This window comes from Phaethon aethereus (genome assembly GCF_964289735.1).
Source record: "Phaethon aethereus genome assembly, chromosome: 12".
Lineage (NCBI taxonomy): Eukaryota > Metazoa > Chordata > Aves > Phaethontiformes > Phaethontidae > Phaethon > Phaethon aethereus.
Window position 1 is genome coordinate 19,578,481 of NC_138588.1, and position 143,182 is coordinate 19,721,662.

Below are 143,182 nucleotides of genomic sequence, written 5' to 3' on the forward strand. Positions count from 1 at the left end.
TGGGTTTTGTGTTTTTTTTACAGAGCTATAAAGGGCCTTGGAACACTCTCCCACTTGGTTTCTTGGCCTCTTTGGGTACAAATGCTCAAAGTCCTATTACTTTGCTCTTCCCCTCCTTGAATGTGGATGGTTGTTTATGACATGGTAAAATTTGAACACAGTTGTGTTGGTAACTTTTTTCAGGATCGGTAATACGTTTTCTTACTTAGCAATCCAATTTGAAAGTTGAGTATATAATGATTACATTTTACTTAAGGTATTATGTAAGGATGGAAGCATGTTAACAGTTTTCTTTAGTTCCAAGTCATTTGAGCTCCATCAAAGTTCCCTCAACGTTCCTGAAACATTTTTTACTCTTCACAGACTCTACCAGGTATGGAGGAGGGAGGAAGGCTTGTTATCTATCATTTTACAAAAGTACTAAAAGAAAGATGACAGAAACCAAGATGCCTACTTGGAAGCTGCATCAGGTTATCAGATGCAAGTGGCAAAGACGACTTCGTACCAGAAGTTTGTGCCTTTTCCCACACAATAGGGGAAAAGTAACATCCCTAAGACCCTTCAGATTGCCACTGTGGTAACAATACCTCAGCGTGGCAATAAGGTGAAAGGAAATTAAACGAAGGCCTGCAGCACAGTAACATTGCTTGCCTTACCGGCAGCGCTATTTTTTGGCTGTTAAGCTTCATCACTCAGTCAAAAGGGCTAAGTGACAGATCTAAATCAAACTTCCAGACCTGACCTGATCTCTTGTTCACCTCTTCTCTAGAGAATACTACTGTTCAAGACCACATTCTGCTCTTGCCAGTCCCCTCTAAGCCTGACAGACATGCATTCCACCTACCGCTACATTCCAGCTCCTGTCAGATGAACCAGCATTACTACTGCTAGCTCCAGAAAGTGTGAGGCTTCACTCGGTTAAATAACTTGCCCACCTCTACTCTCGGGGACTGGCTGTTCGTCTTCTCTCTGTTGTAGTGTGCCTACCTGTTTCAAAGGGCTATCCAGCTGTCTGACAGCCCAAAAGGCTAAGGATGCACTTCCTGGGGGAGAGGGGGAAGTAGGAAAAAGTGACTGAAAATACCAGAGGTTGTAGAGAAGACATTATCTAATCCCAGGGTAAAAACAGGGTAAGAGATGGAAATTATGGGCTTCAAGAAGCAACAGCCTTATAAACCAGAGAGAGCGAGAGCTTCTTGAAAGTCACCTGAAGTGTGAGGAAAAGACGAGGTATGACTCACGTACAGCAAAAAATAAGCAGCAGCAAATAGTAGTCACGTTCAAGAAGAAACACAGGCTTTTGGCATCTACGTGCTTTCCTACGGAAGGCCTACCCAAGCACGCTACTTTTGCGGCTAAGGCGTTTCAAGCCCTTTCTCTCTAGTTACCTTGGGAATGTAACACTTCTAAGCTTACTGTGCCTCCACATCTCATATTCATCTGAAATGGGTCTAGATAAACACATTGCACAGACCTGTTCTTACCTCTGATATGCACTTTTTAGCACCGATACTCCCTGCTTCAGTCACACACATATCTCCCATCCAATGCTGAAAGGTGGAAAGGAAATGAGGTTTGACATTCGGAAATAGCTTACGGTCCACCTTGCTACAGCCAAATCTGCCTAGAGCAACAACGCTGCAGCTGGAATTGTGTTGTGTACTTTTTTCTTTAAAAAACTGCACATATGACCTACTTACACTACAGAATGCAGACATACACTGGTGATATTTATTCCCTTTTCTATACAGGGAGACATTTGCATACCTAAAATACCCTTAAACTGACATAAAGTTAGAGCTTGCTCAGGTGGTCTCCAATAGCAGGACATAATCAGTGCTGTACATTCTTCATCTCTGCATGCAATTATGCATCAGAAGCGTTACGCAAGAAACTCGAACGTGATTCTAGTCTCACTCAGGTGCCTCACTTCTCACTTGTCTGCCAACAGATAAATGTCCAGCAGCAGCTTAACAGGAATGTATGCACAACACAATTATGGTGAAAAAAAGGGTAAGATAAGATAAAAATAATTAAGCGCCCGATAGTTTCAACGATGCTAAGACAGACTATTCAAAGGACAGGCACAAGCAATAAAAATGTATCAATTAAAGCAATCAAGCACAATCCTTTAATCAACACCAGTATTTACCAGTGTCGACATCCTCTTTCACTTACTGTGAAAAAGTAACTTTACCAAACTGCCTCCAAAAATACTCTCATTATCCAAGAAGCCAACTGCACAGTCCATACAAAACTGTAATTTTTAGCCTCAGTTCTATTACTTTTTTGTGCCTGACTGAAAAGGACTGGCAAATTAGTAGCACTAATTCAGACACATAAATGAATTCTAGTAGGCAATAATACGGGACTTTATATAGCAGTGTCCCCTTTTATTTGCAACCTTCTATTTTTTACATATTAGACCTATAAATTCAGACCAAGATGTGAATATACCCCCCCACAACACAGTGATCTCAATCCAGTTTGGAACCGTAACACATAATGAGGCAGGAAATTAAGTCTGCATGATTTCAGAGCCCCGAGTCCCTCCTGCTCCCAAAACTGCTGAAAGCCTCACTCTAGAAGTTTCACGCTGCAGTCTGAAACCTCAAGAAAGCTCAAGAACCTTTTGCCTTTTTCATGAGCCAACAACTAGTCCTAACCAAAAGAACTTCACCAGATAAAACCCGGAACTGCAAATTTTTACAGCCTATCCAGTCAGCCCTTTGACCATTACTAGCTGGCAGCAATACACCAGGTCAGTCTCGGACAACCGGGAAGTTGCCCTAAGTTCAGACCCTGCTAACGTACAAGATCCACAAAAAAAACAACCACAAAGAAAAACAACAGGAATTTCTATCCTCTTCTCCAGACTCAGATGGACCAGTTTGTCCCGGGTGAGATGAAGTTAATAAATGCTCTCGCTAGCCCTGAGGCCCCACAGCATCCTTACCGAGGAGTTCAGTGAGAAAGAGGCGGGGGGAAATTGGGGCAGAGCAGCAGTGACTCACCTGGGGACAGACTCTCCCCTGGTAAATCCTCCTCCCGAACACGAAACAGTATTCGTAGTTTGACACAAATCACATTTTTGATAGACACTGGGGGATTATCTACTCTTCAGCACTTCCCTAAGACGCAGAACAAAAATTTCATTGTACAGTACGCTACAGTCCTAAGCAGACAGGAACGCTACGGTGTAAGCCACACCCCGCTGACCGCAACACAATTACAGCTGCAACGGAATGAGACCGAACACGTGCAACCTACTAAAATCAAAGGCGTAAACTGAGACCGTATATAAAATCCACAGCCTCTACCATGGCCCCATCGTTTTCATTTTAATTTCTTTGTACTCTGGTCAGGAACCTACTACATCAATCCGTATATTAAAAAGACCTGCTTGGTTGCTATTTTTGACAAAAGGTTTAAAGGTTTCTGAGTCAAGGTGGCAGTATGTTGTTATTGTCAACAACTACTACTCTGGAGCAGGAAAATGTTTAAATGAAAATCAAGAAGGAACCAAGTACAACGTTAACTTGTATTGAAGTACGAGGGAAAACAGCGGTATACCCGAAAAAGCCAGTACCTCAAAGACATTAAGAATGCAGAGCACAGTACTACACACCAGGTTCGTTGAAGATAAACATTTTAAGACGCTTCAAATGTCACGTCCTGTCTAAACACTGTAATACTGAGACAAAATATAAAAGTATGAAGATTGAGTAAACCAACCACAGTTCACAAATGCATACAAGCAACCGATTCTTGAATTTGCTTTATTTTTCTCTGCATAAGGAACCCTGCACAGGCAATTCAAATTAAAAGAAAATAAATATGTGAATATTCATGTAAAACTGTCCTTGCTAATGAACAATTATACACAATGTACAAGTCTTCATGTTCACTGGGAGGGCTTACAAATGTACTATTTCCCAACAAAAATGCACCAAAATGTCTCCATGCAAACTTATCAAAAGTGACCAAAAAGAGAAAAAAACTTACCGATCATACTTTTTTGTTTTCTTTTTCCTTTTTTTCTTTTTTACAATCACAAAAAAATAAAAACATCTAATTTTTTGTTACATTTAGAGTAACTAAAATGTGGCCACTGTCTATTAACATCTCGTTTTATGCTCCTAAAACATCTATGGTTACTGTAAAATTATGTCAACAATGAATTGGACTTAGGGCACTATTTGTAGTAAAAGGAAGATGATTTTTGTTCACAGAATGTTAATAATCTGTGTCTGAGCCCTCTGCATTGTCCACATTCCGTGAGAGCATATAATTGTCCATATCTATAGACCTGCAATTATTGATTGCATAGCGCAAACGCTCTGCCATGATTAGTTGACTGGAGTAAGGTGGGAGCCTCAGTTGAAAGAAACAAGTCTGTGAGGTAGGCAAGCTGTCGTAAGGCTGTGGAAATGGATAAAAGGTGGGACACTGTTAAGTTGTGAATGAAGCAGAAAATTAACATACCCATAGTTCATCGCTCCCTCCCTTCCTTGCCTCTGTCATCCAGCAGTTTCACATTCTGTCTCAAAATTCCTTTTAAGAAGCAGACTAGCCTCCCTTGTTTCCATCACTTGTTTCATCCTTCAGTATGTGCAAAACTACTGCTGTATCACCTGCTCTGTATGAAATTCAACTATTTGAAAAGCTGATCACACTACTATTTAGCAGCTCACTGGAAGATACCAAGCAACATTCAAACTACATACCACAGTGTGCCTTAACATGAGGCAATTTGAGAGACACCTAACCAAAGATGAGAGTCAAATCACTGTTAGCTTAGATTTTGCCAAGTTTTTGATTCATGTTGTTCACAGACAATGTGCTTTCACTGCACAAAAAACAAAAGTAATGGCAAAAGAATGCATCCTGTATGTAATGTGATAGACTGTGCACTCATTACAGTGATTTAAGGTGTTAAGAGTTCACTAGTGGTCATATGTTGCCTTTTACACAAATTTAAACTTAAAAAAACCAAAACAAAAGTGAAAATTAGCAAATGAAAAAAAGGATTGAAGCAGAAAATGACTGCGGACACATACCAATAGAAGGAGGTTTGTTTCTTGTGCAAGAACTTGTCTTGACCTCCAATCATATACTATAGTAAATGCACTGAATGAATTAAGATGCAATTCATGCCGTGTATGTACTTCTACACAACTAAAACATTTGGTTTTAATAGCTCAGAGCACATCCCATCCCATACTTTCTCTTTAAATTTATAATTATGGAAACCTGTCTCCTATTGCCAAAGAACAGACTATACTAGACAGGAATATTAAACAAACAAACAATCGAAAACAGGATCTTACCCTATCAACCTTCATTATTTGGAATCGCTGAGAGATATCAGCTGTGTTGGCTGGCAATCGAGATCTTCCTGACACAAACCTCATGAAAAGGACTCTCTCCTCATTTGAAAATTCTTCAAGGGTATGCCAGAACCACTGCACTAGCTGATGCTGCTCATCGACTTCTCTGTATCGCACAACTTTCTTCAGAACTTCAACTGATATTTCTGGCATTCCACAGACCATTTGCTCCAACTGCTTGGCAGTCAGAAGGGACAACAAAGGAACTGGAACAATCCAAGACATTCCTTCTCTTACAGCAGCCACCTATTGCCGAAGAAAGAAACGACATTTGAAGCACAGCTGTCTTACCTCTGCCACTTACTGTGCCATCCAAATGCAAAAGTAACCTATCAGCTGAGAAATGGGATAAAGAGAGTGAGTTGTAGAACATCTGCCAAATACAACCTCCTACACATGCGGCCCCGTAAGGGCTGTATCTTCTCTCAAATTCCTGGAGAATACTACAACTACTTTTAATTGTAATTGCACATTAAAGAACTTGTTTTGATATAAAACAGATTAACAAGTACAAGTTAGCAGCACAAATAATGACAGTTAAACCAAAAAACGGTGTAAATACCATACAACTGAGCTGGAACAAAATCCTATTTGTAAGAAGTCCATACTCATTCTAGAAGACTTAGGATTTGGCACCTGTGATGAGAAAGCAACTCTTCCAATGCAAATAAAATCATGCATGCATCTCTCTCTCTCGAAAAAGGAAAAGACCTTCCTAGCATGTAATCAGTATATTGCTTTCACAAGCGTCACTATACATACAACAAAATACACAAAAGCCTGCAAATACGTAATTAACGCTTCTCAAAACATTTCATAAAGTATTTGTAGCTTCTGTGCTAATGCAGAAGAGAAATAGTTTTAAGGTAAACAAATGTTTGTCAATAATGTTTACTTCAGCTAGTCTCTATGTTGCAATAGTGTCTAATTACAGTGCACAGCATGCATGATTGCGGGTTATTTTCTCGAGTGGGGCTGACAGTTGCAGTGGAGCACCTCTAACGAAAGACAAGTTCTGATTTCTAATGCTCTTTTGTCAACTGAGCAATTACTAAGAAAAACTGGACAAATTTAAAACAAGACCCCAAAACAGTCTAGGGGGGAAGCCATGGGGCCCCAAGCGAGATGCAGAAAGGCAAGCTTTTCTCATTCCCTAATAAATGGAAACTTGCATATATCAAAACCGCTGTTCACATTAGCAATGGGGACAGCGTCATAACGAGATTCTTACCTGACGGTCCATTTCATGGAGTCTGTACTCAATTGCCCTCTCCACATATTCTTTCCTGTTTGAAAAGGTAAGTGGGATACTGTTCCCTCCAGGGATTATGGGAACCATTTTACCATCAGCACTTTGGCCAACAAAAGAATCTAAAGGAATCATCTGTTATGCAAGACAGGAAAAGTATGTTCAGCGTAAGTCACTCTGGTGATTTAATTTAGTATTTTACTATCAGTCACCTACAACTATAATAATAATATCACAAACTATTCCAAATGCATAGGAAGTGCTTGTTATCCCAATAACAGTGACATTGAATTATGTAAATGCTGAAGTTAAGGTCAATCTGATGAAGTAATTGCTTTCAGAATAAATCCAAAAGCTCGAACTTTTGTACCTTACCTCATGGAAATTTTCTTCAGTAATCCCACTGTCTTCAATGTGAAGAATGCTGTTGAGGGTCTGCACATAGAGCAGATCTACCTCCTCCAAATCCTCCAAGATGAGTGGGATACAACAAAGTTGCTTCCAGACCATTGGAGCCAAATGAAGATCTAAAGGTTTTTTTGTACGAATAGCTACACCCATGAGAATGCCCAGGAACTTAAACTGCATCAGATGTTCATCTAAACATGCTGAAGGGTTAAAGAGAAACCTGAAAGAACAACGAATCAGTGAAAATACTCTACTATTATTTCTATGCTACTTCATTAGAAGTAAAAGACAAAACATTTCTAAGCACAGCATACTAACTGTCAACACAACTATCAGCAAGGGGCGTCCAAAGAAGAAGATTGTTGTTTCCTTTAGCTCTTAAAATAATGGTGGCCGAGATAGGCAGAACTAATCCCGACCACAAAGGCTGGCAGTCTTGATGTTACTCTGAATTCTGCCATCAGCAATCCAGCAAGTTCATGTTAAAACCATGCCCTCTCCTCCACAATAAAGTAACATCACAACCCGAATGAAAATATGTACTAGAGACAACCATGCAGTCTCATAATTTGGTATAAAACAGTTCATAGAAGATTTTCATTTTCACCCACTAATGTCTGCAATAAAAGCAAATCCTGGACAACTTACCTATCCCTATTGTAGCCTACTTCAGCTGTAGCATTTGGGGAAGGAATAAGCAGGTCTACTATTCCAGTTTCCAGTTCCTTAAAAATCAATGACAAAAAAAGCCTTCTTAGACACAGGGTTAACAAACCTATTACAGAAATACGACATTATAGCACTACGAGACAGATTATTCCATTATGGTGATGATTACTTCTTGCAAATTAATGTGAAACATTTAAGAGAAAGTAACCATGATAGGGATGATTTTTAGTAATAGAAACATGTTTATTTCAAGACCTGCCCTTACGTCAGACTGTAACGGTTATTTTGCTGTGACTGCTCTGTAATACATTCCCGGTACCTGTTTCAGAAATAATCAGAAGCCATAAGCTATACACCCTACCGGTGCACCTTTTTCAAGAACCAAAATGAATCAGTTTCTTCAGGAAGTTCTGTTCTGAACCCTCATCAGACCTCATATTTAACGTAAACTGTCTAGGAAAGAACCCAACAATTACGCCTCAAGTCCTTACCTGAATTAACTCTACTCTAGTCTTACAGCCTTCAGAAATTCCATTAATAAATGGAGTTCTTCAGTTTCTTCCATCCTGTATCTGAACTCTAACTCCAGTGCCAGCTCCAGCACTATCTCTAACTTCTGCCCCGTCCCAGACTAAGCAGATATAGTAATTATCCTCACTAATCCTCATTCTTTGGGTTTTAAGGCTCCTCAAAGATTAACAACCAAACTCCTCCAGCCAGCATTGCCTTGAATCCTCTTCTCCTGGCTACAATCATAGCTGTGTCACAGGGCTGAGACACATCTTTAAAACTACAAGCAGCACACATTAGTATTGACCAGCTGTATTTTAGTCCTGTCTTAGTCTGAAGCCTTCAGTTTCCAGGGGAACCTGAAAAGACAGCTATGTTGACAATAGCAAGAATATCCTGGTTACGGACAAGCAAAAATGTGTGCTTTCTGCTACTGGTCTCCTTTCCAGCACTGAATCTGAGAGGTGACACGTGTCTTTGGGTACGTGAGAAACACGTGCCTGAGGTGGTTCTGTACTGTACACGTGAAACGTACTGTAATCACAGAATACAGTACAACTTCTCTTATAGACAATTTTGGCTGGACACAACGGGGGGCTGCAAAGTCCTCCCATAATGTGTAGGGGCCATCTCAGAATTGCAAGGGGCCGTACCGTAACGCTAGCTATAGTGTGGCCTTATGGCATCTCCTTGCCACAATCTAGGAAGATTTCTTTACCCTCAGAGACATCCCTAAGTAGGCAGCTCTAGTGTTCCGGTTCAGGACCGAAGAGCAAGTATTTGCTGTGCTGCAAAGAGGAACTTTGAAAGATACTAAGAGACACCAGAGAGAACAGAACCTCTTACCGAGGCATTTTGAACTAACAGACTTTCCATACCTGACACATTTCCGTAATAGTGTCATCAAACACTCCACCTGCATCATCAGCTCCCTCTCCAACCAATTTCACTTTCCAGGCACGGGAAGGTAGGCGAAGGTCTGATGCGTTCAGCTTTACCACTTGTCTGGCTATCTGTACAAAAATGGGCTTGCATTTCCGACCTCTTTCAACAGAAAAAAGACACGGCCACATAATGTAAGTCATAAACACATAAAGGCGAGTGAAGTAATTTGATTTAACAAAGTTGTACAGAGAGAGCTCAGTATGCCAAAAGTTACGGGACACGGATGAATATCAGCATTTGTTTGAAGTCTAATACAATGCCTGTGAAGAGAATACTGACCTGGTTGATATCCTTTTCACAGTTATCTGTGGCCCATAGTTTTTCCCCTGAACCATAGTTTTTCCTATAGAGCGTACCATGGGGAGCGTGTATACTCGTGGTGCTAGCAAGGGCCTTAGCTGTCCTTGAACTATTCCCCATGTTCCAGCATTGTAATGAGATGTACTGTTCTGCAATAAAGCGGTATGAGAATAAACATATTAATAAAGGATATGAATTCCATTCTTTACAGAATAAAAACCTTCATAGTAATCACTAGTACTTCAGTGTTTCAGGAAACAGACACCTCAGCACTTTTTGTTTTTAGCTTTGAGGCTAGTAAGCTTTTGGAAACTGAAACACTAACATGTCAATGTTAGTCTAAGTGAAAATATGTAACAATACGTTGACAAAGTTTGGTTTAATTCAGATTTATATACTACTGTTATTTATTACAAAAGCCCTATAGAACCTATTACTAAGATCCATCTTGACCCGGTCAGAAAACCTCTAGTGACATGGCGTTACACAACACAGCTAAGCTGGTTTTTTTTTTTCAAATGGAATTTTACCTGGTTATTGGGACTGAGGTTAAGTAACCTCCATGAAGAGTACATGAGGTCAGAAAAATGGTACAGCAGTCTGAGCCTTGCTCTTACTGTATGAATGCTCACTTCTTTCAGCGCCCCATACTGTGGTGGGATGGCATCAGGTAAACCAAGCTGTAAAGGCACTGAAACACCTACCACAGAAAAAGAAAAAAACCCCATTATTTCATAAAGGGTAGTTGTACTGCTTTTGGCTTGGAAGGATTTGATTTCTTTGCAGTAGCTTATGCAGTGCTTAGCTGCCTACTGGAGTTAAACCACGACAGCAGCAAAATTAAGAGACTAAGATAGTCTGAAAACCTGCACAGATATAGAACAAAACAAATTTTGTCCCAAATGTTCAGAAGTCCTCGTTGCACTCATCTCCAAGGAAACACAAACACTACATTAAATGACCATACAAACAATCTCAGCTCCCTACCTGGAGCTCTTGGTGGCACAGGGGGAGCCGTCCAGGCAGCACTGTGGCAACGTCCTGCCGAAATCTGTCGAACGTTCTTTCCTTGCAGGACTGTTACTAGGGTTGGTTCTCTGACATGGTTCGTATGGCCCAGTCCAAGCTGACAATTTATAATAAATGTAAAAGGGACAAAGAAGAATCAACAACTGTGATTACATTTCTAAAAGTCTCTTAAGCAAAAATTCAGAGCAAATGGTATTTATCTACAGCATACACTGGGGTAAAAAATATTTACCGTATATATATCTTTTAGTGTGCTAGCACTTACCATTTGTTTTCAATAGAATATTGCATCTGTACTCAACGGGAGTAGCAGATCTAGGTGTTGGAGACCTTAAAACAGCTAGGGATTTTTTGCAAGCTCTTTTGCAGACTGAGGAACTAAGCTATGCTGCTAAGTCATCTATGTTGCACAATCCTTCTCATGCATAGACAACACAGCTCATTTGTCTCTTCTGTGCGATTTAAACATCACTTCTGTTCTAGCACATAAATTCCTACAACAGTTTATGAAAACACAATTTGTGTAAAGGCAACATCTACTGAAGCTTTTCTGACTTTTTACTGACACTTTCAGATCATATTCCAACTTCGTATTTTCTAAAAGTGAAAATTTCATATTGTAAGAGTGTAATTTTTTTTTGGCACTTCATATAAAACCGATTTTTTGAATTGCAAGGAAAATCAGGTAAAACAGGCTTTCAAACACCAAAACACCAAAAAGGTTCCTCTCTCAGAAATTATTTTAAACTACCGGCTCAACAACCCTTCTCAAAAACTCAATCCTGAAATACCAGAAGAGAAACTTTGCCCAAGCTTTCTAAAACACCAACAGCTAATATACCAAAAAGTTCTTTCTTGTACTTGTAGCATGCAAAACTGTCAAAACGCTGAAGTCCTTTCAAAAATTTGAGTTATACATGAGGAGAGGGAGGAAAAGGGCAGGGATAAATAGGATCCCAAAGAAAAGAGAGAATTTATTGTTTATTAATTTTTCTTCTGACTTTAAAACATTACTCTAAAAAATGTTAATTTATATTTTCTTCATGAAAAGAACCTAAAGAGTTCACAAATCTGACTGACACCAACCATAAATTTCATTATTTGAAAAAACTGATGATAGCTCAAAATTTTAGGTAAAAAATTATGATTCTTAAAAAAAGCTTTGATTAGAATCATTTTGGTAGAAGGTTTCCAGTGCATTCTCAAACTGCTACCATGTAAGAGCATAAGAAAACAATGGAAATGCCTCAAATGTTATTATGGCTGGCAGGGTGGGGAAGGAGAAGAACAAAAATAAAAGTTTTCTTTTCCACCAAAATAAAGATATACCAACCACATTTATAAGGTACATTATAGCCTTATAAAGGTTAGAAATAATCTGGGAATAGTACATACCTGCCCTTCAGAGTTGCTCCCCCAAGCATATACGTCCCCTGTAGATGATAAAGCTAGCGTATGCTCTGCTCCTACAGCTATGTCTTCGATGAAGATTCCTGACAGCACTGGAACTTGTTGGGGTCTGTTGTGATTTCGAGCACGACCTTCTGGCAAACCTATCAGGCGATCTGAAATAGCAAGCACATGTCTATATATGAAAAGAACATTAAAAAGTTGATTTTCCTTGCAGGCAGAAGTCAGGGAGGGACAAAAAGAGATTCTACATACGCTTGGCACTGGGACACAAGTGCAACTGATCAGGGAGAAACCTAGCGTACGTTCCTACAAAACAGTACTTCCTACAGCGCACATTAATATTGCTAAGCTGTTATTTTCACTTTAAGTCTGAAACAAGATCAAATTCTATTAAAACAAGACTTCTAGATCTAAATGTATGGTTTTGGAATATGTATGAATACATATGACTTGAGAAGTTTCAACACGTTTAATTCAGTGCACTTGGAAATTCTCCTGTCCAGATTTTTAAACAACTTGCGTAGGCGTATGCTTTATTAGACAAAGAAAACTTTTCAGCAACCCAATCGTTTTGGATATGTGAAATTCAATGAAGTTTTAGGAAAACACCCTTCACAAAGTAAATTAGTAAACTCAAAGGCTATCCTGAGATCAAACTAGATAGAGCTACAAATCTGGATTTCAGGTGTATGTTAAAATTGCACTGTTGAAGTTCCAAAACTCAGAGTAGGTCAGCACAAATCTAAAAAGTAGCATGAGGTCAGTCTTATGTCTTAATATTCTTCCTCTTCACTTTCAATACAAACAAACCTGTACATGGAAAGGTACAAACACCAGATTGTCCTACCTTGTCCAAAAGTATATACATGACCATCTTTTGTCAGTGCGACAGAGAACTGGGTTCCACAGGCAACTTTTTTTATTCCAATTCCACAAAGAATATCCACTTTCTATGGGGTAAGTGAAAGGAGAAAGAGCTATGGTATTATGAGGATATAAGCAGAAAGCAAACATGAATTTAATCTGTAACTCCTGCTTCTAAAAAGAAATTTTGTAATTCCCACTGTGCAATGCATACATTGTAGGATTACTCTAATTAATGCTTGCAAATTAACACAGGAAACAAACAGACTTTTCTCTTTTTTTCTTTAACGGAACTAACACCTTATTCTATGTACAGTGATTCAAATTACCTTTTTTTTTTTTCTGTGCGTGAACAGGGAGTAGAAGTAGATGAATGTATAAACAACCTCCCCCCCAAGATTCAAGAGAAGAAAGGTCTCCTCTTCAAGCTAATCCTAAGATTTTCACTATTTGTATTGCCACTGAGATAAGGTTACTATTATTTACGTGAAAGCCTTTAAAGTATCAGGCTCAGCAAAACGTATCATCAGATTAATCTAACTTCTGAAAATTACACTCTGAACACTGTGTAACACATTTAACAACACTGAAAACTTACGCAAAGAATAATTTTTCTATGAATTCTAACCTGTGGTGAGGATTTTGCAGTGGAATTTCCCAAACCAAGTTTACCATAATCTCCGTCTCCAAAAGCCCAAACCATTGAGCCATCTGTTGACACAGCCACAGTATGATTGAGTCCACAGGCCACCTGGTTGAGAGAAATGTGTTATTACTACAATTTTTGCTAACTTGTTACTAACCCAAACACCCAACTACCTTTAAGGACAGAAAAATTGTGTTTATTAAAAAATGAGCATCCTTTTAAAACCATTAAAACTTCCACTACTTATTACAATGTTTTAAGGGCATTTAGGACCACAGTAGTATTTTTTAGGTATTTGCTTCCTCTCAGCTCCAAGAACCAAAGGATAGTATTATGCTACACATGCTCATTGTTTAAGAATATAAAACAGCTCATGAATTCATGCTTAAAAATGTTGAAATCTTGAAATTCTATTGTAACGTTAGAATATCTTAGAAAATGTTAAAGAACATGGGCAGTTTTGCAGAAAGAGGTACAAAGCGTCAGGAAAGTAATTATTTAAAAAATTATGCATAGTCAAATTCTGCCATCATAATCAAAATAAAAGCCAAGGTTAAAAAAACCAGAACACGTAAATATGTTGAAAACATCAGCTTTAAACAAGGATACACTGCTAGTTTTAGATAAACCATGCCTGTCCAATCTGGTAACCTTCCAGCGCCGTCACTCTTTCTGGAAGTTTCTTATTAGAAGTATTTCCAAGTCCTAATCGACCATAATCACCGTTTCCAAACGTAAAAAGTTTGCCATCTGCTGTCACCACAGCTGAGTGTTTGAAGCCACATGACATCTGGAAGCAAAATAAACATAATTTTTACACACATTTTACATCTGGGGGGAAAATTATATTAGCTATTACATGTAAATATGTTAATACCTTTTCCTCCCCTAAACTATATTCACTTTATAAAGAATTACGATACAGATATTTCAGTATTAATCATTTCTCCAACAACCTATCTCTTATTCTTCTCAACAGTAATGTTGAGCAGGAGGACAGGTGGATATTTGCGTGAAGAAAGGTTTTCAGGTGGGTTTTTTAATTTTTTTTTTTACCAACTACTGTTTTCTACAAGCAGATCGCTTTTGTTGTATGAGTATTTTATATTTTTACAAAGAAACCCCCAGTATAAGCCAAATATGTTTTTGACAATGCGCATTTAGTACTTAGGAGGAGGTCTCGGTGACTAGTTCTGTAGGTCAAAGTCACCTGACAAGGACTAAAGAAAACTTCTAAATCACGCCTGTATTTTGACAATCTTTTGATCATCCTTCTCTTCCGTGCTCTTTCTAACTTTTAGTCTTCTCCAAGTAGCATCTATCAATTAACATCACACCCTTCAGCTGGAAATTATCACCTTGGTTCATAATGCTCAGAGAAGTAAAAAGTTGCCTGTTTTCATTCAGTATATGGATTCAAACTGTCAAGACTGACACTGGTTCTGGAACGTTCCTAGCACTAGGCTACCACGCCTGCTGTTTGTAGGAGACAAAAAATATTTTAGAACCTGCACCACTTCTTCTCCTTGCAGAGCCTCTATTTGCCTAGGCCTGCGCTGTCTGTCGCTGTTCCCATGTCCCAGTTTGCCGTAATCTCCATCTCCCCAACTAAAGACTTCCCCACTTTCTGTTAAAGCCATGGAATGCCCATCAGATCCACAAGAGGTCACCAGCTGTGTTACAACAAAGCCTATTAAAAAAAAAATGACAAAACACAGTTTAGAATAAATTATAATGAACTCTTAACATACATTTATCCAAATGCCCCTAGTGGTAGCAAATTAATTCTGGGCAAAGGAACCAACCACAATAACCGTTTTCTTGTTACAGCAATTTATTTATTTTTATTTTGAACAAAACCTTCATCTTCTCATGTATAGCCTATGCTTCTGGCCTGCCACTAGTTTTGAAATGAAATGTTCTGATCTTGAGCAAACATTTTCCCACCTTCTTAAAATTCAGGAATTTTAACATACTACTACTTAAATCTTAAGGAAAAACGAACATCTAGTTTATTTGTTCAATTTTTTAATTAAAGACCACGGTATTTCCATGTGTAAACCTGTAAAAATTGCATCAACACAAATAATTATATTAACTACTGAAATGCTTGTTTGTGCTTTATCAGTTGATTCACTTCAAAGTCAACAACTTTACCTTGCAGGGCTGAAATGACTGTTAGCACGTGGAGATCATCAGAATTTCCTTGTCCCAGTCGCCCATAGCTCCCCTCTCCACAAGCCAAAACCGTGCCGTTAGCTTGAATAACAAAAGTACAATTCTGACCACAAACAACCTAGTTTAGAAAGACACAAAGGACTTTTAATGATTTTTGTGTTAGATGCAGCAACACTGTAAAACCTGCATTACAATGTCCTTTTTAGTTTGTTTTTCTTTATAATTGTACCAAGACAACAGACTCTTCTGTCACACTGCAAATACCTTTGTGACAACCCTGTCGACATAAGACTTCACTCACGCCATGTTTAATGCAGTTTTGTTACCTGTTCACATCATAATAAAAATTACTTAATTGAAACTTGCTACTAGCGTTGGCAAACTGTTGCTGTTTTAGGCCCTGCCAGCAATTAAGCACCACGAACCCGCTCGCTCGCTCACTCCCCGCCTAGGGAGGGATGGGGGAGAGAATTGTGATTTCTTTCCAGTGAGAGAAATCACAATGTACCTGAGATTTTGTTTAGACATTTGCATCCTGAATGTCAATGTTCTTTCAGGAAACAAAACTGGCACGTGTATTACGCTAACGCTGCGCAGGTTATTTTCAAATCATGCTCATATGAAACACTTTTGTTTTGACAGATTTCAGTGGTGGCTTGGTTTGAAAGATTTCCTCTTCAGTGAAAACACATGTTTTGGGAGTACTTCGCAGTAAATTCAACAACAAATTGCAAAGATATTTAGAAAGCAATTTTGACAAACTGTACAAACCATACATTAAAAATAGCATTAAAAATAGAAGCACGTGACTGTTTTAAAGTGATCACCTGCTGAGCCTGAGAGAATGAAGATGCTGCTACTGGTATCATGACATTTCTACCAGCTTCTGCTAACTGTCCATGTCTTCCTGCTCCCCAGAGATACACATCACATTTGCCTCCCAAGTGCCAATCCTATGGAATAACATGAAAGAATGCTTTAGGACAAGAGTACTTTCAATACCTCACAATATTTTAAAATAATTGAAAAAAATAAATAAAGCCAATCAACCAAAAAATCAAACAAAAAAATCCCACATCAATTTTACTAACCTCTGGCCTCGACGTTGCCCAAGACATTATCTGTTCATCCATACCATTGATCCATTTACTGTTATCCTGCACAACAAAAGCCACAGTTATCACATTCAGCTCAAGAGATGCACATTATTTTTCTGTTATGTAATACGCATTTTCCGTTCTAAGACAATATTGACTTTCAAATTATTCTAAATGGTACAGCAGTAAGCGTGTGTGCAGACTGAAATACTTTATTTTCATCCATAGGCCAAGTTTGTTTTCTTACTTACACCTGTTCAGCAATGACACTGTTATCCATGACTTGCAATCCAAATCAAAGAAAGGAAAACAAACAAAATTCATGATGAAGTAATCTCTTCCTATTTACTGATGCTTAGTGCTTTTTGAAGTTTTAATTGCAAATACTGGCCTAAAATCTTATAAGCTTGCTGATGATAAAACCCTTAGTCCAAAACTTCTATTTTGGTTTACGTATCATAACAAGTCACAAAGGCAACTGACACTAGCAAAATAATTTGGTGTAAAAATGTGCCGAAATATTACTCTAAAGATAGCATTGTAAAGTTCTACATTTCTTGCCTCTACCACATATGAAAATTACTGTCACAGTTTTTCATTTTTAATACGCAACCGACTTGTGCTCATTACACACAGAGCCATCTTTACAGTATATTCTAACCAGTTAATTAAAAAAATAACCTTACACTTATTGCTGGTGCTTATGTATCTTTACAGTCCAGAGATGTTAACTGCATCGCACCATAGGCTCGGTAACAACATGCTTCACTGTTTAGACAATATAGCACATTTTACCATTAGGAGAGTAAGCTCATCCTCTGGAACAGGCTCCAGGTCCGGAACAGTAAAGGATTCTGGGAATTGTGCTCCCTTGGCCAGGGCTTCAGCAGCTTTTATGGTGGTAGAGAAACACTCTAGCCAGGCCCATTCTGTAGGATTCCAGGCTGAAGGATCAGGGAGGCAGTTCTGGTGATGAGGTGGTACCGGGGGATTGCACAAGAGCTGATCTAGGTGAAGGCCCACAGCCAGTGATGCCAAGCACTGCATGTAAGGGCTATGAACAAGCTGGTCTCCGCAAACAACATGGGGCTAAAGGTGAGGGGCGTTGGAGAGAGAAATTGGACACGCAAAGTTAGAAATATGTATTAATCAGTTCAGAAACAGGAGCCTTTCAAAGCTACCCTGTGGAAAAATACTTTCCTCTGTGCTTAATCAAAGGGTTTCTAATATTATGAATACTCTCAAATTAGGAGACTACTAGCTTTGAGAATACTGAAAGACATTTGCAAATAGGATACAGGAAAGTCTTCTGGGCTCTCTGTGGTGAAAGACCAAAACCACCTGAGATTCAAACAGTGACTTCATGTCAGACATGAATTTTAAAAGTTCACCTTAGCTCTTACCTTTTCGTAAGCATACTGTTCCTGAAGCATTACTGGCAAACGTTCCAAGAAAGCTCGCATGCAAGGAGCCATATTTAATCCCAGAACTCCTTGCTGTTTCAGTGCAGTCCTACATGTTGCAAGGACGTGATTGGAAGATATCCACTCTGATGTACAGTTCACTACCAACACATCCTGTTTAAGAACAGTCGCAAGACACATTAGAAATGAAAAATTCACCTCCACTGATTTCTCACCAATCATCTTAGTTTCCGTAGGGGCCAGAAAACACACAAGCCTGAACATTTCTGTCTCTGCTGGTGAATCATCTGCTGACAAATGCTATGGAGTAGCCCCCTCCATTTGCCACTTCCTCACATTCCCATGGCAATGCTAGGATTATCACTCCAAGGAAGAATGCAAACATGGTAACGAGCAGAGTTCATTTCAGTGAATGCTGTGAACTTAGTTTAGGAGTAACCTTAGTTTAGGACTTGCCTTGTAATATGACCTTCAATATTTGATCTGAATTCAGGAAAGACTTTCAAAGAATTCCAAAATACTGAGAATCACATGCAGCATGACTCTACGAACAGGAGTCATAACTTGTGCCATATTTATCTTCATTCACAAAAAATAACAACATCTTTTGGAATAATCAACTGTTATGAAAACTTTTGTTCAGGTGCCAGCAGTTCTGACACAGCAAACAGTGAAGTAAATTCTACTGCTCCTTAAAAATTTTTGAGGCTGAGGCTGCTTTAGATTAAGTTAGATCACTGAAGTATCTTATTTGCTGGGGGAAATGAAACATTTCTTCATGCTGCAGAAAGTGGGGGGGGAAGTCTTCTGCTTATTTTCATCAGCCATTTACAGCTGCTGCCGTTAAACAGAGAAACTGATATAACTGCTGGGCAGCATCCTTTATAACCACCGTCTCAGAAGGATTCCACCTTGCCCGTCCCACCCCCCCTCAATTAAACATGGCATACTATTAAAAAATCCCCAGCCTTTTCAGGGTCAGGTAATAGTTGAAAGCCAAAACAATGTGTCTTGAAAATATAAGAGAGTTTGATAGATATTTCTAGCTGCATATTTTAAAACATAACAAAAAAAAAAAGGAAAAAACAGACAAATGGCGTTCTCTTTTAGTAAAACATATGAAAGAATATTACTTTAACAGATAGTGTCACCTTTGATCTATTAGAGCAAGCAGCTACTCCAACTTCAGGTATCCATACCGCAGTCTGAATAGCTCCAGAACCTATCACAACACTCTGTAATACTGAGCCATCCTAAGGAAAGAAGTGTTCTGAGTCAGTATATACACAACAGCTAATTTTCTGTTTAAATGCATACAATCACTTTGTGTTGTACAATTCCTAAGGGATGATACTCTCCAAAGCTGTTCAGTAACTATTTAAAAGTTGTTCAGTAACTATTTAAAAACTGAAACATTTACACTAAAGGCAAGAAAACCCCATATTCTAGCATTTTTATCACGTTAAGAAGGTAACATAACTAAGGATTTAGAAATGTTTAATAACCCACTTTATCTGACTCTTGGAAAAGTTCTCAAAGTAAGAGAAAATTGTTCCCAACTGTAAAGACAGAGCAGCTGGTTCTGCAAAGCCTAACTAACATGACCAAGCCTACAGAATGAATCAACAGTAGAACCATAAAATATAAAATGCTTCAAAGGTAAGTACAATCTCAATTTATATTTTACACCATTATTTTATACCATGCTTTCTCTAATATTTCTAACATACTGGAGGGGAGGAAAAAAAAAGCTAGTCTGATGCCTTGACCTTTTTAGATATAATGTTTAGACACATACTAAAAAAAAAAAGATGCCACATCAAAGATTATCTTACCCGTAAAGACCAAATATTCATGAGACCACCAAGTCCACCAGATACTAATGCCAGTCCATCAGGACTGAATGCAACAGTCCGAACAGGAGTTATATGTCCTCTCAGCTGAAATACACACTTGACTTCTACTGCTTTTCTGTATCCATCCTGCAAATTATTTCATAGTTATGGGACATTGAACTATTTACAGAAAACAGAATAGCATAACAGCTTCTGTATTCTGTAATAAATACTGATCATCCATAGAGATGGGGTACTTTCCATAACATAATAAAAAAGACCAGCACTACGACAATATTTTATAAATCTGTCACGTTATCATTTTTCCTCCCCTTACAAAATGCCATCAACATTAAAGACCTCATTACAATTTACATATGTGAAATTAATCTTGACTTAATTTTCTCTGGAAAAATTTTTCAACTCTTATTAAATTTTAGTATAGATTTATCAACTTTTAAAAAAATGTAAACACATCAAAATACAATCTTTAGCCAAACAAAATTAATTTAAACCTGTGACTTCTTACTTCCTGTTCTGAAAATGCCTACACATACCCAAATGCAATATAAACTTTTTTTGGCAAATGTCTCCTCTCAGGAAATGCTGAGACTGGAATACCTCACTCATGTTCCTCTCCTCCCTCAACTTCGGAATGAGCAAAGACTGTTCCTTAAACACCAAGTTTACGCCTTTTACCTTGGCACTTGTTTCTTGGTCCCACCATCCTTCTGAGCAAGCCGAGCTGCACTGCAATGCGACTACTATGTCCTGGGGTACAGTCCAGACACACACCAAACCATTGTGGCATCCTCTAAAGGAAGTCAGGATAAATCAGAAAAACAAAGTAAAGGTATTAACCAACAAAATACCAGTGGTCTAGTATTAACTGAAAATATCAGTAGTCTTCACCGCCTTCCTACGAAACTATATTGTATCAATTAATCTGAAGTGGAAAGGCATGTTCCCAATGGATAAATTCATTTTTTCCTATTCCTTTCCCCTCCCCCGTAGCTTTTCAATTTTTGTTAACAATGTTTTCTCAGAAAAAATATTTGGATGAAGCAAAAAAAATTTCAAGCAGTACCACCACACACAGGTCTCATGGCATGAAGAAAACAGTTGGCAACAAGAGCAGAGCCACTCTTTCCATCTGAATTCTGAAGCCTCATGGACCTCATGGCAACTGGCTTATGGAATGAATGTTGTTTAAAAAAAAAAAAAAAAAAAGACAAAACTTTTTGTTGCTCTGGACACTAAAGACTGGTAGAAAAGACCTGCAAAAGACCTACAGAAACAATGTAAAAAAAAGTACATACGTAGCCAGTAAAAGCTGCAACTTGGGTCCTTTCCCTGGAAGAGCACACCAGGCAATGCCATTCACAAGAGCTGGGTGGGACAGTGAATGCAGACGTCTCCAACATCCTCCGATATATCCCCAGAGTTTCACTGTTTCTTCTTTGGCACATGTCAGCAGAATCTTACCAGTTGGATCCCACTTCATACTAACAATCATATCCTATTGGATTTTAAAGAATTGAAAGTCGGTATGAAGTGACACAGCACAAACAGAGAAAATATAACTCTCGGAGCTCATGTAACGTTCAATTATTAATAGCAAAGAACATTTTATTCTCAAATTACTTTACAGAGGTAGTAAGAGGCCATTATGATACTTTTCAGAACTACCAAATTAAAATAAAATCCTAGGTCCCTGACAGAAACTAAAGGGAAACCATCTTTTCATTGCACACCTTTCTTGATCTCCCCTCCCGCCCCCCAAACAAGTAGATAATTTTTCCTTCTTTTTTTATAATATGAAATTGTAGTATGAATGACCTTAACGGTACATGGTTCATAAACATGTTAGGCAATGGGGCAGATGTAGCTTTGCGTCTAACTGAGGTAGGAAAAAAGAACAGCCCATAGTGGAAAATGCAAGTATAGTTTCAGTGGTACAGCATGCTCACTTCTGTGACTACCATGCTTCAAATATGAAGACCGGTTCATGGCAGCACTCAAGATGCTTTTGCTACACCTACGGCTGACAAATTCTCCTCTTAGCCTAACAAATCATTTATAGACTATTAATGACTTCTTATTACATGCTAGACAAGCAAACATTCTAAACCTTTGTGGCTGCATATTTAGGAAAACATCTTTTGCTTTGTACAGGAACTTAAGCTTTACAAAAATATGTGACATAACCAAAATTAGTTATAAGCACTTCTACAAATTAAAAGAACTACAGTATTTTAAATCCAGACATGCAGAGCTGTGTCCTTAATACACTTCTGTTGCTGTATGTACGTACACTTCACAATCTCTAACACCAAAAAAGGCTATAGAAGTTATTTATTTGTTGTTTGGTAGACTGTTCCTTTAAAATATATTGTGTTGAATATGTATCAGAAATAGGTATGTGTTCTTAAAACAATCTGCACTTGACTTTATAGCTTTCAGAAAGAAAAAAGCTTAAACAGATCTTTACCTACAAAATTATATATTACTTTAAAAAAGACTAACTCTACCTTATGTGCATCAACTAAAACGATTCCTCCTTTTTCAAGTGGTTCCTTTGTTCCTATTAGCAATTTTCCATCTGAGTAGCCAACTGCAAATGGTCTGTCTTCACTGAACCAGGCAAGGCATGTGACAGACACTACGTAAACAGATGACACAAACATCAATTAAACTAAATTGAACTTCACTTCTGCCAAAGAGGTTTTTGCAGTGCAACTGTCTAAAATATGAAGTGCATAGCAACTTCCCCCACCACCAAGGTTACTCAACATACCTTTGGTCTGTAAATTTTCTTGAATTTGTATTGTGAAGATAAATCTGAGTGCCACTGTCATGACAGCTGTTAAGATTATTTTGTAATAGTTTTTTCACTCTTCTCCTTTTTATTAAAATAACTGAATTTATATTCCTGACACCTTGAAAAGAACTATGCTAGGGGAAAAGAAAAAATGGAGCCTGAACCCTATGCAGCTGTCTGAGATAGGGATGCTTCTAAAAAAAGCACCGAAAACTTGAGCCTTTCTTAGCAGGGAGATATTGCCTCACTCGATTCTGAAAAAAACCCCTGCAATTTCCTGAAGAAGCAATATGCAAAACCACGCAATGCTACCAAAGATGTGCTACTTGATGTCCTCTGGGACTGGAACTATAAAGGAAAAAAGGCAATAATTCAGTAATTCAAATGATACTGACTACATGCTATCTGTAGACAGAATAGATACTGAAGGGAAACCTATATTCATTTTATACAATGGCAAGGAAGGAACGTCAGGATTTCACTAGGTTGCTACTGTTTGTCTCTGCTGTAGGGGAATCAGGTGGAGATCCCACAGACTTTTCCCCTCCCTTGAATACCACTGAATGATGCTTGCAGGTAAGGTACCAAAAATCATATCCCATGAACAATAATAAACAAATTGAGATTACATACTTGCTTAGTAAAAACAAAGGGGTGTGGATCAATAATTTAAATTTTTACTTAAATACTGATAGAGTCACCTACCATCTTTTCTGTAGCAGTGTTCCAGTTCTAGCCGGTGCATGGTTGAAATATCTACAACTTCAATAAGACCAAGAGATCCATCCATACGACCAATTAATAATAATTCTGGAGCATCTCCTGTCCATGCTGAAGCTGGCCCTTCTTCTGGCCAAGCTAGAGAAGACACCCAGTGGGGCTGAAGGTCTAATAATCCTTTTCCTCCTAGGAGCCCAAAAAGTCTTTTAAAACTACTTCATCCTCATGAAGAAAAGATAACAACGAAAATACTTTCCATGGGAACCTATCAAGTGATCCTATTTAGAGTTAGGACATACTACAAATTCAGTTACCAGACTATAAGGCAATAGTCAGCTAATCTATGCAGACAAAATGCAGCTGACAAATCTTACTTGTCAGTCAAGTTAAACAGTTTTTTTAAGGAAGGAAGCTAAATTCTTCAGTACTCAATAAATTTATACTTTTCCTGTGGATTGTTCACTAACATGGGCAGTGTAACCGGTGATTTTTGTTAAGTGCAAAACAACAGAATGATGTTTCAGAGATTAAAGATGACAAAGTGATTAACAGTCTTCCTCTCACAGAAGTTCTAAAGGTATTATGCTGGATTAGTCAACTGCAGCACAAATGACAGTAAAAATGTAAGAGAATCCACGTAAAAGATGCTTGCAAACTGAACCACGGAATTGGAAAGAGCCTTTCCTGGACCAGGTTCAGTCCCCTCTATCACAATGTTATCTCATAAATTTGTCTCATCAATTTTATAGTATCTCTTCCCCAGTTTTCGTTCCTCCTTGTAAAATATGAGATGACAATCTGTTGAACATTAGAAACTTTCTTCAAGTTATTCATGGACAATTTATTTACGTTTCTTCTTGTGTCAACACTATCAATTTGCTTACATAACTGCTATTCCTCCCTGGGCTTTTCCTAGAATATTTATTTATAATAATAGTACCCTTCCTAGTATATTTATTTAAAAGCTTCTTCCTCCAAGACTTTTGTTCAAATAAATAAAGCAAGCTCACTCATTCTGCTCTCATTAGAAGACATTCCATCTAGCTGATCACTCTAGCAATCCTTCTCTCAATCTGTTTCAGTCAATTTTTGCATTCTCCCCGTTGCATGTAGAAATGCAATTCTTGCAGACTATAGGAAGAGAGTATTTAGAGACAAAAATTGCTACGAGTGATCAAGCTTCACACCTAAACGCTTCTGATTCATCAAGGACTCAAATGCTGCTCAGTTTTCCACAGAACTAATTGTAAATCACACATCCATTTGTGGTTAGTGCCTTCTTCTAATTAAAATAGGTTTACAAGACATTATGGAAGATGGCAGGCATTTAGATTGGAAAGCACACACAATTAAATACTCAGGTAAACAAATATTCAGTATCTTAGCAGCTTCCCTAGAAATATGTTGTATCATAAAGCGTTCACAGGTAGTTAAGAGCATACCATTGACTTGCCATATGTTCACCATCTTTTCCGTAGCTCCAGCCAGATACTTGCCACTGATGCTCCAACAGACAAGAGACAAACTAAGATCACTGGGTGACCCCAGACTTTCTTCAGAATCACCTTCTCTGTAGTAGAATAACATAATGCAATTTAAAAAGGGTATTTCTTTTGAGCACTGAGGAAAACATAGAATTCATTAAACATCACAGTTAAAATCTGGAGTAAATTGATATTTACATGATCAATTTTTCTGCTTGTATTTCTATATTCTTTTTAAAACCGCTTCAAACTACAAATGAATTATTTCCACAGTTAGAAATTTGAAGTGAGGTTTCAACTAGAAAGTAAGATTAATTATCTTTAACTTTACCTAGTTATATATGAAATTTAACAAATCTATCATCTTTGGTGAGGGCAGAATTTTCTGGGATGTCATGAAATGAAACAATAGCTTGGACAAAAGAAATGAGAGAGGTACATCTTGCTCTCAACTCTAATTTAAACTCTTCCTCCTGTTAAAACGTTGCTACACTGTTCTAAAATTCTGTTTTAAAGTCTGCTTTGGCTAACTGTAACAGGACCACTGGCATATTTTATTGCCCTTAAGGTCACAAATGACAGGCATGGGTTTTACCGATTTTAGTAAAGGGTAAATGAAGGCTATAATATTGCCAGGATGCATACTGTAAGCCAAATACCGTATCACCCCCGTGTTTTTGAAGATGCAGGAGGCACGCCTTTGTCGTGTTCTTGCTTAAGCAGGAGACGTTGAATATAGCAGGTAATGGCATATTGCAACTATTATTAACAACATTAACTTAGTAACATAACACATGTAGCAATATTAATATAAAAAGTTAACAGGTAATAATACTCAGGGAATAGTAACCTAGTAGCATTTAATTAATGTTCTTCCCAACTCAGAAAAACAGGAAGTATTCTCACAGAAAGAGGAGATAATTCTATCAAAAAGAAGGAATAATGCCTTTTCATCTGCTCATCTTTTTTTTTTTGCTAAAAAAATAGTTCTACCTTTAAAGAAGAACTGGCACTTACCCACTGCAATAAAGAATACAAATAGAATTGTGTGGCATTGGTATTTAAAGTAATTATTGTTAGCAATGAAGCCCACAGAAGCACTGAATTCTGAATCTACGGTACAGGAAGCACACTTTGCTGCCACGTGAGTAATAGAAGGTCTCTGTTAAAGGAAGATGCTTCTCTCATTACTATCTTCTGAAGTCAGGTTATACCATTCTATTCCTTTCAAGGCAATATCTAACAGTAGCAAGCAAACAAGAACTAAAACGACCACTAAGAAATCATCATGAACCAACCTTCTAGTTCACTACCGTTTCTTCATTCTCCTGAGTTAAACTCACTTAAGTTGTACTAAATAATTAGATTTTAATCTTTCCTTTTTCTTTCCTATTTCTTGGACACATCGAAATGATACAAAAGTACTTCCCAGACACTCTCATGAAGAAGCATTATGCTCAGTTCCCGAACCCCAGAAGTCACAAATTCTTTTTTCACACTTGACTCAAATGACCGCACTCATAATTATCGTGTTATACGTTGGAACTGTCCACTAGAACCCACTGAAGGGATATTCAGATATTTTTTGTATGGCAGTCCCTTACAGTTTTTATTTTACCCGTTTCATTAAGAATATTTTTAAACAGCTTTAACACTATCTCTTTACACCGACTCTTATCTGCTTGATATTTAAGTTCTGGTTTCCGTTTTAAGCTATTTAATTTACTTCGCATGCCATAAACAACAGCAACAGTCCCAGACAAAAAATGAAAGTGTGTCAGTGCAGCAGATATTGCAGGGTTGGCTCTTTTAATTGTCTTGCATAATTACAGCTTAAATTAATATCTGACTATTATAAAGAATCAACTTACAGCTTGTTGAGCACACACGTTTGTTGCAAGGAATACTGCTTCTTTGTAACGTTCCACACCCTTATGGTGCCATCATTTCCACTGGTCGCCAAAAGTCCCTTTTTATTGCACCAAACACATGTCATGACCTACAAATACCAAAGTATAGTCATGGCAAAACTGGAATTTAAATCTAAAGCTTAGGTATGTTTGTTCACTAATATTAAGCAAACATTAAGCAACGGGACGGAGCATTAGCTACGTTATTGAAATACACTGTAACAATCAAACGACGTATTTTTCTGCTTTTACAGTATTGTGTACTGTAATTAAGCATGCTTTGTAGGGATGCTACACTGTTCAGACCCATGCTCCACTGGCCACTACTGCACAGACTACGGGACAAAGATGTTCACTACTATGACAGCAAAATTAATGTAAATCAAGATCTAGTCTAAGAAAAGATTTATGGCGATTCTGCTGACTTCATGTATCATAAGCATATTTTCATGTCCCCTTTAATTGAAGCTTCAAAGAAACTAAGAATTTTCCTGCATCAGAAGTACCTTCAAGCAATAACTTTATCACCAAAAAATTACTTCTTGTGGGAAATAATTTCAGTCAGTGTATTTGTAACATATTTTACTTTTTCTGTGTTCTACAAAAGAGAGTATTAAAAATCATGCAATTTTGGGAGCAATCATGCTTACCCTGTTCTGATGAGCCTCTAATTTTATGAAGGAACATTTTCGTAAGTCTCCCCCCATATCAGCGAGGGTCTGAGGAACAGTTTGATTATCTCGATCATGTGCTGCAAGAGTTCGCACCAGCTGCTGAGCAGCCCACTGCCTATGTTGTGAAGATAACCTTGAAGAGAGGCAGCAAGCTGCTAGTGCATTAGCCAGCTCCAGAGGGCCTACAGCAGAAGGATCATAGGAAGGATGGGCATACAAATGGGCAATTAAACCTGCTTAAACAAAACAATGAGATGATGCCTAGATGAGTACCAAACAGAATTACACAAGTGAACACAGCATTAGCCACAATTTCCAGAAAAAGAGATATATTTACAAACATAAGAAAGTTGCAATCATGTTAACTATTAGAAACAACATTCTTCTGACACTAAGAGAAAAATAACCCCCTTTAAAATTTCATCAAAAACCCTTAAGCATAGAATTACGAATAGCCTTATTGCCACCACAGGAAAACGAGAGTCTTCAAAGAGCAAGTGCTTTCTAAACAGGCAACGCCACCCCGGCACAGATAAGCTGCCGTCACTGCTGTGTCCTTCCCTCCCTTTAACGCAACAACAGCCCAGTGTTGAGGCACAGCCGTTGCTTTTCAGCTCCCTCTCACAGCAGAGGCAGCACAACTTTCTGTGTCAGAGACAGAACAGTTCTTTGGGGACAGCAGTCAACTCTTGTTCCCCTTAATTTCATTAGGTGGCACAAGCGAGGCTGAATGTCTCAGCTATATGGCTTTGAATACACACATGGTCAGATTATTTTTTTTTCAGTGGCAAAAGATGCAACTACGTAATACGATAGTATTTCTAAGTAGAATTTGTGTAATAAACTGTAAGATTACTTTGATTAAAACAAGTTTTGTATATTTTTGAGAGTATAGTTAGTTATATGTTTTTCTAGCAAGTCTCTCCTTAAATATAAATGAGGAATTGAAGATTGAACACTTAAAAACAAAGTTATATCATACCTTTCTTTTCAATTTCTGCTTTATCATAATTTGGCCTCAGTTTGGCCCCCTTGTCTGCCAACAATGCTACAAGTGCTTGAGTAACCACAAAATTTGGAGATGTGACAAGTTTGTTTTCTTCTGCAATTCCTCTTAAAAAACTTGGCAAAAATTTTCGCTGAATTGGATCATCAACTGTTGTCAAGTTTACACCAGTTGCTGCAGAAATCAAATTCTAAAAATAAAAAATTAAAGACAATAAATAACCAGAACAAACAGAAAAATCAATCTTGGAAAACATTTTTAGTTTAACAAACCATGCAGAGTTTTAAAGATTTTCAAATTTTCTCAGAAATTCTCAACTCCCAACCACTTTTATTTTAACAGACAAAGATCATATACAACATGGAATTTATGGGGAATACCTGGTCTTAATGGAACCAACTATCCAGATCCATGGATTGGGGGGGGGGGGGGGGGAGAAGAAAAAAAATCAAGTAACCAAGAATACTGGCAAGAAAACTAAGGAACTTTATCAAAAGTTATGCACCTGGTAGTAGGATAAAAACCAGTAACACATAACAAAATCCATTATCCCATCCAACACTCTCATTTCTCCACAATTGTATTTCAAACTCTGAAGAACAAAACAATTACCCGGATTGCTTAGAAGTTTCCCAATACACACGAAATCCCGCTGTATTTCCACAGCTGTAGAGTGCCTAAGTATAAACAATCTGGGCTCCACATAGCGATGACTCAAATTAAAAACACCAAAACTTTTTAACAGAAAAACCTGATCAATACAAAAAGCACATCCATTTTTTGCCCCTTGAAAGGAGTACTCAGAAAAAAAAAAAGTTACTTGATTTTTACCAACAATAAAACACACCTTTGTGCAAAAAGCCATAAACAAGAACTCTAAGGAGATCCTCAAACTGAGGTCAGTTTCATGACAAATCAGAAGATAAAAGCACAAATTATCAGTATGTAGAAAATGGATTGCTTCATCTCATGTATAAGTAGTTAAATATAATATTTACTTTGAAATAACAGTCCTACCTGTGTACATAACTGTACCAGCAGTTTTGCAGCGCTAGGAGTGTTTGATGCCAAACAGCCTACTGCTGTACTCAGATAGGCAAGACAAGATATAGGCTTGCTTGTTTTGCTGTGTATTCCTCTAGATCTCTCTGTTGAACTTGACACAGTGGATGGACTGGTGGAGAGGCCTGCTCTCCCGGCTGCAGCGAGGCACATTAAACGAACCAAAGTTCTGATATCTGTTAATCCCAAGGATTCAAGACCAGCTGCCAGGCTACAACTCGAACCACTGTCAAAAATGAATACAAACGCTCTTGGAATTGTTAGTACATTTGTTAGCACACGTTCATCATTAGTGAGCACTGCTTATTTGATCAGCTGGACACTGTTGCCATACAGGGGGAAAGGGACGAAAGAGAAATTAAGCTGCAGCCCCTCTACTCCTTTTCTTTTAAGCTGAAGATAAAAACACATTACAGACTTGTCCTAGCAAAAACCCCTGAGTTTACATGGAATCACTCATAAATCAAGTTATACGGATAATTCACGTTTAGCTGTTTTATGACAATATGCACATGTACATGTCAGACCTCCGCAACGTCTTCATAGCTGCACACGTATCTTGTACAAAGCCCATTTTTAAATCTCATGTCCCATCAACTCCTTCTCTTCATCTTCTTTCCTCTAACTTTTACCTGTAAGTTCTAATACTTGCCTTGAACAAAAACTCACTGACAAACACAGCAACTTTATGTTCTGAATGGCTGATACTACTGGAGTCCACTTTCCCTAGAAGATGTAGAATTTTTTTTCATAAAGTTCAAAGATAGGGTTCAAAAGAACAAAATCAACCTAACTTTTTCTCTTAATAGTATGAAGTAAGTATATAAAATGACGATCACTTTCCCAAATAGCTTAGAACTGCATCCCTATCAAACATAACTTGATAACTGGTCCTAATGGAAGGGAGGAAGTGCTGTCAAGGATGCCACAAACCTGACGGACAAAAGTGAGAGCGCTCTCATAACCATAGTTCTTGCAAGGAGGACTTGGGCGGCAGCTGTCACTCTTCTTAGAGCCATAACACGGTCATGTGGATTTACTAGGGCAGCTGCTTGTTCTCCTAAGGTTATCCTGCCAGAAGAACTTTTTTCTATAGAGCCATGACAGCCTTGGAAATAATGATGATTTGCGTTAGTGTTTAAAGAAAACAAAAACATTATCATACAGTAATAAGCACAGAAGCAAATTTGGCCCAACTTTGCAAGTTACTCATTAATTTTTCAACATTTCATACATACAGAACTATAGTGATGATGACTGAGAAGAAAATACACTCCTGAAATACAGTCCATAATTTAATTATGCCTTATTTTCAAAGACAGGTTAGCACAACTTGACAATACTCAAGGTTAATTCCTCTGTCTCCCTCTTCCATTAGAAGGGACTACAAACTTACATATTGATCCTGTATTTCAACAGGCTGGTCAGTAAGTCCCAACTTAAATCCATGAATCCGTCTTTGAGTTCTGCAAAACGTGCTACTGGCATCCATTTTAGGACGATGGTCACAGTTTTATTAGTAAATGAAAGCTTCAAGCCTTTTGCCAATATAAATGCCTCACACACTCTCTCTAACTCCCCTATAACAAAAGGACAATTCCGAACCCTGCCTTCACTTCCTCATGGTGGGAGACAGGAAAGACTGTCAAAATATGTCTACAGTGCCCATATAAAATCACACCAAAGGGGAAGTATTTGTTCTTTGAATGAAACACATTTCAAATTTACCTATTTGCATCAATGTTTCTTCCATACTGTTGGTAGCTGTCACCATTGCAACTGAAGCACCCAGTGGGTCACTGTCAGGGAACTGTACAGGTTCAGGTACAATACGTCGATCGTTTAACCCAAGAGGTCCAGCCAGTAATTCAAACTCCTCTTCTCCTGTCAGCTTTTCATCTTCATCTACATCTAACATATCCCAGTCTTCTACAGTTGGAGAAATGGAATTAAACTTGGTTACAAAACCTAAACTTTAAATAATTTCAGTTAATTAAAAAAAAAAAATACGGGGTATAAAATGTGGATTGTAATCTGCAACACAGTAGTTTTAAAAACTCATCTTCTGATGCTGACATAGACACAATATAGTAAATCAGAAAAACAAAATCTCACTCTTGCCTATCTCCATTAAATTCACTCTTTATCTCTACTGCAGAGAAGTTTCATGGAAGATTCTCTTGAGGTATCAAACTAGCTAGGTTTTTGAAACACAGAAATGAGAGGTCATCTCATCTAGCACAAGACAACTCCAAAACCTGGAATATAGTGGAAAGCGCAGACATACAGTTGTGCTTTAAATCATGATAACAGGTACATATTCCAAAGGACTGAACAGGAAAGACAGATACTAGAAGTATGTATCAAAAAAGTATGCACTGGCTCTTAGGTCGTAATTGTACACCTAGGCTTTTCCTTTTACTTCCCAGGAAAAAAACAAAGGAAGGAAAAAAACCCAAAAGGCAATTCAGTCACGCATTCCATGCGCTTCCCAACCATTTACACAGAAGTTAACTTACACTTGCTAATCCCTCCTGCTCTATCTCACTCCCCATATAGTAGAATCTGAACACCTTTTATCTATGGGAAGATGGACTTGCTGTTAAGTTCTGGAGCACTCATTGACTCGTAAGCAGAAAATGTGGAAAATCAAACAGTTGCAATCATACTAGCTACAGGAAGGCCCAGAACCAAAGAATCATCTGGGAAAAGTTTTCTACAATCACTAGAAACGATCTGTTTAAAGTGAAAGCCATCCTCTGGACACTCTCAGCTAAAACAAAGGTAGAAAAAGAAAGAATAAGCCTAATGGCAGACTTCTGAGACTCCACATTATGCTATTTAACTTCTCCTACAAAGGCAGCTATAGAAATGTATTTGAACATAAGGCTCTGTATGTGCAGTTCTGGATATAACATCTACCCATGACACATTATCACGCAACATTAAGTATTTGCCATTCCAGCTACTTAGATGAAAGACATGGGGAAAAAAAAAGTCACTGAAGTACTACATCTAGTCTGAAGAAGATTCTAAAGTACACGTTCATATACAGTTTCATGACAGGTTTATTTGCATGGAAGTACCTTTATGGAAAAATAAAACACTGGGCAAATGTGAACTATTTAGTATCTTCAGCAACTTAGAAACATACCTTCATAGACACTGTCTTGTTTACCTATTAAATCAGGAGCTTGGCCTTTATACCTGTACGAAAAAATAACAAAGAAAATAACTGAATGGATCTAATGGTTTACATACATGCATAATAATTTTAAACACGGTTTACTATTAAGTTACTTTACTGTTAGGTCAATGCATACATGATTTCTGGAAATGGCTAGTAACAGATAAATGAATAAAAGGGCTTCTAAAAGCATCTGTGGAGGGGGAGAAGCATTTTGCATACTAATGTGAGAAAGGCCCATAAACAATACCGGAATTGTCAGACAAAATTGAAAAAACAAGTTTTAAAAGTCAACAAGAGTAGAATCATAGAATCCTTAAGGTTGGAAAGGACCTCTAAGATCATCAAGTCCAACCACCATCCCAAAACCACCATGCCCAGTAAACCATGTCCCAGGAAGTAATTCCTTGTTTTTCATGTAAAAGAATAGAAATATCAAGACAAGCTGTTTTCTAAATATGCATTTGTTGAATGCAGAGAATGATTTTAAGCCTCAGTTAAAATAAAGACAAACTCTGCTAGGGATTTTAATTTCTTCAATCAAACTCTTAAAAAGCTGATGCTAGTAAACATTTTTAAGTAGTTTCCTTTTTTAGACAGAGTATTCCACCACCTTGTACTTTTATACCTTTCAGAAGTTGATGTTTTAGATTTACTCTTCAGGGCCAAGTATTTCTCTCTGCAGATACCACACAATAAATAGTAAGGATTTCCACTTCCACATTCGCCACCAAACCAGCCATCTACGTAAGAACCATTGCTACGATAGCCCTGGCGATTTGCGCTACGACCACAGCCTGGGTGGTTTCTTTTCATGTGTTGATTGAAGCTGACAACACTGGATTCACATAGTTCACAAACCACTACTTCTTCTCTGTCTTCAGATTCACAAACATGCTGCACAATAAGATTTTCACATGTTATTTGTACACAATAAATATCTTCGTATTAGATATAAAATAGGCCAATATTCTTAGGTGGATGTTCCTGCCCATTTCTGTTACACTCACAGAATGGCATTTATATGATTAACTTGAACAAAAGCAAAGCAGAAACAGACAATTTATGCCACAATGAAAAGCAGACTATCTCAGAACAGGAAAAACATTCGGAAATAAAGTTTCAGAGGATGAGATTCTCCCACTTCACTTCAGATCTGACTCAAAATTCTTGACAGTGTAACTTTTTACATGTAACTCTGCTAGTTCACATTCAGTGCTGCCTTTAAGTTATCTGGTTCTCCCCAGAACTTGACTAGATTAGATCCAACAAAGAAAAGGAATCCTTGGTTTTTTTGACAATTGGACTTTAAATTTAATGAGCAAAAATAATTATAATTTGTGTCAATAAATTCCAGGGGTTTGTCTGAACATAAAGTTAATTTTTCTATAATTAAATTTCTGTCCTATATCAGTAATTTCATTGTGATGTTCCAGTGAAACAAGCTCTCGGAAAAATTCAGTATGTATACTGAAACATGCTTCAGAGTCAGGTAACACCATAATTAGAAGACAAAAGCTCAGTCTTGTGGGTTTCTCAGCTAATTTAACACATATAATCTAAAGATTAACAAACTGCTGTTATTAGATTTCTTTTCCACCTCAAACATATTTTTAGTGGTCTATACAACAATTGAGTGAGGACTGTCACCATATCCTTCCCAGAGAATGAAATACATGACATGACTAAATTAAGAAAAATCTGTTTAAGTTCAAATTATGTTGCTACAGATCAGATGATGATGATGATGATATTACTACTACTAGTACTACAAACATTTACAACTGTGTGTGTTATCTCACGCAGCTAAGCAAAATCTGGAACACCTACATGATTTCTAAGTGATATAATCAAAATAACAACTATACTAGTTCTGTTCTCATCTTTCAGGGGCGGGAGAACTAAAAACTATGTACATTGAGAAGCACAGAGCAAGAAACACCAGAAAGCACTATCCTTAATCTAAAAGTGAAGCTACAGAACACAAGAAGATTTTAAGCATTGCTGGCATTTAGGAAGGCATTGTCAAACAGGCTATACGCATATGCATGTTATTTTAAATTTAAAAATATGAACATGCAAAAAGCAGTAAGTTAAAGCAGCCCCCGCTGCAGTCACACACACCCAGGTAGGCCAATCCAATACCTCTGGGATCCACATTCCCAGAATATCGTTATCACTAGCCAGGTCCTGCCCAAACATAGCTTCCATTGCTTCATCATCAAGGTCAATTTCCAGCTCCTCATCCAAGTTGAAGTCATAAAGTGCCCCTGGATCTTGCTGCAAAGATATCCCTTCTCTTCGACTCTGATTCCTGTGGGCCTGTACAGAGCGGTATAATCCCGCTTAAGTGGAGAGAAAAAAAAAAAAGGAAGGAAAAAAAAAAAGAAGGAAAAAAAAAGAAGAAAAAAACCCCAACATTTATTTTGCATATAATAAAGATGACTGTACTTTCAACTTCCTTTTGCTTTGTTTTTAACTCTTTTGCTAATCAAAATCTACTTATTACCACATAAAACACTTAAGTTAAATATCCACCGATACATGGTGATAGGAGAGTTTTGTAACTTTCATGCTAAGTACCAATCCCTCTCCCCTTCATTTACCGGATAAGCAAAGGAAGCCTTTCAGTGTACTTACCAGCACGTGCTAGCAATGTTCGGGCAGCTAAATCAAATTTGTGTCTTCTTGTTACAGCTGACCGACTTCTAGAAGGAGGTCCACTTGCAGATGCCGCATTATCCACATGATCCATATTATCAGGGCTACAAGAATTTGTAATTTACAGGTAAATCAAACCAAGTTTTCAACAGCCACATGCAGGAAGGAAAAATACTAAGATCATACTTATCAGCACTTTTTCTTTCTTTCTTTCACAGAAGGAAAAAAAGGGAACTGGGCATTCAAGAATTTTCAGTTCCACTGCCACACATATTTACTGTCTTTTTGACTGTGAGATTTACCTCACAAAATCAGATTAAATACTTGTGAGATTTTCAGTTTCAGCAACAGATAACAAGCAATTAGGAGAAATTTTACCCTTCACTAAAGCCTTCCTCCATTTCAGTGGCATCAGCAGACGGGATATCACCTGGTGACTGCAAATAACAATGATCACCAGATTTTCCACCACTTCCAGCGACTATTGTCCCATGCCGTGAATCTGCAGTCCCTTCTGACTGGGGCTCTTCATCATCTTCATTTCCAGGGTGCTCTATCATCCACATGGCCAGCACTGTGATATTCTGTGCATCTGCTTCTCCTCTGGCACCTGAAAGTAGGGAAAAAAAAAAATTCACTCTTTAGAATTGTGTTATATCACTGATGGTGAAAAAATATTTTTCTTCCCATAAGTGGTCATAGAACTTAAAAATTTAAGTATTCCATTGGAAAAAAGTGTTTCATATTTTTCTTAATTTTTCAGTTGAAACTGGTGTTATAGTTACAGATTACCTGTAGCTTCCATAGCTTTTGCAATTTGCCTGAGGGAGAACCCCATTTCTAACAATGGAACAGCAATAGCAGGAGGAGGAGGGGATGTCGAAAGTCGGCTGCTTGGATCAGACAAGGCTTAAAAGACAGAAAATGATAAATGTAAAGTACATTAATCTTTCTTTAGTGTTACTTTGCTAGACCTTATTTGAAACTAATATATAAAAGTAAGGGAAAAATTGCCTTTAACAACTTTCCTTTCTACTAATTCCCACAAAGTAAGATACTTTCTGTAATGAAACCAGACTGCGTTGACTCTTATTGGTAACACATATATTATGTAAGTCTCTGTTTAAATAAGTAGGATACTGATGATATTCAAAGTATTATTTCTTTTAAGATATTTCTAAGAAGTTTATTTCCATTTCAAACAGTATCAAATTATTTATTTGATTTATACTTAGGTTGACTAGGTAAAGTTATCCTCGTCCGAATCATCCAGATTCCCAAACGGTATGAGATCACATGAATACACATTCCTCTTAAGGCACAGAAAGAGACCTCAGCTAAGCTGCTGACATATCTAAAAAATCTCTTTACAGATGATGGCTATGTTTCTGTGCAGAGAGTCTTTCAAGGGACTCTGAAAAGGTCAGTTACTGCCCAAAACCCACAGTTTTCTTATCATTTGCCATAACAGTGAGGTCCGATCAACGCGAAGACATCAACAATGTACTAAAAAACACTGCTGTAAAGACAGCATAATGACTAGAGGCAAGTCATCTCAATTAAAAAAAAAAAAAAAAGAAAAAAGAAACACACATGAAATTGCAGACAAGTTGCTGTGCAACAAATGAGACCGCTAAAAGACCCAACTAACAGCAGGATATAAGAGCAAGAATAAAAAGTTGTAACAGGAATTTTAAGGCATCGACTTTGTTTCTCAGCACTGAATATGAAATCTGGAAAATATACTTTAACTCAGTCTCTTCTATTAATTTAATACAGAACACATACATAGGGATTTTTAATTTTTGTTTTAGTATTATCTCCTTTGCATCACAATACTCATTTGTGCTCTTCAGAAGCTCAAGATTCTCATGCAACAATTTGCTGCTACTCCTAGGTATGCATTCTGTACGTACGCTGGAACAAAGCAAGTTTCTGTTTTGAGTGGTACAGTGCAGGCAGTAATAAAACTCCTATGAACAAAAGCCTCCTGTTACTTCCACATGGTTGCCAATGGCAGCATGAGGAGCCCATGAAGGTTGGCGAGCCCCTTCTATCTCATTAAACAAGATTAGCTGGAAGGAGCTATACTGGTGTATGTATCATAAAATACACCAATTCTTGTTTTCTGCGTGGTGTATGATCTAACAAAAGCTAGAAAATCAGTGCACTAAACAGTGGCACAAAACCAAGGAAAGAAGCCCAAACTGGATTAACAATCTGTAGTAATCACCAATTATACCGCATCTCATTTTATACATGTAGTTCATAATCCATTCCACAGCTTTAAAATCTAATTTAATTTGCTTGATAAAGTCTACAGCTAGACGTTCTACAGCTTTTTACCCTAAGGTAGTCATAAAAGATTTTACACAATGCTTTGCACATTAGGTTGCATTAAAAAGAAATCCTATTGGTTTTCAATGTCTTAAAAAACTACACTGAGCTTTTGAGAATTTACTGACTTGTCCACATTTCTATCTATATTGACTACAAGCGTACCTGTACGATTGGCAGGCCTCGCAGACTGGGAATCAGGAGAAGTCAAACTTTGTCTCCTTCCGACTTCATCGGAAGGAGATGTTGGTAAAGAAGATATTGGAGGAGTCTGAGCGCGTCGTGCTGGAAGTACAGTTGTAGTAGGGTAACTGGAGAACATTTGCCTTTAAAAAAGAACAACATACATTCATATTAAAAAGAGCTACACTGAAAAAGGTGTGACACAAGAAATACATCAAATTAGAGCGCACTTGGCAAGTCATATTTTACAGAAATTGAGTTTTGTAAGGGTAAGGTGCACTACATGCATTGGGCCGAGCAGAAAAACCCTGTCAGAACAAGCTCATTCCTACCACCTTTGCCTGAAAAGTTAAACTGTAAGTATACACCTAAAAAAAAAGCCCTCACAGACCAAGAGCTGTCCTAGGAGATAAAAGAGAAGTAAGCACTTCCCATTTTCCCCACTTTGTGCAGAACTCAGCCTGACTAATAAATCAGGTGAGTATTTTAGTTTCACTTTCCTGGTAACAGGACATTGTTTTGGCTTTTGTCAAATTATACCTGCAAAATCTCTAGGAAGAGCGGTCAGATACGTCAACAGAATTAATAAACTTAGAACACAACTCTATTCAATATAAAGCAGATATCCTTCTACATCACAAACAGCCTCTGCAGATTAACTAGCTTTATCTCACTTCCATTTCAGGATGCTACCTACAAACTAAGATCTACTCTAGTTTGAGAATCAACAACTATTTGTTAAAATATTTAACAAATAATTGTTGATTTAAATTTTAATAGTTGTTGATGTTAAAATACTTAACAAATAGTTAAATTTCAGAAGGTTTGTAATTTAAACTGTACCACATAAACATGAGAACTGAAGGACAACATAAGGAAGGTATTTTCTCCAGTCTTGAAGAATTCATGTTACATATATGTACACACAGTATATATTAAAATCTTAACAGCTTTTTATTTCTAGTAACACAGGTCCTGCAAGGCAAAGTAATGAATTAAACTCTGTCCTCTGCAGAGGCCGTTCTTGACAGCAAATACAAATATTAACATTTTCAAAGGTTTAGACAGCTAAAGACAAAATCATACGTACTGAAAGTAAAGATATTTTACCTAAGAAGACTGAGAGGCATAACACCAGGCGATTCTGAAGCTGGAACTGTTTCAGTATCAGTTACTGGAGTAGTAGCAGTGGTAGTATCCTCCAGAGAGCTGCTCATGAAAGATGTTGTGCTAGAAGCAGAAGGGCTGGTTGTAACTGGTGTTTGGGCTTGCTGAGACTGATCACCTTCTTCTACTTGTTGATCTACTTCTGCAACAGAAAAAAGGGTGTTACAGGAACATTAATATAACTGCGTAGAGCAAACTAGTAGCTGTGGCTAAAACGTAAAAAAAATAACTATCGTTATTTAAATTTCCCCCCCAAAGAAAGCAGTGTGCAGAAATGCACACCGTACAAATACTTCTGCCAATAACTCATGGACTTATGTAAAGAAATCAGTCTATCAGCTCTTACTGTTGCCATACTGATGCAGATAAAAACCCTCAGAAAACAAAACCCCAAAACCCCACAACTGATTTAGAGATTTTCACAGACAGAAACACAGGTTACTTACACCCTGAACATACACATGCTTAGCGTCATCCAGTAACATAACTGCATACAATCACATTTAACAACACCAAATGTTGACAGTCACGTCGCATACAAATCCTTCTGACAAGCATACACAGAACTGCTCATTTTTAAAAAGTATTAAAGACAAATTAGAAACTCTTATATTTCTGATTGACTGATATGCATTCACTTTTTATTAAAATAAGGAAGTGGGGAAAAGGCAAAAAAGTCAGTATTGTATCTACAAAACAGTAGAACATCTTTGTAAAATTTCTCTGTCCAATTAAGATTCCTCTGAAGTACAACCACTACAAAATTACAAGATTATGTTATTTGTACTATCATTGTTACTATTAATTTTAATAGAAATAAAAAAATAATGTAGCGCTCTACTTTCATGATTTTGAAAAAGTACCTTGTTTAAGTCTGCCACCAAACTGTTCCTCCAGCAGCCCATGAACCACTAATTTGTAGATCATGGCTTGTGCTCGTTCCAAATCTGCCAGTCCTAGAGCTCTTTTAATCGGTGAACGCATGACTGCCCTTTTCACCATGTGTCGCATCAGGAACTGCAAGGCAGCACGCATTTCGACATCTTCATGAACAACTGGAGAACTAGCACAATCAGAGTTGTGACCATTTTCTGCCAGGACTTTTGGTATTAACAGTAGTTCGGCATATTTACTACAACTAAGAAGAACACTAAGTGACTTCATAGCACCAAGATAAAGATAAGATAGCTGTACTGCTCTGATTTCTGACTGCACTATATCATGATTTCTTGGAGTGTGTTCATGATTCTTTTTTCTTCCTTCAGCAGGCTGGTGTTGGGATTCCATCCCTGGCGTTGATGGTTCTAAAGAAAAAGAAGCAATCTCATTTTCTGATTTAGAGCTTGTAGCGCTATGTCCTTTGTTATCATCAGCACTTTGTCCTAATCGTATATCTGATCCAACATCACCGTCCGTTTTCTGGTCCGTTTCCCCTTTATCTTCAGATTCATGTCTGTGTTTTTTCTCATGCCTCTTGGTGCTTTGCTTTCCCATATCTTCATGAATACCAGTCAGATAGGTAAGGTCCAGCAATACAGTAGCTGTCAGCCCACGAAATCTTGCAACATCAAAAGGCAGTGGTTCGCAGGGCTCCAGATTATACAACGGAGTATCACTAGGCGACCAAAAAGTTGGGAAGCTTTAATAAAAGATCAGAATGACACAGGAAAAAGCAAGTGAGGGAGAGACAGGAGGAAAGTACAGAAAATAATGTAGGCAAAGCAAGATGTAAAATACATTTAATAAAATAAACAAATTCTAAAAATTAAATGTAAACAGGGGAAAATGAGGTTATGATCAGAAACGGGGAGATATGGTATCAGAGTAAAGGCAACAAAGCAAGCACAGGTTTTCAACAACAAGCATTAAAACCCAGAAGCATCATAGAAGCTATCAATTCTGTGCTGACAAGGGTTTATACTATGTTATTTAGAAATACGCAACAGACTTCTACTAAGTAAAACTACCTTAGGCCAAATGTTATCATCATATCTGAGCTGAATTTGGGAGCAGGTGTAAAAGCTTAGAGAGAAAACACGCCTAAATTTTTTTCACATTAAGGAAAAGCTTTGATTGACCTCACACTCCTGTTCAACTACACATCATAAGGAGCACACTTCTGATAACTTAGGATAATTCCGTCTCTGGTTATGCCAGGACAGATTACACCTAGAGAGGACAGTGACTTTTTAAAAACACAGGTCAGAAAACCCAACAGACACACACAACATATGTCTGTCTATCTGTCCATCTATGCCCAGTGATAATTTTTCGTAATGTTTAAGACTGTTACACTTGAATAATTTTCACTCTAAGCAGGACAAAAATTCACCAGCCTATATTTCCACACATCTTGTATTTTCCATACATCCAGCAGATAGAGGACATTTAAATCTCCCTTTTATTATCCCAAAATGTTTTCCCATCTTACAGTGTAAACTTCTACCTAAAAATGAAAGCAAGCTTTAGGCTGGTTTTAATTCAGAAGGTATATTCTAAACTTAATTCAATGCATTACCAAGAACTTGCGTATCTTCAAGCACTGTAACACTTCACTTCGAGAGTATTTCAAATTATTTTAAGTGCACACTTACTTTAAGGCTATATTGTCACATGGGCATAGTTACAAATGTAAATTCTTTCATGTACGTTTGACAATCTATTGCACTCCAGTATACTTAGTTAAAGCGACAACAGCCTTTGCATAAATGCAAATAGGTATAATGTTGCAACAGTTTTAGGAGGTGACCTGACCTCAGTTGTTTCAGAATGTAATTGTAACTGGTGGCAAAAAAAATAATGATTCCTGCTCAATTTCTCCAGAAGGTTGCGGTTCAACTACAGCCAGAAGGAGTTCAAGAAATGTAGTGAAACAAATCTTTTCCACACAAAAACATAGGCAATTCCTGCGAGAGTACCAGCCAGCCCAAAAAAGCCACTAGCTTTGTTTCAGAGTTTCCTTGCAAGTGCTTCCCCTTTGAAGGCACGTCTGCAAGACAGGTGGAAAAAAGGAGTATCTCCTTCCAGTCTCCTCCCCAATTCTCAGCATGATCTGCAGAACAACTCCAGAGTGTTAACATCTAATATAGGGGCATTCCTTCAGCTCTCTAAGGCAGGTCAGAGAGTAAACAAACATTACTTCAAGGCAGCATTAATTTGAATATCATCATCCAACTCACGATTAGGAAGAGAAAATCCTCCCATCTCCTGACCTTAACCACTTCCCAAGCCCCAAAAAGCAACTTCCAGTCCCCTGAGAAGGGAATGACAATGTAGCAAAGACACTGCTTCTCAGCTCTGATAAGCTGGATCAGGTCTCTCTTTAGAACCAGGTTCACCATTTACAATGAAAGTGTGCACTAAACCCCAGTAAAACTCTCTGTTCTTTACAGATGTAACAAAGAAGCCGTAGTAAATTAAGACAGCAGTAATGCTTTAGTTAGCCAATACATACCAATTCTGAGACAAGCAATGCTCATTTCAAATCTATTAAAAGTGGCAAGCTGGCCACACCCCAATGCTGAAACCTAGAGGCCAAATCTAAGAAGTCTAATAACGCTCATCAATTCAAAACTATCAACTGTGGTTTTGATATACAAGGCATTTTATTACTAGATAGCATAAAAATGTAACTCATATGTTTGTTCTAAAAAGACAGATTTTGACATCTAAGCTTAAAATCATTGATCAGCGTGACTCTAAGGTAAAATGTGTATTACTTATGAAGACTTCCAAGCACAAAACACCACTAGATTGTGAAAAGTGTAGGAAATGAGCATACCTGATAGTAATCTCTGCTTCATCCCACTGGACCTTGGCAGAAGTACTTCCTTCCTTCACTACTCCAAGCAAGGTGGCATGACGTCCAGTTTGCTTGTGTACGCATCGACCTCCAACTCTAAGTCCAGCATCAACTCCACCAATTACTGCTAGAACAGGCCACACTTCCACACAGAGCATCTTCAGCTGCAGTTCTGAAAGGTCAGCCAGACCATGCCTGCTATGTTTGCTTTTCTCCTCCTCTTTATTTTCTTTCTCCTCTCTCACCTCATTCTCCTCTCGACTTTGAATCGAGCGACTTTTCTTCAGCTTTTGGCCTGCTTCTTTAAGACATGTTTTGATTTTATTCAGTCTTTCCATCATTTTTTTATTGATGCAGTGTGTCCAACGGTCTGTGCGATGAAGGATACGAATGAGCTGGATAGTGGCTTCTGCCAGCACTGCAGCAACAGGACTACAGATGGGGTCACCAGGTAGTAAATCCCTTGGTGTACCACGCATCTGCATATCACAGATTTTCACCTAAGTGTTCAAAGAGAACAGTTTAGAAGTTATCTTCTCAATGTACCTGAAGAAGCTCATTTTATAAATACAGGAGTCTCCTGCTGAATAGAAAAAATTACTAGCATTCTCTTTTTTTGCTTGGGATCCCTAGGAAATCCCCCTTAACACTGATCAAAACATGCATCCCTTCAAACTCAAGGATGCTGAAATTACAACAGTTCATGCTTTCTCACATAAGACTATCTGGAATACCTAATACTACATTCCCCCTGGTTTCTGGGGAATGCAATTTTGTCTGTAGAATACTAAATCTGTAAATCAATTCTAAACGATAAATTACATTTTAAATTTACAATAGATTGTGCAATATAGGAAGTTATGAAAAGTCTGGCTAGTGTGCATGTCATGTAGTGCTACATATGTCATAAACCAGAATTGTTAGCTACCACCCCACCTCCCAAAAAACCCAACATCCGTAACACGGACACAGAGGAGAACAGAAGGGAAAGGATAAACTTACAACCTCTTGTAAGGGTTAACCCAGGTAAGGCAGTGAAGCCCCACTCGATCACTCCCCCCAGCAGGACGGGGAAGAGAATCAGAAGGGCAAAAGGGAGAAAACTCATGGGTTGAGATAACCCAAGTTTCATAAATAAAAGAGAAAAAAAAAAAGACAAAATAAAAAAACCCAAAGAAACAGAAGTGATGCAAAATTGCTTACCATCAGCTTACTGATCATCAGACCCCAAGCAACAGAAACCCCTGGCAAACTTCCCTGCAGTTTTATTGCTGTGTGTGCTGTTATATCATGCGGAATAGCCCTTCGGACACTTCAAGTGAGCTGACTGGCTGCACTCCCCCCAGCCTCTTGCCCACCCTCAACCTACTTGCTGGGAGGGACAGAGTGAGACACTGAGAAAGCCTCAATGCTGTATAAACAGTGTTCAGCAATAGCAGTGCATCATTAACACTGTTTTGGTCATAAATCCGAAGCACAACACCATACAGGCTGTTATGCAGCATGCTGACTTCATCCCAGTCAAAACCAGTACATCTACGCAGATGAACATTTGAGTTACCTTTTCTCCTGGATTACTGCTATAGAACATAACACAAGGGTATAACTCCGCTGCATCCACATCTTCAAAAGCTAGTTTTGGCTCCTAGTTAAACAAAAAACAACAAAACAAAAACCCCCAAACTTAGAGCATATGAAATATGCAAAGTGACAAAGATATACCTGTATTACAATCCTTGTAAGTACTCAAACTATCATGTGTCCTAACTGTCATGCTTAGCTTTATACAAAATATCCACGCCAAATTATTGTTGAAAGACCACCAAAAAAACCAATTAATGTTAAATACCTCTCCGTTTTTACCAAAGGAAATAGTTCTTGCTTCCATATCTAATACGCATGTGATGAAATCTCCTTGGGTAAAGCTGGACAGAGTCAAAGTTTGTTCTCCGTTGTGATAAAGATTACCACTATAGGCTCGATACAGCCACATATCTGAGGTAGTACGATGGTTAAAATCATGTACTGGCCAGCGAGAAACTCCTACACATGTGCCTTCATTGCCTCGGTTCTCCTTCACAATGTAGAACTAGCAGGCAAAACAAAACAAACATGGAATAAAGCAACGAAAATTCACCTTACACATATTTACGTATACTTTTAACTGTTTTATTCAGAAGCTTTTAATAAATAAAAATTAATAAGCTAATAAGCTAAAATCATGCTTTACCTGTAAAATGACATATTGGTGTATAAGGTCAGTCATTGACAAATCATCTAAACCAACCTACTAGTAATTAAGTGTATGTAAATGCACAAAGTAGTGTTTGTTTTCCAGATTCAAAATGTACCCACGCAGCAGTTGCAAGTGCTAAAAATAGTATCACAGAAATAAATAAGCTTTACAGTGTTCACAGTTTCAATGTTCACAGTGAGAAATTTACACAGATGCAAGCAAAAAAAGAAGTAAAAGTGTTACGATCAAAGATGGTACTGACAAGGACTACAACTGTGTATGTATCTCTAATCTTAAAAAAAAAAAAAAAAATCAGTCATGATGATGTATTAAAAGCTGCTCTAGTCAGTCAGACAGGCTGATGTGTCTTTTTGCAAGAAAACAAAATGTTCTGTGAAGTGCTTTTCTAAAGAAAACTTCAAAATCTACACGTTTCAGTGGGTAATTTTTGCAACACAATGTGTTTCTGCTGACTATGGATCTTGGGGACAAGTACCAGCACCTCTACAAATACACAACACATATTCACAGTCTCCAATATCCAAATGGCAGTGCTCAAAAGTAGTCACAAACTCTTCACTTTGGATTGAAAATCATAGAATCATTTAGGTTGGAAAAGACCCTTAAGATCATCAAGCCCAACCATAAACCTAACACTGCCAAAATGTCATTTACTCAAGAATGTCGTCGTAATGGAAAAAACATAAGGTAGCTGTTGTTTATAAATCATAGTGCAATTCCAAAACAAAGTAAGAGAAGGTAATAAATACAGTTTTATGCAACCTACCTTCCATTGGTAACACCCAGAAGTAACTCCAGTGGATGCTAAACCATATCCTTTACCTCCACTTCCATGTGTTAGAATCTGCCCATTCTCCACTATGCAGCATTGAGCTTTCTCAGGGTCAAAGGACACTTCCTGTATGGGAAGATTCTCATCTTCATCCTCAGACTCTCCTTGCTTCTATCAGAAATAGGACAAAACATCTGTGGTAAATGTGGCTCAGTTGCATTCAGTCAAGAAAGAAAGAGTGAGCATCATTACCTGCAGCTTCACTTCTTGTTCTTTCTCCTTGATTTGAATTGCATGTTTAGCCTGAGCTATTGGAGCCTCCCACATGCAGTCAGACAGAAGTGAGAATAATCGTTCCACAACCTGGTGTATTAGAATATAATTCATATCATTTTAAATCCAAGATGAGGACAACAAGTAATATTATATTATTTTACTTTGCTTTGTAGGTATTAATGTCAAAATATTTAATGCTCTTAGATAAGCGAGTGTCTACACCGACCCTCACTTGATTTTGATTCCGAACAAACCCATGCAACATTTCAAAGTTTAGTGAGACTTTTTGAAGAAACAGGTGTAAAAGCTTGTAACAACATATAAAGACCTGAGCCATTTGATCATCTTCAACACCAGATTCACAAGCAGGTAATACAGCTTCTAGTACATGAAGTGCAAGAAGTCTAGTCCTCAAATTGCCAACCAGGGGAACTCCTAAAGATGGAAGAGTATGTTAATAATCTGAAAGTAACTTCTGCATCAGGCACACACCTATGGTGCCAGCTGTGCACAATTCTCCAAAATCTAACTTGTGTACATCTACTGAAGTTAGTTTTAGTTGTTCACTATGTAACCCATGTTCTAACGGGACCTATTTTTAGGAACTGCACTACAGAAATGCAAGAAACCATTGAGCACATTTTGAAAAGACCATACCTGAGCAACATTTCTGAGAAGCAATGTTAAGAAGTACTTCAGTCCACTTTGGAGATGCCATTTTTGACTGAATTGCTTTTGAAGACACAACTCTACGTAGGAAAACAAGAAAGTCTCCCAAGTGCAATTCTGCTGCATGTTGCTTTCGGAGGGCAGCTAGGAAGTTAAAATTAAAAGTTTTCATTTACAACTTTATTATTAGAGCCTTATTAGCAGTCTTTCTTACAAGCAAAATATAATGATCAGTTATTATACGATGGCTGGCTGTTAGCCTTGGCTGGCTGACAGGTCCCCACTAAGTTGCTCTCTCACTTCTGCTCCTCAGCAAGACAGGGGCAGAAAATAAGATTAAAAACTTGTGTGTCAAGGTAAGAGGAGTGAGATCACTCAACAATTACTATCACGGGCAAAACAGACACAACTTGGGGAAGACTTAATTTAGTTTATTGCCAATGAAAAATAGACTAGGATAGTGAGAAGGATAGTGAGAAACAAGGACAACATTAAAACACCTTCCCCCCAACCATTGCTTCTTCCCAGGCTCGACTTCACTCCTGACTCTTCTACCTCTCCACTCTTGAGCAGCGTAGGGGAATCGCAAACGTCAGGGAATTGTGGTCACTTCATAACACTTTGTCTCTACTAATACTGCTCCATAATGGGTTCTTCCCATGGGAAGTTCTTCAAGAACTGCTCCACTGGGGATCCTTTTCCATGGGATACAGTCCTTCAGGAACAGACTGCTCTAGTGTGGGTCCCCCACTAGTTGCAGTCCCTGCCAGAATTGTACTCCTACATGGGCTCTCCATGGGCTGCAGCCTCCTTCAAGGCATATCCACCCGCAGGGGTGCTCCACGGGCTGCAGATGGACAACTTGCTTCAGCATGGTCTTCTCCACTGGCTGCAGGGGAATCCCTGCTCCAGCACCTCCTCGTCTCCCTCCTCCACTGACCTTGGTGACTGCAAAGTTGTTTCTCTCACATTTTCCCCACTGCTCTCTCGCACTGCTGCTGTGCGGCGATTTTTACCCTTTCCTACATCTGTTATCACAGAGGCACCACCAGCGCCACTGACTGGCTCAGCTTTGGGCAGCGGCGGGTCTGTTTTGGAGCTGGCTGAAACTGGTTCCGACATGGGGCAAGCTCCTGTTTTCTTCTCACAGCCGCCACCCCTGCAGCCCCCTCCCACTGCCAAAACTTTGCCAAATAAATCTGATACACATGATTATTTATAAATGTCCCTGAAATATAAAATGTAATCATTGGTTTCTAAGTATGTTTTGTTTTACGGGGATTTTAGACGCAAAACACTGCATTTCCTCGCACCTCTGATTCGTATTCCAAGGCAGTTTTAACAAGAAAATGTCTCTGGAAAGACCTTAATTAATTAACTAGAAATTAGGATATACCTATGAATTCATCGCCCATTGCATTATTTATAAGCAAGACAGTTATAAGCACAACCACGACCATACGTACACCTAAAACCAAGCTACAACTAAAAATTCCTTCAAACACAATTTCCACAGAGATTAAAAAAGCCCATTAAGGGACTGCAAATCATGTGAAGTTCTTAATATTTCAGAAAATATTTTGTTGCAGATTTTTTTATGTGACAGGGTAGGGTCAACCTCTTCTTCTCCACTCAGACTGCATAATACAAAGCCAATGCAACAATTTCCTGAATTTATTTGCCGTTTGGAATCTAGATAATTAAATTCCTATGACTGCATTTATGAAAAACACTACTACCAGTAACTCATTTTTCAAGGAGAACAGTATTCTCCTCCTAAATTCCAAACCAGATGGAGTAATTTTCATTCTAAACCTGCTCCCACCTTTAAATTCATTTACATATCAAGTCTATATAAATCTGAACTGAGCACAAAATTATTTGATCAGCTTATTTAATGTGATTTACAGAGTTAAGAATGACTCAACAATAATCAAAATACAGTGGAGTGCGTGAGGGCCTCAGCATTCAGCAATTTCTTTAATTATGTTTTCTGGCATTTCAAAATTGTAGCAGAAATTATGCAAAATAATTACCTCTGAAGTCTCTCTTCTCATTATCCCCATTTGAATCTGCCTTTTTTGATTCTACTTCATCTTCCTCACCTTCCCCTTCTCCAAAGGAAGCCATAAGCATCACGCCAGCTTGTGATAATAAGTTCTTCAGCTGACTGCATAATAAATCCAGCAAAGACTGGACCACCTTTGGGCTCAGTTTGTCAGCATAGGTTCTATACACACAGACAAAACAGTAAAAATAAGAGTATTTGAGACCTGATCCAAGGAACAGTAACATACAGACACAACCATAAACTCCATGCAAGTGACAACTGGGCCTAACACGGCACTAACTCTAATTCATTCTATTGCTGCAGGTTACTTTTCCTCATCCTCCACCATTTGCTTGGCAGAATATTCTTATTTGAACCCTATTTTTAAGACACTTCAAAAATGTCCAATCTTTGGAATCAAAGGCTACATTTCCAGTACTTCCTAGGGGAAAAAGAACAACTTAGTCAGTTAAACATAATCCCACTGCATCTTCCAAAAATGGGGTGTTGTTTTTATGGGTTTGGTTGGGTTTTTTGGTGCGGAGTTATTTTTTTTTTTTTAACATAAGGGATTTGGCAGGTAAATGCAATGTGTTGTATGAACACTAAAACGAAGATGCATGTATTGACTATGAAATAATACTCTTGCTCCGAATAGAAATACTTTCTCCACTGCTTTTTTCTTTACTGAGTTAAACTAAATATTTTAAGTGTTGCTGGGATTTTGGATGCTGCTCTCTGGTCTAGCAGAAGCCAGTATTCCTCAGAAAATTATTTTGTATTCTGAAAATGTACTGCTCTGAAGAACTACCATATTATCAGTATCGTTTTTACACAAATGGCTTTTACACAGCAGAAAGCCTCATCATATCAACTGAACAGATCTAGATACAAAGCCAAACAAGAAAAATGGGGAATACTAGAATACAGTTAAGAGACCATAAAGTTCTAACTATTCTGGTCCAAACTCCTCACTCAAAATTTAAAAATATTTATCAGTCTTATGTGCACCTTTCTTATGAATAATGTGACTACTCTTCCCCCACCCCTTCACTTACATGCTTCTGAACAACATTTACTACCCTAAAAAAAGCTCACACAAAAGAAAAGTCATTTTTAAAAGGTGCTGAAAAGCTTACCGATTAATTTTTCTGAAAGCAAGGGATCATTCCATACTTACCCTGTGGTGATAGCAAGGATCTGAAGTAGTCTTGTACTGGCTACTTTCAACGCTGTGCTGAGTTGAGAAATACCAGTTTTGGGCAGCAACTGCAGTGGTTGTCCTAACATGGTATCTGTGCCACACAACTGTGATAGCACATTTAGTAGACCAGTGGAAATGGCCAAGGAGACGTCAACAGGCTGATAGTGTACACTTAGAGCAAAGACTGTTACCAACAGGAGACGCTGTTGTGCTTCTAAGATTAAAATAAAGTTGTTTTTAATTAATAAGATGTTTAGAGTAAGAATAGTAACACAGAAGAACAGCAGATTATATTAAAAATAAAATCTAATGAATTACATTATCAAGTAAAGAGTTATCCTTCTTTGTCAGACACTTTGAGGTAGTCTTTCTGATATAGTATTGTAGCCCCCTTTAAGTCAATGCAACCACCATGTCAAGGCTGTCCGAAGAAGAATACCATGTGGACCTAGTTTGTGAAGTACATGTTCAGAGGCTAAATCTCAAACCACAACCTTCTCTCTAGGGTACGGATAACTGGGTAGAACACTTAATTTTCTACTTGCACTTCAAGCCGATTCTCAAGAAATTTCTTTCAGTTCCATGTTAATTGTAAGTGAAACTACAAAACAATTCAGGTAAGAACACCCATTGTGCCCTACCAACAAACTAGATTACCTAACTCTCTTCTGTACTGAAGCTCTCAGTCAGTGCATGTACAAAGGCACAGAGGTGCAGAGTTCCAGCTACCCCTTCAGAATAGAAGCACGCAGCAGTATCTGGGTACAGAAGGCCAGAAAGAAAAACAGGCAAGATGCCCTGTTCTTTGGTTTTAGAATTAAAGAAAGTTCATTCGAATGAAGGAAGATTGGACTTTTCATCCCTTCAGAAAACTGCTTTTCCCTGAAAAATCTAAATATCGCTTTGAAGTGCCAAAGACATGGGTGACTGAGGAAGATTGTGGTTATGTGGAATAGACAGGTTGACAATACTTGAAAGTCTTAAAATATTAGGAGGGCTAACACTTGAAGAAAATTAAGACAGAAAAAAGTTAAAAAGCTTCTCTCTCTTAGGAAAAGAAGTCAGATAGATGCTTTAGTGAGTTCTGGTCACGAATATCAAAGTCTGCTTTGTTAAACATGTAAGCTGTTTTTACTGTGTATCAGAGGACATATTTTGCAAACCTGGTTTTCACTTACCTATGTGATGCTTATTAGCCTGTAGAGCTCTTTCTAACGTAGCAGATAACTGCTGGTAAATTTTGTGCACAGCCACTTGGATTTCAATCTGAATACTTCTCTTAGCTGCTCTGATACCATCCTGGGTCAAACAAATAAATTTTATAAGGACTGATACATTTTTAACATCCAGTTATTGAAACAGCAGAAACGATTAAAGTACGTACCTGGTAGTGATGCAATCTTACACTCTCCCCTTTGGCACCTGCATGTCCTACAGTGCCCAAACCAAAGCAGCCAGCAAGAAATTGTAGTCTAACAGAAGTAAGCAAAGACGACGACTGAAATCCTGGTATTTGACGACTTCCCATTAATGGCACACTGCCTTTTTCCTCCATCCCTGATAGAAGCACTAAAATCTGGTGAAGTGCTTCCAGACGAAGCTAAAAATAAAAGCAGGCAGAAGACAGTGTTAAGTAAGTGCCAAATATCCTTAGAAATTAGAATTATATCATAATCAACTGTAAGCAAGAGCCAATGAGGTAGCTGTTTTCTCGTTGACACTTTTTTTAAAAAAGGGAATTCTTTCTGTTTCATTTTAGAGTTTATTTACATGAAGTTCCCAGTTCCAGTTAAGATATTTTAACAGAAAACAGAGGAAAATGTCCTTAATTGGGACAATGTTTAAAAAAAATCCAAAAAACCAAAACAACCAAAAAAACCCCAAAACAACAACCAAACAAAAAACAAAAACCAAACCTATAAAATGAGCATAAAGTATGAAGAATAAGAAAAGGTGTTAAACTGAAACTTACCTCAGCCCTCAACTGCTGCTGCTCCATTGCAATTATTGATGCTTGTGGACTGGTGGACATACTTTCCTCTGGTTCCTTAAATCCTGGCGAGTTTCCCACATCTCCACTTACGAAGCTGACAACATTTTCAATCAAAGTATGAACTCCAAGGGATCTTGAGAGATCAAAATCGGACTCAACAAATGAGTAGGAGGACGTATATAACCAATCTCTGCTGTGTTTTAGTCGAGCCCATGAGTCACTTAAAGGTTCCACTTGACTATGTATTGCTCCTAAAGATACACATAATGAGGTCTCATAAATTCCGATTCACCAGGTAGCATATTTTGACAGTAGGTAAAGACTGAACTGCTGCTATTCATACAGGTGGAAAATGGATATTCATGTTAATTATACCATGCATTAAGCAACTTAGAGCAAAACACTTGATTTAAATTTACAGCAATTTCCCTAACGGAAAGGCTGTATTTCTTTTATTACATTAAGCAGTATTGCAACACGCTGCCAAGTGAAAAAAATAAAAAGATAGAAGCCACTCAAACTGCTCAGCTTAAAGCTAGAACACTGAATACAAATGCTTTGCAGCTAGATGACAAAATAGTAAAGAAAAGATCTGCCACAACAGAAATTGCGCACTTCGGATACTTATGTTAAGGTCTAACCATAAAACAGAGAGTGTTTTTTTGTTTTATCATTATAGTTTTGCAAAAGCACAAGGTTATTTTGGATTAAACATTTACAGAATTCATGATTGCAGAAGGGAACAGAAAATTTTTATTTCAGACTAACAGAGAATATTTACTTTGTTCAAGATAAAGAGAGACATACATATTAAATACTACCTACAGCATGTATCTGTCACCTGGTAATTTCACAAGTCTATTTTCAATTATCTCCTATTACATTGGCATGTCATCACCCTATCTGAAACTTCACCATCACTAATAAACCTACTTCTTCAAATGAGCATCAGTCATAAATCTGCAGCACTGGCACTTATTTATTACCATATATTTGATCTCATTTCCAGGAGAGTTTTGCTAGAAGTCTATCCCTGGCATAAATGAGTGCAATGTCACTGAACTCATACCTTCATCAGCAGTTAACTGATACGCATCAGTTACTGATACATATCAACACAGAAGTTGGTATTTTATTATTTTCGTCAATGCTGTTAGCTCACTTGGAGCTATGCAAGGTATTACAAGAGGGCAGACCCTGCTCAAAAGAACTTTCCATCTGTATAGACAGGTAATGCCTGGGGACCTTTGTGGAAACCTAATGGATGTTTAAATTCACTTTGAAATTTTAGTGTGAATTATCTTAAATAATCTACAGAGAGTTTTTAAGTATTAATGTCTCTTGTGCACAAAGAACTACAGATCACCATTTGGAGAATCACAACCCATTCACAGTACCTGTACAAATCTACATTAACACTTCATTTTTTATAATCTGTCTGCAGAATATCTCCTCAAACATTATTAAACATACCCATTTGTACAATAAAGTCGCACAAATTCACAGAATTTCATATGTTGAAAGCTTGCTTTCAACAATGAGGCTGAGTTCCAATGGTAACAGCTGGATACTAGTTTCAGGACTGCCTTTAAACACTGCCTACCTGCAGCAGCTCTGTAAGCAGCTGCTCATAGGAACAAGGAAAGACAGACACATCAATTTTTCAAATTAGGACAAGTCTCCCAGCAACCACTCTACACCATTCTTTTTCTAATGTAAAAGCAAAACGCTATTATTCTGTCAACGAATCGGCTCCTGCAGGTCACAATCTGCACATTCACACAACTTACAAATTCAAAATACTGTGAAATTTTGCTTTTCCTTTGTAAATTAGGTATATCAGTCTCTATAAATTATTTCTATAAATTAGAAATATCAGTCTCTAAATGTACTGGTTTTGTATCTCAGCGTTATGATCATTTTAAATAATAATTTTTCATAAAATTTCATTCCTTGCTTGTTAAGCAAACATAGCTCATAGTGCCGCTGGTTATTCTTTGTGTCATCACTGTGATATGTCTCAGTTTAGGTCCAAGTAATTTTATTTTTCTGTCCTGTATATGTATAGCACGCTTGCATTTAATCTTCTATCCAGATGTGGCCTCTGTTTCTTTAGATTCAGCTTGTATGATTTTCCTACATCCTGTTCTGGATTTCTCCTAATAGCTACGACTATAGAATCACTGTGCTCTGCCATATGTTCATCTGGGCTTCGTTTCTTTTACACAGATGCTGTTTTACAGCTTAATTTATAGAGATTTAACCTTTTAAAGATTTACACCTTAATTAATTTAAGATTTACACCTTAATTTATAGAGACTGATATACCTAATTTACAAAGGAAAAGCAAAATTTCACAGTATTTTGAATTCGTAATCTTAAGTCCCCACTTAAGATTCCAAAAATTTAATTGTCAGGGCTATGAATTATGAAAACCTGTTCACATCCCATTTCCTTTTCTGTAAATAGTGTTCATGTGCATTTGCATGGTATTCCTTACACTTGCTACTAAACAGATTGCAATGGTTTCAAAAAGAACCATCACAGTACCTAACTCATATTTGACAAAAATATAGACACACAGATTTATTTTGGGTAATGCACAGATTAAGTTGAAACACTACTTTTCAAAGTGTAATCTGATGTCCTAACTTCTGCTGGTTTATGTAACATGGCAATATTACCTGGTTTACAGAGAACAATCTATTTTGTTATCTTCACTATGAGAGAAATTAAAGAAATTCTGTTACTCAATTTCACAATTTATACCTGGTGACAATATTTAAAACAGAAATAAAGACAGATACCATCTCACCCTAATTTTAATATTAATTCTTATAATACTTGTTTTAAACCTCTCTATTAAACACTAAGTTATATATATGCTGAAGTGGCAGGTGAGAAACATAAGATAGGATATACATAATAGGACAGAGTAGAATAAAATGGTGCATATGCACCTAGTATATGCATGGTGAACAGAGCCCAAGGGAGAGGATAAATGAAGCCTCAGATTTCCTACACGAAGCATAGCTAAATCATTACCAAGTCCACAAAACGTTGCCTACATAGCAACAACTACTTCAAAAGCCTCCTCAAGCCCTGCAGTCTTTCAATACCAGGAGAGCTGATAGCATCCCAAAGTGACATTAGCTTCCTATCCTCTACCTCTCCTACGCTACTCTATGCCACTATGAAGCACAGCACAGAATCAAAGGATTTGTAAAGAAACAAAAAGCAATTCCAATGTCTTAAATCGTAAGCTTCAGGAGACCTTTCAAGCATTAACAGAACATCAGAAGGAAATTTAGTTTTAAGGGTCAGCAAATCTTCCAAGAAAAAAACCCCACCGTAAAATAATAATAACCTAAGTTATTTAATATTTGAAAAAAGATGAGGTCTTAGCTAATCATTTTCGTATTAAATGCAAAAATGTTTAAATGTAAGAACAACTTGAAATTGTTCCAAATTAGGAGAAAATCCCAACTACTACAAGCTACATATTAAATGCAAAACAAGAGAAGTTGTGACAGAAAGCATAGACTTTAAAAACAAAGATGTCACAAGTCAAAGTAGTATACTTCACAATTAAAAACATTTAAGAATTAGGGCACACAAGCCTACAACAAAGTAATTTTTTTTCCCCCTCAAAGATGTTAAGTATCAACAGAAGAATCAAAAGTGTGATTGTATATTACAGCTTAGCTTGATTCTGTGTAATATCAATTGCACAGAACTGATTGCAGCTTAGCACTTCCATAAGCCTCTACAATCACATGAATAGAGTTGCACATAGGAATAAACTTTAAGCTTACAGTAAAAAAAAAGTTTACTTGTCCTTATAAGCCAGCTTGTAATAATGAGTTTTCTAAATGAATGTGGCACAGCTGCAATACACACTTCATAAAACATAAAATATGTAGGGAAGCTATAGAGACAAAAAAATAAACATGCCATCAGTTACTTGCTTGAAGCTCTTCTTTTTTCTGGGGCTCAACTGGCCAAAAGGGAGTAAATACACTACACCACACAAGAATCAGAAGACAAAAGCAGACATTTGAAACAAGATAACAAATTCATAAAATCTGTTCCTCATATTATTCTGACTTAGACTTATATGATCGGTCTCATCTCAATTAATACAACAATATATCAATCAGCAAGGTTTGAGGGAAAAATATTTACTCTTGTTGTGAATTAGTATAGCCAAGGTAAAAGACTTTCTAAATTCTCCACCCTCCTTCCAGGGAAAAAAATATACGCCCTTTAACACATTTATATGCATACACCAAGACGTGTTTACATCCCTTACTCAAACACGAACTTTCAATTTCAAAATGCAGAACTCATTCATATTATTACAGGTACACAAAATTACTTCCAGTTAATCTGCATTTCATTTAACTTTTTCAAAGTTGCTCAATTGTATTAGTAAAGTACTACAGTACACATAAGTACACTGAAATTCACTGAAATGACATTTATGTGAAGTAAAAACACCCAATACTGGAGGACTCTCATTTATCTGTCTGTAACTACGTTTATGATTGCCCTGCTAAATACGCATTCTTTATTGTTAAGTATGTAATGCAATGTACAGTATTCTGCAGGTACTGTACAGGATAGGTACAACATTTTGAGCATATTCTCTGGAGCTGCAAAATTGAAGAAGATGAATCTAAGCAACAAAAAGAAACCCCAAAGGGCTTAGGTATGAGGGGAAAATAATGATGTGTTCATCACCCCTTAGGGCAAAAGTACTGAAGTAGGTTGAAGTAGGAATACCACAGTCGTATTTCTGAACAGATACAATAAATGAAGGAAGAAGGCAATTAGATTAAAGATTGGGCTGAGTGGCTAAGACATTGGGTAAAAAGAGAATGCTTTCCTTCCATACTAGTCTGCAAGACCACAGGAACAACTTATAGTATTAGTAGTTTTTCTACTGCTAGTTTCTATAAAGAAATTTATGAATAAGAACAGATTTTGTACCATAGAAGTCAACCAACAGTGAGATTCAATTATTAAGGAAATATGATCTGAATTTTTAATAACTAGTTGCTGCATTCAATAAACAGAAGTTCTAAAACAAGTCAATCCACTCCAGAGGGAATTAGTCTTTGGCCTGTTTTAAAAGAACCACTCACCAATACCATATGCATACAGCATTATTTTGACAACTTTGCAAGGATCAAATACTCTGCACAGAGTATAGTTGAGGATAAATTAACCCTACAAAACCTCAGCTAGAAACATTATGTGTGGCTATGGTTCTGTAACACGAAGCGTGGTTAAGTTTTAGTAAACTTGTTAAGGAGAGATGGGGGAAACCTCACGGCCATATATTAAGGAAGTGGTTTTAGTGAAAATCCCCTTTTAAGTCTCCAGAATAGCACAACCTACAACAAAAAAAAAACCAGTGGCGATAGAAGGAACTTTCTTCAGGGAAAAAAACTTGCTTTCCAATTAGCTCTGCTTGTCAACTTCTTTCATGCAGTTTATGGAGACACACTTAAAAGAACAATATTTTCAAAGGACTGCTGCAAAGTGCAGTAAGTTACTATTGTAAAAACTCCATGTAAAAGGAAACATGATTGAATTTTCTGAAACTGAAAGAAACCGGAAGTGGTTCCTACGGCTCCACTCTTTCTTTCCACTTAACACTGCCAACTCCACATTCAATCCAAGAAAAATTTTAAAAGTTCAGCTGTTAAGTCCCTCAAAGCAACAATGCTTACTGCTGTTTTGTAGAAATAGAGACAAGAAAAAACAGGAGGCTTTGCTTTATGTTAATTGCAATTCCAGAAGTGTTTCCCATGTAAACTTCTCTTGTTGTGCACACCTATCCTCTGCACTCAAAATAGAGATCTTCTCTAGCATCTAAATGGCATACATGTTTCCCTCCTCTCCTCCTCATTTAGAGGGACATAAAACCTTCCACATCTTCCACTCAAAAGCGGATCATACGTGGAAATCCTAGGAGTACAAGGTATAAACATGAATACCAAAGGAACATCTCAAAAAAAAAACAAACCCTAACAAATAAAAATATGCTGCTGGTTTCTCAGTAAAATGTCTAATGGTTGCTTCAGGGGAATCTGACTTTGGTGGCACTTAAAACTCCAGCTGGCGAACATCTTGAGGAACAATGCTGTAGTCTTCTCTAGGTCATCTCTTCCATAGTGCTTTACTTCCCACAAGCAGGAAACTAGGCTTAGCAAATTTAGCAAATTCAAATGCAGATAGCTCATTCTGATGGAACTCTTTAACCTCTTTTGCCAGCAACTCGGGATAGAGCACAGCATACTGTGAATATGCTGCAAGAATTTAGGTTTCTCCTGTTTTACAAGATGAGCTAACAGTGAACATTAATGTCCCCCCTTTATTAGTCACAGCATATCCCAAGAATGAAGATGAAATTGAAAGGGTTTTACCAATCAAAACATCCTTGACAGGCACCTGCAGTACCTCTACCACTTCAGTGTGCTGGCTATGTTACAAGAGGTGGACAATCCAAAATGGCTGCAAGTTCCATCTCCCTAAACACTGGGGCATGCTTCAGTTCTACGAGATCAACTAGCGTTCACAAAACTAGACATTTCCCAAGAAACGAGAGTCCTTAAATAGCACCAAGCTGAACAGCTCATCCACTTGATCACACAGATCTTTATGGATCTTTTCCTGACCTTGATGTAAGGATCAGGAATGTTTCCCTGTAAATGCACCCTGCATTCACTGGATGAGTCTGGTGCTGGGTATCAACCAAAACCATCGTATTTATCACCCAACACAAGTAGAAAAGTTTTCTTTATTGTACGCTGGCTAATTTCCAGTTGCCAAAACCAGATTAAAAAAATCTCTAACTACCACGGACCAGAAAAGTCAGTCCTCCGATACGAGAAAGCAGGTATCAGCACATGTCATCACACTGTTCAGTTTGCAAATGAGCTATTCGAGCTTCTTTAGCATTTACCTATTTCTCCTCAGTGTTACACACTTGGTGTAGAACCTTCTTTTGTAATAAAAAGCTTATATAGACTGGATAGTTGGTAGATTCTATTCTTGCATTATTCCTTATTTCCTGGAGCCCGAGACCAAAACAACCTCATCAGTCTAACCAAAAGTTCAGGAACCATAATCCAGAAGATACACTGTATCTCAGATCTAACCTAAGATGATTTCACGGATTACTTTTAGGACACAGAGAAAAGCAAGTGCTGAGTTGTGTGTCAAGATTAATGGCAAAGCTAAAAATGGTGACTTCAAAGAATATTCTGCAGATCAGAGCGCTGACAGAGGCTATCAGATCCTCTAACACTGAGAATGCCAACATACATCCTTGCTGTCACAGTATGAACAGCTCTAGTAAAATTCTTTCCTTACCTAACTGTTCAATTGATTATCCATGCAGAAGGAATTCCTTTCCACATTATTTAGAAATTGAAGTGCAATGAGAGCTGCCACTGACAGTTTGCTTTACAATTCCAAGACTTTAAAAAGCAAGCAACCTCTCAGTACTCTGCTTAATGATGAAGGCTATTAAACTAGAACTCTTATGTTACCTAGCAGTATTAAAGCATATTATTATATATAATAATTATCCATAATTAAAGCATATCATAATCCAACCTAATTCCTGTTAACCTCTTCCGCAGATTTTTACAGATACAACAAACATCTAAGTCATGATTCTCGCAGAGACTTGTTGACTTTTTGGTCCCTGTGAACAAATATCCTCTGCTCCCTCCACCACCTTCTGTGAAGCTCATTGAGATTCGCCAGAATGAAGCAGCAACAAAAAGCAGTACAAAAGCTAAAAATCGGATTTATATCGGAGTAATGGAAGAAGCAGTTGCTTGGTTCTGTAGGTGTTGAGAGGATGCAGAAACTGAAGCGGTATTTTCTGGATACGAGTCGTCTGTGTTAAAGCACATTTTAGGTAAAAGTTCTTTGTTAGTGCAAGAATAGAGCACTCCACTTGATACTGAACTTCTCTGCCAATTTTTTCTTCCTGAAGTCACGCAAGTGAAAACAGAATGAAAGTTCCTAATTCACTTGACCTCACAGAAATCCTCACTTGCATCAAAAGAGCACTGCAATTCTAGAAACTAGAATAAATAGTTATAACCTAGGAAATAATATAATCAAGCCACAAAGCAACAGAAAGTTGCACAACAAACAGTAGGTAAAAATTATTTTAAAAGTTATTTTATATACTCAGTTTTAACATCCTGATTGTCATTATGTACTGTAGTTAACCGCAAACACATTTTATCTTACAAAACAGTAACATATATGAGAGGTCAATATTCACTAGGTAAACAATAAAACTTACCCCTCTTTCTGTGTGATGATGCCAAATCCAAATCAACATTTCGTCTTCCACTCTAGATTAAGAGATTAATAAAGCCTCATTTCTTTAGGTGAACGTATGTGGTGCATAGCGAGTGTTTAAACAGCATCCCTCACCCATAACTTGAAAAAATCAATAGAGCTATAATAATTTCAATTTTTTTTCCCCCACCATTATTTTCTCTTAACAATGGTATTAAGAAGAGATCTCTATACTGAAACACAGTACTAGACAAATGTTTAAGAGGTACTTCCCACCTAAATGTTATATTGACAATCTCTAAATACATAATGCTAGTTTACTTACCAGTGAATAACCTTCCTCATCTGATTCTGGCTGAGATAAATCAGATTCACTTCTTGACTTAATCAGTCTGTAGCTTGAGTTTGCATGGATTGAGCGACTTTCTGCAGTAAGACTTTCACTCCTGCTTCAGGTGCACACACATGTGTGTGCACACACACACAGAGAAAGAAAACACTGAGATGAGGCAAAATTAAGAGTTGATAGTCAAATTTAGCAGGTACCACAGTGTTATTTGGGAGCAGACTATCACAGAATGTCACAAGACCACACCAAAAAGGAAAAAAGTGGTCTGATGGCTTCAGTTATGATTCTTACAAAGGGTATTAGTAAATTTTGTTATTTCTTAACACCCTTATTGGTCAACTGAACAAATTGCAACCTCAAATGACTGATCATTCAAGTGCCTTGGCAAGTATTACATACAGTATACAGAAACACTTCTGAGCTGAGAGGACAAGAAAACAGACAGGGTTAAGTTGGTGAAAAAGCACTGTACTTATTTAAAACCCACCCATAAAATGCATCCTAAAGTTGATACGCTGGAGATGAAAGCCACTGTGACAACAACAGAGGCAGCCACCCATGCTTTAGGGACTAGATTTCCAAAAAGAGGCAAAAAGAATAAATGGGTACTGAATATATGTAATCTCCATCTGAACTCCCCATCAACATCTTCATTTAAAATACCAGCGTGAAGTTTCTGTATACACTAGAAGTTTAAGTAGACTCAGGAGTTCACTAGTAGCACCAGCCACACAATTCCTGCATTATATTCTACTACACACAAAGACCTCTAGAATAAAAGTTTAAATGGGTCAAATTTAGAATAAAACTATGTTACCGAGACTTTCCCAGGTTATGAAAGCTAAAATACATTATGTAGTACTTATACTATTTAAATCATACACTCCTCCAATTCAATGAGCTGTCTGGCTTCATTTTCTTATTCTCCTATACCTAACAACAGTGTATTGCACATGCCAGTATGTCAGTAATATTTACAAAAATCAATCATGGACAGCACTTTTTTCATAATAGGCTTTGAAACTTTTGCTGTTCAATGTATCTTACAAATTTTCTTTGGATACTACTATATAGGACATTGGTAAAGTTCAAGAAAATACAAATATGGTAATAAAAAAATCCAAATAGAGGAACAAATTTTAGGAAAAATAAAGAATTTTTCCAACTACCTCAAATTATCTGTACACCTGATGATCTGGACTTCATTACTACGCATCGCTAAGCCCAACTTCGAAAAGTAAATATGGCAAGCAGAATAAAACTCTTACTAAGATTTAGTTAATGTGGACGAAGAAAATTGAGAATATTCACTGTTCTCAACAAAAACATAACATTGCTTTAGGCAAAAATCTTCTTTTAAAAACAATGCTAAGAATCCTCACAGGAAAACTGAGGTTATATAATCAATTATAAAGGAAGCAGAGAAGAGTTAACTATCCTAAGCAGTAAGCATCCCCCACCTTGTCATGAGTCCAATCCCCTCAGGAGTAGTAGAGGGAGGTTGCTGTAACTGTCCATCCTCCCTCCGTTTCTGGAGCTCCTCGATAACAGGGCTTACTCCTAAGATCAACAAGGCACATCTGTGGATCACAGAGTTGCACGCAGCAGTATACACATCTTGACCTTCTGTCAGATCAGTGCTGATTCTTCTTTCCTGCTGAGACTGAGGAGGTGGATCATCAAGTCTAGTCCCTGTCCCAGTGTTCATCCTATCTCGATCCCGACTGCGAGCTACTTCACGGGCTGATAGGAAACATTGAAATATTTCTGTAACATGCAACACAAAAAGAAGGTCTTAACTTCTAGACAAAGCTACACAGAATGAAATATTCATCTACATCTTGGGCCAAAAACTGCCCCGCTGTGAAGAACAACGAAAATTTTTCCAACAATAAAAGAATTCATCAGTAATACAAAGCTATAAAAGAAGTCATGGAAACAGGTTAAATGAAGCGTTTACACAATGTTAAGTTTAAAATGAAGACGACAACACAACTGACAGAACACTAAATGCTCTTTCAGTATCTTACTGCAACCCAACTCCTGTTTGGATAGCATCAAAGAGAAAGAGATTATTTCATGTTTGCGTTTTAGCAGATGTACATGAAGTAATGCTCCTGTAAATTTCTATTCCAGGCACCAGCATATCTGTAATTCAATACTAAAACAATTTCAGGCTTTGGTCAGTACAATGAAGATCCTATAAAAATTCTTAGCCTTCACTTTTCTTAATTCTGCTGTTGTCTCAGGTGCCAGATTCTTCTAAAGAAACTGTGTGAGAGACCACATCACCTCTGTCCAAAGACCTAAGCATCTCTTGACTTAATCTTTTCAATTTTAAAGTTTCAGTTCTCCTTTGGAAAGGCAAAGGTAAATCCAAACACTTCCTTCATTGACAGTAATAGTTAGAAGCAGCAAGGCATCAAGGACACAAAGCGAACTCTGCATGTCAGGATCAGCTTCCCTTAGGATCTCCAGTACTTATCTTCCTACTTATTTGCATACATAACACTACCATCTGTCTGGATATTTCTGGATACATTTCCTTTATTGTACCCAGAAACCCTGTCCGGGTAGAATTTGAGAACCCTGAGCATTTGCCCAGGGTAACTGCATATCAAGCAGCAAAAGCATATTCCATCTTCTGAGCAGGTAATACATGTACACCTTCTGGAACCACAAATCATTCTCATGAATGTGCACTTCAACTCCACAGTACGCTTTCAGGAAAGCCTACTGCATTGTGGATGTAAGGACACATATAGAAACTAAAGGTATAACATACATTTTGGTCCATAAGATCCCAAAAGAGGTATATGGGAGTCATAATGGGGAATATAAACACTGTCAGCAAAATAGGTGATGACAGCAGAGGCAGGTAAAAGATAAATCAGTGGAACAGCATTTGGAAAAGGAAAAAGAAAAATTATGGGAAAGATTTCAAGTCAGCCAATTTTATTTTTTAAGCCATTCTACAGTAATTTTCGAAGGCTAACATGATTTCTGTCTTTGATAACACTAGGGTAACAAGAGAAAAAAAAAACAATTGAGTATGACTGTATGTTGCTTCACTAAAACTGGAAAAATTAAGGACTAACTACCCCACTGAGCCTGATTACAAGCCCAAGTTTGCGAAGTTCACCTTTTTCAAGCTATCTTCTGAAAAATATAGGAAGGTTTTTAGAAAACCCATGAGAAAAGTATTGCATAGTGTTACAAATAGCGAACTTTGACTAAAACCTCAAAGTTTTTAATAGATTCAGGAAGAGAGAGTCAAAGCTACAAGTGAATTCCAACTCACTCAGCCCACTGTTATCAACAGCAGGTTTGTTTCCAAACTTCCAATCTTCAAAGTTTATTGCATACAAGATGAACACATACAAAACCAGTTAAAATTCTGTATATAAATATTGATGAAAACTCAAGAGATCTATTGAAGTTTAGAGAAAACAATATGAAACCTGTTAGTCTTGTAGACAGTCCATATAAGAAGTGTTGGTGTATGTCACATGCCCTGAGAATTGCCCAGAAAGGCAGTCAGTCCACTTGCCTAGTATTCACATTGCCTTGTATCAAAAGATTTTTCTGACCCAATAAAAGCCATACACCATTTTATAAAAATAAACCTCTCACAGTGTTTATGCAGATTAATCTTTCATAATCTTTTAAATAATTTCTCCATTTTGCCTCGGAGAGAAAAGTATATTGTCCTTCCAAAGCACATTACACGATTGACGTGCATAACTAGTACTTACTACCAGCTGTCATAACTTCATGTTCTCTTTCCTCCTCTTCATCTTCTTGTTCTGGGTGTCCTTCTTCTCTGTCACGTTCTGCCTGCTCCTCCATTTCTGCTTCTTCATCAATTGTACGAGTAAAAGAATGTTCTTGAGCATCAACATCAGCAGATTCTTGGTTATCTAACATCTTGATTTTAAAAAACAATAAAATACAGTGATATTAATTCTCACCAAAATGAAAGATGAACGGAAAAGGACACAGCTATTTAATAAGGTTTTTTTTGTATCCAAGAGATAGTTTTGGTACTGTGTGAAATAAACGAGGACAGCTGTTTACATTCAAGGCTTCAAATACATAAGTTGGAAAATTTAATTTTCCTTTAATAACTGCTCCTCAGATTATCTGCAAAACATGTCTCCTTGCAATGCTTACTTAGACTCTACTGTCAAACTGTGACACTTCAGCATCAAAGCCTTTAGCAACCATATGCTTTCGTCTCGTAACTTTCTCTCCCTTTAAAAAGGAGATAAATATGACACCACTTACTTCGATGGACACGATTTTGTTACTTAAAGTGATACCAAACATGGTCCTATTTTTATTCTTAACAGTCCTGAATTTGCAGTTCTTTTCACCCCTTTTATTTCAATAAAATTAAACAGATTTACAACCCAAGATCAAAGATCAGCATATGAGGTGCACAGGAATAATAGGTTAGATTTTGAATTTTTAAAAAATATTTTTGACTGAGTGAATATATTTGGGTTGATGCTTTCCTTCAATTTGAAGATCTAAGTGCTGACCAGCAAAATACTTACTACCTAATAGATAATTTTCCAATGCAGGAAACAGCTTTAGACATTCTGCAAAAGGCAAAGCTTCAAATACAAAACATACAGTTACATTAAAGGTTTCAGAATGCTTTAGAAGGTAATTAATCCTATAAATCTTGGGACATATAGATGCCACCAGCGTAAGCCATCTGCCCTCTTCTGACAGTTTTCATGTCCAAAAAAAACCCAGAAGGTCTTGGTAGCAGCAGACCATGGTCACCGTTTTTCTGGTGCCTCTTACTTGCTCTCATCATTCCATCATTAAGCCTGTGTATACTATGCAAATGCAAACCAGCTATTTTTTCCCCAATAGTATTAAATCGGAGATCTCCCTGAAGCAACAAATTTGCTCCATGAATTTAGATATGCTGTACTGCATCTGCACAGTAAGCTTGAGGATTTCTGGGAGTAATGGAACTTACTGCACACACACAGGATGCAGTACCTGGCTGAGCATACACAATGTGTGTATACAAAATGACCACCCTGTATATGCTTGGTAAGGCAGAGGACCACCAAGCTTAATATATGCATACTGTCCTGTGTACACACACTACACCCAATGCTTTCAGATGTGCTGAATCTCTTGCAGATCATGTTAGACCCCTACCATGAGAAAGGAAGGAGCAAAGACACATATCCCCTTAATATTAAATTAAAAGGAGGAAACAGACCTACATGATTTTAAAAAGCAGCGCTAGTGCTTTACGATATAGCTAAAACCCCTCATAATCCTGACGTCACATTGAGAATTTCCTTGATTAAAAGTATCCCAGTTGTAGATTGTAAACAGCAATTTAAAAATCCTATCAGAGAAACCCTAACCCTACTTTAAAGGATTACCTTGTAAGGCTTAACAGTCACCAACCCTAAGTAATTCAATGAACATTTCCATCATCAACTCTGAGCTGGCTTAGTAAAATGATTCAGAAGTTACCATCATGTTAGCTTCAGGCCCAGTCCTATCATGTCTAACATTCATGTAGGGCTGACAAGGATTAGTAGCCTTAAGGTAATGTTAGGACTAAGAAGAGAATCTGGTCAGGGAGGAAGGAAAAAGGGGTGAGCAAAACAAGGAAGGGGAAGAGAAGGACAGAGATCAGAGGTCCAGATAATTCAACTGAGTTCAGGAATGGCAGCCAGACTAAGCTGTGGCCTGGTCAACAGAGCTAAGCAATTTACACCTAAGTTGTAGGCTTCTGTGGTACAGAATACTAGTGCTATGTTTACAGGTAAAACCAGGCTTCAGGCTGTGCTTGAGTCAAATATTGTCAATCATTTGCTTCAGCTGATTTAATACCACAGGTGATACAGATTAATGGATTCCTAACTACACATTGTTCACTTTCATTTTAAAACTCCTGAAAATTTTTCTACAAAGTAGAATAAAAATACCAGCAAAATATATGAAACTAACATTATGTAATATTTTCTTAATACACAGTAAAGCCTGAAGAACTGAAGAGAGATACAGAGTCTTACCCATCTGTCTCTTGAGGATGACCTAGTCTGAATAAGTTCCATGTTCTTGCAGGCAAGCAAGCGACTTCGAACTTTATATACACAACGGTATACTTCTGCCAAGGCTTTGCCAGGCTGGTACCTACAAAGAGAAAGACCCAAAAAGGGAAAAAAAAAAAATCACACAAACTTTCTTTTAAAAACTGAAGTGGAACTTCTAAAAGCAGCTTTAAGTTACTTGCCTGCTCTCACCACAAGCTTGACTAAGTAAACTTGTATGTTTCAGAAGAGCTGCAAGAACAAATCTGGACACAGTATCTAGGAGCGATTCATTACTTAAAGTTGCAGTATCCCAATCTGAAAATAGAAAGGATTCATCAAAACTGGCTACTGTTTCCAACAAACAAATATATTTTCAATGACATCATAAAAAAAACCAACTTCATCCATTTAGATCTTTCAATTTAGAAGTAGTTTTAATGCTTAAGAAGTAAGTTTAGTATCAATAACTCTTGAATACACTGCTTCAGACAAATGTGGTTTGGTCTGCTCAAGGTACTTGAGTCCAACCACCAGCCCAGGGTATGCACACAAACTGCCACCAGAGATTCAAAGAGCTGAACTTAGGGCACAACATCTCTTTCAAGCAAGGATACTGAACTGGAGCTCTTCTCTTTTCCAAGCCACTAATTTACATGGAACTTGTTTAGAAAACGCACAAGATTGGAGACTTCCTGCTCTTTTATATGTGGTTGAAACCACATTCAAGAACTATTTTGCAGACTCACTTATGATGAAAAAGCCTCATCTCCAGTAGGAAAGCCAACTATTAACATAAGCACAAGCTTCACTGCCAATATTAACAAAGGTTAATGTTAAAATCAAGGTTCTTCCAGAACTTTCAGAAACTGACTTTTTAATTTCAAAATAATTTTTCCCCATGTAAAAAAGAACCATTACAAAAACAGTATTGTTCTACTATAAAATAACCAAACTGCCAAGCAAACCTCCACAAGACATCATAATTTTTAATGGGGAAAAACATGACTGCTGTTCCACTTGTCTACAAATATCTTCGTAATATTTTTTTTCAACTAACTATTACCTATGAATCCTTGCAAACTGCTTTAGAAATCACAGAAATTTAGCTGGACACACAAAGTTTAGTCTAACGTATCCGCTCCTCGGCAAGTTCCACTACTTTGCGTTTGATGCTATGCTAACAGTCACCATACAATTTTCAGGCAGCTTGCGTTGTGAACAGAGCAGAACCACATCAACTTCTAAAACACGCAATCCCATAACCAAAATACTATATATTAGCCCATTCATCTCAGATTTTGCAACGAGACAACCAGCATTTTTTCACTGGAATTCCTACTTCTGTGGAATTCTGCAACAGAATTCTCTGTGTTGCTCTCAACAGGCACACAATACCGTTTGATGTCTTCTTGATCTGGCCTAGCTTGGCCACAGCTACAGAAAATTAGCTGTGGATCCAGCAGAGAGTTACAGCACAACCACAATGCTCAGTGGATCTCATTAAAAGGCGGCCTGGGAACCTTTAGCAGGAACCCAGATTTTAAGAAATAAGCATGAATAACCATTAATACCGTAAGGCCAGTCTCCCAGAGACTTGAAAAACAAAAGATGACTTACCCTTTTGTCCCATTCCTAACATAATTTGCAAGTTACTTTTCCTTCCCCCATCTCCTCCCCATCATTTTTTCAATTCCAAGTTTCACCTTGCTCTACTAGTAACACAGAAACACCAACAACTGAGTGACCAAACAAGAGTCTTTTTTTCCTGTTTGGAGGAAAAAGGAACATTGAACTACATGTTTGCCAAACACTGGAAACAATATCAAAAACAAGTAACAGAAAAAGCAAAAGAAAGACTGTGGAACATGACAATAAATTAAGTTTATAATATCACAGAACTAAAAGTTGTTGTCACAGAAAATACAGGATTCTGCTAGACATGTAGTTGAAGCATGCAATATCCTTTTAATACACAAACACACACATATATATATTTTTAACATCTTACCTTTACTAACAGCATAGTCTTGCATACTGATCCAGAGGCTCCTTGCTGGCTCTTTTGTACAACCCAGGGCCAAATCAACATAAACGGTAATCTCAGCTCTCAGCTTATAATCAAATGGCTTCTGTTCCTCATTTCCAGATAGGGCCACTTCTAATAAGGAGCTCATGCATTTGTCTAACAGAAGAGAAATACCTAAGAAATTAAACTCAGCAAATGTTGAGAGTTACATGCTTTTAAGCGTATAAAGCAACCTTAAATCTCCACTTCATTTAGAAAACAAAATCAACACATCTCATTGTCCGACAACAAACTCAAGTGAAATAAGGAATAAAGTGACTTAAAGTTGCAATTTATGTAAAACATATGAAGATTTAGAAGCATTATCCAACTCTACTTCAACAGCATAATTCTGTATCATTAATTCTACCTGAGCTATATAGCCATACGCTTGCAATTATTGTACCTTCAGCCGCGGACCCATTTCAAAATAGTACGTCACGTAAATAAGTGCTGAAGTAGCCTACTCAGGATCAGAGGAAGAAGGAAATCTGAACTAAGAGGAACAGGCCACACAGAAGCAGAAGCAAGTCCATTATTCAGATAGGAAGGGATGACCAGAAATACTAATGCTGAGTCCTGTTAACACTTCTGGTAGATCAGAAGGACTGAAGTTTGTTAATAGTATTATTTCTAATTAATAAAAATTCCACTTTCTAAGTAGAATACAATTTAAGCTAATCTTTTTCAATAATAAATATGAACCTGAGGTGTCTGTTAAATGTCAACATCTAAGAATAAAACATTTAAAATTAACTCAGTGAAGTCTGTGTTACTTCTTTAACCGAGAAATTGCTTTTTTTTTTCCTTCCATATGCATTTCCAAAACGCTTTATAAACTACACCATATACTTAAATACCCGTTTTCCAACTTCTTGTGTCGTTACATAAAGAGGCAAGAATGCTGAAAGACAAACCCTAAGTACACAGACTTATTCAAACATCATAACATAAATATTTACAATGACCATTAGACACTTGCATTTAACAGCTTACCTAAATGAGGAATATCCATTTCCACTCCATCACTGAAAAGTGGAGTTTTCAACCAATAGGCTGTATCTTGTTCCTCAGGGGACACTGGAGGTCCTTGAAGCATACCACCAAGACACCGCCCAATGAGCAAAGCTACAGTTCTCTCTAGATCAACAAGCCATACCCAAGACTGGGCAGGCTGTGGTAAGGGCACTCCAGCAGGATCAATTAATTCAGGTCCACCTAAAGCATAGCAATCAATTGTCAAATTAGTCACTGTTGCCCAAATGTCAAAAACAATTCCAAAATTAGTAAAATAAATGGCAGCTCTTTTAAACTCTGCCCAAGCACCTATTTTGTCCAATACATATTTCTTTACATTCTGATAAACACACATAGATAAACGATACAACTGGAAACAGTGCTCAATAAAAGCAGAAAACTTTGCCAAAAATATTAATGAAAAATTCAATGAATGGCAAGTAAATATAGCACCTCCTATCACAAGTTTCAGTCGCTTTACCTCTGTTTTTATATATCTATTTCACTGGCACCAGAAACCTCTGGTGGCAAATGTTCAGGAAGTCAGCAGGTAATTTATGGTTTTAAGTTAAAATTCTATTACACCACAAAATGGAAAGCAAAAGTAAAATTTGGACATGAAAGTAAGTAGATCATGACAAAACTATCTATAAGCTGCATCAGGGGAAGTTCAGATTGGACTTCGCTGAAGGTTCTTCACTGAGAGGGTGGTTGGTCACTGGAACCGGCTCCCCTAGTCATGGCACCAAGAATGCCAGAGTTGAAGGAGCATCTAGACAACGCTGTTACTCATATGGTTTAGTTTTATCTAGTCTTGCAAGGAGCAAGGGAGCTGGACGCAATGATCCTTACAGGTTCCTTCCAGCTTGAGGTATTCTACAATGCTAATATCAATGTTTCTTTTACAAAAATTGTATTTTCATATATTACAAAGTTGGTATTTTCAGTTCAATATACGTTTCCCATATTGCTCTTGGATTCCCACTCAAGTCAATATACATGCCGGGCTGACAGAATAAAGCTTGCCTGCAGCTCAAAATATTTCACAGCAAGGGTTGTTAATACATTTAAGAATTTGAAAATGGGATACAGCAAGACACTTCGCTTTTAAAAAAAAAAAAAAAAAAAAAAGGAGAAGCCATCTTTAAAAGGGAAGTTAAACTTCCACTATAAAAAGGTGACATGCCATGCTTTATTCTTCAGATTTAAAGTGTGTTAGTTATTACACTTACCATGAAGTGGCCACTGTAATTCTTGATCTTCTAAAAGGGCTGCAGCAGGTAACAGTCTATTAAGACGATCTAAAGGTGGCAACAGATCTAGCAGGTAACTCAACAAAGGCCGAGCTACTGACACTGGCAGTAACAATAATGAGTTGACAATCTGAGAGAGCATACTACCAGCAGCTGACACATAAATTACATCTAAGGAGGAAAAAAAAAAACCACCCTATAATAATTATTCAGAGTATAATTTTATTCCAAGCACAGTTTAACAAGTCAGAAAGAATTGCATACAAATCTCTCAGCTGTCTCAAAATGTCTCAATTGTACATGTTGAATTGGGGGGTTTGGTTAGTAATTATTGATCCATTCCATATTTTACTTCCACGCTTTTCAGTAATCTCAAAAAACCCTCACTTTCAAAAATAGAAATCTAGAACTAATGAAGCTGAAAAAATAATGCAGAGAGACAATATCCACCCTATTCTGTATTTTTCCTGTATGCAAAATGTTCTGTTGGAAACGTGAACCAGATGCTATCCTTGGGTAGACACTTAATCTCCTTTGGGGGAGGCTTGGGATGTCTACTTTATGCAGATTACAGGGAAAATAAGGTATTTTATTATTGAAGAACTGCCCTAAGCTTATGGTGCGACCATCACCGATTTTTCCAGGAACATTTACCTCTCAGTTTTTCCCCAACACTACCATTCCAAGAGCTTTCCTTAAGCAGTGTTGCAGAACGGGAATAGATATCTGTAGCGTGAGGCAATAAAAGCTGAAGGTGTTTGTGAAGCAGCGCCACACTGCTGGAATTCTAGAAGGAAACAAACAACCAAACATAAGAACAATCCTGTAAATTTATTTAAGGGGTTCATGATTTAAATCAGTTTAGCTTTCAAATACTCAGAAGATTTTCAACAGGAACCTTACAACATTCTGGTGCTCTTGCATATTGAGTTAATTTTCTTCCCCCTAAATGACAAAAATAAGGACACACACCTCACTAACACTGTTGATGTGGCAATAAGCCAGCAACTGTTTCTGCAGTGAACATAAAAGCTCATGAAGATGAGCAGGTTGGCTGTTTTCTGATGATGATGTACCCAGTAAAAATTTATCACTGTTTTTTTCCAGTTCTCCGAAGGCTTGGTCCTATTAAGACAAAAATGAAAAAAGAAAGACCAATTAACTCTGTCTTCAAATGCTGAAATACTTTACTATCACCTTAAAAAGAAGTTTTTTTACCATGCACCTGTGATTACTGAAGAAACTAGATACTGTCAAGTGGATCATGGGACAACCAAACTTGAAATTAGAATCATTTACAATGTCACAGTAGTGATTGCGATGGCTGTCAAGCAAACATTTCTATTCTAAGAAGGTTATTTTCAGATGCAGAAATATTTTTCATTCAACTCACTAAGGATAACTGGATGAAAGAACTCACTCCATGCCCTGGCCCCCAAATCACAATATGTTAAAGTAATAAACCTTTGGAATTTATTGTGGGCTGATATATAGAATGTTTCAGATTAGAATCCTTCCCTGCATTATCGAGGATGACAATAAAAGCAGCAGAAGGTATATGGCTGCTTGACTTCCTTCTGAATTCTATTGAAAAAACTAAGTTTCAAATAGAAAATTCAAAGAAGTTATCTCAGTGTAGATGACTGGTGGAGTCTGGAGAAAAGAACAAAAACTACCAAGCCTCACTCTCAGAAGATAAGGATACTATGCCAGAGAAGGAAGAATCTCTGATTCCTTCGTGCTGTTATATTTAACTGGCCAGCTGAATAAAAAGGTAAAAGAGTCAGTTACTTGCTCTTATGCTTCCCGTAACTTTTCATCAGCCTCTACTGTTATACAGCTACAAACAACAATCTGTTTGACACGTTATGTATGATAAGATGGCTGACCTGTATTTGCTGAACTATTTATAACGTAGTTACCCTAGTGAAGTTAATTAAACAGATTCACGTTCCCGGTGTCTATGTATCTTTCTCTGGTGGCTGAGGTTATACTGACAAAGAGAGTTCCATACAATCTACTCACTTGACGTGTTACATTCTAGCTTCCAAAAAATTTTGAAGCCAAAGAGCGAGCAATAAAATACTTTAGTCTGATATGAAACCATCTACATTTACATAAGCCAAGTTAAACTTTAAATACTACTATAGTAACATCAGAACCATAATCTTAGAGGTGATTTAACTGGTTTTAGTCCACTTCAGGACAAATACATATGGCACTGCTACTTTAGATAAACAAAAAAAGCACCGTTTTCTGAAAGTGGGGAAAAAACGTTTAAGCTTAAGTATTCAAAATTCATTACCATTTAAAAACTAAATAAATAAATATGGGCCTATACATACTGTATAAAATCCCAAATTTCTTAGAAGAGTCTTCATTAAGATTTCAGCTAGATGAGTATCCGGATGACTGCTCTGGACAGCGTATGTTTGATCGGAGAGATTTGCATAGCTGATACATAATGAGGAAGTTTCTGTGGCATCAGATGGTGAGCTATAGCCGAGCAGGGAAGCTACATGGGTGTGATCCTGCAAGCTTGTCAGAATAATATCCAGTTGCATTCTCTAACGAAAAATGTTCAGACACAAGAAACACTGTTTGTTAGTGAAGATAAAATAACAAGCTGAGAAGAAAAAAGCATCAGGCATAGCTATGCAATAAAAAATATTCTAATGAGACATGAAAATAAGCTGGAGGACTTTACAAAAAAAAAATCCAAACAGTTTTTTCTGCAGATTTATAGTATTAGAGAACCGATAAATATATCAAATTAGATGACCGTACCTAGTAAAAATCTGAGATTAAGAGAGAGATATTAGACACTGGACCAAATGTTTTCTCCAGTTTGTTCTAGTTACCTGATTATTTGGGGGGCAAAGAGGAGCAATTATCCTAATCCATATACAGGAAAAAGAAAAAAGGTAAAAAGCAGGACAAGCATACAACAGACCAAGGGAGGTGGAAGATGCAGAGTAATGATCTCCAATTTCAGTATTGTTCCCCACTGTTGCTGGTTACGAATCCTGAAAAACCTAAACTTGTTCTACCCTAGTAACTGTCAGGGCTTTTAGTTTGTACCAGTACTGATCTTCAGAAATCTTTAAAAACTTAGAATCAGAAGACTCTTCTTCACAGTTTCAGTATCAGTGTAAACCAGTCTATTCCAGTGTATAAAATAAGGGATTTGACCAGGATCCTATGTATACAGAATTGAATATTATTGTGTCTCATTTTTTAATCTGAGACTACTGCTGAAGCTTCAGTCCCTACTGACCTCAAAGGCAGGAACAAATATTCCTTGAATTTCTTTCTTGCTATCTGTAGGATACTCGCAAGTCTCCTATCTTGCATTAATTCCTTTTCTTTACATTCAAGGGAAAAAAAATAAGGTAACATCCCAGTCATCTTTACAAAGCAGAGTGAAATCCATGTAGGAAAAGCATTATACAAGTATTCTTCCTAGAAAATAGTTACCAAGACTTGTTAAATCAGGCTAGTATTCAAAAATACCTAATCTTTGAACTTGTCTAGATACCCTAACACAGCAATTCCTAACCTTTCTATAGTCAAGCTTCATGTGAGAAAACATGTAGTGCTCCCTACCTCAATTAGATTCTGATTTAGTGGCTACCTACAGATTTTGTTAGGTTGGGCTTTGCACTAGATTTCATCGGTAACGTGCTTGCACTCTGCAAATCAGGCTCACCTCACTGTTCAGTATGTTCTAGCAAAAAAAAAAAAAAAAAAAACCCACAAACCACAACTGCTTTCAAAGCACAGCACATTTTTACTTCACCTTACCTGTCCTTTTGACAAGCTTTCCCATCTATCAGGACCTTGGGGTAGAAGAGAATGTAGCAATTCCATTCTCTCTCGTAATGGAGGAAGCAGCATAGTTGCTCCTACTGAGAGAGTCTCGATTACCACCTAAAATTAGATTAGCAGAAAATACTTTTTTAGTGGGGAGAAGCATCAACTCAACTGTATCGTTAAAAAATACAGTACATCACATATGATATATCCAAAACATCCACTTAATTTCACTTAACATCACAATTGTATCACACAATAGCACATTAATCTTTTATTCTGTGATGCAAAGATATGCGGTACACTGGAGGAGTGAAATGAGACCAACATATTGTCAAAACAATTAAAAATTCTTCCTAAGTTGCTCTGTCCTGTAAGACTGGCATCTTAGGAGAAGTTACTCGAGTAAGTTAGTTACTCAATCCACAAAATTAACATTTTAGGCTCATTATTACAAGCAGTAATAATTAAAATGTTACAAAATAAATGAGCTTTTTTAAATTCTTATGCAAACATTCTCCTCTGCTTTCAGATCATAAAACAGTATTGGTGATTAAACTTTTCAACTTTAATGACTAAAACTGGTAAGTCAGAATTGAGTTCAGAGTGCCGAGTTCAGAAAGTCACCTAAGTCTCTAGTCACACAGTCAAGGAAAAAAAGGAGAGTAGTAGAATTTTCACTTGTAAACAAAAAAGCGTTACTTACTTCCTGAATTTCATCAGGGACAGAAGAGTCCATCAGCCTGAACAACAAATTTCGAAGAGGACCAGCTTGCCGGCCAAGAATGCTAGTAGCTACACCTCCAGCCAGGGCAAGTGCAAGATGATTAGAAAGCAGCTTCAAACACAATTTAAGAAAATTGTGATGTTCCCTGCAAAAAGAAATACATCCCTGTTAATCTCTTCTATTATTAGCCTTACTCTCTTTTACTTATTTCTGCACTATGCTTTTAACTCCCGCCTGATTTTGCATACCAGAAAGGTAAGTAAACTACAGCTAGGACTTTACAGGAAGTCCTCTGAAAACCTACCACCAATCAGCTTAAAAGAACAAAAAACAAAACTAGAATAGAGAAAAGTGTCTTTGTGGACAATCATTCCAAGAGGCATTCAGTTTAGAAAAGCAGTCCCATGAATTAGGAGGCAAAATCATCACAAAATACACAAATAGACACATATATTCCTCACAAAGGGAAAAACAGATCCTTTAAGAAGTAACAAATGTAATATACTCTCAGAGGTTTTAGGTGTACAACAACAGGATTAAAAATGAGAAGTCAGGATGTTAATTTCTAGTCTTCTTAGAAAACTTTTGAAAATCTTTGTAGCAAGGAAAAAAAGATTCATGAGGATCTTTGATATTTATAGAGCTTTTTGCAAACATCAGTGAGGAAACATTCATGCTTTGGTATTTTATACCAGTACACTTAAAACATCACCTTTGGTGAAAAGACTCAAATCTGGAAGCTGTTAATAACAATTACTGATTTTAGTCAAAATGGCTGTTGGTAGTCAACATGGAACAATCAAGATAGGCTTAGTTTTGTTGCATTTCATTTTCTGGAGCACGTTCCAGAAAACACAAATTTGTGGAAATGCATAAAGGCTCCACAAATCCAAAGCAAGGAAAATGCTTCTTGCATATATAGTTCAAACCTAAGTGACATTTCATGTCTAGGAATCTCTCATTCATGAGAAGCAGCTTGCATTTTGAAAACTAATGGAGTATCTTAGGAAAAAAAAAAAAAATCCAAAACACCCCCCCCCCAAAAACCCACACATAGAACTGACCATGAAATATCCCAAATTGTCCACTACTAACCCCTGCCTGTATTAGAAGCAAGCTGCTGTAACTGTCATACTATGTCTCATTACAAAGTTTCATCGGCAAATCAGTTCCTGACAAAACTGAACTGCCTTTCTCCATTTTGTTCATTCAGATAGAAACCAGTTACACTACTTGACATAACCTGAATAACAGAGCCATACGTGACCTTTAAAAAAGTCTTTCACGCATTCTGTTTCTCCAGAGGTGACCAGAGACCCTGAGCTGTAAGAAGGAAACAGCACACCCTCATGTGCTAAAAATGCTTGTAGAAAAATATCCTAATTCCTTAGACAGAAACACAGTATTATCAGAGCACTGATCCCAAGTCAGAACACAATGGCAACTATACATCTCCTTCGTCTGAGCATCATACATCTGTTTGTCAATAACTGAATGTATGGATTGATAAATTATCACTTGACGAGGGTTTTTTTGCCTAAGCTTATCAGTAGATTAGAGTCAGTAAGCATCTGCTCAAACTGGCTACAGGAGGAAGAACTTGCAAAGCAGAAATCATGTGCAGAAATAGTAAATGCATTTCAACTATATAGAAAAATGTGTTTTAAATGGTAACTCTCAAAGAAAATATTTAATTCAGTGCTTAGTTAAAAGGAATTCCAGACAAAAGATCCTGCTACATTTGAGGCACTGAAAAGCTCCTACGTTATACAAACAAACAACAGCACCTGAACAAGTAAATAAACTAGAGTTATGCTTGTTAAAGAAAAGACTAACCAGGACTAAGCCACGCATCACTGCTGTAAAGAAAAAACGCTGTAAAAATCTGTAGCATGCATATGCTGTGTATACCTTGACGAAGGAAAAGGAAGAGGGGGAATTTCACTGTTAATTTTGTCACAGTAGCGCTCAAGAAAAGAACGAAGATGTGAAAAGGTACTTTCTTCAAGGTCTACACAATAGGGTCTGTGCCATGCCACAACTTGCCTGGAACCAAACATCAAAGTTAGTTAATTACTGAAAATATTCTAACTATTTTAAAAAATTAACAGTTTAAGCAGACTGAGTACACACTTGACCGAACCAATTTTTTTCCTCAGAAAAAACTAATATGATAGAAGCAGACTAACTCCCTGATCCTTGAAGGTATTTTCTGCTCTCTTTTCTGTAAAGTTCTTTACAAATCAAACACTCTTTTATTTATTTTACCTACAACGCCATAAAGCCATATGTATTTAATCTGATTCATGCAAAAGCTGACCAGTACTCAAAGCTATTTTTAGCACAAATGACACATTATAAAGAGACTTTGATACAACGTAGGGAGAATTCAAAAGGGATAGTACCACTTAGTGTTATTTGAGTCTCACTATTTTCTTAATTGATTTTTCTAAGATAGCTTCCTTTAAAACATTCCTTCCTTTAAGGGCGTTTGAAATTCTTCCTGAAAAATTTTCCAAGTATTAAGTTTTTTTATTCCTTTGTGTTAGTCCATGTATAAATCTGAAGTTTACTGGTTCAGTTCAATCATTTGCTCATGTCTTTGCTGTAACAAAGCACTATTTCAGTTATTATATAGTAATAACCAAATTATTTATTTAGGTACCTCTTTTTAGTTTAGGTTAACATGTAACCATCCAGAAATTTGTTAAGATGTTTAAATCCACATAACTAATTTGTCTAAACTTCCCCACTTCCCCAAAGTCTTGTGCTTAGTCTACTCCTTGTTACGCTAAAGGAAACTGCCTAAGACATAAAAAAATCCTGTCAGAAGCACCAAAAAAAACCCTGAGTTGTTTCTCCTCCTACTGCTAACTTGTCAATTTTTGTATTGACAAATAGGGCTAATTTTTGTCTAACAGCAGGTCAGAAATCTTCATATACAAAGAACTACTATCCAAATCCTTGGTGCTGCTGTATTTTCACTTGTAATCTGCAACAGTTTAAAAAGACAAAAGAAGAGAAGAGGAGGAAAGAGAGGAAGAGAAAGAGAAGAACAGAGAAGAAGAGAGAATAACAGACTCCCCAGTCCGAAACATTACAAGCAGAATACCCGAAATGCATGAATGGTTAACACCTTCAGGAAAGAGTTAAATATATCCCAAAGTGGACTTGGACAAAAATTTATACCTGTCCCCCAATGTCACTGTTACCTGTCCCTTGGAAGAGCTGTCCAGGCAAGGCTATGGGATGTTCCTGCTGAGATTTGTTGAATTGCAACTCCATCTAAACCACTTACTTTCTTCGGTTTAGTAATGGGACCAGTAGAGTTTCCCTGACCACACTGTCCCATTGAATTGTTACCCCAAGCATAAACTTCATTATCTATAAACATAAATAAAGTAGAAAACAAAACTGAGATACAATTGCTTTTGATCAAGAGGAGGATTATGTATTTTTACACCGTATTCTTTTTACCATGAGAAAGTGCCAAACAGTGACTGTCACCAATCGAAATATCAACTATTCTGGTAGCAGCCAATTCTTCAATAAGCTTGGGTCTGAGAGCAGTTGCTTCTGAAGAGCCACAGCCAAGGCACGCACCGCAGCCCCACGCATAAACCTAGAGACAACAAACCACAAAATATCAGCACGACAAATTTGTATTGCTGGTGACCATGAACAAACAGAATACCAGATAGCCACTTGCACAATAATTGCAATTACGCTTTCAACAAAACATGCACAGTACTTTCATGACTCTAACGTACATTTCATGCAATCTACATTTCTTCCCCCTTAACCACTCAGATCACTGACCACAGAGCACATCAATGGGGGAGGCTTGCTGCAAGAAAAGAAACTGCTATAGTAAATGTCAACGTTCCTAATCCGTATTTTAAAAACCCACTGCCACTGAATGACAGTAGGGTAAGGGTAGGAGGTCAGTTAGGTTACATGCGTAGAAATGCTTATTGTATTGCATGTATACGTATCATGCCAGTAAGGGCCCTCATTTACCACTTAAACGTTTATCTCCAAGCTCTCCTGCGATTTTTCAGATTAGAAATAAAACTTTCAGTTAACGCCTGTATTCTAAAATACACATACATTTAAAAAAACCTATTAAATCACTTAACCACCTGAGAGTTGGTTAATGCATTAAAAATTACAAGCATTTCACTGCTTTTTGCTTCCAGAACCGACTTTACTTCCTGAATCCAATTTGATTTTGCACTGGTTATGTTTATTAACCTAAAAATAATTAATCTTCTGTGGCTAAGCAAGACTCTTGAAAAGTGTACTTTTACATGAGTCTTCAAATTTCTTTTGAATTACCCTAGCGCAGTAGGGTCTCAGTACTTCAGTCATTCTCTAATCAAGAACTTTACTGATATTTAAGTACTAGTCGAATATTTTCTCTGCAGTCAAAATAATAAATGCTGAAATAATGAACCCTCAACATCTTCACCAATTCTCATCATTTGAATGAAAACTTATTTTTGCCTACCTGCCCTGTTGATGTCAAGGCAAGTGAAGACTGGCTCCCAGCACAAACCTTTCGAATAAACATTCCTTGCAAGGCCTCTATAACTTTAGGTTTATATACTCTGTTTGTATCACCATGACCAAGTTTGCCTATAAAAGGAGGAAACACAAGTGGAAAGTATTTTCAATACATAAAGTACGACAGTTAGAAGAACCCAAAAAGAATTCTTTTTGGATTTCCAAAAAACATGTGAGTGTATTTTTTAAAATTAAAACATATTACAATTTTTATAAAACCTATCTTCTTTCAATTGCAGGAATTACAGACTTCAGCAAACATATATTTACTGTAGCATAATTAAAAATTGAAATATTAATTCCATGTATCTACACTATTCATTGCCTGCTGTTCAATTACTAAAGCCTTCCAAAGCATTAAACCTTGTCACATTTGGCAAAAAAAAAAAAAAAAAAAAAAACAAAACAAAAAAAAGATTACTTTATAAAGTGACTTGAAAAAAAACCAACTTTTCTCCACTTTTTTTCCCCTAACAGCTGTGTGCATCTGTGTAAACATTAATATTTTTATTCCCTTATTCTTCTTTTCAGTTTCTCTTGAAAACAGCTATTCATCTCCACAACTTCACCATTTTCAAGCAATGACCTCAAAAACAAGGACAGTCACTAGACCATGTCAGTGTGTTGACAGAAAAACATTCCTCAAAAGGAAGGAGAAAAACAAGAATCAAACGTGAAGTATATTACCAAGACTGATAATTTCTACAAAGGTTATGCTTTGATTCATGTTGTTTTAGCTTTCCTACAACAGTATTTTAGTACCACATTATTAATACCCAAAAGCCACACTGTTTAAAATTTACTGAAACAGAAGAGCAAACTCCAATACTTCGAGAAGGTTAAGATGCCTGTCCTGTTAAAAATTGATTTTTCAACTGAAATGACAAAAAGAGGGAGACAAAAGAGGGGAAGCAATTCTGTATGTTCACGTCAGAGCTAGCTTTCAAATTAAATTCAAATTCCTACCCAGTTCTATTAACCAACAATTTGATTATGAGATTTCTGTAGTCTGCATTTTCCTCTCTTCTCACACTAGGCTAGGAAGCAGTAATACAGCAATTTTAATCTGAGTTTTAATTTTTATCTAGCAGCACAACCAAATTCAGCTAAATACGGTAATAACAGGAAGAGAATGAATCTGTGTTTGACAAAAGCACCTACTGGCAACGAGGGTTAGAAGACCTTCATTTCTGAATGCAACAGTTTCCAGTACATGAAGTTATTGCCATACCTAACGAGTGAGTTTATTTGAAAGTTATCAGCAAAGCATTTTTTTCCAGAATTTTTTAATGCATTCATTGAGCTTTCTGCTCTATGAAACCCCTCTCCCTTCTGACAATTGTTCTTTAAAAGTCTACAATTCTGCTGTTAAACTTCAAATAGTGCATTTAGATTTTACTAAAATCCTTTTCTTGAACAGGTATCAAATGACAAAAAAAAAAAAACCAAAAACAAACTGCAAGGAGTACTGAGGCTACGAGGTAGATGTAATACTATGAAAATTGCTACCAAAATTTTAGGTTTACCTACCATTATCTCCTCCTCCAAATGACCATACTGTTCTCCCATCTTTGGACAGAGCTATTGTGTGTGAACTGCCACAGGAAACCTCTCCTACATTGCTAATATCTTTTACTAAAGTTGGAATGTTGCGGCTGTTGCTGTCACCATGACCTAAGGAAGAAAGAAAAATGTATTTTCTTTTTGTGAAGATTTAAGTTCTAGTTATGGTTTGTAATTGCAGTAAGATTTTGCAAAACCCATATACATTGTAATCATCACAAATGATAATTTCTGCCCACTTTTTGGAAAGACTTATAGTAAGCTTTGGGAGAGATCTGTAGTAAGGTTAACAAACATCTCATTTTTTTAAGATGTACTGCAGAACACTTGTTCATACCCTACTAAATCATAGGACTATCTTCTACCTAGTTTAAAAGACATAAAAAGAATTACTAGTACAATTGTCTTTAGTACTAGTTTGTTAGGTAGCTATACTTCCTGATACTGGACAGCAGGTAGCCTAAACTGCACAAGGAAGCTAAAATAAGGGCACACTCTTACTACTGTCAATACAAGCATACATATCGCACAGACAAATAAAACCAGCAAACTAGCTAGTTGTAGACAGTCGCAGTTCTAACTGGTCCTTTCTGCAGAAGCCAAATACATTACAGTACCACCTACTTCATAATAAGCATGAGTTGCATGCCTAATGAACTACAGAAATTCTGCAGATACGGAAGGAAAAATGGGGACCAGAGAGAAAAGAATGTTACATGGTACCCATAACTGATTAAGTATGAACAAATGACTATGACCTAACTAAATGCCTCTTTTTAGCTGCGCACTGGAACTCACCATTGCACACTCCAAGCTCCCCAAAGCACATAAAAACCCCACGTTAAGCTAAAACTCAATAAAAACATTCCACAATTCCCCTCAAAATTGTAGGTTAAACCTCTAACCAAGTGTTCTTTTCTTAACAGCACGGATAGGCCCAGCACTTCTGCTGATGACCTTGAAAATCTGTGACAGTTTAAGTTGTAAAACACTGTCCTCGGCTTCTGCCCATCATTTACTTGTCTTCACCCCTCCACTTGGCAATTCGAAGCAAAGACAGCATAAGGAACTAAAGCCCAACTTGAACAAATTTTCTACGCAAAATCTGTTGGTTCAACTGAACCTGCTTGAGAAGGGTGGTTTTCCACTAGGCATACAGTCTGTACAGCAAAGATTATGAAACAGACAAGTGAACTCTAGGCAAACAGAAATACTGGGTTTTTCATTTCAGTTAAATTTAACTTTTTAGATGTATTACAGTAAAAGGTCATTAAACCTGGCAAACTTCATGTCAAGTATCCTTACTAGCATCACATTAGAATCAGACCATTGATATTATTAGCCAACTGTTCATGACTGTGCAAAGAAATATCCTACCATCACTAGATCATGTTTATCTAGAATTCCAGTTTATTTAAAACGTCTGCTGTTTACATTTAAGTGTCAGTGGCAATCATATATAGTCTTATGAATGAATAAAGGAAACTTTTCCTGGAAAGAAAAATTAAAAAACCCCCCAACTTTGTAAAATTAACTGTATTAAAATCTTTCACGAGCCTCTGCACTAGTTTTAATACAATCACCTATATATACACACACCTGTGTATGTGTATTGTATATGGATATGTATGTATACACATGTGTATGTGCATTTACAAGAGACAGATAGTAAACAAAGCAAATGCATGTACAGTATCATTACCAGACACAGGAATTTTTCCAAAAGCATCTTGTGAAATTTTAAAATTACCTAATCTTCCGAAGTCTCCTTCTCCCCAGGTATATAGCTCTCCATCTTCTGTAACAGCAGCGCTATGTCTGTATCCAGCTGATACACATACAACAACCTACATTACATGCAAAAATAAAAACCAAGTTTTTACACAAATTGAGTAGGAAGTTTGAAAGCTTACGAGAATCAAGTTTCAGAAGCAGTCTGAGCAAGTTTTACTCTTAAGACTATGAGACGGCTTACTGACAATGTCGTTGTCCAAATCACATGCCTAAAGGCAACCAGAAGTTTCAGTGCTTTGCTGAAAGCAGATCCAGCTTCAAAGACAAGTTCAGATAAAACACAGAACTTTTTCTTAAAATTTATGCATTTCAAATTTTACACATCACCACAACTGAACAGAACAGAAATAGGTTTTCTATACAGAACATACCTTTCCTTGCAGAGGACCCTGAATAAGTTTGGGGTATTTCTGAGTTGAACTGTTTCCATGTCCCAGCTTTCCATAGTCACCGTCACCCCAGCTGAAGACTTCCCCTTCTGTTGTAAATGCTAAAGTGTGACCATCAGATCCTTTAGAAGATGACACTTTTTTAATAGACCTATGAGGCTCAAAAGTCAGTTTTTTCAATGTGGACTGATTATTGGAGTCACCCAGTCCTAGTCTCCCATAGCTGCCTTTACCACAGGCTCTAACAGAACCATCCGTAGAAATAACAAAAGTACAATATTGTCCAGCTTCAATCTATAAAAAAAACCAAAGGTTAAAACAGTAAAAAAGAAAGATTAGCTAAATGTAAAATTCACATACAAGTCTAGAAGTCTCTATTTTTAAACAGAATGACAGGTTTCTTTACATAATCCTTTCATATAACATAATGTAAAAATTCAGGAGAATCTGGACTTCAGCAAGCAATAAAATTCAAATTCTTGAGAACTATTTTATGAGTAAATCTATTTTCTTGAGGTAAAGGAGGTAAACAGTGATTAAGCTATACTTTTTATTTGCATCTCTTCTACAGACTACAGAACTCAGGCTGCCTTCAGATCTTCAAGACTCATGGATGGAAATGGACAGTCTTTGAAGGTATCTTAATTTCTGAAGACTAAAAAGACAAGTTACAGCTTAATAAAGCACTGTAGGTTTTGCTTAATTTTAATCAGTACCAAGTGGCAACATTACAAAAATATGCCAAATGCTAAAAATCCATGCATAAAATTTGAGACTATGCATTTTAATCATACGAACACTAAAGAAGTAAGACCAAAAGTTTTTAAGTCAGTGCCCAGCTGAAGAACGACCAAATAGCAAACCAACTAACCCTGCAGTAATTTCCTACGGGAATCTTAACACACCATTAAGTGCAAAGCAGGTTCAAATCTGCATCATAAAGGCGCTGCGTGTCCACAGCATAAAACGGCACAGAGCAGGTGGTGCACTGCACAATGACAGCCCTATTTACTGTAAATTAACTTCTTCATATAGACATATCCTACAAAGATCATCCGTGGACGTTAAAAACAGAATTCTTTGTCCCAGTGGGAAATCACATAAATATGTTGTATGGCTGTATATATAGTACTATTTAAAGACACATAAATATGTTGTATGGGTGTACATACGGTACTATTTAAAGAGTAACTCATTCATTCAGATCACTCACGCCACTCTTTGTGTATTTGTGTTTTGTTTAAACAAAGTTTTTCAATGCATAAACTTGCTTTATGAGATGCCCAGTCCTGCAGTCCACTGGCATATAAAAAGTATCAGTGACGTCAATAAAAACAATTTCAGAAAATGTACCTAAATTGTCTAGTGACCAAAAAAATGCTTTTACTTAAGTCAACACTGCAAAGCCAATACAGTAACAGAAAAGCAAACTATTCTATTCTGTGTCACGCCTCAATAGAAATGCTTGGTTGCAACTGCAGAATCTGCGACTGAGAGCAGAAAGAGCATACTGTATATTGATTTTCAGAAAGCTAATTAAGGTTGCTGTGCCAGCAGTTAGCCTGGTTTGGACTTTTAAACTAGGCAACCTTGGTGTGAAAACCAGCAATAGAAAAGAAGATTGAGTAGTTAAGATACCTTTTAATCAACAGTAAGGAGAGGGGAAAAAAAAAAAGCCTACAGGCAGCAAATTCATCTCTGCAAATCCATTTCATAGCAAGTTAGACATTCATTCTTGTTACATGGATGTTGATCTGTGTGTCTCATTAAAAAAGAAACAGAATGGTTTTTCCAGGCATCAATAAAAGTAGTGAGATACTTTCAGTAAAACAACTTGTGTGATTAGGTTGTAGCATCATACCTTCATTACAACTTGACACTCAGAAATAAAGTACTATTTTCCAATTTCATACTATAACTATGAAGCTGTTAAATGTTATATAATGTAGCACTATAAAAGTGACTCACTGTCTGTGCATCAGAAAAACTTGGAGCAAGCTTGGGTTGAAGTATTTTCTCTTGAGTTCCTTCTACCAGTTGATGACTGCTGTTGCTACCCCAAACATACACTTCACAGGTCTCAGAAACAATGGGAGCATCACCCGTTTGAATGCTGTCAGGGCTGGCACACGTTCTTGAGTAGTCTGATGCCATTCGACAAACCTGTACATTACAATGACGGATTTATTACACCGTATCATTTTCATTTATTTCCATACAGTCACATTGCTTAATGCAATTTTAACTTCCCCTCAGCACGATTCTCTGCCTAAAACACAAATCATCCATCACCATATCATTAATGTGCCCAAAGTACTGTTTCTCTACATCTTATCTACATCTTAGTTTTTCACCCTTTTTTGCCTTCCTCTTCTACTCCAGAGTAACTCAGTAGAGACTGGACCATACCATATGCACACACCTATCAGACGTGCGAGGGAGAAGTAAACTACAATTACCTTAAAGTCAAGGTTCCTTTCAAGACATACCTCTTCAAATAAACACAGAGCTGCCTCATAAAGAGAACATAAGCCATCAGACGTTCTTGTTGGCTCTCTCCATTGACTTCGATCAGCAGATGATCCCTACAATTTTAAATTTTAAATGTTATAGTGAGAAAAATACTTCCATTCAGCAACAGTGCACCTGTACAAAATACATTAGGGATTTGTTCCTACAGTTAAGCAAAATTAAAAGCTCTTTCTAGAAGCATCAGTAAACTATCTTTCTCCCCGAGCTGCAATATCTGCATACACTTCAAGATAACAAAAATGTGACAAGTGCTAGTTAAACTTTCTTATTTATTCACCCAGGGAGACCTTACTGCAGCCTTTCAGTATTTAAAGGGGGCTTATAAGAAAGATGGGGACAGACTTTTTAGCAGGGCCTGTAGCAGCAGGACAAGGGGTAATGGTTTTAAACTAAAAGCGGGTAGATTTAGACTAGACATAAGGAAGAAATTCTTCACAATGAAGGTGGTGAAACACTGGCACAGGCTGCCCAGAGACGTGGTAGATACCCCATCCCTGGAAACAATCCAGGCCAGGCTGGACAGGGCTCTGAGCAACCTGATCTAGTTGAAGGTTGAAGATGTCCCTGCTCACTGCAGGGGGGGCTGGACTAGATGGCCTCTAGAGGTCCCTTCCAACCCAAACCATTCTATGATTCTATGATTATTTTTGTGTTTACATATCTTCCACATTTTGGTCTCTAATTTTATATCTAGTCCAAAACCAACAACAAATAAAGTTGCCCATCAGGCCACTCAGTCCAATTCAGATCCTGCCACTGCCATGCTCTTCTCATGGTCCCCATTCTTTAATTTTTTTAGTTTTTAAAATTCATGTTTATTAGCAAGCATTACAAGCCTGGTAAGAGAGAAAAGAATGATCACTTCAGGGAAAAGGTCCTTCCCTGTTTCAGTCTGAGCATGTGAGGAAAAAGCTTGCCACAGCTTCTGATAGCACCTTGTGCAATAATTTCTTAGCTTTAAAAAGAATATTCATCTAGGACCAGAAATAAGTACTCAACATACAAAGCAGTGTGCCATACTTCCAAACAATTTTGCTCACTTTCTTATCACATTAATTTCTGAGCAGTAGCAAAAATACTAAACATCTCACTCCTTCAAATACGTATAGGCAGAGTAATTGGACTGCAGGAATGCCCAGCATAAATAACTTTGAACAGGAACTTTGAACAGGCATATTGCAAAACTCTGAATTCTAAGCAAATTCAGCAAAGCAAGCCTTAAAAACAGTTCCACACTGACTTTTTTTTGCTGTGATCTGAAATGTAAAGTGCAAGTGGACCAAAGTACATTCTTGATTCTTTTCCTGAAGTTAGAGCATAATGGCAAAAGTGAAAACCACAGGGATTGCTTTGCTGTTTCATCTCCTTTACCTATGAGGAAATGGGTGGGCAGGGAGGAAGAGAAAGAGATGGTGGTAACAAAGTAAATACCGAAAAAAATATTTCACAAAAAAAAGCCCTTTTCAACATTATTAAGCAATCTATTCATCAAACTGGCATTCAGTGTTGAGAAACTACTTAAAATTAAGAATGCAACTACATTTGCAAGGTAGAAAAATCAAAGCTGGTATACCTACCAAAGATCGTCGCATCTGTGTTAATATACTCATAAAGCAGTCAAAGCTGATCATCCCTTCTGGACTTTGTAGCAACTTGGTTTTCTCCATGGTGTTTACTACAGCTGAAGCACCTAAAGCCATTTCTATCCATTCAAGAAGATATCGCAAGGAACCTCGCTGGGCAGCCAAACCAAGAAGCAATTCAGAAGCTAATCTACGACCTAAAGTGTCTGCCCCAGAGTTTGGAATTGTTACTCCTTTAAGAAATGTTGTTACTTGTGATAAACAGTCCAACCCCATTGGTGGAATCTTGCTTTCATTTGCTAATGATAAAGGTGGTAAAGAGCTCACGACTTCTATTGCAGTATGGATAACATCATTGCAAAGACTGAGGCCAGGACCTGATGTGGGCATCATCCAACTTTGTCTTAGCAGCGCAAATAACAAGCTTAATCCAGTCCGAACCCCCATTTCTATGAGTGCATCTGTACTTGATCTAGGACGTTCACTGACAGAATGCACATCTGTTGATCCAGAACTGCTCTCCGGTGAATGCTGTTGTTGTTTCACCTTACCCTTATCATGATACTTATTAGAAAGTGCATAGAAGACACGCTGCAACACAAGGAGACGTTTTCGAAGCGCTCCAGCAAATGGAGAGTCTGAGCATACCATCTTCGCCAGTGCCAGCTGGCTGCTAAGAAGTGCATCCAAGTAGTGGTCCTGTTCATCACTAGATAGTGATTCCCGCTCAAAATCTGGTAACTGAGGTCCTTTGAGGCACAGAACCTGCTGGGGCAATGGCACTACTTCTTTATTGCTGACTAACTTAGCGTACAAGATAGAAACTCCCTCCCTTGTTGCAATAGATTCACTGTCTTCTGTGATCCAGGAGCTGTTTAGATGTTCAAGCCATTTCAGCTTCACAGGTGGGACCATAGCTGCCATGTTGGTTTAATCCTTTGCCATCAGTCCTGAAGATGAAAAAAACCTGTAAACAGGTGTGCAGTATTATCTACAGTACTCAGTACTCACAGTAGGACAAATCCTAATAATCCTTTAAGAAAGCAAGTAGCAAAAGATTGCTCACGAAGAATTACCAGAGTTCCACCATTTTACCTACGTAAGTGCTGCAAACTGGAATTCAGATCAAATACTAACAGAATACTTCAGGAGTAGTATAAAAATGACACTTTGCAGATCAACTTTTATCGTCATCTTAAACAAATAAGTACATGCGTATGTGCAACTTCCTTAACATGATGCAAGGATTTTAGTATAGGTCTGCATTTTCTAGATGCAGATGCACAAGAGTTCACACAAGCAGATTTAATTCTGCTACATTTCAATGAAAATACAGTTTTCATATTGTCTAGAAAAAAATAATATTCTCTTTACAGACAGCAAAACTGAGGACAAAGACTTCAAAAAATGCACAAGATCGTACACAATTCTGTACAAATGAATGGAGTACCAGTGTAAACATTTTACAATAAACGAGACTATGAATTCAGGCCATGACTAAGGGCTCAACCTGTCAAACACATTTTTAAGTCCTGCTGTCACAAGCCACTTTTTCCCCTTTCTAAGGTAAGCTAGGGATCTCCTTAAAATCCATGTCAGAATGTTAAACAGAAGCCAAGAAAGACGGCTTGACTCCTAAAGTGGCACATTATGTAGATCCTATTCATTCAGTGAATAGGTCCTTCAGAGCCAAATACACATTACAACTATTCCAAGTAAACTTATAGTATCAAAAACTACATATTGCATTATATTGATGTATTGTATAATCATGTATTGTATAAGGTATGACTCTGAAAGTATTCAAAGCTTTTAGGATGGATTTTTAAGGAAGGGATCACTAATAATATGGAAGTAAAGAAAAAAACTTAATTATGCAACAGCACTGGTTTACCAGGAAAGTACAAACTGGCTGCCAAGCGTGACAGCTTACAACATTCTTTCAAATCAAAGACAACAATTAATTTGAGAGATTTTTTTTTTTCCCCCTGACAATTTTAGGGGGAAAAAACCAACACATGACACTTAAATGGATTCAAACTCAATGAAACATTATGATGAAATTGCTACAAAATTCCTGGGAATCCTACGGTTAAAATGGGATTCCTCACCACATACCACGAAGTTTTTTGGGCTAGCACCACCCCCTGGAATAAATCCATCTTAGACTTCTGCAATGCCTGAACTCAAGTCAACTTATTTAACTGAACAGAAAGATCCCTTTTTCCCTTGTTATTTCCTTGAGAGATGCAGCAAGGTCCAAGTTCTACACAGGTGGTCTAAAACCTCAGTTACAAAATCCATGTGTGAAACTTGAATGCTTTGATATTAAACCACTTATAACCTGGCTTAAGTGAAAAGTAGTTTCAAGGTTTACGATTAATGAGATGGGATTGCGTATTTTGTTCACTGTTTTAAAATTCAAATTCTAAAATTAATCAACAGATGGAAAAGTTACACTTAAATTACAGAATATCACCTTTTTGAAATTTAATCTCAGTGCATCAACTTTCAAACAGAACATGGCAACAAGTCCTCTTTGATCACTTTCAGAAGGGAGAATATAGTGTTGGAAAAGCAGATTGTTTTCTCTACATAGTCCTCGTTTTGGGATGACACACCATAGATGTATGGCACAGACAGTATGGCAAATGTGCCTATGGTCCTGTAGTTCCCCAATGCTCAGTCACCTCAAACTTCTTAACCATACTACTCAGCATGAAAGTGTAAGCCACTTAAAAAAAAACAAAAAACATCAGAATGGCACTTTGTACATTCAAAAGTATACAGTATTACTTAGGCAAATGATGCTGTAATAAACTACTTCCAAAAATTAAGGTGGTATAGGTTTATAAAAGAACAGTATGTTAGGAAGAAAAAGTTTGGAGGTAAACGGGGCGGGGGGGGGGGGAAGTTGGTTTTTAGTTAAGTTTTGAGAAATCTTCTCTATCTTGAAATGAACAATGTAGTATTTTGATTAATGAGTTGGTAAAACAATGACAAAGTGCTGAGGCACCTCTATCGCTGTAGATGAGTATGTCGCATGGGAAGAACCGTATGTAAGTGAGTAGTAAGATTAATAGCTTGAAATTTAATAGTAAAACATGCAAGCTTATACAATTATGGAATAAAAAGTTCTACCATAAGTAAAGAATCTATTATTTGGAGATTCAAAATATTTCTATCACAAAAAGAATTCCTAAGTGATCTGCAGCAAGAACACAAAGTGAAATTTGTTCCAATTCTGCCATATTTAGAGTCATAAAGTAAATTAATTGTTTTTTAATTTTATTTAGAAAAGTGCCTAGCACTATCTTAATGACTGCTCTCTCACAGACAGATAAGGATGTATGAGGGAAGACTGTTCCATAAAAATGCAGCAACACATGGCATTTCCTTCTTTGTCATGATACACATCTCGCCATAATCCACTTCTTCCAAGTACTATAGAATTGTATTATAATGTTAGTAACCAGTTTTAGTTAACCTGGTTATTATTGTGGAAGTACACATGAACAGCATTTATTTAACAGACAGATCTGAAGAATTAAAAAGTTGCAGAATCAATAAGCATGTACCAGCATTATGATGTCTGCATTGAATTATGCAATGGCTGACTCTGCTCTCACGTTCTGGTAACAAGGATAAAGGAGGTTAACCTAACGGGGTAGCTTTTCCTGACAAAAATGTAAACTGCTGAACAGTTCACATCTCTCATATAACAAGAAGAAATTCCGTAGACCAAAACCCACAGAAACACAGATGACAGTACTCTCCCAAGAATAAAGCAACAAATAGAACTCCTATACTATACACATTGTTTAGAGCTCAGAAATGGAAGGTATTAGTATTCTTCAAGAAATTATTCTAACCAAAACCATTAATGTATGCCACTGGTACCCAAAGGCAAACTGCTGCAAAGACCAGTGTTTGCGTGGTCTAGGAGTGTTAGCCTATGTGAGACTAAGCTGAGATACAAGCAACGCTTGTATTAGGATAGTTTCCTAGCAGGACTTATTAGCTCAAGCACAGCTCTGGGTTAGTACAGTCATACTGTTTACAGGATCCAAGGTAGTTCACATATGTTGCTGCAGCATGTGTCATAAAACTTCTCAGTCCATTACTTCTCATTTTTTCCTTTCATTTGGCAATTTCAGGCTGTTCTGACAACATTTAACAATTTAACAAACGAATTAATATGGTTTTGGAATAACTATCTTTTACGATATCCAGCTACTTAAAGTGCCAGATCATATTCATAGCTCTGCATCAGAACCCTGGCATGAGTTGGAGAAATCTAGAGAAAAGTGTAAGTGCAATGTGCATTGGGCATTTCATATTTATACGTGTCCCATAGATTTCAAAGATTGCCTGCTTTAATGTCTTACTGTTTTTATTGTTCACTTGCAATCTAGCAGCATTTTAGTATTTCAGTGCTTTGCAACTGGATTTAGGATACTTTTTTACTGACTTCAATTTCTGTATTCCAATAAAATAGTTTTGTTTATTTTTGTTTTGCTTGCTTAATATTTTTACCTTCATTTTCAGTGGACAGCTTTTGAACCTAACAGCAAAAACATAAACCATAAGAACGACATGCATGTGAAATAACAATGAAGTCATTAAAATCAATGTGTCTTAGTTATCATTTATACAACGTTTAAGTACTGCAAAAGTAAAAGCATTGGTAATGTCACAAAAAAACCTCCTAGTTCCAAAAAAACAAGTATTGAGTTTGAAAAACTTCTCAGATACAAGAACACAGACTGATCGTAACTAGTTGAGTCCAGGGTTCTGCTAAGTCTACATCTGAGAAATTTTTTTAAAATTAATAAATAAAAAGAACACTCTGCTCCCAAGGAGACACCTGAGTTATTAATTTTAATGCTGGCAGCATTTAGAACTCCAGTTTCTTCAAGAGGATTCCTGATGTCAAATGTAAATTTTGCCAAGCTAACTTATAGTTTAACATGCAAGGAGGCTTTTTCAAAGCAAAAGTGTGTTTTCAAACTGTTCTTTTTAAAACGAATGTTGCTTAAAGTAACCCACAAATGCTTCACCTCCTGTTGTACAAAACAGATTTGTTTGACTCCTGCTTTATAATCATTAACCATGGGTTGCATAGGTTCTGAATGATCAGCTTCTGTTCTTTGACCCTTCAAGTTCCAATGTATTACAATTTCACCAAAAAGGAGGAATATAATATTCTGAAGGAGAAGTCTGTGTTCTTTGGTAGTCTGAGCCCTATATGATCTAATTTAAAACTAAATCTCTGGGGGGTGGAAGGAATCTCTCTGCCATCTAGTGAGAGGATGTGTGTACTACAGCTGTAATGCTTGTACTGCAATGGATAACATATAAGGCAACTTTGTTCTCTCTGTCTTGACATTTCACACCTTAAAAAAAAAACAAAACCTATACTACAGCTCTTCTGCCAATATATCTGCCAAAAAAGCACATTCTGTGCTATTAAGCATCTGCTTTTATTCCAGCCAAATTAAAATAGATTAAAATAGATCTAAAATAGATTAGCACCTTCATCAAAAAGCCTTATTTGAGTCAGTGAGCCTTGCCCAAACAACTTCAGTTGTATTAGAGCAGACAAAACCCGTACACATGTCTATCACACAAAAACTGGGGGGCAGAGCCGTCAACCACCATTCAGAGGCAGTGAGCATTCTTTGCATTTCATATTAGACACACCTTGTGTTTACTCATACTACAAAACACACCAACAGCTCAGCCTCCAAGTGACACAGATAGGTATTATTACATCCAGGACATTGTTCATGAAGAAAAGGCAACATTTTCTCATCTGTCAGGAAGAAAGGATTTGCTAGCTACCGTTTGATCTGAATTGCAACTGTAAGGCCAATTAATGTGAACTTGCAAACTCTGGTCTTTAATGACAAAGTTAGCACCTTCTCAAGAGGCAATATAGGGGGATCTAGCTATATTAAGAAGTTCCCTGAATAACGACTCATTTGTTTGCTTTATGTTATGCTTACACCAGCATTCAGAAATTTCATAACTTGCTCATGTACCTCAAAGGTGCAAATACTGCTCCTTTTCCTGAAAACTGGTAAGATTTTTTCTCTTCCCCTTGTATGCATCTCTAAAAATAGAGACTGAAGCTTGAATCTGAGCTCTTAGTAGTGACCTACTCTCCCAACCGCAACTTTCAGAAGTATGTTGGTCCACCTTGAAAATAACATTTGGTTTGGTATGATAGGTAGGCTTTAACTGGACACACTGATGGCAACAAGCTGATCCTGAAAATGCTCTCTGAATACAAACGTAAATTAACTCTCGGTGTGGAGTCCAAGCATAGCACCTATATACCGCTTAAGTTAACCAGAAACTAGGTAACAATGGCTAGCAGAGTTTATAGGTAGGGTTTATTTCCTCCAGGTCACTCCCTGAAGACCACAAATATAAAGTTTATAATTGCTTCAGAGCAGTGGGCAAGGACATCTCATTTCTTTTTAGGTGAAGGCAAAAGAAAATATATTTGACTTTGAGAGACCATGTGAATATACTCAATGATGTTTTACTACATCTAACCACTACAAGGTCAGCTGACAATGTGGACAGTACCAGTTCTGCAGTGTGGGGCAGTGTGTAGTCCCATCAACTCTCTAAACAAGCCGGTCATATGGGCAAGCACCAGGGAGAAGGCGGAAACGTGACAAAAAGTGGAGAAAGGAAGTACTTTCCTTTCATCATCATCAGCACAAACCTAAAACAGTCTAAACATATAGCAACAGCTTTATAAAAGTATTTCAACACTGAAGCACTTAAAACACTTTGAATTCAAAGTTCCGAATTCAAAATTCGCAGAACTTTCTGGGATTTCTATTAAAAAAAAAAAAAAAAAAGAAAGAGCAACCGAAAGACCTTTTGAAAGTACAACAATTTCTCCTTCTTAAAAACAGACATATCACATTCTGTTATGTGTCTATATTTTCATATTTGGGGACTCTAAATTAGAGAAAGTATTCATTTTAGCAATCTGAAAATAACTTGTCCTACTGCCAAATCACCCAACATTTTACATGTAGTAGACCTTCAAATCTTCCAAGCGAACAGCTCTCACTGGTTCAAAAAAGCTAGGGTTTAACCAAGATGATGAACATTACCTGTTGCATAATTTCCAGAAACATAACAAAGTTTTAAAATTATAATTATGAGAGAAAGTTTTGATATTTTACTTTCTATAAAAATGTATCTGTCCAGCACCAGGTAGAGAAAAATCTATTCACATTAACAAAACATGAACCATGAAAGCCCAGCTCTCCTTCCCTTACTCCTTGTTTTCTCCTCCTCCTCAGAAAAAAAAAAAAACCCACCACCCAGAAGTAGATAGTGAGAATTGGCAACACAACTAATTTGTCATATCTTTTAGAACCACAGTTCCTGTTGGGCAAGTAGCCATTTTGGAGGAGTAAATGCCAACATATATTTTACTGTTGTTGATCACTAAGTCAACTGAAATGGATTTAAAACTCATAGCTGAACAAGGATTACAAGACAGTCTAACAAAATTTAACACCTATTTCAAAAGGTTACTCGAGGGAACAGTTAGGACAAAATGAAAACATCAAATCCTAAAAAGCAAATTCTACATATCCTGGATGTAGAATTTTTTTTTAAATTAACAGTGGCAGCAGGCCTGCGTTCAGAGCTCCTTTGCTAAGTCAGAATTCCAAAGTCCTTTGTTATAGTTAGAAACCAATACGGCAAACCTCTCCCTAAGAGCTGACTCTGGAAGAAAAAAAAAATTTAAAAAAATCAGGAACACATTTAAGTAAGTGGAAACACTATCAAGTGTAGTCAATGAAACATTGTTAGACCAGGAGTAAACAAGAAATATGAAAGAAAGCAAAGATACAAACATGAGGCTCCCTTCAGCAAAACCCAGGGCAAGGTCGAAGGTCAACTGCATTGCTTTTAAACATTGTTTGGGCAAAAGAATTTAGATATTTCTTATCCAACTTAATGCCTGCCAGGAAAGTGGTTTTCATTAACAAGTGCTAGCAGGAAGATTCAGAAACCTACCAATACTACTGGCACATCCAAAAAGAAAGAACTGCCACCGAACAGAAGATGAAGGAAAAGGTATTTGTCCACCACCCCCTCAGAAACTACTGTTAAAACTACTGCAAAGATTATGCTTAATAGCTCTGCGAGTCACAGACAGTGCTGCAGGCTCTACAACGGAACTGAAGCAAAGGCTCAGATTCATCAAATACTCTACTGGAATATCTGCAAGCTGTAGAACAAAGAAAGCTGTTAGTTACCCTTCACTTCAATTGGGACACTAACTGCTGGTTCTTTCCTTTACTTCATATGAAAAGGAACGAGAAGAACTTTAAAATGAAACCTGTGAAAACAAGAGGAACATAATCAAGGGATTTTCCTCCTGAGCTAAGAGGACAGTAGAACATTTAAATAAGAAAAGAAAATATGCTTCAGAGAGCTCTCTTTTAATGTTATAAGAAACATGGAACTTACCCGCAGCATAGACAGAGGTGTTTTTTTTCTTTTATCAGTCCATCATTTAAAATGCACCCAAAGAGGAACTTAACAACTTCCAAAGCTACATCTCGCTGCATAATGCTCATCCCCTTATGTTTCTGATTCTGTGTTTTCAAGCTCAAAAGTACAAAACACTCACCTCTTCTGGTCCATTCATGGTGTTCCCCTTAATGTAAACTAATTAATACCGAATATACACATTAACTCATGCTATTACCACTCAAATTCTAAGCTCAGGATGACGTCTTCACATCTTGCAATAATAAGCATAAAAAAGGCATAAAAAGAAGATAATGGGCTGCACTTCAAATTCAAATAAATCTACTTACAAGCAATTCTAAGCATTATGAAATTGTAATAATTAAATGGTTAGCATGCATTTCCACATGGCCATGAACTCAGAAAGAATTAATTTACCGTAACTTTAATTTCCCCTTTTTCCATATATTTCTGTTCATCTATTTATTTATACGATGATTTTAAAAAGGTTCTGGTTTAGACCATGCTTGCTGCATCTAAGGAAAAAACAAAAACACAAAACCAAGACTCCACAAGTGTTTGTCAGCAAGACAGAGTAAATGCTAATAATAATTAACACACTTAAGATTTTCCTTTTTCAATTAAAATATAGATAAAAAGTGGAAAGTTGTCATATTTCAGGGAGAGAATGCAGTCTTCAGTGGCCTAGCAAATATTTCTAAAGAATTTTAAATATTAATAGTGTTATTAAAGAGCTTGATTTTCTTAAATAGGAATTAATTCAGCCTGAAACCACCAGCTACTTCTTACACATCACTTGAAAACATTCACTTTTGAGATGTAAGCTTGCCTAAAATAACTAATAAATCACATGTATTAAAATATGAAAGGCTTGTTGCAAGTAATCATTAAGTACAACAGAAGGTTGAACAAATGAGCTTTCAAATAAGATTAAGTTTATATCACTAATGAAACAGGCCAACAGTAAACACTTTTACCAAGGAAAACTGCATATTTTCTACAGAAATAAGAACTATCCCTATATCTTAAATAAGAATGAGACTGGAGATGCATATAACTAAATTTACATGAAATGGAAATAAACTATGAAGTGACAAACTATAAATACTGCTCCTTTCTTCTCTGTCATCACAGATATTTAAACACTCAGAAATGGAAAGAGGAACTTGATCTTGCAATTAAGCGCAGCTTCTTTATTTTATATATACAGTACCAAGCCACTGACTGAATGGATGCATGAGCAATACCCTGACGTAGAAATGACCAGAAGATATAACAAAATAGGTATTCCACCATAAATGTTGCAGTATTCTTAATATATACATAAATATATATACTACAGTATTTATAGTATATACTATAAATATTTCAGTATTTCATGTATATGTGCCTGAAGCACAAGTAACTTCTGTATAACAATTATTTATTTTCAAAAGTCAAGTAATTCTTTCTAAATGTCACAGTTAATGTCAAAGTGAAATTATAGGGAAAATTATGTAAAATGTATTTTTGTGTTTATACCATGTGCCATACAAAAGGTAAAATGCGACTGGAAAGTAACAGTAAGTTTTCCAGACACTTAACATGAGCTCCTAAATTAGCTATGGAAAATGTAAGATTTTTCTAGAAGGGGAACAAAGCAAACACTAAAGAGTTCTCATAAATCCACTTGGTTGGTTCAGATGTGAAGACTGTCAAATCTCTAAGAATTATTTTTTTCAGACTTTTACTACAGCTTCTGGAAACCAAGTTTTTAGGTCTTCTCACTTTGAGGTAAGTGGGACAGCTTTGATCAACTTCAAATGCAAGTATAAGAACAACTCACTAGAGGGGGAAAAACATTACAAAACAGGTTAGTAAGAGAAGTTCTCAACTTCAACACAGTTAAAGGACTTCAGAATGTGAAAAGTGCAGCAAATATTCCTGTATTCCAGGAAGTGGGGGTGGGGTGGGGTGTATAGTAAGAATTTTAAAAGGAGTTTAGCATGGGGTTGAAGGTCAAAGCTTCTAGGTTTATAAAGGTTGTTCTGAGCTTAGCAGGAAAAATTGGCCCTGGACAGAATGTATACACAACCTCCCTGAAGGAATTTCCGTAGTGTTCCCATTCCATGTCCGCTTGGAAATTATGGGAGGTATTTGAATCTGTCACGCAAGAACTGCCTCCACACAGCTGACAAACTTATCCTAATATAAGTAAACAGGAAGCTCCTCCTTCGGTTTAGATTTAAATTAAAAAAAAAAAAAAAAGGATGATTACAGAGAAGGTGCTCTGTATAGATCTAAAAGAAATATTGCTGTGATACACTAAAGAAAGGTGGAGATGGGATAGAAGCTATATAAAGTGGTCACAGCACACACTGCAGCTTCTTTTTGAGGGAAGAACAGGAAAATAAGTAACAGCTCTAGTCAACTCCAAAGAGGTAACTAAATTCCTGCAAGAAGAGATTTCTGTATGAGAGTCAAGGCAAGAAAAAGTAGAGGGGGTTTTTTTTGTTGTTTAAAAGAAGGTTGTACAAAAGATCACTAGAAAGTGGAAGACAGGAATATTATCTTACTATTTTTAAAAGTAGAGAGTGTAACAGCACCATTTCCCCACAAAATATGTTTTGTTTTTTCAGTCCTGAGCACACACATTCAGCTTATCAACATGCAGAAACCACCTAAATGTGTGGGAGGGACGAATGGATTTTTGGGCTGCTTGCTTTTTTTTTTTTTTTTCTTTGGTAAGCATCATGATCTCCAACACAGCAGTTCTACCTCATTGCCAAATCTGGGTAATCTTTGGTATTCCATCAAGAATTTCAATAATAATAAAAGCCCACAGATAAGAAGGAAGAAGGTACAACTGCTGCCCAGACTGCTAAAAGGAAAAATTGAACAATCAACTCAGAAATGCAGCTAAATCTTCAAGTACAGTGATTTCCCATCCCTTGTATATACCTGAATCTTCCTGCTTAATTGTTATTTTACAACTTTGTGCTTCCCTCCCTGTGTACAAGGTCCAAACAAGTAAACACTGTAATACAGGGACAAAAAGCAAAACTCATCTTGCATAAAGAGTTGTCAAATGGACACAGTAAACAAGGGGAATATATTTTAACCTAGTCTTTAGGTGTCACCTGTCACAGTCCATAGAGATTTTCAAACCTGCAAGAATCATTCTTCAACTAACACAATTACAAGTTTCAAAGCTTTCTATGTCTCATGAAAATCTGTTTCTCTGCTACTTTTCTCTTAAATAGTAGTAATACTTCCTGCTAAGCATACCTGATTGTGTTTTTGCAGTCTGCCACGCAAGTAGAAAGCAGAGCACAAATCTTCCATTTACTTTCTTCTTAATTGTTTCAAAATAAACCCCAGATTTTTAAGAGACAATCAAAAGTACTGGAAACATTGGGTCTTGTACAAGGTCCATCTCTAACACAAGTATCTCATCACAAGTTATACAACTGAGGAAGGTTCAACTATCAGCTCATTATCACAACTCTGACAATTAGAAATGTATACAAAACAGAAGCCTCTTACTCAAAGATCTGGAAAACGCTGCTCAGAAAAAGCACGGCATGTCAGCCAGAGAAATAAAAGAAGAGAATCACATGTTGTAGGGAGCAATAGTATGACTCAACAGTAAGTTAGCACAATGTTTCTGAAGAGAAAAACCATAGATATTATCACTTGTAATTATAAAAAACTTTGAGCAACTCTTAGAATAGCTAATTTTATTTGTCCACTTTCTACATGCAAATGTAGGATTATTCACTCCATGTATAAATAACATATTAGGTATAAAGCAATGAAAAACAGCTTCAGCAGTCTACCCGAAAAGCTAGAAGATAATGTGGGAAGAGCTAGAAAATTACTGTAATACTCATAAAGGGTTAAGTTGTAATATCCTGTAGCAAAACTGTGATTAATTTCTCGGAAACCAGAAATATTATATTACAAAGGTAATGATAAAAACATTTCACTATGATCCAGAAGCTTCTGAATTCTGGAAAAATGAAGACAGCATCACATGAGGAACCACCATCTGAGAATCAATATGCATAAAATGAGACACAGTATCTTCAGTCAGTATGAAGAAAATACATTTTCTTAAATCAGTGGCCCTAGCACACACACTGAAGATGCTAACAAGGTCAGAATTTAATGAAGCTACATATTACCACATTTTTCTTTAACTTAGACTGACTACAGCAGAAATCAAGCACAGAAAAACAACTATTCTGACATAGGCTAAGTGCTCAGACTCAGTACTGCTACAAAAACAGCTGAAAAAAATTGAAAGCTTTATTTTCTGCAAAGCTCTTGAAAAACTGCACCTATAAAGCTGCAAACATTACATGTCCTAAAAATCAGAAGTTTTCTCAGCAGAAAAATAATCCTCACAAGCATTCATTTAGTCTCTCCTCTCTGCAATTAGCAATTTCAGCAACCTTTGTAAGACGCTGACTACATTTACCTTTATTTTATGGGAACCTAATTACAAAAGCTTGTAACACAAGAAGCTGGAAGTCTGTACAGTCAATTCAAAGGCAGGAAACACCAAAACTAAAGAACATGCAAAGAACTGGTTGTGAAACTCGCACACCTGAATTCTATTTACTTCCTCACTGTAGTATTATACCACCTTTCCCCAATGGGTAGGTAAGTTTCTATTTTATTTTCTAAAAAGAGTGCAAGAAAAGAAAAACTTCAATAAATAAGCAGATTTGCGTACTTCCAAAGGACAGAGTCCTTCAGTGCGTGTGCACTGACAGTGATCTTTCTCAAGTTCACAGCAGTTTCATTTACTATTTTCAACATGAGTGGTCCTACAGTAAACTGTGCTCGAGGTACTTTAAGCATGACAGCACCTAGGTGGTTTCTGAAAAGGATTAGAAAATGTAGTATTTAAACAGATGGCAGCCAGGGCACACTACAGCTCCTAATATTGCTAAGAGTAGATAAACGTTTATTTGCAGCAGTGAGAAATAACTTCTGTGAACGGGCCAGAAAAATCAAGCTTTTTGCAGATCACACAAAACTCAGGAAATATTTCAGGGAATTATACTGGCTCATTGAGAATATAATTCAATTCATTCACTGTGAGTGAGACTGACTATTGAAAAACTTTTTTCTGGGATGTTATTTTAGATAGGTTCTCAAGAGGGCGGTTCTGTACACATAGCTGATCACTGGTCTGGAACAGTTAAGTTATTGGAAATATGACTGAAAACCTGATGCAGTATGTTTCTATTTACTGCCTCACTGTGGTGATAATACTACAATCCCATTAGGCAAGCAGAATCTCTTCAAAGTTACACAACTTTAATTTTGTAGCATAAACATTTAGAACCCTTATAAACTAATTTGTTAATTCAAATAAATGTAATATTCTTACCAGTAAACCAAAGTCTTTATTCTGTAACTAAGTCTACTAATTTATCTTCTCAGTATTCTGTCCAATTCCTAATACAACGACACCACAGAAAAAATGTGGTTATATTATTTCTCCTCCATGGTATCAACTGAAACCAAAGACTCTCTCCTTCCACAGAAGCACTGCATACCTCTAATCATTCATGCCACACTTCTTTGCCTTCTTCCCAGTTTCTTTATTACTATCTGGTCACCTAGACTGATATAATGACATACCTGTATGTTCATCTGTATGACTCCAGAACTGAATGTGGAATTCAAGATACAGATGTACCTTGAATTTATGCAACAGAAGGAATGTTTTCTAGTTTTGCTGAGTTCCAGTCCTAACAGTTCCTAACATTCCATAAAACAACATATTACCTGAACTTTTTACCATTCCGGTCTTTCATACTTCTTACAAAGCAGGCAAAAAGTTCCAGTAAGAATCATGCTTCACGTGTTACCAACTGTTAGAATGCAGCAATTTTTGCAATCCTTATTAAAGTTTTACAATCTGAAAGTACAACTAAAAGAAAAGCAAACTGTTTGATTTGTTTTCCTTTTTTCTCAATAAAGGGTTGTATATATAGGATTTAGCAGCAGATGTCAAGGACTTCAAACCACATTTACAGCCTTTTTCTTGAAAGGTTAATTTAGAAATCAGGAATACATAAAATAAGTAAAATCCTGCCTTGTCATAGGCCAGCAGTGTAAAACCTACCAGCAACGCAAAACCCGCAAGATGTATTACTCACAGCCAGGGCAAACTATGACAGTTAAAACCAATGGTAACAGGACATAATGCCGCCTAAAAGGGTTATTTGTTCAATATTTCACTCATGCCAAAAAAGCACTGTAGACTGTGTAAGGTAATGTTCCTCATGTTCTTTTTGGCCAATACATTTAGTCTATACTCAGTGCTGTTGACAGAGGTGAGGTGAATGGGAATCTATACAACACAGTCATGGGAAAGAAAAAGAGAAAACGATAAATTAGAAAATACTGACACTGCAGAGAAATTGCTACAAATTAACAGAGAATTGAAACTAAAGGGACCAAAAGAGACATTAGAAGCAGAAAGAAAAGGAAAAAGGGAGAAGTGCTAGGTAACAGGAGATGGACAGTAAAACAACGCAGAAAAAATAAGACATGGTGTCCTATAAATCTGGAACAGCAAGACAACGAGGAAGAGGAACTAAACCAGAAAGAGCAAGCAAGAACAGTGGCTACAGCAGGTTGTTCTTCACTCATAAGAAAAACATTACAATGAAATACACACTAACATTAATTGATTTATGTGAACATCTGTCTCTACTGGTCTCAATGCCCACTGTATTTCCTCCTTGTGTTAGCCTTCTGGCTCAGCATATGGAAACCACATTATTGGTATCTTAGTTCAGATCCAATCTACAGCCAACTATCGACTTTTCTTTCCAAACTTCAAATTCCACCTAGCTTCATCGTATTTGTCAGGTAAGCCATGCTGAGGTTCTACTGATATTCTTCCAAATTTAGTCCTCCTACCTGATTTTAGGTTCCTTTAGGTTTATTTATGCATTATCAAGTCTACTACTGAAACTAATATAACCCTATGCTTTCAGCTGGTGATAACTGGTCACCCCAAAAATCTTTTAGGAGACAGACAAAATAGGACAAAATTACTTCAAAGTTGATGAGGAATTAAATCTACTTGCTCTTTTGCCCTTATGTTTATAAAGAAAACTATACAAAAGCATAATCATGGTTTGTGAATGTAAACCCTTACACCCTTGGGTGCTGTACAAAACCTAGCCAAGCAGCAGAGAAATAGAAGCTTACTATCACTATTCAGCAGAGAAACTTACAAAAATCAATTTAATCCTTTAGTTCTTCAGATGCATAAAAGTATACTGAAACAAAAGCTAAGAATGCAGAAGACAGTCCACATACATAATCATCAAAAGCAGTTAGTAAAACGAGGAGCTGAGAAGCAGTCATCCCCATGCATCAAAAATGTTCCAACAATTTGAGCAAAGAAAGGTTGTGAAAGACCTTATCTCGCATTGGGAAAGGGCTGAAAACCCTGGTGGTTTTACCCCCACCACTCTCCCCCAAAAGGAACAATCACTTGTACTTCAACTAACTTGTACTAGTACTAACCACACAGTTGTACTATTTCCAACCACCACAGCACAGAGGAACAGACATTTTCTTGTAAAAACTAGAAAAAACTATTAAGATGTATTTACTAGTAGTCATGATTTTAAGTTGAGAAAGTCAGCAATGGATAGGAGACTGCAAAATCTGCACATGAATAGATATTAAAATTTCAACCACATCAGTGATGTCATTTAACTTTCAAGTTAGCTCTGATGTAAGCAGAGAGGTAGACTGCAGCCTTTCTATATATATAAGGGGGTCATGTCAGTAAGATGGAGAGCGCCTTTTTATCAGGGCCTGTAATGACAGGATAAGGGGCAATGGTTTTAAACTGAAAAGGGGTAGGTTGAGACTGGATATGAAGAAGAAATTTTTTATAATGAGGGTAGCGAGACACTGAAACAGGTTGCCAGAGAAGCTGTGGCTGCCCCATCATTCGAAGTGTTCAAGGTCAGGCTGGACAGGGCTGTGAGCAACCTGATCTAGTGAAACAGGTCCCTGCCCATGGCGGGGGTTGTGGAGTCGAACTAGATGACCTTTAAAGGTCTCTTCCAACCCAAACCATTCTATGATTCTACAACTGTATGACCTCCAGAGGTGACTTACAAGCTAATTATTTGATGGTCCTCTTGGCACACTTCTGAATTGCTTCTCTCTCTGAAATACAGTCAATAAGGTATAGGTAATTCTACTTTAAAATACAACTGAGACCATGTTTGCTTTAATATGCGACTTCGTATTTCAGAGAGAAAAAAAAAAATACTCAAGAGCTAGACTGCAACTTAAATGCAAAATAAGCAAAGTATATGCCTTGTGTTAACATTACCATTTCTTGACTCATCAAGTACTCCCAGTATAACTAACTGGAAAAAAAAATTGTTGTATAAATTCATGCATTTGTAAGGTAATGTTTGAGGATGAAATTTCCGTATTATCCAGTGCTGACAGAAAAAAAAAAATTATTACTAGTAAGGAGGACTCAAACTGTAGGCTCTTCTTTAAACAGTAAATTAATTTCAGCTTCCAGCAGAGAACATGACTGCTTGAGCCATCTGAACATACTCCCAACTAGCTTGATGACATCAGGTCAACCACAACAGGCACTCAAGGCCAGAGAACATACCCAGCCAGTTCCTAGGCCACAATTACACTTGCTGTCAACTGGCAAATTCCATAGCCACTGGGTTCCAGGTGATTTTTTTTTTTTTTTCATCTTCAGAAATTACAAGGGTTACCATGAAGTTACTATGATGCACAGTAAGCAGCTGCAGCACGTTGCAAGCAGCTGCAGCACATTGCCAGTTACTTCAGCAGCCCTAGGAAAGTAGAGCTCCATTTTCTGAGGGCTACTTTAGATGGTTCTAAAAAAGAAAACACCTACTAGATTTGAATGTTCTGTATGACTGTCAACCACTACAGGGAGACAGAAAAAGAAAACCTGCCAGCAGTTTCAGAGTTCGAGTACTTCTGAGAACCAGTCATGACAAAGAAACATAACCAACACAGTACTTGCCACTCTCAAAGATGACTGACACCAGGAAGTCAAATCAGCCATAGACAAATGCACTCTACATTTAACTAAAACATACTAGTGCAAGGTAGAAATCTTTAGAGTCATATAAACAGAGGAAGGCTGAGTAATTGTACAGTATCTACATGAAGACTGTTGTATTGAAAGTATAATGACTTCCCAACAACCCATGACCGGAACTCAAATGCCTGCTCCACCAAGTCTTCCTGAAATACATATAATTGTCTCCATTACTTATTTCTAAAATGGGGATAAAAGTGCTTCTTGACCCCATGATAATTACAAGAATAATTACGTTAAAAACATAAAGAAATATAGGAATGCTAAAAGCGAGTCTTAAAAAAAAAAATATTTAAATATACATACTTTTAATTTTACTACCAAAATACAAAAACTAATTTCACGTATATTTTTTCCCATCTGTAAAATGCTCCCACTGCAGTCATCACTGATACTTTTAACACATGCAGAGCAGCTGTGCACTGTTTTCTTCAAAAAGGGAAGATTATGGCTATCTGAAATTGGTAACTTAAAAGACAAAAAACAACTCAGATTTTTAGTGAGGCCGCTAAAATCCTTTCTTAATCAACTCATACCCATTTAAGTCAGTTCTGAAGTAACAGAAGAAAAAGCTTTCACTGGTCAACTACCTTTCAGTTCAAGGATTAAGTCAATAAAAAAAACCTGCTGTGTTATATTCTTCAGCAAAAATAAGTCAAAGACTTTATAACCCTATTATTCTTAATTAACAATTAGATAGCAATACCCCCTTTACACAGTTTGCAGAAAAAAATTTCAACACTCCTACCCTCCTTCAACTTACATACTTCCAGCCACAAAAATATGGTTATCCTTAATGTTAAGACAATAAATAAAACGTACACAATACATTTAAATAAGAGAGGAGAGGAAATCCTCAAACATACACAAGTTTGTTTATACTTGGAGACAAGAAGCCTGAAGATGCTTCGTTCTGAGACAACTACTGAGCATAAAGCCACCTAACAAATTCCTTGTAAGTGCAAGAATGCAGGAAACTGGCAATGTCCTCCTTCTGTCCTGTAGCACATTAACATTGTACAGCTTTTAATCCTTCATACAAAATTAATAGATATGTCTTAGAATAGTGGGAAGCAGTAGCAGGCTGATCAGGTATAGAGTCTACCTTTTCAAATTAAATGTCCATTATATTTCCCCCCCATAATTAAGTGAGGACTCAGTCCTGTGATCCAAGTCCTCTGCAGTCCTACATCCCTATGCAATGGAGAAGATATGGTCTATATGGAGCCTCTAACAAGGAGCATTAAATTCAGTATGTGTAAATTTATAGCTTTGAGTTTCTGTTATGAAGTAACAGCACAGAACACTGCTAAACTACAGATCTGATCAAGTTCATGGCACAATATGTATGTATATATACATGTACATATATGTATGCAATATGTATGCATGTATATAGAGCACGTGGTCCCAGCTACAGCAAATTAAACAGTCCATGAAGCAACAATCAGGTTAGATATGAGACACAAAGAACAGGTCTAAACCAACAGAAGATTAAGATGTTTTACCAGATGCATATAAACCTCTGCTATGTATGTTGCGAAAAGGGGAGAGCACAATACGGTTCTGTCCCTAAAAGACATGAAAAGCAGCTTGTATACAGTAACTTCTAAAAGAAATTAACTGTATGCAGTTTAAAAAACCCACAAAAACAACCAGCCACCTGCTAGAACATCACTTCAGAACACAAAATAAGTCATCTCTAAGTAAAACTATACGTAGAATTCTCCAGTACTGCAAAGAAGAGCCAGCAAATAAGCCATGGGGAGACTATGCAATTCAGATGACCGGTCTGGAGATACACGGAACACCTACAATCATAAATACAGTTGATCAAGGCCAACATGACAAATTTCAGACGGAAATTTGTGATACCAGCCAGATCCACCTAGGATGCACACAGAGATGCATTTAACACTTAGGGGAAGGACACACTACCACGCTACAACCGCATTCGTGAAGCTCAAGGGGAAAAGCACAGGCTCCGACGATCTCCGCCAAAGCACGACACAGATTTTGTACAGTTTGTAGCGCTTTGAAGAGGCACGAAAGGACCCCTCCTCGCCTCCCTACAAAGGAAGGGGAGCTGCTGGAACACCCGTCGTTCTCTCGCCCTCAGCAACAGGGCGCTGACATCTGGCCGCCCCACCTGCCTCCCCGGTTTCTCCATCCCCGCCTGCACCTTCCCCGCTTCCCAGACGCCCGTGCTAGAGCGGCGGCCTCGCCTCCCTGCGCCCCTCCCCACCCCCCAAAAGCAGTCGGCGGCACAGGGGGTGCAGCCGCCCCCGCGTGACGAAGGCGAGGGGCCGTGCCGGGGTGCAGCGGGGCTGCATCTGTCTCCCCAGGCCGCCACGGCCGCGCCCCGCGAGGCGGCGGTTTCTTTGGGTGGGGAGCGGCGCCGAGGAGAACCCCCCTCCCCCGCCGGGCTCGCTCAGGCCTCCCACCTCTGTCCACACCGGGGGCCGAGCTCGTCAGTCCCCCCGCAGCCAAGCGCTCACCGGGCAGCGGGGGGAGGCGGCAGACCCCGGCCTGGGTCCTCCGCGAGGCTGGGGCAAGCGGCAAGTCCCCGCCGGCAGCCGCGTCCTTTCCTGCGGCAGCAACGGCGGCTTGTCAAAGAGAAAACATGACGCGAGCGGGGAGGAGGAGGGAGGCGGCGAGATCTCGCGGGGCTATCGCGCGGGTCTCGCGAGGCGCCGGCCGCTCCCCGCCTCCGCGCGCAGGACCGCCGGCCGGGCCGCGAGAAAGCTCGGCGCGCGGCCGCTCGCTCCGCGCCTCCTCTGCACGCCCTGGCCCGCAGGCGGCTGGCGCGCAGTAGCGCGGCCGGTGCAGCCGTGACTCGGGGAGGCTGAGGCAGCGCGCTCGGCCCGCCGGATAGGGGCGCACAGCGGCCGGCAGCCCAGATCGGCTGGCAGAAGAGCCCGCACAGCGGCCGCGGCCGAGCAGGAAGGCCGCAAGGGCTCCTCGCCCCGGTTAGACACGTTGAAAAGCAGCCGCCGAGCAGAGGGACCGTGGGCAGGCACAGGGAACGCACGGCCTCGCCCGCGTGAGGCCTGCAGCAGCTCCGCCAGAGCGACAGGGCCCAGGGCATGTGGCTCCCCCCGTGCCTGCGGTGCAGGTGTGTCTGCAGCACCAAGGCAGCGGGGCTGCACCTCGGGCGCCTGTTGCTGAGCCCACAGGAGCTTGGTGAGGCAAAGAGGCTCCCGACAGTGCCATGAGGGACGCTGTAGCAAGAGCGTGTATCGAGAAACGGGGGGGGGGGGGGGGGGGGGGGGGAACACAACATCGATGTGCAGAAGGAAGAGAAACCTAAACCCATCACCCAGGGCAGGGCTGGAGCAGGGGCAGCACGTGCAGCAGGGATGGCTTTTCCTCAGTCAAAATGGAAGCAGGCTGTTGGCATTGGGAATGAGGACATGACCAAAATGGTTGGTTGGTTGTTTTTTTAAAGTGCACAGAAGAGCAGACAGCTGTTTTTGCATAAAAGCAATCTAAAGAACAGGTTAGGGGAATGAAATACCTAATTTAGATGAGGATACTGATCAAACATGTATTGGAAAGTCAGTGAAAGGAAGAGAAATGGGTGATGTATGCAGGGGTGGAACACATGCAGAAAAAGCAAAACAGGTCACCTCAGTGGACGAGCAGGACTATATTGAAAAAGAAAGCTTTGGCTTAAGCCAAACAAGCTAACAACAAGTATAAGTGTCACAGGGGACGGAAATTCCGGGTCTAAAGTAAGAAAGGCATACCATTGAGACTGAGTTACAGGCTAAGATGGCAGCAGCAACAATGACGTGCCAAGTAAGATCAGTGAGGCCACACTGGCAAGAAGCAAAACAGAAATTTCAGTTATACCCACATCAATTGGCTGCGGTCCACACAACTGAATTAGTATACATTGTTAATGACTTTCATTAAATAAAGGAGAAAACTGACATGAGAAGCAAGAGCAAAACTTCTGTGCAAGGAGCACTTGCACATAATTGGATATATCAGCCCAAGGTAGGAATATAACGGAGGTTTGCAAAGATCGGTGACATGAAATAGGTGAATAGGGAACAATTGTTTACTGTCTCTTCCAATAGAAGAGCTAGAGGCTAACTAGTGGAACTAGTAAATGTCCAATTCACAACAAGCAAAAGAATGATTACTTCTTCATACACACATAATTAAGCTGTAGAACACCTTGCTGCAGGACACTATGTAGCAAAAGTTTACCTGGACTCAAAAGGGACTGCAGAAAAACAAGAAAAAAAAAATCCATTACAGATTACCAAAGCCATCTCCTCTGATTGAAAAATGCCCTGACCTGCAGACCAGTGAAGGCCATAGAGTATTTGGGGACACACCACTATGTGCTCGCTCTTGTCTTTTCGTCCCTAGGCATCTGCTGATGGCTGTCCGCAGAGACGTGGTACCGAGGAACCGGTGTTCCCATTCTTACGTCCTTGTCCTACAGCCCATCTTCACTGCACCTCTCCTCAGTATACGCCCCACTCTCAGCCCAAACCACATATCCTTAACGGTTTATTCTGAGGTATAAAGTGATTAGGGGATTTACTAAGGGTTGAGTAGGAGCTCTTGCATTTCATGACACAAGCTCCAACCAAAATTAGACCAAATGACACTGGCAACTTTGGAGGCAGATCCCAGCTATTCACGGCTCTTTATTATGTCCCCCAAAAAGGCTACTCATGGATTCATAATTCTTCGCAGCAGAAAAAAACCCAAATGCCTTGCTTGGAGAATAGTCTTTGACCCAACCAAGCTAAAAAACACAGACCAAAAAAAGTCTGTTAGCAACTTACCCACGTAATATCAACCTGCAGAACAATGGTCAATACAACCCATTTTTGTTCAAGAAGTCCTCAGGTTTTTCAGTTTTGTACCCCTAACTGCACCAGCTAATCTTTTTTCTAAAGCCCTAGTCAAATTCTGCTGTGAATCAGCAGCTTTTTTGTTGATGAGACCACCTCTGCAAACAAACATCCCCCAAAACATTTTAAATCATTCTTTAAGTATTTAAAATATGCCAGCGAAAGGATGCTGTGTAAGAAATAAACTTTAAAAATCAACAGATACATCAAAATACATTCAGTTCAGAAATACCCAGCACACCTGCCATTCCACAGAACAGAAAGCAGAATAAACAGACACAATAAGCAGTGCTCTTCAACATGCTAACATGCCCCACACCCACATACTTAGGTTAACCACAACATGAAGACAAACCTTATCATTAACTGCAGGTGTTTATGGTTTGCAGGCTCCACCAGCACCTAAGTGTTGTACAATTCTCAAGGAATTTCTTATGTTTGCAAATGTTTAATGTTTTTAAGTTATGTACACTTAGATACTAAGTTCATAAAGCTGCAAGGTTTTGTTGTTCTGTTTGTCAAGTCTTGACACAGCCCATCAATCACCTGGCAATATATGCTGAGAGTCTGGGACTCTCATCTTGCAATGTGGCTATGCGCAGATGTATCTGCCCTTTTCAGAGGCTCACTGATCTCAGAATCTTAAGTTAGACTGCAGACATTATGCAGCTGCTCTTCAGACCACAACCTGAGGTGCTAAGAACATAAGAAGAATCAAGGGAGCGAATTAATAGTAGTGTTCTCAATTAAAAATCTTCCTATCATTTCACAACATGGACCTTTTTAAACATACATGATGAGTATAATATAGACTATTGTAATCAAAGTACCTGTTTCTCTAAGAGGCCTTGAAAAAATCTTTGCTACATAATTTCCGATCATTACTATTGTGCAATAGCATGCTGCCAACTAAAGGTCGGGGTAAGAGAGACAACAACAAGAAAAAGTAAAATCCAGTTTGTCATACCCAACCTTCATAAGGTTTTCAGGCCATAGAATGCTGTCAATGTCCCAAAGGACCATTGCAATTTATCTTTTTGAATTCTCACATGAAGCTTGTTTATTAGATAGCAACTGTTAATGTTTGATATTAACCGCAATCTTTGATAAGTCTTAAACAGCATGTAGAAGTCAAGTGACTTCCCCAGTTTCTCTGGGAGTCCAGGAGGGCTCTTTTAGAGCTGGAGCCCCCACTCACTGGGGGCTACACTGCCTGAGCTACTGTCTGCATTTACAGCCAGCTGGCACTTGGGACCTCCCCGACTCAAAGAAAACCCAGGATGGCAAGTGATGCACAATGAGGAGGCCTATTCCATCTCCTGGTACTAAGCAGCCAAGTACTGTCAAGTTCCTGAGAACCCAAATGAAGCCACAGCATCCTAGTCTACAGCAATACCAGTAGGCCTAAAAATAAGGATATAAATAAGGGGAACGAGATTTACATTTGCTCTGACACCGCCTATGGCTGTCACTAGAAATCAGCCACCTCATTTGAGAGTCAAACAATCATTAAATGAAAACGTAGCACTTCCATCCTTTGGAATTTGCAGAGGCTCCTGACACTCTTTCGGGTACCCGAGGACACATCAGCGGAAAGATCAGCCCTCCAGCCATCTGCAGCTACATATTAACAGGGTGAAAATGACAAAAAAAGTTGAAGATAGTTTTATGGGTGAATCCCAGACATAGGCCTGGAAAACTTGAATCTCAGCTTCTCAGTGGACAACGTCATTCATTCTGTCCCCCTCCTTCACCGCAAGCATAAGCAGAAGTCTTCAAAGCCTACAAATTTCTTTTGTTCAGCAGGTAATGCCCGACTGCAGGATATTCATGCTCAATTTCTATTTCTAATCCATCTATTTCCAAGACCATCTCCATCTTAGCTTCAAAGCATAGAGGGAGGCCAGGAGAAAGCCCACACGATCGTGCAGGTTTCAAGGGAAAGGAGGCTGTCGATACCACCTCCATCAGCTCTGTACTCCCACCTCTTTTTAAAATGGAAATAATCCCTCCTGCTGACTGCAGATCTCTCAAGCCCCACCCGATGGCTTTCCTCCTTTTCAGCTTCACTTGGACTAATGCAGATTTCCTCTACCATTCAGCTCTCCAAGACCTGTTTTACATCAATGATTTCCTATTATTTTATACAACTTGCTGCATTATTTATTAGTTTTAAATGTATTGTTATGTAATCCCATCAAATGTACTTTTAATCTTAGGCAATGATAAGAACAGCATGATAATGAAAGGACAATGTGCACTTTAACATCCAGTCGTTCTTTCTCTAAAACTGTTAGTAATTATCCTTTCTTTTTAGTAACCACATTTAACTCTTTATCTTGTCTGATTCAGACCAGATTATAACAGGGCTATGACCAATTCCACTCTCACTACTTTTGCAAGATCTTTTTTGTAATGCAGTGGCTAGGACAGGACTCAACGTTCCGCATTAGACTATGCTATTTATCTAGGGCTTGTTCTTAATGACTTCTCCACAATGCAAGATAATTTTGGATCGTTACAGAAAATCAGATTTATATATGAAATATCTCAGTTTTGCATAACTCTGTTTTGCTTTCACTGGCTTTTTTTCCCAGCAGACATTGCTAACATTGGCATGCCTTGCTGTTGTCATGGCAATAAAAGGAGTCTATATGCTTTTGGATGTGACTCAGAAATCAAGAAATCATCTTTATGCAGAAATGGGACAACAATTAGAATAATGGACATTGGATGTTTCTGTGCCACCAGTTCATAAATGGTCAATGGGAAAAAAAGAGCAAGCCCAAACCAGCAACAGAAGACACTGAACATAAGTTCCTTCATTGGAAACAAGACACCAAATTGCTACTTGTGACCCCATCTCACAATTAGGGCTGTGTGGGTAAAGCTTTGTCACCTCAAGCATTATTAAAATCCCAGTGATCTGCCTGTGCAGTTCCTTAACTAGACCAGGACCCGGATTTGCCCAAATAAATGCTGCTCTTCTCTTCAGAAATACACGAGAAGAGTCTTGTATTGTATATTCATCCCAATAAAGGTCTTGAAACAACCACTTCTCTGTGAGGGCTCATTCAAAGGCAAGATGCTTCTCTTGGCCAATGAGTTCACAATTTACATGAGGAAAAATATTTTACAGAGGCAAGCTTACCAATTAATAGATATGGCAAGGAGCTTGCGCCAGTCACTGATCACGTGTGGAAGAAGCAGTTGCAAACACCAAGAAACACGAATAAAAGCCAGTCTACACCTGTCTATGAAGTGTCTGAAAAAATTGATTGCTAGGCTAAAAACACCATTCACCTATGTCTTCTGTATGTTACTCATCACAACACGAGCTCTTTTCTTGTGGATCCAAGGTATATGAGGGGAGCTGTTATTACAACATTTTGCCTGTGCAGGGATGCCAAGTGTGGAGGCACTGAAATATATGCATCTGTGTCAGTCGCTAATTTAATCTTCTGACTCACGTTCTGGAGTGACAGTTCTTCTGCATGGCACTTCCTGTTCATACCAAGCTGAGACATACTAACTGTTATTTATTAGAAAGCAATCTAAAGCCACATCCACACAGCCAGCTGGCTCTTGCCCCAGTACAAATCATCACTGCCATATAATCAGCACTTTCAGAGCTTGGGATTGCAGGTGCCTGTGTCACTTCCCTCTTCTACTGTTGGATCCCAAGACACTGTGAAATGCAGAGTAGGAATCAGTCTGAAGTAACATCAGATTTAAGATCCATCACCATCTCTCCCTTTCTTTAGCTAGCTGGTAACTCTTTCAAACTGTTACAAGCCAGTCTGGGTGAGTGTTCTGCACCTCAGAAACGCCCCTGGCCAGGCCAAAACAGGAAACGTGCCACAGAACAAATGGGAAAAACGCATGGGAAACAGGAGGGGTTTGCACTGGAAGACAGTAAATGAGAATATAAAGGGGGGAAAAAAAACCACCCTGAACAACTAAGTATCACCTAAATTCATACACAAGACTAATTCCAAACTAATCTGTGCAAGGGTATAAAACATTTTGAGCATATTTAGTAAGAAGCTTATTAGACCTTCAGAACAATTCGTAATTCACATTAGCTCAATATGATAGCATCCAGTGCACAAAGTGCAGCTTAAATATTGTGTCATATTAATACTTATATGCATAAAGATACTAGAAAGAGTTAAACAATAAATGACCAATAGTCAAAGTACCATTCACACGATTGCCACTGCCCAGCTGTACTCTTAACAATTGTTCGCAATACCTTTAGGGCCGTATGAGTGAGTTTTGGTCCTCTGCTTTCTTTTAAGAACCACTGTTATGCAATCCTGCCCTTGTGTCCCCACTTCCTATCCCTTTAACAATGCAGTTAGGAAAAGAAAAGTACTTTCACAATTTCTCCCCCGACGAGTCTTTCCTACTCGGTGAGCAAGGCAAACCAAGACCTCTGGATGGAAACACGGAAAAGAGACAACACAGAGCTCTAACATCACCTTTGTGCTTATTACCGGAGCACGCAGATGCAAACAGACTGAGACTAGTTGTCCCTTTGCATTTAAAGTGGAGAGGTTATCCAGCTGTCATGGCCCTGGAGCAACAGAAGCAAACAGACTGGTTAGTCTTGGCAGGACATAGGGGGGATGTACTGGAGGACTGCCAAATATAGTACGCAAGAGATGTGCGCCTGTACACATTAATTTAACGCACAGTAAACTCACTGCTGTTCCATAAAGGAGTAGCCACAGTATTTCACGAGTTAATATTTACGAAGAGTTGCATCATATGAAACTGAGCTCAGTGGCAAAATAACACTTGAGCTGTTCCTAGCAAGCACTAGTGTTCCGGTTTTCTTTAAGGAAATTCCAGAAACGTGAAAAATCTAGGGAATAAAGATGAAAATTAAAGTTTATGCAGTCATAAGTACAGCACTGATCCAGTCTCCATTTTCATAAGGAGAAAAAAAGTAATACTTAATTAGTTTCTCTAGAGAGCTTCGGTTAAGCAGAAAGCTTCCATTTTTTCTATTGAGGCCACCTGACCTTGAGTAAGTCCCCTTCCTATTTATTCCTCTCTGAAATGGATATAATGCCACTAGTTAGATGTATAACTTGCTTTCAAATTACTCTAGTATTTTGCATTTGTGCAAAAAGATTACTATACTTTACTATAATTGTTCCATGCAAAATCCTGTGCATGATTTCTTTCAGCAAGAGGCATTTAGTTTTCCAAGTCAGAATACAGAATTAATTTTATAAAAGTCATTAATAAATACTAAGCCTAGGAAAAGAAGCACTTTATAGTTGTAATTGGTTTATTTTTCTTTGCAGAATACAGATGCATAAAAATAGTAAAACTATCCTCAAAACCAGTAGCATTAAAGACCATGGTTACACACAATAATCAGGTAATTGCACCCCATGAAGCCTGAAGGCCTGAAAGCTATTGTAAAACATCTTGTCTGTACAGAATATTCTAATGCCTTGTTTAGCATTCTCAAAAAGAATTACTTCTTCCATTTTCTCTAGGAGATCATTCCTCAGATAAAAATAGATTTTTAAAAAAAACCTTTTTGGGAAAAAAAAAACAACTACCAACCAACTCTATTTTCACCCCAGAAATCCTCTTTCTGAACTTGAGCTACAGAAGTAAGTCATTTTTCTAAGAGTTTATAATCTTTTCCAATTCTGACAGCTATGTCACTTCCCTGTTCATGCTCCATTCCACCAATTCACTAAACTATTTTTTTCCTCTTTTCCTATTAGTTATTCCCCCAGACCCCCAACTTTTTTTTTTTTAGTGACTTTTGTTTGGCTTCTGTTAGTTCATTGATATTTTTCTAGTCTTTAACTGGAAGTTAATATTCTAACTGTTGTCTGAAAGCTGTACAATGAGGAATTATCCTTCTGCTTTCATGAATCAATGACTACTCTGTAAGGCTAAAAGCAGCTTTTCTCTTCCCATTGTTTTCACATTTCCTCTCATTTCATTTGTTCTTGTATTCAATTTTTTCCAGCAAGCACCACAATACAAACAATACCCTCCTGCACCTTTCATTTTGAGATCTCAAAATGTTTTTCAAAAGGAGTCATCTTTCCCTTCAATAGGGAAAACACAAGGTATAAATAGGATAATTATCTCATCCCAGTATGTCTAGCACAGGATGTGTTCCAGCTCAGCATGCTACCTAATACTATACTTTTAAAAGAAAACCCCTGTTCATACTGGTCTTTTTAGAAAGAGACTGGTAAAGTTCAAGCGTTGCTTTTTTCTGTCCCACATAGCTTCTTGGGCTACCACTACAATACCTCACTGCTGTTGGGGAAAGAAAGTGCCCGCTCTCAAAAGAGACATGGAAATATAAAGGTCACTTTCACAACAAATACTGGAAAGAAAACTTTCAGGTGGAGCACTATCAACACATTAATTTCAGAAAGGTAAAAATGAAGCCTAGACAGATGAAGCAGCTCTTCCAAGGCTATTCCGGAGTTCAAGGGTATAACTTGGAGCAGAGCCAGGAATACAGCTCCAGTCTCCAGAACCCAATACTAGGGTTTAACCCAAAAGCCCAGAGGTCCTGCCCACAGGCATCTGAATTTGTATGTGCCATGAAGTCCTGGACTTGACAATCACAGAACAACTGACAGACATTTCCTCTTTGCCGTAGCTAATTCAGCCCTAAACCATCCAGAAAAGAGAGGAACTAAAACATTTATACTGTGAAACACTAATAAACACTTCAGCCAATTAACAAGTTAGAAGAAAACCAATACAGCTGTGCTGATTAGAGGGTAATCTTGTCTGTCCCAACCTACTTATATTAGTAAACAACTAGGATTGATGCCATTGGCATCAATAAAGAGGCATGTATTTCCATCTTCTGTTCTTGCACTATTGGTTAAAGGCACACGGCTCTCTTTGTAACTGCACTCACTAAACAACACTCCCTCCAATAAACCCCACCTAGCCCTAGAATCAGACAGGCAACAATTTGAAGTCCAGATGAGCCTTAGCATGCACAACTTGAAGATACTAGTTCACTTATTAAATATTAAAGGAAAAAAAAAAGTTTTCTGGAACAGGTCATATGGCTACCTGCAGCTATTTCTAATTTGTTTTGAATCATCTGAACTAAAGAATTAACTGAAGCCTGAATAATCATCCAGCTGAGAAAAATGTCAGAAATTGAGCTGGGAACCTGTTTATTGCTTCTGAAAAATTAGCTGAGGTGCATTTTTCAGGGTTTTTGAGGGGTGGGTTTAAGTGTTTCTGGTCTTCTGTGTATTACGAATGTACAGGAAATGCACATTTGAGTGGTTCATAAAAATGAGGCTGGGGCAGGAAAAGCCAAAGGGACAGTTTTCCATGGATGTGCCCTGGAAAAGAAGAACGCATGCTCTGAAAGACATATTCTGTCCACTTAGCTGGAGATGCTAAATTGCAACACCCGCTCATGATGGGCAGTACTTTTTAAAGTATATGACCAGAAAGCAGAAGTGTTCTGCCAGGCTATGGGAGAGGAACAAGTAGCAAGGAAGAAGAGAAAGAAGACAGTCAATACACTGTGGCAAACTCCTGCACAGAGGCTACTTCATGGCTGAGACTTTTTCCCCCCCATTTTTCTAAAAGTGAAAAAGCCAATAGAATCCTGTCATAAATGTTTTTAAGTGGGTATAGCAAGTAAATTCTTTCTTTAATTGTAAGGAGAAGTGTTTGCTTGATCACACATTCAGGATTTGGTATAATCAATGCCCATGCCCAAATGCTGTGCTAAGGAGCAAACACATACAGCTGGCTACACTCCACTTGATCCTCCTCCTCACCTCTCTCAGCATTCAGCTGATTACTGAACAGGTTTTTCTTGCTGTAATTCTTAATTCCCTCAAGCTGCCTATTTTTCTTCCATGACAAACAGCAGGAGTATTGAGCTCCTGAAAGGCCCCTGAATAGCTGCTGAATGGCGTTGCAGGTGGCGAGGTGCACAGCAAAGCACCCAGCCGCAGGCACCAGACCAGTCCGGCCAGGCCACGCGGCAGGCAGTGAGCGGGCAGGCCAGAGGGCCCAGCCACCCCACACAGGCTATGCAATGCCTGGTCAAACATCCTTACATGCCACTTTATGGCCAACCTGCATACTGGCCCACTTGCCCCCTCCTTACCCAACCCTCCCACGATCCAGGCAGATTTCAGAGCCGTATTTCTGAACAACATGTAGGGTCCACTGGGAACTACTTCTTGTGCCGGTTTTTCCTTCAATCCATGGGGACAAGCTGCTCATCTCAGGGGGCTTCAGCCACTCTCAAATTTCCCCTCTTCGCTTCCGAGTGAAATCTCAGAGAAAGTACGGACTGGATTCAGTGTGCTAAAGCCAGAGCCACACTCCATCTTCAGAGTCCACTCTTACCAAATCTCCCCAGCAGCTGCAGCAGTGCACACTTGATCAGTGCAGGTCAGCAGCTTCCATCCTAAGAGTACAACTATCATGAAAGGTCTGCTCTAATACAAGTTGAACACAACTAGAATAGGTTCTTAATTTTGTCTGATGTTTGGTTTTAAGTGTTGCTGTAAACACAGACATAACAATAATAAAAAAGAATGTAAAGATTCCACAAGGAAAATTGTGAGAACAGATAGAAGCTGGTAAAACTATGTAAAAAAAAAAAAGGCAAAGTAAAAAAAGAGCAAGACAAATACACAACAATGAATCAGTTAAAACCCCATCCTACATTTACTTTTGCATTTTCTCCAAATATACTACCTTAAGCTCTAGGCAGTAGTGCTAAATCAATTTAATTACGTGGTCAGACAGAAAATAGCATTAAAAACCTGTCACTCCTCTTCCCAGGAGCAGAACTGAACTATCGCACAACACCGTACTTGTCGTAGTTTCCTTTTTTATGTTTGTTTGTTTTAACAAAAGCCTAGAATTCTTCTAACAGGGAAAAATGCACAAAATAAACAAAAGCTTTGCTTTGAAATGAAAAGCAGTTCCATTATATAGAAATGTTTGGCTAGATGAATAGAAAGCTCTGCCAAAAAGGGCTACAAAGGGCATCCTATGTAACCAAGCTAGTGTCCTGAGGAACAGTCCATCGATACATCCTCTGGGTAATTTGCACATTTAGTATGGGATGCAAGTTACCCCTATCTGAACTTTCTGGACACCATTTCTGTACTTGGAATGTTAACAAATAGGTAATTAACAAAAATTCCGTTCATAAAGCAACTCACAGGTGTGGAATGTGATTTTTTTTTTAAAAAAAAAAAAATTTCCAAGAGCTCATCAAAAAAATGAAACTCTCCTTTCAACCTGTTTTCTTGGAATATTCAGTGTAACTTTTCACAAGCTGTGGCTTCTCCAGTGTTCCAACAGTTCAACACACCGTTCTGAAGTTTCCATTAAGCTGTATCAGCTGAAGAAAAGTTTAGGTATTTTCAAGCCTTTACCCTCAAGGAAATTGGTACATCAGTTTTCAGTTAAGTCATCAGATGTAGTGTCATTCACATTCAGACTAGAAGAGCCTAGTTCTGCAGGCTAAAATGGCAGTTTTGATCAGTGACTGAAAAAAGAAGTTTATATAATAAATATAACATAAATATTCACAAAATCCCAAGTGTGAAAGTCTACCAAAGGAAGACAGTTTACTGCAAACTCAACAAAACCTCAGATCTATGCTACCTATTTCAGAGCCCTGAATACCATTCTCTTGAGCCACACAGAACACAAGACATTCCCTAATACACCATGACATTCTTCAATAAATTCTCCTCCTTTTAAATGTTCCATATACCTTCTGGATTTCTCTCTCATATTCCTATTTCTGAAACGCTTTCATTTTTATGAATATTAGAGAAGCCTAATGAATTCTTGGTTTCTGGGTGCCAAGCAAAGAGCAGCCTCTAATTCCTGTGAACAGTTTAGTTCACTGTGTTATGAATGAAGTGCAGAATACATTTTACATTATGCAGCACCCTCCAAACTTCAGTAAAGAAGTTTTATTCAAGACAGAAATTAACCCCTGGAGTTTGCAAGAAGGTCCAGCATTGCCCAACTGCCCAAGATATAATTAAAAAAGGTCTTAGGGAAGCTATACAATATTGGGTCTTATTCCAAGTTTTTTAGTCCTTAAAAAAACAGAGGTATACAATTAGCTGTAACAGTTGAGTACAGCCTTGAAATGTCCTCTAACATCAATTGATAAACAGCCATAGCATCTTGTCATTTGTCCATGGAAAATGCTACCAAGGTAGTGCAAATATAGAACAGCTGCATTCAGTACTATATTTCTATGTCTTTTTTTTTTGTTTGTTTCAACTAATCAGCACTGTATTCATTTAAAATGTCATTAAACTCTTTTGCAGTTTGGCAGCCAGAGAGGCAGGTTTTGCCCCAGCTTTAGATGTGCCTATCCCTTGTACAGTGTGTTGTCAACTATAAACAATGGAAATGACAAAGAAAAATGATCCATTCAGGTGATTGACTGCATGACAGAATCCACGACCTTCAGTTAGACTAAACTGGTTCAGTAACACGGGTAACATTCAAAATTATCATTTTCCTTTTTCCTTCTAAAGGAAGGGCAATTTAATTTGTTCAGACTATGTTGTAACTCAGCAGTTTTGATTGGGCTTTTACAAAAGCTTTCTGTGGTAGGTTGCTTCATTTTATTACCCTGATGATTTATCTTACTTTTTAAAATATAGCCCTGTTTATGCTGCACATAAGCAATCACAGAAATTGTTGAGTAGTTTCTAGCATGAAGAAGATAAGTCAAAGACAACACAGTAATATAGTAGTGATTAAAAGATTTCACCCCCTGCCCCATATTTAAATAACCAGCCAGAATGACAGAAAAGGAAACATTAAAAGGGTGAAGGAAGCACCAAAAGGGACAGAAAAAATCTGAAAGGAGAATTTTTGAGTGAGCTTAAAAATTCACTAGGTCAGTTATCTTTTCCAGCACCCAGTAAGTACAAACTCTCTGCTACCACTTGTAGAGTTTATCATATTGACGTACAATTAGACACCTGGTATGCCAGCCTTGGAAGTGAGGCAGAGGCTTTAAGATCCTTTTTGGTGATGCTCTCACATTCATGTATCAGGGTGAGGTTATGAAGTGCTGAATACTGGTGCTAGGACCAAAGTCCAAGCTATGGAATTAAACATACTAACAAGACAAGTACCAGGATGGTAACACGGGAATAACAGTAGACATTTCTCTTCTGTTGCTGTGGGGTGTCATAGAAATAAAAATTCCTGTTGTATTACAAGGTATCGACCAGGAACATACCTCAGGACACCAGATGAGCCCAAACCCACTGCCACCACCCACATCTCCTGAAACTTTGCAAGTCACCCTTCCCCACCTCTCCCAGTTTCTCCTCAGTGTCACTCCCCTGCTTCCCTCATCCACAATCCTTTCTCCCCTTAAGTACATTGTCCAATTTCCTCTCATGTCCATCAACATCTGAACCAGCCCATCTCCACTGTGCTGCAAGGCCAGCCAGCCTGCAAATACACTTTATTCCAGCTGGCCCCCGCTCAGTACACACACTATGATCGGTCTGGCAGCCACTGCCTTTCACTGGTGGAGGGACATCTGTTCTTTAGGCCCAGCACAGAGGAAGTCTAGTGGAACACGGTGTGATCCAGCTGCTTGAAAATGCAACATGTCCCAATTTAATGCTAGTTAATGTTAGCCTCAAGCAGAGGAGAGGCTCCAGCATCAACTGGGCACAACAGAGAAGATGGGGGAAGCACAGGAATGAATTAGCTTGGTATTTTATCTTGTCTGCAATATTTTCAATGCCTGAAGTATAGCCTGCCCACCGTCACTCACAAGTCACCTGTAGGATGTATAAGTATACAGAACAGAGAGCAAACTATTTTAACACTTGGAGATGCCACTCCAAGAAATGTCCTTAGCTCTCTCTTCTACGTAACAGGTGTCTTAAGACACATATACCAAGGACTAAAGGAATTAAAATCAAAACTGATGTCCACCTTTTCATGCAGCAGTTGAATAAAATTATACAAATTAATATTATTGCTCACATGCTGCTGGAAGAATGATTTTCAAAGTTCATGACTGAAAATAATTTAAAAAAATAGTAGTAGTTTACCTCGGTCACAGTTTATAAGGGATGCAACAGTCATGATCCAACTACACTGAATGCAGCAAGGCAGTTAAAGCAATATGGACAACAGTTTCATGCAAGGGTGTCCTCCTTGAAACAAAAGCTGAAATGCATCTGTGAAGACTAGGAATCAACACTACAGGAAGGTAATTTGGAAGTAGTATTTGCAGCAGTTTTGCAGGAAGGCGATTTGGGAGATATGGATTGAGAATGCTGCCACCAGCAGAGGAAAATCCTTCTCAGACTACTCTTCTTTACATTACTACTGCTAGATTTGAGGAGCACCATCACTGCAGACATGGCTGCACAGTAAAACAAGTCACAAGCCTACAGCTGCTGCCTCACAAAAATTCATATCTATAACTTTAAAGCATTAATAAAAAGGGAGAATGTAACTTGAAAGAGATGGTACCCTGAAGAAACATTCCCAGATCTTGCCTCCAGATGTCAAAGGACAAGGTATAAAGTGGAAATATGTAACACGTGATACTGTAACACTGAGCAATTTTTATAAATACAGCAGCGTGAATAGCAAAAGAAATTGTGATCACCTATGCCGTGCCTGTTTAAAAGCAGAAAACACAGTCACAGTGGCTTGGGCAAAAAGGAAGCCCCCTGACATAATACATACTTCAACCCAGAGTATTATCCGATTGCTGTTTTTCCATTATTGGTAAGTCTTGGGGCAGAAACATTGTGACACAGTGGCGACTGCTAGTGATGCTGTCTAGCACCCCTCTGCCCAGACATGCCCTTGCACTCACCCAGCCCTTTGGGATTATTTTATGGTCCCATCCCCTACTAAGGAATTACTGGGATGAAGCTGAGCCAGAGTTGAGTACTGGAGAACAGATTAGGCCATCACACACATGGAGCAGGAGGACGATAAGGCAAGAAACAATAGTGAAATACGAGGGAGGGCAGGAGAGATGGTGCCTGCCTCTCCATCTTTCCTGGCACCAACGCGAAACATTTGAAGCTTCAAACCAGTGCTCATTCCATTCCTGGCTGCCTCAGGATCAACAGCCATGCCTAAATTGAACCAAGACAGATAGAAAGTCTATAGCAATGGAAAGAGGACAGACAAGGGCTCTTTCCTTGAAGCAGGCTGCTTTGCAAAGAAGGCCAGGGATGCTTAGATCTAAACAGAGAGACAGAGCAGCATAGGTCAAAGATCCTTTAGAAGAGCATCTGGAATAGATGCATGATCCCATCCTTCAGAGAACTCAAGGTCAGGCTTTTAATTCATTTCTAAATGTTGTTCTGAAAATAATGGCTTTTACAGCATGAGGCATCAGGCTGTGCTGCACAATAGTTTCACATACAAACGTGACATGGGAGCACAACTACAGGACAACATAGGGCAGGAAACAAAAGAAAGACACTGCATCCCATGGAAGCAGCAGGACACATCTCCGGCATGCCAAAAGCAATTACTGAAATGGGAAACTGGCCAGCCTACCACAGCCGACAGCTACCCTTACAAAATAGCTACAGGGCATCTGGACTGCAGCTTTATAGCGTTTCAAAGATGGGGCACCTCCAAACACACAATGTCACTTAATATTTTAGGGTACTGAATTGGAGAACAAAAATAACACCTAGCAAATTACCAGCAGCTTCCATAGCAGCAAATTCTTTCTCTTGGCAGCGAAGTGATGCTTAACTTCTCCTGAAGTTACAGTTCACTAAGAAGTTAAGAAGATTTTTATGCCTATATTTAAAAGTAAGCATGGATGTAAGTTTTTTCACAAACATCAGTGATTTTTCTGAGCAAGAACCTCGCGGTGACAAAGAAAAGTCGATCAGTTTCTTGCTAATCCTTAGAGGGTATTTCACACCATTACGAAAGCTGTCCATGACCAGAAAGTGCTCAGATACCATGGTTACAGCCATGGAATGAGATTTTGAGTAGAATACTGTATCAAATTTGCTAGATTCTTTTATGTTTTAATTAGCTAAGACATTGGAAGACCAGACAAATTTTTATTATGTTATGTCTCTGTTCCACTGATCTTTACCCTTTGGATCAAAAGAGAACTTGACTAACTTCTGTAGCTGTAAACATACTCTGAAGTCACTGCCCTTAAAATCAGAGTCCTATTTACATTTTTACTGAAAAAAAAATTAAAAATGGTGTGTCAATTCCAAGGTACTTAAGAATTAGCATGTGGTCAGGTGCAAACCACATATCTGGCATTATCTGTAGTGCTTAAGAAGAGTTTAAGTAACTATCAAACAGAGCATATGAAAGTTCCAGTAGTCATTAGAAAGAAAAATTGCTAAGGAGAGAAAATCTTTACTTCATGCAGTTAGAACAATACTAAGATATTAACGTGACCTTTTGGCTGGCAATAGTTTTAAATAGCTATTAAGTACAGGATAAGTCTATCGTACATAAACGTAACGGAAGCTTGATTAAAAAGCAGCTGCATAACAAAAAAATGATTTGAAAGTACATAGTATTTTGTAACTTTCCATAATTTTCTAATTTTTGCAAATTTGGTGTTTTCATAAACTTTTTTTAGAAAACTTCTATGTACTCTTTTGTTCCCTGGTTCTCTGGGGAGTTGATAAGCAAAGCTGCTACAAACACAAAAATGCATAAAAGGCCAGGGGGAAAAAAAACCCACCTGTTCAAAAGAGCATTTAAACATTCTTAGTTTTCCTTTGTTACCAAATAAAACATATTAAGTTGATATTAAATGAACATTAATGTTGATTCAATACGGAAAACGGGCTTTTCAGCTGATTGTAAGCTTCCCATAAGAATGCTGGAAGTTCATTTTGCTCAATTTCAAAACAGAGTTTCCATTTCTTCTGAGAAGTTTTACTCTATATTCTGAAGAATTAGAGCAAGGTGAACACATGTTTTGTCCAGAGACCATGGAGAAGCATGAATCCAATGTCACACTTGAGAAACAGGTAACTTAACATTCACTGTAACAAAATGAGCATGTGTGTATACACAATATGAGACTCCTAATTGCTCCTGATCTTATTTTTACTATTTTGTCCTTCAAACTGAGCAATTCACAGAGTTTGGTTCCCAAGCACATAAGAGGCTTGAAATTTTACGAAAAGTTTCTTCTAACGTTAGCAATCACTACAGTACAAATTATTTTAAGAATTCAGAAACAAGTATCCCAAACAAAAACTTCTCAACCAGAATACCCTGAATTAGAACTCACGATATGCATGACCAATTCACAATGAAGACCTTTTCTAATATTTTGCAAAATGTAAGGACTAAAACACACTTTTTTTGTCATGTATTACAAGTACACAAGTGTAAGCAAGTAGACCACTAAGAAAATATGCATCTTCTTACAGGCAAAGACTATTACTGTATCCAAACACATTGAGTTGTACCAATATGAAGCCTCTGCTAACAAACAGCCTTTTAATGAGTCTGAGTCAGACCATAACCCTTTTTCTATATGTTGATCTGTAACAATTTCCCACTGACTTAATTCTTACGCAATCCTGTAAAAGTGTGTAAAGTGTGTGCTGCATGGTTGTAAAACACTATCAGCACCAAGAGAGAATTCTAGTCTAGAAGCAATTATTCCTAGTTTGCACAAAACAAGCAACTGTGTCAAGTGTATATGGTAGTCAAAAGTTAATTCTCCACTTATTTGCTGACATTTGTTGTATGAACCTGAGTTACAGAAAATACTTCACATTCCCACATCTGTAAGTGAGACAAAGTATACTGTAGGAGCAATGTAGTTTTATCAGACTGGAAGGTGTGGGAAAAAAAAAAGCCCAAACCTAAAACAAAATAACCACCCCAGCAACATAAAGCTAGGACATTATTTTCAGCTGTATATAGGTAACCACTTCAGGGTTTCCTGCCTTGTAACCTGCTGCTAATTCCAGCATTATCTACACATATCAGCAAAAAACCCCCAACCTAACAAACCTGTTCCAAAAAGTTGAAAGTCCATTCAAATTCAGAAATATCAAAGATACATTCCCATCACGCTCGCTGGCCAGCATTCACTCAACAATTACATCCACAATCTCGGCTTGTTGCTTTACACTCCTGTTTAGTGTTTCTAAGTACAGAGAAAACAATTGTGAAGAATGCAGAATCTACCAAGTTTGTAATTTTATCACATCAGAAGCAAAGCCTTTTCAAAGAAGCTACTAGAATAGCCTTTCTAAAACTGAAACTCGTAGTGTATTTCTAAAGAGGGTTTCACAATCACGTCTTAATGAACTAGGCCTTACCATATCCCCGTATCAAATTAGGTTTGTTGTTTTTTTATAATCAAAGGCTTTGAGATCCAGTCTTATTTTCTAATGAAAGGCAGATTTCTTTTATTATCACACCAGTATTTTTTTCATTACCACTAACCACTTAGACCATTACTATACAACCACACTCATCATCTTTTAAAAGAAATTGCACTTAAATCAGAACAAATCACTTCTGATTCTCACATACTTGTCAGGTCAGTAAGGACCCCCCCATCCACAGCCAGAATACTGGATACAGTCACATCAGAATGCCTCTCCTCCCTGGACCTGAGTTTTACTGTATAGTGTATACTGCAGAAATCAGGTATTTTTGCCAATCTTAACTTATTTTGATCAGGTGCTCTTTCCTCAGCACAGTCCCAGAATTACTATATACTGCATGCCTTCTGTCACTTGGTATGTTATGGCCCCAAGCTTAGACATATTTTTTTCTTAATTACTGCACATCATCTTGGGCAGGCTTAATTAGTTTCTTTCTCAGTTTAGACTGAGAAAGACGCTGATACTACACAAGGCCAAGAGAAAGAACATTTTAAGTACCTCTTAATAATATTTACTAGACAATGGCTTAATTAAACTCCCCAACAAAAATAACAAAATTAGAAATACAATAACTGCTTTATCATCTTAAATTCAGGCGCTGAGCTTCAACAGGGAAAGCACCGCTTACAATCCACTATCAGGTCTTAGTACAGGTATAATACGTAGCATGACAAGTCTTGCTGCGTGAGGTGTATTTACTTGAGTTGGAACCATCTGTATTACTTATGAGCAGTGGAGTGAAATGGAATCACTGATTTACAGTCATTGAGAGACATGCATTCTATCAGCTTTCCATGAAAGCCTCACTAAGCTCATTATAAGTAGGAGACTTGAGCAAAGATATTAGACTACCTGTTTTAGGAGGTGCTTTTTGGTCACATAAAACATGACTTTTTCTTGAGGAAAGTTTGTTTGCCCTAGCCTCAGAGGAAGGTTTTTCACCGATTCTTCCACTAGGGAGTGAAAGAGAATCCAATTCTTTTCACAGATGTTCCCTGACATCTGGGTGCAGCTTTCTCTGCACTTGCAGAGTCAGGGACATAGCCCAAGCCTGGCTGGCATCTGTTCAGCAAGTATCTGTCTTTAGCCACCCTTCTGGAGCCTGAAGGATTCCCTCAAAGACGGTCAGTCCTGTTGCCCGGTTGAACTGAAAGCGCCATAGCTGGTGGCCTCCCGTCAGAGGACAGCGCCATTTGAAGTGATAAGATTTTTATCACTCAATGTGTTTCTTCCAGGCTACGTTTTGCAGAAGTGGCAACAGGAAGAGAAGGAAACATTTCATCCACCACAGCCTCAGAAGAGTATCTATCTGCCACTTGCAGATAAATAATACCTTGCAGATATGTACTACCTTGTCAACTGCTTCCCCTTAAATGTACCGTCCATTATATATCCTTTTAGGAGGCAAAGAAAGCTGCCTCCCTAACAAGCACCACTCAGACCAGAGACATCAAGTTGCTTCAGCTGTATGCAATGAACCACTTCCCTGAGAAACACATACCAAGTCCTGAACAACCACCAGCAACCCCCAGCGCTCAGCCCTGTGACTTTCAGCATGTTTTCTAAGAAGCACTAATGTCAGCAAAAACACTATCAAGGACAGATCAGTCATCTTCCTTTCTAAAATTCACCTGCTGGGGCTGGACTGCTGATCCATGTCTCCCAAATCAACACTGTTCTGCCCGGGGTCTTTCAAACTTCCTGCAGCTCAGGTGCTGCAAAGTTTATTAAAGATCAGGCATCCACTTACACATAAGCAGTAACAACAGCGACAAAGGGAGAGACAGACACTTCAGATCACAGCAGGTCATAAGTATTTTAATTAACGTTAATTACAGAAATTGCTTGAAGGTAAGGCATTGTCTGCCAGGGCAGATTTTGTCATGAAGAGCATGCATTGCCTGTCCAAAAGGCACTGAAAGTCATGTCCCAAACTTGCAGGCGGCATTGCCATTTTTGTCACATTCAGGTACTGCTTTGTTTTTATTTCAGGTTGAAGTTGCCAGAAGAGACTTTTATTGCCCTCTTTTGTTACTAGGAGAGTTTTCTAGCAGCAGATGGATTCAGTGGTGTGAGCATCCTTTGATACAGGACATAAATTATTTGCACAGACAGTTCTAAACCGAGACCGGCAGGGTAGGCATAACATCCAGTGGTGAAACAGCCTGAATTACCCCACACGTTTCTTTGACCCACATAACCTTCTGTGACCTGAACTTCTCAAAAGTGGAACCCACTGGAACAGTCCACTAAGATTTGCTTCACTCAGTGGAACTGAGGCCATGAAACAGAATAAATGTTACATTCATCATCATTAATGGAAAAAAATTCTCAGTCACATGTAGCCTTCTGAAAGGATTTTCAAAGCAAAAGGAATGAACAACTGGAATTCTCCCAGTGTGACTTTTTAAAGAAATAAACAGCCAGTGCTCCTTGAAATGAAAAATCTGAGTGGAAGTAGAGTTTGGGGTGGGGAGAACATGGAAAGAAAGCTGCTGTGGGAAGAAGAGAGCAAGAACTGCAAAAGCAAGACAGTATAAAAAGAACCCACATGGTCTTGAAAACATGCTCCCTATTTGATAACTTCAAGAAGTGTACTAGCATGTTTGTCTTCATTCTGCTCCCTAGAGATTTTGCTCAGAGGTCTTTTCCTTCCATATATTCTTACAGAAGATCACAGGTGTTTCCCAAGTGATTCAGGCCCTGCATCCCCTGCCCCACCTGCCCCAAATCATCCTGTAGTAATATATTCTTAAGTAGAACATGTCCATTGAACTTTCATTTTCTGTCTCCTTGGCACCTACGCTGCAAAAACAAACTTTGTTGTGTTGTCCAAGGTGAAGGTGTAGTTTCTGAACTACAGTATCTGAAGTACTAAGTGCAGTGACCTCTGGGAGGGGAGGAAGGGGGGGGGAGGAGAAGAGGGGGAAAGAAGGGGGCGGGGGAAGAGGACGGAGAGAAAAGGGGGGAAGAAGCAGGGGGGAGACTGCTTTTCAGCACCCTGTCTTAGGTTTCAAATCATTCCAAACATGATAGAGAAAATTTCCATAATTCTTAATGTGTCCTAGATGACTCACAGAATAACAACAAATTACTACTGCACCGTCCTGTCCTTCAAATGCTGTGACTTGTAAAGAAGGTCACACTTAGGAGCCCTAAGAGAAGAAGAAAGATTAAAAAAGGACTCTGACAACACTTTCCTACGAGAGCTCCAGGCTGAAATGAGGCTACCATGGCAGTAGCTGTCAACTGGGGCTCTCTATCCCAGTGATTAGGGCTCTCAGCTGTGAAAAGGTGAGAACTCTGGCAGCCACAAGCCACAAAGAACAATTTATGTATTTTAGCTTAAAATGCATTGAAAGCACATACCATTGCAGGCTAAACGGCCACAGCTTTCAAAGCAAAAGAAGGTTATGTCCATTGATTCCAAGCATAGAGACCCAGGAAATCAGTTCTGCAATGTAGATATTAGCTAACTAGGAAGAGAAACTACAGGAAGGAAACAAGCAGTTACTGCTCCAGAGAGCAACAGCTGAAGAACAGATCTGGTTCAGCCTCACTGCATGCAACTATGAGACATCTCTGCATGCTGAAAACACAGATTGCCCTCCTGTAAGCAGCATTACCCAGGTTCCTCTGACAGTGGTCTGAAAGCACCTTTATCTATCCACTGTGGCAAAAGGCAAGGTACTTGTAGCTCCACATGCATGACTCTTCTTCTCTCCCCCTAAGTCACAACAGGATACACTGAACAAGAAAATCATAACCTGCCTTACACGCTCTAAGAAAACCCAAAACTAGAGTTCTAAATCATTTTATACAGCTTGGCCTGCTAACTGATGAATCATTTCATCTATCATGGTTCCATTTACAATGTAATTATAGTGATTTTGCATGAATAACTTCAGAAAATTGTATGTTCTCCTGTATAATATCTCTCATCCAACATTGTGCATGTCAAATGGAATAGCTCTCTATGAATTCATTTTTTAAGACAAAAAATGAATCCTAAATAAATCTAGGCTAGTATTTGCATAACAGCACATCCCTGGGCCCCAGTCACAAGTCTGTTAAATAGCAGGGTCTGCTCCTGGACCCCTCGCGTGACAGACCTTTGTTGGCAAGTGATCTGCACCCAGCAGATCCAAAGCCAGTTGCTTTGGATCTACTCCAATTGCACATCTGCCTGCTTTGTATCTTTCCAGACGTTCTACAGACTCCTGTAGGATTTCTTCCTGGAAGAATACCTACACACCAAGAAAGGATCTGGAGGCTCTAAATCATTATTTGCCTCATAACAGTACAAATACAAGCACAGATACATGCTGTGCAGTGGACACTGCATATTTAAATGCTGACTTGTGCTACCACTAGCTTACAGCATGCTCCTGTGCTAGACTGAGAAAAGCCTTTATTCTTGCTTTGATCCAGGTGCAAATGGGGGAAAATGGAGTACTCCAGATGACAGGGTAGCATTACATATTCCAAACTTTTCATGACCATGGGCTTTGAGCCATTCACATTTCAAAATCAGACTTCAATTGTTGCAGACTTTTGAGGACTTATAATTAGTGCGCTGCAGCTTTTAAAGGCCCAGCAGAAGCTGAGACAAGATGAAGGCTCAGCACTGAGACCGAAACTCCATCCTTACATTGCTTTCTGTTACGTGAAGCTCATGACTAGGACTAAACGTCATTTAGCATTTCTTGTCCTTTGTCAACTGAATGAGAGACCTTAAGCTAAATATTAGAAAGGCTCTTCCATGTTCCAAAGCAATACATCTAATGAAATTCAAATTTCACACCAATACGTTACAATACATCACAACATATTTTAGGGAGACAGAGTAAAAATATTTAAAAAGGCAGAAGAATTACTTAAAAGCTTTTTTTCCAAATAATTGTTACATTAAGACAATTTACACACTACTACAGGATACCTCAAATAATCATTTTCAACAAAGCATCATATGTAGCTCATGAGGCTCATCCTCAGGGGAAAATAGTTTTAGGAACTATTGATGTGACAAAATTTTTCTTACCTGATTTTGTTGAGCAGATACCTCCCACCCTAAAAAGGCCTGTGACTGAGCAAAGTTCCAAGTAGGACAGAAAAATGTTACACCTCTAAGACTGATGGTCACACATTGTAGCGAAGTGCTATAAAAAGCTAATGCTCAGTGACTGTCTCTTCACCTAACCCCTCAAAAATAACAGCAAACTACACCAGCAACGACACTGTGAGGAGAAATCTAAGAAGCTAAGTCTCTGGTGTGTAGCACAGAGCTGCAGGTAGAGCCAAAGGTGCATGCTATTAGGCCTCTGAATAACCTAACAGCATCATGTTTCTGACATGGGGTGTGCTGTGCACAGGGCACAGTCACAAGCTTCCCATGCAGACACCACCCCCAGACCCACAACCAGGTCACCATTCCTTCCCATCTCATCACACAGCCAAAGCCCATTCTCCACCCCATCAGGGCTCCCCAAGTCTTCTCCTTAAATCACCCTTCCCTCAGCAAAGTGACTTGCTCTGACAAGGGCCGTGACTTCTCACCCATCTGACACTTTCATCTTCTCAGCCCATCACAAGCTCTGCCTCCAGACCAAACTTCCGCCCCTCAGCCTCGACAATACACCTGGTTACCCCAGGTGGGGCACAGCTCTAGCCATCCCCCATAAGCACTCCACTTCTTCCTGCCCCAGCTAGAGGAGGCCTGCTATAAGAGCACTTCATCAGGCTCATGATTGTCTCCAGGTGATCATGCCCTGACATCCCTGCCCAACAGTAAGGTGTATCTGGCCCACCACTGCTTTTATACTCCTCTCACTAAAACAGACATGCTAAAAATAACATACTAGCTACCACCCCAGTACTGAAGTTGATAAAGTTCATGTGAAGACAGAGCAGTCATCGAAGTGAAAAATACAGAGAATATCAGCCAATTCATCACAGAGTGACCATACGGAAAAGAGGTAAAAGAAATGCCTCTGAGTGCTCTTCAATTCTCAGATGAACACTGTTAAATATATACCTCTTCTTTTCTCTATTTACATCCAAATGCGGGCAGGAACAATACCTCTTATTAAAAGAAAAAAAGTCACCAGATACACAGTAAATGGAGGCAGACAGCACCAGAGATAACAGCAAAAATAGTGCGCAGAGGTTCTGGGGTCAGAAGGAGCCAAGCTTACCTCAGTCAGTCCCCGAGGCTGTGGTGTAGGGACCTCGACGCTGAAGAGGGACCGTGGTCCAGCCAACCCTCCCTCTCGCTTCAGCATGTGGTTAACAGCAAACCTACTAGTCCGCTCCGGCTAAAAGGCTAGCTGGTGCTCAGGTGACAGCTCCTCCACAGTCCCCACACAGCACCACAACGGTCCTCCTGAAACAGCTATTTTGATCTGCTTTCTTCACGGGCCCACCCTTAGCCCCATCCCAAGCTGCCTGTGCTCGCAGCGGGATGCCACCAGCGGCGAGGGGAGCAGCGGCAACGGCCGCTCTCGGGACGGCCTCGGTGCCGCTGGCCGGACCCCCGCGCTCTGCCGCACCCGCGAGGCCGCTCCGCACGGCTGCCGGCACGCGCCCGGCACGAGGGCGGCCCCTCACGGCAGGGTCGCCATTTTCTCCTCAACGGCCCAACGGCTGAAACCCACGGCTGCGACTCCAAATACCCTGCCCGGCCCCCGGGCTGAGTCCCCGGCAGGGACTGCCCCCCTCCTCACGGCTCGCTTCTCAGCCGCCCACCCCCAAGGGAAGGAGAGAGGGGAGGGAGGTGGGCCGCGGCCGATGGGGCAACCCGCGTACCTGCTTCCCCACAGCAGCTACCGCCCCCACGCGGGGCCGGAGCGGCCCTGAGGGGAGCTAGCGACGAGGCGCACGCGCGCGGGGAAGGCGGGTGGCCCGCGCCGCAGCGCCCCCTGCCCACGTGCCGCACGGCAGCTCAGCCCCGCCCACTGCAGGGAGGCCGCGGCCTGCCCGAGGCTCGGCAGGGCGGGTCCCGCCCCCCGAACGGCGCCCCCGGGGCGTGCGGCGCCATTAACGCCCCTGCGCCGCCATTTCAGGTGGCGCGGGGGCGGCGTGACAGATCCCAGAGACCAGCTAGGCCGTCATCCCGGCCCTCGCTCACCACGTTCGCACCACCGCGCCAGCTCGCGTGTAAAGCAAGAAAAGACACGCGTCCTGCTTCGTGAAATTTTATTAGCAAATCAGAATAACAAACACATTTATCGGTTTTGGCAGTCTGCGCTATTTCCAGGCACGTAAAAATCAGTATTTCTTTTAATATAAATATAGGCACACAGATTTTAAAACATTGCCACTAAAATAAAAATAAAATAGGCTTACTTTAATAAAAAAATACTTGTTTTTTTCTAGACTCTCACTTCACTTAGCTCCAGGTTCCGTACTGCTCAAAAATAATACACAGAAAATAGATTTTTCTCCCCCACCAAAGCAAATTCTGTAACACATTGTTTTATGGATGTGCGCTACAGCTCCCCTCCTCCAGCCCCCCTCCCTTCCACGCTTTTGGGTTTTCCCCCTTAATAGAAGGGATCTCCAGGTTGTTCCTCAAAGGCCACCAACAGTAAAGAAGGAAACTAACCCCCGCACTGCGGAAGGCGTCCTCCAGTGCTGTAAACAGAGTTTAACTAGACTATGCCTCCCCGAAGCGGGGCTGAATTTCCACCTCAGTGGACCAGGTAGCGTGATAAATACAGAGAACACCACGTTTGGAGAAACACAGTAAAACTTCCTAATAAATCACAAACACTAGCCCTGAGAACAAGAGGTTGTACACTCACAGCGTACTCCTGTCTGGAACAGTCAGGGAATAGTTCGGCTTGACGCGAGTGCTGCTTGTTGTGGTTTCTGTGCAATGAATGCCACATCACTCGGGAGCCACGTGAAGCTACGGAACGACCGAGTGCCGCAGAAAAAGGCCACCCCTGCTGCTCTCCCGTGACTAAGCCAGCACTCCTGTCCTTAGCTGACCTGGGCAAAAAGATGACTGACCACCAAACACCATGAGCTGTCTGCGATGTCTTTGTTAAAACACCACCTTACATCTTTTATTAATGTAGGATTAATAAGCTGGAGCTTATGGCTTCACACTGCCTTATGCTCCTCGGCTTTTCTACTGCATCCCATCTTGCTCAAGAGTTGCTAGGACTTTACGTAAGAATGACCTCGTCTCCGTGAAAGCACAGTTCTGATGCAACAACCTAACAGCTACTTTAACCAGGGCTTGATTTTCAGAAGTGCGATTTATGCATACACCCCGCAATCTCTAATCTGGAAACTGAAGGTGCTTTAAAGCTCCGGGAATTCAGAAAAATACCACTGGCTCTCAGTTTATTTGGTCTTCCATAGCTCAGGGAATGAACTAACGGTAACGCATGGGACAGGGAACGCACGAAGCAAAATTTGGTAGGTAAGCTGGGCAGCTTTTTATCCAAATACATACTTTTAGTGTTCTATTTATGAAAGATCCCCTCCAGACACTGAAACAATAGCTTTTCCCATCACTGCTCCCTCTTACTATATACATTGCTACTGCACTTTCTGAGGATTCTGCTTCAAAAATTACACAGAAAGCTCAGAAATGCACCTTTTAATTGAATGTGAAGAGAAGCCCATGCCCTGCTCCTTATCCCTTGACCAGGCACATGTCACAGGCTACAGCAGCACAAGACATGAAATAAAAGGAAATTAAATAAATAGTATCAAAATGCAGTGCCATATTTGTCAAAACATTCAGTGTCCTGCTTCCACAACTCCTACACCTACATTCTCCTTCCCTTCCTTCAACCTTCCCAGTCCAGGTTCACCTCCACTCCCTACATGTCCCTCTCATACTCATTCCTCTCTGCTGCTTCCCCCCCGCCCTTCATTTTATGTTTCTTCCCTCAAATCCTACTTTCTGCCTCCCTCCTCCAATGCTTCTCATACATTTCCTTACTTTCACAGAAATCCCTTCTCATCAACCGCATTTTAGTCTCTGCATAAGCAAGGATACAAAGCTACAAATACAGGTACTGTATTTTTATTTCTCTTAGAAACTGGAAGTCAGGCAAAATTAACCTGATACTAGTTTTCAACACCAGTTCACACCTTCAGCTGTAAAACCTCAGCCTAGAAGTGAAAACCATAAAGCCAAACAAAACCAGTTTCCTTGTCAATCTATAGTTGTTTCTAGTAGGCTTGCTTTCCGATTTTTAATGTATTAAATGGCAAAATAAATATGAACGTCTAACGACTAATATATTCAATGAAAAAATACCCTAGACTATGCACATTTTTTGGTACCAATTGAACAATACTGGCTTAGAAACTGATAAAGTTAAAATGATGCAACTTCCTAGCACAAAGACGTTACATCAATATCAAAGTGCTTACTTCCTCAATTTTGGATACAACCCCCTGAACAAAACACAGATGTCTGCAGTTTGGGTTACATGTAAACAGCACCTATGCAGATAGGTGTTAATGAATCTTCAATTTGCCGACAATAAATTAAAGCAATAAGTAAGTCTAATAAAGACTCTTTCTTCACCTTCCTTGGGCTTTTAAGTGCGCTGTCTTGGTGAAGCATCCTGTCATCATTCTGTAGAAACATCGTATTTGGCTGTGTAGAAGTCACTATAGAATTTCTTTCTCCTCTTCGTCCAGAAATTGTCCTGGCCTATTTGATCCTCTCAGTGGCCAGAATCAGTTGTACTCAAATTGACAATGGCACTTGTGTCAGTCTTTGGCCAGAGCAAAATTCGTATTGCAGTACAGAAGCGTTTACTGCTAGGTTCATGAAACCAAGGTTATATGTAATGGCACTATGATTTTTTTCTCTTCAGTAACAGCAACAACGGAGTACTGCACGCAGCTAACAAAAAAAAGGTCAGATATCTGCCATCGAGTATTTATGCTGTCAACACATACAAAAATTGTATTAAAACATTTCCTTAAGACTCAGTAACAATTTCCCTGACTGAAATAATAATGCACACAGGCTTAATCAGTGCGTGGAATGTGAATTATTCTGCAGTAAAAGAATATCAGTAGAAACCCTATGTCCTGAGTGTTGCTTATACCACAAATAGATTGAAGTGTCACTCAAACACTCAACATAAAAGCACTCCAATTGGTCCTTGTGCTGTGGCATTTCCCTGGGAATCTGGATCCCCAATTTTCTAAAATGCTCAGTAGGCATTTAATAACATCATCCAGCTGTTGGTGTAGTTTGAGATGTGAGAAGCATCATACCAAGGACTCAGACAAGAAGCCAGGGTCTACAGTCAGGGCTGCTTTTTTCAGCAAGGATGAAAAATTTCCTCTGCCTCCTGCCCGCGGAATTCTCATTACGTCATGGCATGCTGCTTTTCCTCTGATGAGTGGCTTTTCTTTGTGAAGGATCCTCACTGTCACTTTCACAGTTTCTCTGAAATAGAAAGGCCGCAATGTTTCAGTCGCGTAAATGAGATGCCGTGCTTCTAAACATGACGTTCTAATGTTATTTGCCTATCGTCTATTGAGAAAAGGAGAGCTAACAGAAATCTCACAGAGTGTCATTCCAGAAGGTCACATGCACTGCAGGGGTCCCCCGCCCTCCATCACACAGCCGGGCACAAGAGTGGTGCTCGTTTCTCAGTCAGACAGCACCATCGCTGCTATGGTATCCAAACACCATCTGCAGCCTGCGTGCTGCTCCTTCAGAGAGTAAACGTGGCTAGCACCCAAAGGGTTTATGCAGTCACCGGCTCTCCTTGCCCAACATTTCTGTCACAGTAACACAACTTACAACAGCACCAAAGATACTGCAAGGGATGCCACGGTCCTGTCTGGTTTCCCACTCAAAACCATTTCCATCCTGTTGGGCTGTGCATCCACATAAGGACAGCAAAAATCACTGCACAGTAAAATTGGTCCTTCTCTCCTTCCCGTTTGAGAAATGTACCTACCAAACTTTCATCTTGTATTAGGACCTTTTTCACCAGCGAACGAGATAAGTGGTTGCACAATGATACAATACGGTAAGAAAGCTATGGAGAGAGGGAAGAATGAGAATTTGACCACACATATGCAGTGCAGACATATCCACACACATTTCATTTATCTACTGTGTATTACAATTTTACATTCAAGCTCTATCTTGCCCTCTGATCCCATCAGGCGTGGGAAGCCTTACATGAGGAGGATTAAAGGCTCGCTGTCATACCTTCCATCGCCTTCTAGCATATTGCCTTTTGAAGTTTTCCATGTTAACAACAGATGCTTGCCGAACCAAAGCCTGTCGCTTGTCCACTGGCTGGAAGATAAGAGAGCAATTTTATTGCTTGGCTCCCTTTGGTGCATAAAATACAGAAGATTCTCCATGTGCTCTGGAGCTGGCTGAAAAGAATGCTGGCTTGGGAAGCTATGGATTCATACAGGTAAAAGCAGAAGAAAAATAATTAAATCTAGTCCACCCTGTGCCTGGACAGGACCCCTTTGATCTCAAACAGAATCCTAACACTAGTGTACAGTCAGTGGTCACACTTGGCTCTGTGCACAAAATTCTTCTGAGAAGTTCCACTGCTGCCACTTTCTAGCCACTCGACCTGGCACAAAAGGTGTACGACATGGCCTCCACTTCTGCCTTCCGCTTCATAATGATCCACAAAACCAAACAAGAAGTCTGGGAACAGCTTTTCTAGCCAAAGGACAGGATGAAGGACGGCCAAACAAAAGAGAGAGAACTAAGGGGATGCTAGAGGGTGCTCAGGCAATGCTTTCACTTTGTAAAGTTGCTAAGGTGCTTCTCAGCGCACACCGGCACCATCTCCATTTTCTCTGGATTGAGGTCCTATCAGCTGGCCTTTATTCATCCTTCTCTTTCTGAAAGGCCTTGGGAGAGCGATGAAAAGGTTCCACAGAGGCCTGACAGAAAGGAGATGGAGCTGTTGTCAGCGCACCAGCAGCACCCTGCTGCTCAGGGGTTTTGTACGTGCTTGCTAGAACTCCTGACAGGACTAAACCCAGCACCGCCACGCTGTTAGGCCCTGTGCTACCTTCTAAATTTTCAGATAGAAGTTTTCACATTTTGCCCTTTACACAGATATTTTTAAACGAAAGATACATTAGGGCCCTTTCCTAACTTCCAGCATGTGGCTCTTCATTTTATTCTAGCACATCTTTTCTCAATTGTGCTTTTACAGGTTTTTCTTTTACCACGCTGATTTAAGCATCATAGAAGGAAAGAATAAAGAAGTTGTGCTGTGCTATAGAGACTTCAAAGGTACACAGGTAAGTTTGAGGCAGTCATTTCAGATCTGAAGATGGAGAACATGTGAATTCATGTGAATGTGAAATACGGAATAGCTTCAGAGAGTGCTAGCTGTACTCTACAACCCAAATATTAAAAAGGTACCAGAGACTAGCCCTTCTCCAGTGTCTCACAAAGCTGGTCAATAAAACCCTGTCTGCTTATGAAAATCTCAGGAAGGCTCAGGTAACCTGCCACTGTGAGCAATCTTCTGCAATTAGGCCAAGATTGACAGATCCCAAGCAAAATTAGAAGGTGGCCCAAGACGAGTAAATCCATGACCAACTTTGGTCAACACTAGACTCACCAGGAATCACAGAGTAGTTGAGTTTGGAAGGGGCGTCTGGAGATCATCTAGTCCAACCCCCTGCTCAGAGCACGGTCAGCTACTGCAGCTTGCCCAGGACCACGTCCCATTTGGGTTTCAAAGGATGGAGACTCCGCGACCCCTCTGGGCAACAGGTCCCAGTGTTTGACTGCTTCTCTAGTAAACAAGTTGGTTTGCTTTTTTTAATGTTTAAAAGGAATTCCTTTATTTCAATTTGTGCCTGTTGCACAAATTGCAACTCTTATCCAGTCACTGAGATAAGTGGGATACCACTGAGGAGAGCCTGGCTCTGTTTTCTTTACTCCATTCCACCACATATATATACAGATTGAGAAGATCCTCCCCTCCCAAGCCTTCTCTTCTTGACACTAAACAATCCCAGCTCTCTCAGCCTCTCCCCCTTTGACAGACACTCCAATCCCGTAATCATTTTCACAGCATTCCATCAAACTCACTCCAGTATGTTTTACTGACATCACCGTAATAAAATGGGAAGAAGTTAGCTGTCATTTAGTATTAGTGACAAGGATACATGCTATTCGAAAAAACTCAGGCTTTTTCATTTAACCATACCCAGAAAATGAGAGAACAAGACATCGATACCCTGGCAATAAATATATGAGGAAAGAACTGCAATACCAGAGTATGGAAAAATAGGAAGGGGAAAAAAAAAAAAAAATCAGAATTCAGACATCTGCCTAAAATTTCTGGATGCCAATCTGGTGTTAAGGAACAGATGTTCCGCAAACCCTGACACGGTCCTTCTGAAAATGAGGCATCTTTCAACTCCAAAACCACATCAAAATTTGCATAGACCAGAAAACTCTTTCTGACAGATTAAGGGGAAAAATGTTCAAAACCAGATCTGGCAAAAGTGAAAAGAGAAAGGCTAGGAATCAACCCTTCAAAGATTATGGAGTTTATGGGGCGACAATCATTCCAGCAGTTCTGATCTGCATATGTAGAAGGTGGATAACCCAGAAATATTTATACTGAACTGGACTGGAACGCAACCAAGCCAGACACCTGAAGAAGCAAGAGTACCAAAGGAGAATGGAAAACACATCAGTGAGGCTTTAAACATTTTTTTTTTTCAGCAAAATAATTGATAATGTTTACGAGACCACAAATGTACTTTGCTCATCAAATGCTATAGGTTTAGCATTTGTGCAGATATGTCAGCAGTAATTCAAGAAGCCAAGCTATCAGCTGGGCCTCTTTCTCATTTAGATGTATACACCATTTGCACACAACAGAACTGGGACATTTAAGCATTAAATATCATTTTCTCACGCTTCAAATAGCTAGCATGGTGCAACATAACACTGAGTAGAAATCAATTTGAAGTGGAAAAAAAGTCACCTGTACAATCATCATGAAAAACTTCTAAGTGCCCTTTCAGCAGCAGAACCATCGCTGAATCAGAATAGCTCACTTTACAGTACTCCAGGCTGTTACTAACTGCCTCTCCGTTTCTAAGTAGCCTGCAAACCAGTGACCTTGCCATTTTCTCAATCACCAGCATATCTTCTCAAAAGCAGCACGTCAGTGACCTCCTTCAGCTCAGAGAGCACTAGCCTCAAGGACTGAGTCACAAGAATACTACGGAGTGGCCTCATTTCACGTTCCTTCTCACTGTGCCAGTGCATTTGTTCATAAAGAAAATCTACATGAACAGAGAACATGAGATCATGGCTAAGGGAAGGCAGACTCCCTTTCTTGAGAGTCTTTTCAGCACATATTAACTCTCACTAAGCTTGAAGTTACTTTTTAAGGATTAAAACTCTCTCCCTCATTAAAAAAACTGTGGTCCAGTTCCCCTGGACAGTATCTCGTGGGTCTTCCAGTCAAAGGAACCTGCAGAAGTGATGACTGAAGCGTTCCGAGAGAATAAAAAATGGACATACGTAAAACTCTCAATACTGTTTGTCACAGTGGAGCCCAGTTCTCCCCAGCCATCAACACCAGCTTGCTAGGGACATCTCCCAGCTATCTACACTCTTTGAAGCTTTTGAAAATTTTACACCTTGTACAAAAGAAAGATGCCACAGACAGCACATCCAGTTTTCATCCTCCACTGAGTACAATGGCAGGAGTAACAACGACCCTACTGAATAACTGTTTTCAGAACTCGGCATTTTCACCAGCCTCCGCAGGTCTTTATGAGCACATGGCAGTGAGGGGTCCACCGTACTCTACACAAACTGGATGCGAGTATGCTTTTATCTTTTTATCTCTAAGTAGGAAACGTTGTTCTTAATAATGTTATGAGCAACAACAGTTCAATTTAGTTAGGTCATTAACTTCTCTGGAAGAGGAGGAGGGAGGCTGGGCAGCGATAGACTTACTCTGATGCATGTATAAAGATCCACTCTAGATGGACTTGAGAGCAACGCCTCGCTACTATCTCTCCGATTCTTGCAGCTGTAAACTAGCTGCAGAACCTAGGCTGGCAACGATGTTCAGTACACAGGAGCTCGACATCTCTTTTTCAGTGGCTAACTACACCGCCAGGGAACAATTGCATCCTGCATAAATAGCTATTTATTGTGTCCAAAAACAAGATGGGTACATCTGTGCATATTAATACAGTATAATCAAATGACTCCTTTGAATTACAAGGCAGCAGGGCATGATTCAAGTTTGGAACAACTTTTCTTTCTAAAACTTAAGGGGAAAAAATATCTTCACAACTAGAACACTACTCTCAAATCCCACACCATAGGTTAAATTAGTTGTAGCTTTGTCGTCATCTTTAGTGCAGAAAGCAAACCAGGGGTTGATGTTACCGCTTATCACTCACAGATTAATATTTGCAGTGTAAAATTACACACACACTTATTTGATCAGTTCATTACAAGTTCCCAAATGCGTCCTTTGAATAGGATTTTTTTGGTATAGGACAGGAAACTTCGCTGGATTTTAAACTAAAGGATTAATCAACAGCTGACACCTTTGATGGTAAAAGATTTCACCTTACATAACTGTCCTAAAAAAATAATGTTCAGCAGCAGCCATTTTGCAGAGAATTTCCACAGAACTAGCTAAATGTTAAATTACTACACCACTTACTTTGTTTTACAGGACGGATTTAACCTTTGCAAATATTTCTCTCACATGGTCTATAGAACTACATTCAGCAGGTCTACAAGACTGTTTCCTTCATACAACCAAAGATGCTATAATGAGATTTTTACTAGTTTCCAGGCACCCAGCTTCTGTTAAGTACGGACTGACCTAGTCTTTATTCCAAGTTAATTACTTAACCTTCAGGAACTGTAATACATGATGAAGTATGATATAGGCAATGCAAAAGGCTGTAGC

At 38.6% G+C, this 143,182-nt stretch overlaps 1 protein-coding gene across 1 annotated transcript; it reads right to left on the minus strand.

Annotated features, from left to right (window-relative positions):
- Positions 1-3,752: 3,752 nt before the first annotated feature.
- HERC1 (HECT and RLD domain containing E3 ubiquitin protein ligase family member 1) lies at positions 3,753-89,178 on the minus strand (the record flags this gene model as incomplete). Its single annotated transcript, XM_082005376.1, has 77 exons — positions 3,753-4,422; positions 5,331-5,636; positions 6,622-6,774; positions 7,015-7,267; positions 7,696-7,772; positions 9,105-9,270; positions 9,451-9,620; positions 10,002-10,171; positions 10,459-10,597; positions 11,896-12,065; positions 12,761-12,863; positions 13,406-13,528; positions 14,058-14,213; positions 14,932-15,113; positions 15,581-15,719; positions 16,429-16,554; positions 16,693-16,758; positions 17,494-17,787; positions 18,102-18,275; positions 19,274-19,375; positions 19,958-20,104; positions 20,657-20,771; positions 21,277-21,476; positions 22,489-22,619; positions 23,484-23,684; positions 24,941-25,068; positions 26,854-26,981; positions 27,543-27,748; positions 28,549-28,762; positions 29,590-29,860; positions 30,568-30,742; positions 31,363-31,563; positions 32,789-32,841; positions 33,450-33,718; positions 34,946-35,166; positions 35,462-35,586; positions 35,861-36,092; positions 36,275-36,391; positions 37,985-38,145; positions 39,113-39,311; positions 40,033-40,808; positions 42,951-43,471; positions 44,533-44,616; positions 44,821-45,060; positions 45,995-46,171; positions 46,253-46,363; positions 46,605-46,711; positions 46,934-47,089; positions 48,982-49,175; positions 50,176-50,413; positions 51,378-51,498; positions 51,584-51,799; positions 52,172-52,443; positions 60,528-60,579; positions 60,852-60,972; positions 62,336-62,642; positions 64,631-64,802; positions 66,932-67,045; positions 67,149-67,267; positions 68,961-69,134; positions 70,014-70,235; positions 71,267-71,458; positions 71,942-72,074; positions 72,260-72,412; positions 73,633-73,854; positions 75,092-75,217; positions 75,807-75,972; positions 77,739-77,873; positions 79,040-79,211; positions 79,305-79,449; positions 80,338-80,465; positions 81,924-82,067; positions 83,707-83,803; positions 84,122-84,433; positions 86,108-86,302; positions 86,629-86,724; positions 88,249-89,178. The coding sequence occupies 77 exons, from the start codon at positions 89,176-89,178 to the stop codon at positions 4,237-4,239; spliced, it is 14,589 nt and encodes a 4,862-aa protein (XP_081861502.1). The 3' UTR covers positions 3,753-4,236.
- Positions 89,179-143,182: the final 54,004 nt, after the last annotated feature.